Consider the following 121,896-nt stretch of genomic DNA (forward strand, 5'->3'; position numbering starts at 1 on the left):
AGGTTCTCCCATCTCCACAGAGGAACTCAAGAGCTCTGTCAGAGTGACCATCGGGTTCTTGGTCACTACCCTGACCAGGGCCCTTCTCCACCGATTGCTCAGTTTGGCCGGGCGGCCAGCTCTAGGAAGAGTCTTGGTGGTTCCAAACTTCTTCCATTTAAGAATGATGGAGGCCACTGTGTTCTTGGGGACCTTCAATGCTGCAGAAATATTTGGGTACCCTTTCCCCAGATCTGTGCCTCGACACAATCCTGTCTCGGAGCTCTACGGACAATTCCTTCATGGCTTTGTTTTTGCTCTGACATGCACTGTCAACTGTGGGACCTTATATAGACAGGCGTGTGCCTTCCCAAATTTACCACCGGTGGACTCCAATCAAGTTGTAGAAACATCTCAAGGATGATCAATGGAAACAGGATGCACCTGAGCTCAATTTTGAGTCTCATAGCAAAGGGTCTGAATACTTATGTAAATAAGTTATTTCTGTTTTTTGTTGTATTTGTATTAGCAAAACATTCTAAGAACCTGTTTTCGCTTTGTTATTATGGGGTATTTGGTATTGTGAGTAGATTGCTGAGGAAATGTTTTTCTTTAATCGATTTTAGAATAAGGCTGTAAGGTAACAAAATGTGGAAAAAGTAAAGGGGTCTGAATACTTTCCGAAGGCACTGTATGTGTAACTGATACACACACACACACACACACACACACACACACACACACACACACACACACACACACACACACACACACACACACACACACACACACACACTACATGTTAATGTCTTTAAAATATATGTAAATTATAAAGTATTTTGTCTGTAATGTATTTTTCTTTATGTGTTGGACCCCAGTAAGACTAGCTGACGCCATTGGTGTCGGCTAATGGGGATCCTAATAAATCAAATCAAATCTTAGACCTGAGACAGGGCAGGGCAAGGCTAAGGACCAATTAGCCAGCCTGGTTATGTATATCTTGGGATAATAGGAGCTTGTTATGACAGACCTCAACCCAGGGCCGGCGTTATGGGCAGGCCTTAGGCACCCTGGCCCGCCCTACCATACCTCCTTCCTCATTCAAATAAGATATTGAAATATTGATAATTTATATGGCAGAGATGCGTGCCGACAGAAAGACGCATCAATCTCAGATAAAGCATCCGAACGAGCGAAACAACGCCATCTGTCTCAGTATGTGTAGACCATGTATCTACACATACATGGATAGATACATGGGCTACATATAGTAAGACAGACGGGCGCTGTTTCGCTTGCTCGAATGCTTTCTTTGTTGAGATAGTTTCAGCCACTTGCAATATAGGGATGTAGTGCTGCCGTGGAGCGGTGCAGAATACACGGAGCTGGTAAAAATATTAAATTAATGATTTAGTTGCAGCAAAAATTCCATGAAAACGATAGAATGATAAAGTAAATAAATATCTAGGCTTTTACAGCCTATACGTAGGTAAATCGTGGTTTCTTCCCTGTCTTCTCTCTCTCTGGCGGTGGCGGGAATGATGAATAACTATAGGCGTGTGCAGAGTCCGGTCGGTTGAAGGCTTGACCACTGAACAAGAACAGACACAGACAGAAAATTGTGCCAGGGGTTTCTAAAACGGCTGTTCTCAAAACAGTTTGTTATGGACTTGGGGTTGGGGATCATGACTCGCCCTACTGTCCGAGTGCTTACAGAAACAGTACCACCTCTATTGCGTATGCAAACAAACTGATCCACCGCATGAACCTTATAATCACGCCAATGAAATCTAGCATCCAAATTTACCGCCTGTCCACCTTGATATTCAAAAAACACGGACCCCCTCTTGGCAGTGGAACCCAGAACGATGTGACCACTTGGTTAAGGTGCTGTCCTTTCAGCACCACGATTCAAAGGGCGCTCAAATCGCTTAAAATAACCCTCATCAAGTTCTGTTGCCTACGCCTAATCATCCTACTAATGACTTATTATTATTATTATTATTATTATTATTATTATTATTATTACAAATAGAAGATTATCACTTCTCACAATGGTGCTGGTTTAGTAAAGTTAGATCAAAGACGTTGCAATGGGGAGGAAATATTTTATGCATAGGCCTATTCTAGATTGATATTCAATAATATGTCATTACAAACTTTGAGAAATGACATAATTTTTATTTATTTTCTTACATTTTGCTCCCTGACCTAAAAAATTAACACTACACCACTGGAATTTAGGAAAATTGGTGGGTGCACAGTGCACTGTTCGGATGCTGGGATTATTTTTGGACTAACATGAGAAGGTAACCTACTTTTTGAAGTGATTTGTTTGACAATCAGATGAAAACATGACTGGTTGTGTTCATGCCACAAAATGTAATACATTTTTACAGTTAAATTTCATTAAAAAAAAAAAAATGCTGGCCCAACTAATTTGTTCTGGCGCTGGCGCTGGCGCTGGCCCTGCCTCTACCCTTTAAACATGGCAAATCTTGACTCGGTCTCCCTATTTCCGAAACATCCTTCTGGGCCTCGTGTAGCTCAGTTGGTAGAGAATGGCGCTTGCAACGCCAGGGTTGTGGGTTCGTTTCCCACGGGGGGCCAGTATGGAAAATGTATGCACTCACTAACTGTAAATCGCTCTGGATAAGAGCGTCTGCTAAATGACTAAAATGTAAATGTATTTCAACTTCTATTCCACGTTGGTTCAACGTTATCACATTGGTGGAAACCATGTTGATTCAACCAGTGTGTGCTAGGCCTTCTTTAAATCCGAGGTGTTACTGTATAAATGAACATGCACAATGTATGTCAAAGTGTGTAAATTGAAAGCACTGTGTGTGTGTGACCCTTACCTTGCCAACAGACAAAGAGCTGTGAATGGATCAGTGGTTCACCAATCAGGGCCTTGATGGGCTCAGCAACAGTAACAAGGGGTGATGTGTAATGAAAAGCGTTTTTTGGGGGGGTGGTAAATTTTCTTTGGGATCATCAGGTGACACCCTAAAAACGTCTTTAGGAGTGTCCCCTGAACAAGCCGGGGAGCTAGACAAAAATCTCCAGAGGACCATGACAGAATGAATGCCCTATGTTTTAAACATCCTAGGAGACATGGAATGTTCTTACAATGTTCCCATGAAACGTGTCTAGAACATTATATTTTATATTCTGAGAACATGGCAACCATGATTAAGGCAGCCCCCTGCACCTCTCTGATTCAGAGGGGTTGGGTTAAATGCGGAAGACACATTTCGGTTGAATGCATTCAGTTGTGCAACTGACTAGGTATCCCCTTTCCCTTTCCAGAAAACTGGAACATCAGGGGAACATTACAGGTAACATTACAAAAACGTCCTCTCTCCCTAGAATTGTTAGCTGGGATGGGTGGTCTAGAGGCTTGGTATGAACAGCCAACAAAGTAGACATACACACACATGTACACACACTCCTATATGTCCTGTAAATCAGGTGTGCTAGTTCTAGAATACATCAAATACGTGTAACGACTGGAGGGTACTCAAGGAGAGGTTTAGTCTCCCAGTCTTCCGGATAGGGATTAGATTAAACCTCTCAGTATGAGATCAGTGGGTTGGGTCCAGGGCACTGAAGGCATGGCCTCCTGTTCCACCTCTAAACCTATACTCTCTCTGCCAGTCAGTTTATCAGAGAAGATTACTTCCCACTGGGCACACCACGTCATTTCAACGTGGATAGTTGGGTAATGTTTGGTTGAGACGTTGGTCAATGAGATTACAAACTATATTCGCCCACTCAAAAAGACTGCCAAAAATTAGTTGAATTTCCAATGTGTTATCACTATGCTTTCAAACATCTAAAACAGTGGTTCCCAAACTTTTTCGGCCCGCGAACCCATTTTGATATTAAAATAAATGTGCGACCACACCATGTACTCAACAGCCAATGTTTACTTTTTCAGTTGGGGCTATGACAGTCTATTACAAATCAGTCTGACAGTACTTTTGACAGTATTTCAAGCTGAAGGAAGTATGGTTTAAACTGACTGAAGTGCATCAGAAAGTTATTGGGAAGTTCAGAAGATCATCAGGCATTAATCTCGTATGTTTTTATGTGTAGAAAATGACATCATCATTGATTATGTTATTTTCCTCCCAGTCTGATTTAGTGCCTGCTTGTGTATGTGTATGTACTCACTAACTGTAAATCGCTCTGGATAAGAGCGTCTGCTAAATGACTAAAATGTAAATGTAAATGTAAGTATCTACTGCTTGAATAGTTAAATCTGAGCCACTGGCTTAATCCCATTCTTTAAAGGCCCAGTGCAGTCATAAAAGTGATTTTTCTGTGTTTTACAGTTTAAGTCGGAAGTTTACATACACCTTAGCCAAATACATTAAACTCAGTTTTTCACAATTCCTGACATTTAATCCTAGTAAAAATTGTCTTAGTTGAGTTAGGATCACCACTTTATTTTAAGAATGTGAAATGTCAGAATAATAGTAGAGAGAATTATTTATTTCAGCTTTTATTTATTTCATCACATTCCCAGTGGGGCAGAAGTTTACATACACTCAATTAGTATTCGGTAGCATTGCCTTTAAATTCTTTAACTTGGGTCAAACGTTACGGGTAGCCTTCCACAAGCTTCCCACAATAAGTTGGGTGAATTTTGGCCCGTTCCTCCTGACAGAGCTGGTGTAACTGAGTCAGGTTTGTAGGCCTCCTTGCTCGCACACGCTTTTTCAGTTCTGCCCACACATTTTCTATAGGATTGAGGTCAGGGCTTTGTGATGGCCACTCCAATACCTTGACTTTGTTGTCCTTAAGCCACTTTGCCACAACTTTGGAAGTATGCTTGGGGTCATTGTCCATTTGGAAGACCCATTTGCGACCAAGCTTTAACTTCCTGACTGATGTCTTGAGATGTTGCTTCAATATATCCATGTAATTTTCCTTCTTCATGATGCCATCTATTTTGTGAAGTGCACCAGTCCCTCCTTCAGCACCAGTCCCTTTTTCCTCCAAACATAACGATGGTCATTATTTTACATTACATTTTAGTCATTTAGCAGACGCTCTTATCCAGAGCGACTTACAGTTAGTGAGTGCATACATTATTATTTATTTTTTCATACTGGCCCCCCGTGGGAATCGAACCCACAACCCTGGCGTTGCAAACGCCATGTTCTACCAACTGAGCTACATCCCTACCGGCCATTCCCTCCCCTACCCTGGACGACGCTGGGCCAATTGTGCGCTGCCCCATGGGTCTCCCGGTCGCGGCCGGCTACGACAGAGCCTGGATTCGATCCAGGATCTCTAGTGGCACAGCTAGCACTGCGATGCAGTGCCTTAGACCACTGCGCCATTCGGGAGCACATTATGGCAAAACAGTTCTATTTTTGTTTAATCAGACCAGAGGACATTTCTCCAAAAAGTACGATCTTTGTCCCCATGTGCAGTTGCAAACCGTAGTCTGGCTTTTTTATGGCGGTTTTGGAGCAGTGGCTTCTTCCTTGCTGAGCAGCCTTTCAGGTTATGTTGATATAGGACTCGTTTTACTGTGGATATAGATACTTTTGTACCTGTTTCCTCCAGCATCTTCACAAGGTCCTTTGCTGTTGTTCTGGGATTGATTTGCACTTTTCGCACCAAAGTATGTTCATCTCTAGGAGACAGAACGCATCTCCTTCCTGAGCGGTATGACGGCTACGTGGTCCCATGGTGTTTATACTTGCGTCCTATTGTTTGTACAGATGAACGTGGTACCTTCAGGCGTTTGGAAATTGCTCCCAAGGATGAACCAGACTTGTGGAGGTCTACAATTTTTTCTGAGGTCTTGGCTGATTTCTTTTGATTTTCACATGATGTCAAGCAAAGAGGCACTGCATTTGAAGGTAGGCCTTGAAATACATCCACAGGTACACCTCCAATTGACTCAAATGATGTCAATTAGCCTATCAGAAGCTTCTAAATGTCACGATCGTCAGGGAGAGACCAATGCGCAGCGTGTTGAGCGAACATGTTTACTTTATTGAATTAAAGCACGAACAAAACAACAAACGACTCGTGAAGTCCACGGTGACAATGACCGAACACGGAACAAAAACCCACAAACACAAAGGGAAAAACTGACAGTTTAAATATGGCTCCCAATCAGAGACAACCAGCCAACAGCTGACACTCGTTGCCTCTGATTGGGAGTCACTCAGGCAAAACATAGAAATAGACGAACTAGAACCCCCAACATAGAAATAGACCACATAGAACAAACACACCCTGGCTCAACAACTAGAGTCCCATAGCCAAGGTGTGACAGTACCCCCCCCTAAAGGCGCGGACTGCGACCGCGCCTCAAAAAGAGCAAAACAGGGGAGGGCTGGGTGGGCATACCTCCTCGGCGGCGGTTCTGGCTCCGGGCTTGCCCACCACCCTCCAACAAACCCCCCATAGCGCCCCTGGTCCGGTCTGGCCCCGCTGGCTGGAGCTGGACTGGACGTAGCAGGAGCGGTTAGCTTCAACTCAGTAGTGGAGCCGTTGACCGGTACCTGGTTAGGCACCGGTGACCCAGGCACGGGTTGTGCCGGACAGACGACGCGCACCCCTGGCTTGGTGCGTGAGGCAGGAAAGGACTGGACCTGGCTGACGATGCGCACCCCTGGTTTGGTGCGTGGAGCAGCAACGGGCCGGACCGGGCTGACGATACGCACCCCTGGCTTGGTGCGTGGAGCCGGAACGGGCCTCACCGGACTGACGACTCGCACCCCTGGCTTGGTGCGTGGAGCAGCAACGGGCCGGACCGGGCTGACGATGCGCACCCCTGGCTTGGTGCGTGGAGCCGGAACGGGCCTCACCGGACTGACGACTCGCACCCCTGGCTTGGTGCGTGGAGCAGCGACGGGCCGGACCGGGCTGACGATGCGCACCCCTGGCTTGGTGCGTGGAGCCGGAACGGGCCTCACCGGACTGACGACTCGCACCCCTGGCTTGGTGCGAGTGGCAGGAACGGGCTGGACCAGGCTGACGACTCGCACCCCTGGCTTGGTGCGAGTAGCAGGAACGGGCTGGACCAGGCTGACGACTCGCACCCCTGGCTTGGTGCGAGTGGCAGGAACGGGCTGGACCAGGCTGACGACTCGCACCCCTGGCTTGGTGCGAGTAGCAGGAACGGGCTGGACCAGGCTGACGACTCGCACCCCTGGCTTGGTGCGAGTGGCAGGAACGGGCTGGACCAGGCTGACGACTCGCACCCCTGGCTTGGTGCGAGTGGCAGGAACAGGCCGGGCTGGGCTGGCGACGCGCACCGTAGACTTGGTGCGAGTGGCAGGAACAGGCCGGGCCGGGCTGGTGACGCGCACCGTAGGCTTGGTGCGTGGAGCAGGGACAGGCCGGGCTGGGCTGGCGACACGCACCGTAGGCTTGGTGCGTGGAGCAGGGACAGGCCGGGCTGGGCTGGCGACGCACACCGTAGGCTTGGTGCGTGGAGCAGGGACAGGCCGGGCTGGGCTGGCGACACGCACCGTAGGCTTGGTGCGTGGAGCAGGGACAGGCCGGACTGGGCTGGCGACGCACACCGTAGGCTTGGTGCGTGGAGCAGGGACAGGCCGGGCTGGGCTGGCGACGCACACCGTAGGCTTGGTGCGTGGAGCAGGGACAGGCCGGACTGGGCTGGCGACGCACACCGTAGGCTTGGTGCGTGGAGCAGGGACAGGCCGGGCTGGGCTGGCGACGCACACCGTAGGCTTGGTGCGTGGAGCAGGGACAGGCCGGGCTGGGCTGGCGACACACACCGTAGGCTTGGTGCGTGGAGCAGGGACAGGCCGGACTGGGCTGGCGACGCACACCGTAGGCTTGGTGCGTGGAGCAGGGACAGGCCGGGCTGGGCTGGCGACGCACACCGTAGGCTTGGTGCGTGGAGCAGGGACAGGCCGGGCTGGGCTGGCGACGCACACCGTAGGCTTGGTGCGTGGAGCAGGGACAGGCCGGGCTGGGCTGGCGACGCACACCGTAGGCTTGGTGCGTGGAGCAGGGACAGGCCGGGCTGGGCTGGCGACGTGCACCGTACACTTAGTGCGGGAAGCAGGAACGGGCCGGACCGGACTGGTGACGCACACCACTTGCTTGGTGTGAGGAGCGGGACTGGGTTTCATCATAACCCTCCGCTCCCTCAGCTGCCTACCGAGTTCCTCTCGCCGTGCCTCATTTCTCACCCTTTCCCTTATCGCCTCCAATAGCTCCATCCTCTGCAACACTAACTCCTGCTCCCTCTGCGCCAGTAGCCCCCTTAACCTGGTGGCCTCCTCACCTAATCGCCCTGTGGCAGCCTCCTACTGCCCAGTCGCCCCTGCCGTGTGCCCCCCCCTAATTTTTTTTTGGGGTTGCCTCTCGACCGTCCGACGCTGACACTGCTTACGCCGTTGCTCCTCTCTCCGTCGCCTCTCAACTGTCTCACTCCATGGCCGGCGGTCCATCCCTGCCAGGATCTCCTCCCAGGTCCAGGACCCTTTCCCGTCCAATATCTCCTCCCATGTCCAGGCTGCCTGCTCCTGGACACGCTGCTTGGTCCTGGTATGGTGGGTTTTTCTGTCACAATCGTCAGGGAGAGACCAATGCGCAGCATGTTGAGCGAACATGTTTACTTTATTGAATTAAAGAACGAACAAAACAACAAACGACTCGTGAAGTCCACGGTGACAATGACCGAACACGGAACAAAAACCCACAAACACAAAGGGAAAAACTGACAGTTTAAATATGGCTCCCAATCAGAGACAACCAGCCAACAGCTGACACTCGTTGCCTCTGATTGGGAGTCACTCAGGCAAAACATAGAAATAGACGAACTAGAACCCCCAACATAGAAATAGACCACATAGAACAAACACACCCTGGCTCAACAACTAGAGTCCCATAGCCAGGGTGTGACACTAAAGCCATTATTTTCTGGAATTTTCCAAGCTGTTTAAAGGCACAGTCAACTTAGTGTATGTAAACTTCTGGAATTGTGATACAGTGAATTATAAGTGTAATAATCTGTCTGTAAACAATTGTTGGAAAAATTACTTGTGTCATGCACAAAGTAGATGTCCTAACCGACTTCACAAAACTATAATTTGTTAACAAGAAATTTGTGGAGTGGTTGAAAAACAAGTTTAATGACTCCAACCTAAGTGTATGTAAACTTCCGACTTCAACTGTATATATTTCCAAACTATGAGGTTGGACCTTTAACTAACTTTTGGTTGGGTTGGAGACATGAATCCAACATACTGTATCATTTGTTAACTTGTTGACAAGTTAATAGGCTATTTATTGTATTTCGAAAGTGATATTGAATTGTATTTGGTTGTCAACGCAACCAATTATCAACATTTGAAAGAGATTTATCTTCTGCTTGGATAGTTTCATTCGTGCCATTGACTTAGTCTGGCTTTATTTCTAGTTTATCTACAAATTAATAATTGATATGTTGGATTCACGTCTCCACCTCAACCAAAAATCTAAGTTAAAGATTAGGACTAAATCAAATCAAAACAAACTTTAAATGCACTTTAAATAAAGTTTGATTTGATTTAGTACTATACTTTAACTTAGATTTTTGGTTGTGATGGAGATGTGAATCCAACATGTCAACTATTAATTTGTAGACAAACTGGAATTAAAGCCAGTGGCATTTTTCAAGGAGAAAATACATCTCCTTCAAATGTTGATATTTGATTGCATTGACAACCAAACACAATTCAATATCACTCAATATAATTACATTTGAAATCAACCAGAGCTTGAAACCCTAGGCCTATGTATTGTCTATGTTTTGTTGAATCCTGGGTTGAATTGAAACAATAGCTGTGGATGACTTTGCAAATGCTATACAAACCTAAATAACATCATTGATGATATATGAGTGATAAAGTATAGTCACATTTCATTTGCTCTGTTAAACTTACCCTTTGGAATGACTTCGATAGCAACAGTGAATCTATTTAGTTTTTAAGTGGAGATCTCTCATCAAACATTCACACAATAGCAGTAGGCATTGACAAATATCATAGCTAAGCAAGGCTTGGTTTAAACCCTGGATGGTAGACCAAAAGGTAGCTGTAGATAGATCAATTCTCCAGTAGGAGATGCTGCCCAGCCTACTGTTTTAAAAAATCCTGATAGTGGCTATAATGTTGAAGATCTGACATTGTTTTAAATGTACAAATTCAACATATTTTATAGGTTTGTCTATGTTGAAATTTGGTTACCATGATGACATAATCATGTGGTTGAAATTTCACCCTCAAAACAACAGTTACCTTGATTACTTTTTTAAAATGTTAAATCCAATGTATTTTCCACTTAGATTCCACTTCACAATATATTGACAAATTACTTTGAAACAAGGTTGATTCAACCAATTTGTGCCCAGTGGGTTATTACCTGAGCTGGGCCAAATGTCCTACTCCTCTTACCACATAACTCAAAAGTCAAGATGATAGGATCACTATCTGATAGAGATTTGTTGCATCTACACATGGTATTAAAACGTTTCTCATCTGCCCACTGCGTCCGCATTGTGAGCAGACTCCATGGTCCTTCCCTATATGCAAATTATCCATTGTGTTATTGTAATCTTGTATTGAAAATTACCTTTAGTACAGGCCTAAACAGTACCAAATGAAAAGAAGCTACATGCTGGGAGAACAAACGTGGTTTAGTTTCCTCCAAATAATTGATCAGGGATAATTCGCTAACGGAACCTCGATATGATAACCTATTGCACGACGATGGTCAAATTATGAAAATGTATGGATAAAAGCAGCAATCGATAAAAAGTGCAAAGGAGCATGCATGGAAAGCAAATTGCTTTGTAAAGGAATAAAGTGTAAATCTAAAAGTAGCCTAAAGTGAAATAGACTATTCACCAACCGCCCAGTCACCCAAGGTTAATTCTGGCTAGATCTAAAGGTACAGCTGGAAAATTAGGCCTACCAAAATTAGGCCTACCAATTCAAAGACAGCCTACTTCTCAATACTCAACAGAGAGAAAAACATAGCTAGACTGTTGTTTTTCTATTAAACTCAATGCTGCTTTTGTTTTTAATTTCATAAAGCATCTTATCTTGTGTTTCTTAACCAGGCAAAGGGTAGCTATGGGACAGATCCAAATTTACTGGTTCAACTCAAGGTGTCTTAAAAAAAAAAAAAAAAACTCCCCCCCTCCCCAACATAACAAACATTTTCACATGACCCTTCCCTTGTACTGTAACATTTATTGAACACCCTTCCCCCTCATAGAATTAACTCAAAATAATATTTTCTACCACAAATAACAATAACTGTAGGACCCTGTTCATAAACATGGATATCGACCCGGCCAGCTGATGAAACTGAGTATTTCTGTCTGTAATATAGCCCCTTTGTGGGGAAAAACAAATTCTGATTGGCTGGGCCTGGCTCTCCATTGGGTGGGCCTGGCTCCCAAGTGGATGGGCCTATGCCCTCCCAGGCCCACCCATGGCTACGCCCCTGCCCAGTCATGTGATATCCATAGATTAGGGCCTAATGAATTTATTTAAATTGACTGATTCCCTTATATGAACTGTAACTTAGTAAAATCGTTGAAATTGTTGCATGTTGCATATCTATTTTTGTTCAGTGGGGAGAACAAGTATTTGATACACTGCCGATTTTGCAGGTTTTCCTACTTACAAAGCATGTAGAGGTCTGTAATTTTTATCATAGGTACACTTCAACTGTGAGAGACGGAATCTAAAACAAAAATCCAGAAAATCACATTGTATGATTTTTAAGTAATTAAATTGCATTTTATTGCATGACATAAGTATTTGATACATCGAAAAAAAAGCATAACTTAATATTTGGTACAGAAACCTTTGTTTGCAATTACAGAGATCATACGTTTCCTGTAGGTCTTGACCAGGTTTGCACACACTGCAGCAGGGATTTTGGCCCACTCCTCCATACAGACCTTCTCCAGATCCTTCGGGTTTCGGGGCTGTCGCTGGGCAATACGGACTTTCAGCTCCCTCTAAAGATTTTCTATTGGGTTCAGGTCTGGAGACTGGCTAGGCCACTCCAGGACCTTGAGATGCTTCTTACGGAGCCACTCCTTAGTTGCCCTGGCTGTGTGTTTCGGGTCGTTGTCATGCTGGAAGACTCAGCCACGACCCATCTTCAATGCTCTTACTGAGGGAAGGAGGTTGTTGGCCAAGATCTCGCGATACATGGCCCCATCCATCCTCCCCTCAATACGGTGCAGTCGTCCTGTCCCCTTTGCAGAAAAGCATCCCCAAAGAATGATGTTTCCACCTCCATGCTTCACAGTTGGGATGGTGTTCTTGGGGTTGTACTCATCCTTCTTCTTCCTCCAAACACGGCGAGTGGAGTTTAGACCAAAAAGCTCTATTTTTGTCTCATCAGACCACATGACCTTCTCCCATTCCTCCTCTGGATCATCCAGATGGTCATTGGCAAACTTCAGACAGGCCTGGACATGCGCTGGCTTGAGCAGGGGGACCTTGCGTGCGCTGCAGGATTTTAATCCATGACGGCATAGTGTGTTACTAATGGTTTTCTTTGACCAGGTCCTGCCGTGTAGTTCTGGGCTGATCCCTCACCTTCCTCATGATCATTGATGCCCCACGAGGTGAGATCTTGCATGGAGCCCCAGACCGAGGGTGATTGACCGTCATCTTGAACTTCTTCCATTTTCTAATATGCGCTAACAGTTGTTGCCTTCTCACCAAGCTGCTTGCCTATTGTCCCGTAGCCCATCCCAGCATTGTGCAGGTCTACAATTTTATCCCTGATGTCCTTACACAGCTCTCTGGTCTTGGCCATTGTGGAGAGGTTGGAGTCTGTTTGATTGAGTGTGTGGACAGGTGTCTTTTATACAGGTAACGAGTTCAAACAGGTGCAGTTAATACAGGTAATGAGTGGAGAACAGGAGGGCTTCTTAAAGAAAAACTAACAGGTCTGTGAGAGACAGAATTCTTACTAGTTGGTAGGTGATCAAATACTTATGTCATGATATAAAATGCAAATGAATTACTTAAAAATCATACAATGTGATTTTCTGGATTTTTGTTTTAGATTCCGTCTCTCACAGTTGAAGTGTACCTATGATAAAAATTACAGACCTCTACATGCTTTGTAAGTAGGAAAACCTGCAAAATCGGCAGTGTATCAAATACTTGTTCTCCCCACTGTATATATTTTTTATATAATTATAAATATGGCATCAAAATGTTGAAAATCTGATTTCCCCCTAGATGATCATTGTCTGCAGCCAGCTCTGATTGTAGTGTAATGAAACAGGAGTGAGCTCATCTGTGGTGGTCAGGGAACCATCAACCTTCTGGCCTGTAACCCTGTGTGGCATCCCGGAGTCGCCTCTTCACTGTTCACGTTGAGACTGGTGTTTTGCGGGTACTATGTAATAAAGCTGGCAGTTTAGGACCTGTGAGGCGTCTGTTTCTCAAACTAGACACTCCAATGTATTTGTCCTCTTGCTCAGTTGTGTACCGGGGCCTCCCACTCCTCTTTTTATTCTGGTTTGAGACAGTTTGCGCTGTTCTGTGAAGGGAGTAGTACACAGCGTTGTACGAGATCTTCAGCTTCTTGGCAATTTCTCGCATGGAATAGCTTTCATTTCTCAGAACAAGAATATGACGAGTTTCAGAAGAAAGTTATTTGTTTCTGGCCATTTTGAGCCTGTAATCGAACCCACAATTGCTGACGCTCCAGATACTCAACTAGTCTCAAGAAGGCCAGTTTTATTGCTTCTTTAATCAGCACAACAGTTTTCAGCTGTGCTAACATAATTGCAAAAGGGTTTTCTAATGATCAATTAGCCTTTTAAAATGATAAACTTGGATTAGCAAACACAACGTGCCATTGGAACACAGGACTGATGGTTGCTGATAATGGGCCTCTGTACGCCTATGTAGATATTCCATAAAAAATCAGCCGTTTCCAGCTACAATAGCCATTTACAACATTAACAATGTCTACACTGTATTTCTGATCAATTTGATGTTATTTTAATGGACAAAAAAATTGCTTTTCTTTTTTTTTAAAAGGACATTTCTAAGTGACCCCAAACTTTTGATCAGGAGTGTAAATACATGTATATACATACACCTCTGTAGCTCAGCTGGTAGAGCACGGCGCTTGTAACGCCAAGGTAGTGGGTTCGATCCCCGGGACCACCCATACACAAAAATGTATGCACGCACGACTGTAAGTCGCTTTGGATAAAAGCGTCTGCTAAATGGCATATTATTATTATTATTATACATATCCTGAACGGTAGTGTATATATATATTATTATATTATATTATATTATAATGCCTATATAAACAAAGAGAAGCTTAGGCCTAACCCCAGTGATATAGAGATATTCCGGTGGCATGCTATGACACCGACATGTATTTATTTATGTCAGATGGCTACTGCATCTGCTATACAAATAGACGTACAGAAGGAAGGTAATTCGTAAACTTTAGATCAGAATATTTTTTATAAAGATAAGCATTATATTGTTTGATTATAGGAGTAACTCTGGTATGCCTGAAACAGTCTTCCTCACCTCAAGTTCAACTGTTGGAGTCAGTTGGAGCTCCGGGGCGCACTGCCTTCATATCATATTGCCACTCCTATTTGCCATATCTTCCATTTAAGCTTACTAGAAAGTGTGTGCCATCAGGCCTGGAGGGAAGCAAAAGTGATTCCCTTACCTAAGAATAGTAAAGCCTCCTTTACTGGCTCAAATAGCAGACCAATCAGCCTGTTACCAACCCTTAGCAAACTTTTGGTAAAAATTGATTCATGATAAAAAGATTGTGGGGCTGTTTTGTTAGACTTCAGTGTGGCTTTTAACATTATCGATCATAGTCTGTTGCTGGAAAAACATATGTGTTATGGCTTTACACCCCCTGCTATATTGTGGATAAAGAGTTACCGGTCTAACAGAACACATATGGTGTTCTTTAATGGAAGCCTCTCCAACAAAATCCAGGTAGAATCAGGAATTTCCCAGGGCAGCTGTCTAGGCCCCTTACTTTTTTCAATCTTTACTAATGACGTGCCACTGGCTAAAATCATTGTATTTGGGACAAATCATTCACTAAACCCTAAACCTCAACTAAATCTTGTAATGAATAATGTGGAAATTGAGCTAGTCGAGGAGGCTTAACTGCTTGGAGTAACCTTGGATTGTAAACTGTCATGGTCAAAACATATTGATACAACAGTATCTAGGATAGGGAGAAGTCTGTCTATAATAAAGTGCTGCTCTGCATTCATAACAGCACTATCAACAAGGCAGGTCCTACAGGCCCTAGTTTTGTCGCATCTGGACTACTGTTCAGTCGTGTGGTCAGGTGCCACAAAAATGGACTTAGGAAAATTGCAATTGGCTCAGAACAGGGCAGCATGGCTGGCCCTCGGATGTACACAGAGAGTTAACATGTCAATCTCTCCTGGCTCAAAGTGATTGACTTCATCACTACTTGTATTTGTGAGGTATTGACATGTTGAATGCACCGAGCTGTCTGTTTGAACTACTGGCACACAGCTCGGACACCCATGCATAACCCACAAGACATGCCACCAGAGTTCTCTTCACAGTCCCCAAGTCCAGAACAGACTATGGGAGGCGCACAATACTACATAGAGCCATGACTACATGGAACTCTATTCCACATCAAGTAACTCATGCAAGCAGTAAAATTAGATTTAAAAAACAGATAAAATACACCTTATGGTACAGCGTGACTGTGAAGCAACACAAACATAGACACATGCATACAAACACACAATAACATATGCACTATACACAAACATTATAGATATGTGGTAGTAGAGTAGGGGCCTGAGGGCGAACACTTAATATGTTGTGAAATCTGTTATGAATGTATTGTCATATTTTTTAAATGTGTAACTGCCTTAATTTTCTGGACCCCAGGAAGAGTATCTGCTGCCTTGGCAGCAGCTGATGGGGATCCATAATAAATACAAATAGGCCTGCAGTAGCTAAAGCTTAATAATAGCCACACCATCCCAAACCTTCCCAAACATTTCAAAACTTTATTAGGTAATATCAAAAGTAAGTCAAGCCATTGTTTATAGGGAAAATACGAGCAGAAGAGCGAATGTAAACCAGATTAAAAAATGTTGATCAGTCCCTAACTAGAAGGCTGGTGGTGACTTGTTAGCTATGGGGAAGCAAGAGAGTCAGTCACCTGGGGATGGGTATAATCGGAGTGGAGCCTGAGCGGAGCCTGTCTGTCGGTCTGCCCACAGCTTGCTCCCCTGCAGCTAAACAGCTGATTTAGGCTGTGTGTGGCAAGTCCTTCCCACTGCTGAACAGAACTGCGCTGCGCATCTGTGCTGCTAATATTAATTGTGCTTATCACTGAAAAGCTCTCAATCTCTCCAAAAACTATTGTCCAGTCCATTTAGTAGTCAGATTTTAGTCACAGAGATAATTTTGTCTCGTCTCGTTTTAGTCAACTGAAATGAAAAATCATTTTCGTTTAGTTATATTCTTTTCTGGGTCTATTTAGTCAGTTACAGTCTCGTCAATGGCCACTGAAAAATAGGTGTTTGACGAATATTTTAGTCACTATTTTTGTTGACGAAATTAACAGTGTCCCGAGTTCATCTTTGTTTTGGTCATTAAGAGCCCTGTTGGTTTGAGTGTTAAGCTTGTTTCTGAGCTACTTAGAGTAAGGCGTTTATGGAGGTTATGTAGAAGTAATGACTGCTCACTCTAGTCGTGGGCACAAAGACGTGTGTGTTGGGGGTGGGGGGGTCTCTGAACTTCACAGCTGGCCCTGTGGACTGAAAGGGCCTCTCTGCCACACACACCCCAGCCCCCCCCCCCTACCCAGGCCCATCACTAAAGGACAAAGGGGGTTGGTCGGGTCGGGCATCTGGGGTTAGGGTGGATGGAGGCCTCAGAGGGCAACAAAAGGATGCAGGGAGAAACAGAAGGATGGAGAGAGCAGTGGACGAAAACTCAAAGCATCTGCTGCTTTCTTGCTCTGTATGCTAACGGTTTGTGGATGATGTGTAGACAAAGTCATGCCCATTGTCAACTAGATGTGATTGTTTGATTGCCTGTGGACTCAGCTAGGATCACATCCCATCTCTGGAACACACATTAAAGAATTAACAAGAAACTCTTATTTAATCGTGGTGACCTGATGAGGTGACTGGCAGAGAGAGATTAGAGCTTTAAAGCTTTTGATTGTGCCCACATTTGTCAACAGGAGTAGACGATCAAAAGACGCATTGTGATCTAACTGTGATTAGACCTTCCTGACCAACTTCGGAGGTAGTCGAAGACACATCTTCTAAGGATATCCTTGAAGTGTAAACGAGGGCAACTAAGTGTATGAATTTGGCCAACGTCACGTTCGTCCCGCCCTCTCAAAATGACAGAAAAGGGGTTATCTGGTTCCCACGTCCGATGCCAGCGCAAAATCGAATATTTCAAAACATCGTAGGCTATAGAAAGGCCAAGGACTGTAATAGCAGAATTTAGACTGAACTACAAATGTATTGGGGATGCATGGGATGGACAATGATGGAGTCGCAGCAGAAGAGCGCAGTGTATGACAAGTATATGGCAAATTATAATGTGCTGCAACCTGGTCACAGAGCATGTCGTATTATTCTGTACGTAAATCCGAGCCTCCATTTACCTTTTTAAATTTTTAGTCATTTAGCAGATGCTCTTATCCAGAGCGAGTATGATATGTTACGTTTCGTATAGTATGTATTAATTTGTGGATGTCCATCGCCCATTTGGTAGTTAATGTTAGGAATTACAATTCATATTATATGTTACACATTTGCAAAAAGTACAAAATGTTACAAATTAGCTAAACTTACAATATGTTACACATTTTCTAAACTTATGATATGTTATGAATTATTGCTAGGTAGCTAACATTAGCTAGCTGGCTAATGTTAGGTAGACTAGAGGTTTGGGTTAGGGGTCAGGGTTAAGGTTAAGTTTAGGAGTTAGGTTAAAGGGTTAAGCTTAAGGGTAGCTAAAAGGGTTAAGGTTAGGGGAAGGGTTAACTAACATGCTAAGTAGTTGCAAAGTAGATAAAAAGTAGAAGTAGTTGAAAAGTTGCTAATTAGCTAAAATGCTAAAGTTGTCTTTGATGAGATTTGAACTTGCATCCTTTGGGTTGCTAGACGTTCACATTATACGTTCACTCCTCCACCCCGACTAACCCCCCTACTTTTGTTTTTGCCTTAAGTAACCATCTGTCTTATGTAGCCATACCAAATTTAACATATCACACAAATTGAGTGTCTGGATCTACTCTATGAGACCAGGCTGTAAAACTAGGCTATTTGCAGAAGGGACCATTAACCATTTGTTTAGGCTACACCTTGTTCAGTCATGTTACCTCATTAACTACAGTAGCTATAGCTAACAACCTGGGGCGGGTTCAGCAGGACACAACGTTTTGGAATGTTCAGATAGAAATATGCTATGTAGAACAAACATGCCTCTCTGACATGTTGAATAAGGAACCTCTGCTCTATTCACAGATTTCTATCTGCAATATTCAGAATATTTTGCAACTGAAGGTGGCACTGGTAACATTACCAGTAGCCTATATGTAAACATTTGGTGGCACAGAAAGAAAGGAAAAGGGATAGCAAACAATTGATTGATTAAATTCCTCTTGCCACTACACTATATCTGACTGGGTAAATCACTTTATTTTGAGTTAATGGGGACCCAGTGACTCAGGCTTGAGCACTTTGACCAGGACTCGAGCACTGGGACTCAGACCTCAGCCATAGGGACTCGTGACTCGACCATTGGTGACTCTGCCTTGGACTCGAGCACAGTGGACTTGATTCGGACTCAAGGTTTAGTAACTAGACTATATCACTGGGGAAACAGTCATTAGCCCCCGTTCTGCTTTTGGACACCAATGTGGCTGTGGCATCTGTGGAACGTTGATAACAATGGCGATGACACGACCTAGTGATGGAGGTACAACCCATACTACTGCCAATACTTTGCTGCACCATCTGATGATTGTGCTTCTCTCTCTCTCTCTCTCTCTGCGCTTTTGTGTGTCTGTTTTGTGTGTAATGTGCAATATCTATGTATGCTGATAAGGAATTTACATGGCCAGATAACTCATATATTCTTATATATGTTTGTCATAGTTTTGCTGTTGGGAAGAGAATAGGTAAGAAAGGCTATGTATGTTTGTGCACATGGAAGTCAGTGATTTATGTTTACTATAGATTAATGATGAGGCAATAAAAATGTAATGGGACTAAAATGAAAGGGCATTTAGTTGACTAAAATGGCCCACTGTTTTTGTCATTTTGACAATAAATAAACTAAATCATTATTCAAATAACAAAAATGTGACTAAGAATTATATTTTAGTCAAAATGACTAAGACTAGACTAAATCTAAAAAAAGAGTGCCAAAATTAATACAGGCTCGGGCAGGCCCTTAACTGCTGATTTCTGGAATCAGCAACACCAGACCACCTTCAACCTGCAGCCTGCCCCTCCAAAATGCTAATCCCTTCACGTCCACCCTCAGATTGAAATGCATCTAATTATGTATCCCTGCCTGCTGGCATATTTGGGCATGGTGGCCATGAAAGGAGGACATAGGGAGGAGGGAGGGGGTTGAATAAAAATGCAGTCTATTGTGTAGAACCTTGACCCCATTAAGGGTCAACTGGCATGTGACACTGGGAGGGGAGGGGCTTAACATGGGCCTCACATTATCAACCCCTCTGCTCCCCCAGGGGCTAGGGTGTGTGTTTAAGTGTGTTGGGGGAGTAAGTGGGGTGCACAGGTTACAGTATACACAGACAGGCTATGACCAAAAGGACTGCCATTCTTTCCACTGAAAATGTCTAATGAAGCTTTGGAGTGTACTACTAGTTTCAGATCAATTCTCCAACTCTAATCCTCACCGTTGTGATAACTGAACTAGGAGGGCTGGGCAGAGAGAGAGACAGAAGGAGTCAGGCTGCTGAAGGAAAACCTATTTGACTTGGGCACAATAGACCGTCCTACAGATGGTAGACGTTGCCCCATGCCCCTCCCAACACCCCACCCTTCAACCATGCCCAACTGGAACAGGGGGCCCCCCAGTCTGAACCCTCCCCCTCTCTTTCCTCACCCCCCTCTCCAGCACCCCATCAATATTCACCAGTGACCAGTGAAAAATCCCCCTGACACACCACAAAAAAATTAAAATGCAGTTCTTTCCAATCAAGTTTAATTAAAATATTGTTATTAGATTACATTCACATATCTGTACATTAAGACTGTAGGTTGACCAGTGGATTCTGAATCACGTGATGGTGCAGTGTGTGAGCCACACAGATAAAGAAACTCCTGAACAAAAACTGAGGAATTAAAACAACTTTGGAGTTGTCAGCAAGCATGTTCAATAAAGACTGAGAGAAAATACAATTGAACAAATATTTAGTAGAACAGAGAAACTTGTTCTCCAAAAACAGACATAAGTAAATGAATACATCGATCCAGCTTTGACATGGTTTTAGCCCAGTAGTCTTAGGAATTACATTGCCTTTGGGTGGATTCATTAGTGGCTTGATTTGGATTCGTAGTGGCATGTGTGACTACTACGTACATATTAACGCTGCCATAGACACCTTTGGTTTTCTTATAGAGATTAAACAAGAAGCATCTCTGTAATAGTAACAATACCAGCCTTCAACAGAAGTTGCTTTGACAAAACCAATGCTTTCTGTAGGATACAATACATATTGCGTCTGTACCATGAGTTAGTGGTCCCATTCCAATGGATAAACTAGCATATAGAACAGATGACATGACAAACACAGATTACATTCTCAATAAAACACAGGAAACAATGCAGCACAATAAAAACATGTAATCTTTGTATTCTTCATGCTTTGGGGTAAAAGTGGTATAAAACACATCAAACGCCACAGGAGTAGTACATTACATTCCCACTGGCTCCAGTGTCTTGGGCTGGGAGTAAATTTGTGGTTTATGGCCATTTCATGTTTTAAAGGGACATTTCACCAAAGATATCATACTACGGTGTTCTCACAGAGTGGTTGTCAAGTTGTTTGGGGTTAACTTAGCCCAGACCTGCCAACCTTGAAGAATCTTTATGAGTAGCACTTAAGCGCGACAGCAGCGCCCCCGGGCCCCACAACGCCACGCGTGCGACACCGACACTACGCTCAGATCACAGGCAAATTTACCTTTTTTTAGCCTGATAATGATGTTGGCAGAAGACTACCTCAGTACGAATGGTAGGCTATAGACTTATGGGTGCTTGGTTTTGGCTGCACTTCAGTAACTCACTACAAAGAAGTTCAATTTACAAATCAGGGTTCTCCCTAGGATTTTCTGACAAGGCGGTGCTAATGTAGGCCTAAGGTCAGGTAGGGGGGAGGTGAACCCTTCTGAAAGTTGGAGCATTTTGCTTTTTTGAAAAAACTGTATAGGCCTAACTGCCGTTTTCTGAAACCTAGAGACTTAAATGATATCAAAACAACGTAGCCAACACAGTAGTTGATCCTGAATAAAATTTTGAGTTGTTCTCAATGGCTGTAACATTTCTTCTAGGTTAAATTTAGAGGTAATGATTATTCTAAAAAGGTGTCTTTATGTGGATAGTATAGTGAAAATGTAAACTGGCTTCTTATGTTGAATGGGGGGGGGGGGGCAAATTCTGAATAGGCCTAGTTCAATTACTGGATGCAATGTAGTAGACCTAGTCTACTGTATTTGGAATAATCATGAAACAACTGAACTAGGCCTATATGAGCTTGTTTCAGATCTCCATCCTTGACTTAATTAATCAATCTTCCTTCTCAGTTTAGGTCTACAATTCATTCAATATGCCTTATTTTCATTGGTGAACTGACTAGGCTATTATAACATCATTAGCAGCCTAGGACAGATCAATAACTGATTAATTAACATAGGCCTAATAATCAAAAAAAAAAAACTGAAGGACAGTATTAGCAGAACAGCTCTCTCTGCCATGTCTGTTTTCATCCACGCTGCGACACGCACTGAATGAACTAGGCTACCGCAACACCGCTCGTTTCCTTGCTAGTCAATCCGCTCACGTTCAGCAGCAGAGGCGTTGATGTTGCGGCTATTTAACATATTTATTTCTGTATGAGCAGTAACTCGTAGTGGATGAGCAGTAACAAAGTAACAAAGCCCATGACTATCATCCACTGAGTTATCATAAAGTGGTTTAAAACAGGATCCAACTAATAAATACATTCATGAATAATCAATAGACATCAACACTGTCTGTAAGTGACCGCAACAACTTAGTAAACAACAGAGAGACAGTAACAGATAAATAGAAGAATCTAACTGGATAAAGGGTTTGTGACCAAATGCATGGTGATATAACGTTCAAGAACTAAAATAGTCAAATCAATATTTTAATACCTCTACCTTTCACCACGCAGTTATTTGAAAGAAGATAATCACCACCCTCTCCCTCTAAAAAATATATTGCGTAGGAAGCTAGTGTTTTTGCTTTCAGCACAGACATTTGACAGTGCAGACAGTTTGACAACACAGCTAAGTGTTCTTCATTTGAAATGTGAGGAACACTCACTGAAGATATGGGTTAGAAGTATCCCTGTCACAGCTCAAACATGTTTCTCTCTGGTCGCTTTCATTTGATTTGTCGACATATTATATTCGAAATGCCTCAACCAAAACAACCAGAGAGTGTACTGTATGGATGCCAGACCCTGACAGCAATGTTCCTGAGTTGAGGAGTAATGTACATGTTTCTGGTGTAAAAATGACTTTTTTCAACACTTGCGCGATAAACATGGAGGAAAGAGGATTTAAAAACTGTATGTACTTACTAGTCTAAAAGAGAGTAATACAACAGTCTTAGATTTTTGGTCTGAAATTACATGTATGTAGTCCTCCTGAGGACAGAGTAAAGATAAGGTAAGACCATGAGGTGAGGTTGGTCCAATCAACATGGGTAATTCCAACCACATGGTTTGTGTGGAACTAGGAGTGGACTATACCGTAGACATAATAACATTGGTAAAACTTCACTTTGACATTGAAAAACTTTGGTTGTTAAGTTTGTATTCATTCTCTTTGGATTTCAATATTCAATCTCCTAGCAGTTTCAGCTCTGTCATCCACTAGTATGTAGCTCAGTTGGTAGAGCATGGCGTTTGAAACGCCAGGGTTGTGGGTTCGTTTCCCACGGGGGGCCAGTATGAAAATGTATGCACTCACTAACTGTAAGTCGCTCTGGATAAGAGCGTCTGCTAAATTACTAAAATGTAAATGTAGTAATAGTAACACACTGTCCAGAAAGCTAAGCTCTCCTCTCCTCACAGCATTAAAGACATGCTCTGGAACTTTGGCGACTACCAAGTATTTTTTAAACCTCCAGCTTTGGGCTGGATGTGTCAATGTGTAGATCATACATGCATAATCTACGAGCAGAATTACTGTCTTACCTCAATTAGCCACAAAATCCCTAGTTTGAAAGCGACTGTTTTTCTGGAAACTGTGCTGTGCCATTTTCCCCTATGTGGGCCAGCCCGCTAGCAATTCGAGATCTAGCCAATGAGCTTCAGCCCCTCGCCATTTGAGTGACAGCTAGCAAGATGCACACTGTAGAGCGAGAGCAATGACGTGGTACACATATCTGCACTTTTGGCTCGTGAGATTGACTTTTAGAACTACTGGCTAAAAAGTATACAAAAGTACCAGAGAATCTCTTTAAGAGACAGGAGGAACTTGTTGAAAACCAAAATAAACTTAATACAGGGTTACTGGCCGCCTGTCTCAGTAGACCAGCCCTTTCAAAAAAACGCTACAGACAAAACACAACAGTACCAACAGAGTATGATGCCTCAAAGAAAATAACTCCACCCCTCCCAGACCCAAAGTAGAAATACCCAGTTTAAACATTCACAAAAGCGTAGCAATAAGTTCTCAAAACATTTTACCCCCCAAGTTTGGCTTTTTCAAGACTTCAGATAAACTACAAACTCTGATCATGAACACAAGTAAAGTAAACATCATTGCGTTAAGACCACCCCTGATCATTTTCTAATAATGCCACGTTTCAAACAGGCTGTGTATGTGATAATGTATTATTATATACACAGAGGCTAGGCTGACTAACCTGTTCCATCTAGCTGGAGAACATAATATTACTACTGAGTGTTAGCCAGCCATGCCTGGGGTCCAGTACGTGTCTTATAATGAGGTAGTAGAGGCACTGAGGTCCCTCATTGACCAGCGAGAGACAGCTACAACAGCCTGGAGGCACAGAACTGACACCCTGGGAGGACTAGTTTGGTTGGATGCTAAAAGCTATCATCAAAACACGTTTGAGCCACCTGGGATGGAAAAGAAGGAGTCTTTGGCAGATGGCGAGGTGTGGTGTGTTGACCCTGAGATTGCCAGTACAGCTGGCTGGCTGGCTCCATGTGGATTTTATGATGGGGTTCTGAGGGTGAAGTAACGGTTGGTATTAGTAAGATGGTGTTGAGGCAAGTCAGAGGAACAGTTGTCAAGAGGAGGTAAGGAATTATGGTTGCCCCAGTTGCCCTGATAAGGGTGAGGCTATGGGTGATGGTTGTTAAGAGGTTGAGATATGGGTGATGGTTGTTAAGAGGATGAGATAAAGTAAAGGAGTAGAGTTACTCAGGAGGAGTGGTTATAAAAGGTGGGGTAATTCATTTCAAGGTGAGTTTCTAAAAAGTTGAGGTAGAACCCAGGTGTGTTTACAAGGGTGAGGAGGTCCTATGGGTAACAGTAGCTCCAGATAGTTATCTGAAGATGAGGCAGACAGCCTAATAGAGCCCAGATAGCTGTGGTTCAGCTGCAGTAACCATGGTGAAGTGTCCTCTATGAGGGCGAGGTGTGCATCTTTAGATGGCTGAGGAGGTTGCGTTGCTGGGTGAACTTTCCACCACACAGCTGGCACTCGTAGGGCTTCTCCCCTGAGTGGACCCGCATGTGTTCGGCAAGGCGGTACTGGCGTGTGAAGCGCATGCCACACTCCTCGCAGGCAAAGGGCTTGAGGCCCAGATGGCTCCTCATGTGGCGGGTCATGGTGCCACGTTGGGTGAACAGCTTGCCACAGATGTTACAGGGGAATGGCCGGTTCAGCCAATGGCTCTTCTCGTGTTCCCGTAGTGACACGGCGTCCTTGCAGCTCTTACTGCAGACTGTGCAGCGATGCCGAGTTTCGTCAGCACCAGGCTCCACCCCCCGTGATGCATAGATGTCTGGGTCTGCATCTGGGTCTTCGTCCTTCAGGTATCCACCACCCTCCTCTTCTTCCTCCTCGTCTTCGAGGTAGATTTCATCCTGGGTGTGTGTGTCGACATGGGCGTTAAGCTGCTCGGAGCTGGGGAAGCCTTTTCCACAGGGGATGCAGACGTACAGATTGTCCCCCACACCTGGCTCAAACCCTGGCTGGGGCTGACGGTAGATGTAGTTGGTGTTCCCGTTTCTCCTCCCTCCTCCTCCTCCCTCACTCCCACTGTGCCCACTCTCTTCACTCTGGTCCTGGCTGTTCTCCTCTCCACCCACCTCTCCATCCTCCACCACTGGGGTCACTCTATCCCCTCTGACCAGCTTCTCTCCCCCTGGCGCCCCTGGTCTCTTCACTAGGCCGTTGGGCAGCGCCTTGCCCGTCTCCCCCAGGTTGGTGGCCTCTCTGTGGGGTCGGGGTCTCTTGCAAGGTGCCCTAGGCAAGAGGTCTGTGGAGGTATTTGGAGGCTGCCTCTGGTTCTCCTTAGGCTCTGGCTTGGCGCTAGCCGTGGTGGGAGGAGTGGGAGTGGGAGAGACAGATGAGGAGTGGGGGGAGGGGCTGTGGGGGAGACTGCTGGGGGACACTTCCTCTGTGGCGGTGCTCCCTGATGGACTCCTCTTGGACAGGTCCAGTCCTAGAGCCAGCCCATTAACCCTACTTCCTCCAGAGGGGCTGAGGGAGGCACACCGCGAGCCCGAAATAAACACCTCCTCCTCTGAGAGATCCTCTCTCAGCCTCCCCTCCTGGCCCCATCTCTGGTTCCTCTGGTTTCCCTTCCTGGACCCTGAGTGGTTGTTATGGTGCTGGTGGTTGTGGTTGGGGGTTGCTCTGAGGGGGGTGGAGGAGAGGCGGAGGGGGCCAGGGATGTGTCCATTGGGGGTTGGGGAGGTGGAGGAGGAGGAGGAGGAGGGGGTCAACTTGTTGGAGCTGGAGGGGGTCTGGCCGTTGTGTTTGAGCTTCCTGCGACAGAGAGCAGCTAGTTCGGTCAGCTGGAGGTAGCAGGCGGCGGTCAGGAGGGACGAGACACTGTGGTCACTGACGGAGTCAGAACTGGACAAACTACCTGTATAGATGAAGTCCAACACCTAGAGGAGAGAGGGGGTAGTGAGGGAGAGGGAAATCTTTATATTGTCCCAATGAGCAATTTGTTTCACAGCAAGTTGATATTAGAATACAGATAAAACAGCTGAGCGTTCAACGATTGATGTGAAATCTAAATTGATGAATGACAATGAGTCAATACAAATATATCTGTGTATACAGTGAATTCTGAAAGTATTGAGACCGTTCCCCTTTTCTACATTTTGTTACGTTACAGCCTTATTCTAAAATGGATTACATGTAGTTTTTTTCCATCAATCTACACACAATGCCCCATAATGACGAAGTGAAAACAGGTTTTTAGAAATTTTAGCAAATTAAATAAAAAACAGAAATACCTTATTTACATACACTACCGGTCAAAAGTTTTAGAACACCTACTCAAAGGGATTTTCTTTATTTTTACTATTTTCTACATTGTAGAATAATAGTGAAGACATCAAAACTATGAAATTACATAGTTATTATAGTAACCCAAAAAGTGTTAAACAAATCAAATTATAATTTTATATTCTTCAAAATAGCCCCCCTTTGCCTTGATGACCGCTTTGCACACTCTTGGCATTCTCTCAACCAGCTTCACCTGGAATGCTTTTCAGTTTTGAAGGAGTTCCCACATATGCTAAGCACTTGTTGGCTGCTTTTCCTTCACTCTGCGGTCCGACTCATCCCAAACCATCTCAATTGTGTTGAGGTCGGGGGAATGTAGAGGCCAGGTAATCTGATGCAGCACGCCATCACTCTCCTTCTTGGTAAAATAGCCCTTACACAGCCTGGAGGTGTGTTGGGTCATTGTTCTGTTGAAAAACAAATGATAGTCCCACTGAGCCCAAACCAGATGGGATGGCGTATCGCTGCAGAATGCTGTGGTAGCCATGCAGGTTAAGTGTGCCTTGAATTCTAAATAAATCAGACAGTGTCACCAGCAAAGCACCCCCACACCATAACACCTCCTCCTCCATGCTTTACGGTGGGAAATACCCATGCGGAGATCATCCGTTCACCCACACCGCGTCTCACAAAGACACGGCGGTTGGAACCAAAAATCTCCAATTTGAACTCCAGACCAAAGGACACATTTCCACCGGTCTAATGTCCATTGCTCATTTTTCTTGGCACAAACAAGTCTCTTCTTATTATTGGTGTCCTTTAGTAGTTGTTTCTTTGCAGAAATTCGACCATGAAGGCCTGATTCACAGTCTCCTCTGAACAGTTGATGTTGAGATGTGTCTGTGACTTGAACTCTGTGAAGCATTTATTTGGGCTGCCATTTCTGAGGCTGGTAACTCTAATGAACTTAGAAGTAAGTCTGGGTCTTCATTTCCTGTGGCGGTCCTCATGAGAGCCAGTGTCATCATAGCGCTTGATGGTTTTTGCTTCTGCACTTGAAGAAACTTTCAAAGTTCTTGAAATGTTACGTATTGACTTTTACGTATCAAGTAATGATGGACTGTCGTTTCTCTTTGCTTATTTGAGCTGTTCTTGCCATAATATGGACTCTTTTACCAAATAGGGCTATCTTCTGTATACCTTCTACCTTGTCACAACACAACTGATTGGCTCAAAAGCATTAAGAAGGAAAGAAATTCCACAAATTAACTTTTAAGAAGGCATACCTGTTAATTGAAATGCATTCCAGGTGAATACCTCAGGAAGCTAGTTGAGAGAATGCCAAGAGTGTGCAAAGCTGTCATCAAGGCAAAGGGTGGCTATTTGAAGAATCTCAAATATATGTTTAACACTTTTTTGGTTACTACATGATTCCATATGTGTTATTTCATAGTTTTGATGTCTTCACTATTATTCTACAATGTAGAAAATAGTAAAAATAAAGAAAAACCCTTGAATGAGTAGGTGTTCTAAAACTTTTGACCGATAGTGTAAGAATTCAGACCCTTTGCTATTAGACTCGGAATTGAGCTCAGGTGCAACCTGTTTCCATTGATCATCCTCAATGGACAACTTGATTGGAGTCCACCTGTAGTAAATTCAATTGATTGGACATGATTTGGAAAGGCACTCACCTGTCTATATAAAGGTCACAACGTTGACAGTGCATGTCAGAGCAAAAACCATGAGGTCATGAGGTCGAAGGAATTGTCCGTAGAGCTCCGAGACAGGATTGTGTCGAGGCACAGATCTGGGGAAGGGTACCAAAACATGTCTGCAGCATTGAAGGTCCCCAAGAACACAGTGGCCTCCATCATTCTTAAATGGAAGAAGTTTGGAACCACCAAGGCTCTTCCTAGAGCTGACCGCCAGGCCAAACTGAGTAATCGGGGGAGAAGGGCCTTTGTCAGGGAGGAACCCAAGAACCCGATGGTCACTCTGACAGAGCTCCAGAGTTCCTCTGTGGAGATGGGAGAACTTTCCAAAAGGACAACCATCTCTGCAGAACTCCACCAATCAGGCCTTTATGGTAGAGCGGCCAGACGGAAGCCACTCCTCAGTAAAAGGCACATGACAGCCCGGTTGGAGTTGCCAAAAGGCACCTAAAGGTCTCTCAGACCATGAGAAACAAGATTCTCTGGTCTGATGAAACCAAGATTGAACTATTTGGCCTGAATGCCAAGCGTCACGTCTGTAGGAAACCTGGCACCATCCCTACGGTGAAGCATGGTGGTGGCAGCATCATGCTGTGGGTATGTTTTTCAGCGGCAGGGCCTAGTCAGGATTGAGGCAGAGATGAATGGAGCAAAGTACAGCGAGATCCTTGAAGAAAACCTGCTCCAAAGTGCTCATGGCCTCAGACTGGGGCGAAGGTTCACCTTCCAACAGGACAACGACCCTAAGCACATAGCCAAGACAACGCAGGAGTGGCTTCAGGACAAGTCTCTAAATGTCCTTGAGTGGCCCAGCCAGAGCCCGGACATGAACCTGATCGAACATCTCTGGAGAGACCTGAAAATAGCTGTGCAGCGACGCTCCCCATCCAACCTGACAGAGCTTGAGAGGATCTGCAGAGAAGAATGGGAGAAACTCCCCAAATACAGGTGTGTCAAGCTTGTAGCGTCATACCCAAGAAGACTCGAGGCTGTAATCTCTGCCGAAGGTGCTTCAACAAAGTACTGAGTAAAGGGTCTGAATAGTTATGTAAATGAAATATGTCCTTTTTTATTAATTTTTTGTGTGCAAAAAAATCTAAAAACCTGTTTTTGCTTTGTCATTATGGGGTATTGTGTGTAGATTGATGAGAAGAAAAACAATTTAATCAATTTTAGAATAAGGCTGTAACGTAACAAAATGTGGAAAAGGTCAAGGGGTCTGAATACTTTCCGAATGCACTGTATGTGACTACGGTCAGTGAGATGCTGCCTGTCAGGTGACCCACCTGTCTGAAGACGGAGGGGCTGACCATCTCCGTGTCCAGGTTGATCAGGTTGTCGTGGGGGACCAGCGACTTGAAGTAGACGCTGCTGGCTGCCAGGACGTTCTTGTGGGCGCGGAATAGCGCGTTCTCCACCACGATGATTACATCACACAGGTATCCTTTGGCTCGCTGCTGGTTGAGCTGCAGCAACAGTTGCTTGGAATGGTTTTGCTGCTCCATCTCACACACACACACTTTGGTTAACACCCTTGGGAGGGAGGAGGAAATAGGGAGAGGTCAGTTACTCAGTTCTGAGAACTCAAAGAAATCCAACCACTAATATTCTTAGACTAATTTAAAGTCCTGCAGGCCCAAATGTCTCCTGAAATTCTTGCAATGCCCAGGATCGCCCACAAATGGCCAATACATCACACCTCTCTGCTCTTCCTGCAACCATTACACTGATTTCTTCACATATAGGCCCAAACAACATACTAGCAAGCAGAGAAAGATAAGCCTTCAAATTACCAACTTGATAAACTAGCCACCAACCCACTAACGAACCCTCAACTACCAACAAATATCAGAAACCTGGTCAAAATAGACAGATGAGCCCCACCCTGGCCCGTTGTAGCTCCTCTGGCAGCATTAGATTCTGAGGAATGAGATCTATCCGTCTGTTCATTATCAAAGCATGCAGCCATACATACACGCACATGCACGCCACGCACACACGCACCTACACATCATGTCATGATGTCGGCCAAAAGTTCCATCCCACCTGAACCGACTGAAATTCTAGGCATTTCTTTAAACAGCTCTTACACAAAAAGGGCATTATCCTTTTCACAATTTCAGAGTGTTATTTTGACCTCATATTGTGGAAATATCATCAAAAAACAGGAAATTGTTTTTAACTGCACTGGCCTTTTAATGAATCATAAACCAAATGATCAGTAAAACAACTAACTGGTAGGTCTGCCTTCACTTGTTACTTCTGTGACCCTTCCTCTGAGAAATTAGAAAATATCTTAAAGATGTGGGTTTTTGGTAACAGAATGACAAGACACTAGGCAATATTTCTTAAACTTACAGAAGGAAAATAATTTCTGCAAAACTAAATATAAATGTTAATATTAGTTGTCAGGGGTCTTGACTTCAACATTATTATGTTTTTATGTATTTATAATACCTTTTAAATATTTTTCTGTTAGATGTTTTCTAAGACCCCATTTTCCATCTGTTTGACCAGAAATCAAAGCCTTAATAATACATTTTTAGGATGGAAAACATATATATTTGTTTATTATATATGCCATAATTTCTCAACTCTTAGCTTTCATTTGACACAAAATGTGATGTGCTCCTATGAACTTCACATGTTAGTGCTCATTGGGCTTTTTATATGGAAATGCCCCTATGCTAACATGATCAGCTGGCCAGAATGATTATTTCCTGTAACAAATTCTGCATCAGCCAATTAAAGATGATGACGTAGTTGGACGTGATCTAACACTTTTTCATGAAATCAACCTTAACAGAAGTCAAACGGCATGATCTGCCAATCAAACTTACTAAAACACGTGTGAATGATCAACTGGACAAATACATCACAGTGTGGCAAGTCTGGCTCCTGGTAATTTTCTGAGTTTGCGGCAAGGGTTCGAATCCCAGATGAGATATAGTTTTTTCCACTGAAATGTAGAATTACATTTATTGTGTTAGTGTGTTGCGAAGGGAAGTGCAGCCAACACCTTGAAAATGAAGATTAAGAATAAATGTAATGATGAGCTGCGTCTTTCTTCCACTTTGTGGACAAACAAACTGCTAATAATCATGTTTATTACATAGACGTGTACACTTAAATGTACAACGTTTTAGATGCATTATTACAATCATCCACTTCGTCACATATGTGTTATTTGATACTAGCACCAGCAGGAGATTGTTTTTCTAATTTAAAAAAAGGCTGTTGTGTATGGCACGCAATCCCACACATAAAGTTTCAGAGCATACCGCCTTAGCAGGGGACACTACCTGTACCAACTGAATTGCAGTGGTCTGAAGGGATAGGTCCATTCTATGAATTATATTTCTATGATTAAATGACACCCACCCTCATTTTCAATGTGATTTGACCAATTTACAGTAGTTTTATTTACAGTACTGCGCTTCAGCAAAACTTAAGACCGAACTACTCTTCAGTTCTAAACCTCCATCTCCACTAACCCGTTGCCCTACATCTGTACAAGTAGCAGCACCCTGGGGTATTTTTAGCTTTAATACCAGGAAGGTACAAAGTTAGAAATACTACCACTGATAACAATGCATCCCATCTGTCTTGCCATACATCGATAAGGTATCACACATAACCCACGCCCCCCAAAAATACACACTGAAAAAAATAGACGTTTGGGTAATCTGTCTATCTAACGACTGCACAACACACCGATGGTGATAAGATGCTGAGGGTCCTTTTATGGGCCTACAGGCCCCGTCTGCCCCCCTCCTGCCCTGCCTGCTCAAAAACAACCTCATCACTTCAGATGAGAGAACCATAGACATATATAAACAAGCTGTAACCGGGGTCTGGAGGAAAGAGAACAGGCCATATAACCAGGTGGTCTGGTTTAGAGAGGGCACCTGACCTACAGCATCAATGAGTTTGCCCTGCTAGCTTCTGATAAACATTCCTATTTAAAAGACTACTACATTTCAATGTAGGTTAAATTAACCTGTTTTGTTCTATCCTGTGTGGGCTATACTGTGTTCTGTAACTGTTCTAGTGTGTGTTCTGGTTCGGCCTGTGTTCTGTCCTAGCCTGTGTGTTCTAACCTGTTTTCTGTTATATCCTGTGTTATTTTAGCCTGTGTCCTGTTCGCTTGTCCAGTGTTTCATCTTGTCTTCCTGGCAGAGATCACTGGCAGTAAATCACATGATCTGGTAATCTAGCTGGGTTTTAGGCATTAGGTCTGCTACAGCAAGCAGCTTGGCCCTCTGGTAAAACCTGGAGAATAGTGATAATCTGAGCCAGTCCACTTTATACTCTCCTTAATGCTCGTTAACTCAAATGAACTGTTTTCTACTGGAGATTTGTTTAGACCTGAGGTCAACCACCATTGTCCTGGAAAACTACCAGGGGTCTAATCCTAATCAGTACCCACCCAATCGATTCAACCTAACCTGAGGTTAGTCTCATTGAGATAAAATCTATTTTGCAAGAGAGACCTGGTCCAAGATAGCAGCAGGGTCAACGTTTAATTGCTGGGCTGGAACCCTCCACACACACACACACACACACACTAGAGAGGTAAAGAGAGGTATTTGAAGTGAGCAAGACATTGTGAGCATACATTGTTGACATTTTCAAAATATGACCAGCCTCTGATCGTCAAACTTCGTCTGTGTTAATGTTGACAGAGATTATTATAACCAGAAACTGATGTTCCGGTTCGCCGTGGTTCATGTCATGTTAATGTCATGTTCCGAACCACCTTCGGCCCACCTGGTGAGTGAGAAGGGAGGGGGTTTGATTGCATTAATCACAGACACCTGAAATGAGACTGGCTGCCACAGTAAGTATAGCACATGGGGGATGTGTGAAATTTACTCTGTCCTCAGCCTGTATCCCCACTTGCACCAGCGAATAACTTGCTTTTCGTCCTTTACATAAGGAGTAGAGTTACCAATAACCTTCCTACCAGAGTGCCAATATGGAGTAGAGTTGGCCTGAGCAGATCAAGTCACAGATTAGAGAGAACCCTGTTAGCTGCAGAGTTATTAACCTGTCTCAAAGCGAAGTCCCCATTGTGACTCTTACTGAGCCAGGTTCACAGTGTTCCGGAAAGGCCACCCCAAGGTTAGCCCATTGCACATGTTTACTCCTAACTAGCTAACATAATTATTACTAAACACATGTGAACTCCTAACATAATTAGTTGTAAGAATCTTAAAGGAAAGATTCACCCATTTTGAACGATATATTGTTTTTGTGCATCTCTGAGCGATGTTCTATCGATCGCCTGCTTGAACGGCGAATAGCTACAGATGCACATGAAAACATGAAATGACCCCGGGATTCTTTAGAACATCCCTCAGAGATGCACAAAAACAATATAACATTCAAAATGGTTTAATCTTTCCATTAAGATGCAGGCCAGGATTTTAGGAGTGTAGTTGGCGGTCTCTTACTACCTTGGGATAGAATACAAAATGTTTTTAAACGTCTATTTGCCAGATGTTATGGGAAGGGAACTTTGTTTCGTCCAGGTTTGTGTTCATTTGGTTAAACCAAAAAAAGGTCAGTAGGTTTTTACGGCCACAATCCTGAGTTTGTGTTTCAGACAAACAGCAGCCCTACCACTTGGTATAAAACTGAGGGATGTGGCTGAGGAAATGTAACCACTAAAACTCATAGACCAAGCTAAAAAAGCAGGGACTGGCAGTACATAAGAATGATTTAACACCACAGTTTTAAACATATTGCTTTACATTGTTGTTTATAAAGACTGAGATGGCAACAAAACAAACATTGGAGTCAAATAACCTTAGGCCTATTTTGGGTTATAATAGGGTAAGACAGTTGTACTAGCTTTTGTAAACAATCATGATGCTTTATGATATATTATTCAGGAATCAAATCATTAGGCCTAATTGAAATTAAACAGCAGGAAATATTGTAAGAGATTGTAGCGGTTAAAAAATAAACAAATGAATAACAAAATCCCCATAGCCATGTTTTTATTTCAGCTATTTACAATATTTTGTGGATATTCTGATGGATTTTGGTCTAACCTACGCAGCAAAACGTTAAATCATTGCTACTGGTTACAATGTTGCAAAAGCCCGACGTTCCTCACATATTCGAGAAACATTTCAATTCACTGCAGTAACCATCATCAAGCGATTCTAAACCAGTGTTTCTCTCCCATTATTTAAAATATCTGATTCAATGACACACAGTTGAGAGACAGAATGAGGAAAAAACATCAAATGGGCGATACTCGTCTACCACAAAATAGTTAATGGTCTACGCGCTGAAGGGGTTGGGTGAAGGAAGGGATCCACCAATGCCTTTTATTCAATTAACCTACATTGCTGCGCCAGCTCTGAATCAGATTTCAGTTCATATTTTAAATTAATATACGTTTATTATATGATCAAGTTAATTATCTTATTCCAAAGCTGTGAAAAACAAACCGAAGTCAGCAATGCACGGGTTAAAAGGAGTGCAGGTATAAAGGTGGTTGCAAGGCTGGTAATACTAGCTCTGACGTTAGGCTACACACGGGGAGACCCCTCTGGGCATATGCTACGAGCCAAATATTAAGTGTTTCTGGTATTTCTTCAAACAACGTAATGTAAACTCTTGAACACGACTACACACGCCAAGTTACATCACAAAACATGCGAGAAAAATTACATAGATTTACCTTAATTCATCGATGAACGCGTTTTTAATTTACCATCCTCTCGCCTACCTCACTACCCTCGTTTCGCACTCCCCCACTAGTATTCTGCTAGCAGCACTAACGATGACGTCACTTTCCTATGGTAATGAGGAAACCTTCAAAATAAACGCCTGCATTTCGAAACATTGCAAGGTGGATAACTCTACACCCGGGATGGGCAACTTTGATGGGGGTGGGGCCCACAAAAAAACGGAACTCATCATGAGGGGCCGCAGTGACTCGTGGGTCTGCATACCGTGGGCCAGTTTTATAACTAATTTCATGCAATTCTGCACATTTTGCCATAGGGTGGAGGCAAATGTTTGCCGTTTTTAATATGATAACTGACAATCAAGGCCCCACCCCTGTCGGTAATTCGACAACGCTTACTACAAGTTTAGATAGCTGGCCACTAGACTAATTTACCTATCTAAAAAAAAAAATGCTGACATGGACTAATTGAGTGACTGCTAATGCACAACCAAATTTTGAAATTGCACCTTGTGTATTCTATTATTCTAACTCTCAACAGTAAGTTGAGACCCCGACTGGTCTGCCCACCCCTGCTTTACACTGTTCCTCAATTTCAGTTTATGTGAGAAAACAAGCACTGAATAGTTTAGGGCCCCAATACTCAACTGGCGGACCGTGGACTGGATCCGGCCCCATAACGGGGTCAATATGGACCACAGTTCGGGCTTCAACCCCTGGTATCATATAAACACACATAAGACATGGAAGAAAGTGTAGAATTGCAGGAAATGAGCTTTAAAACAGCAACAACAACAAAAAAACTCTGCTTCATGAAAAATGTGTAGAATTGCGGGAAATTAGCTTTGAAACTGCAGAGAGAAACAAGAGGGTTGTGGGTGGGGGTTTGTTACTATGCTAATAAATTACATTATCCATCGGGACCTTTGCCACCTAGGACATTTGTGTGACTGGACCTTCTCAAATAGTTACTGAGTACCCCTGGTATAGGGAATCATTCTACCAATCTAAATCTCTGTGAAATATATTTTCAATAACAAAAAATATCGTTTTTAGGCTACAGCTGTTTTAAACTAGTGGACCAAAACTGCTGTTTGAAGCTGGTGGAAGAACAAAACCTTTGGTTAGAAGCTGGTGGACCACTAGCTTCAAACATCTGTAAAAAAAAAATTTTTTTGTTATTGTAAATATATTTTCGATGGTGATTTAGATGATACAATGATTCCCTACACTATTCAGTGCTTGTTTTGTCACATAAACGGAAATTGAGCGAACAGTGTAGATTTTAGCAACCAGGAAATGACAGAGCGATTTCCACTAGATAACCCAGCCACAAAGTCAGAACAGCTTTCCCAGATGCCGCTCCAGTGGGAGAAATCAATAGCAATAATACTGTGAAACACTATCGTTCCACTGGTTGGTTTAGGATTCCTGGCAATGTAAATAGTTTGTATGTATGCTTGTTTGCATGTCTATTCCTCTTTTGTTTGTTGATAATTGTTTGTTAATAATAATAAAACAAAATAAAAATACAATAAAAAAATAAGATGCAACATTTATTTTTATTTTTTATAAACGGGTTGGTTGTCTAACAAAACCGACGCGTGCGCAACTATGGGGCAATCAGACTGGGTTGGCTTAGATTGTTGACAACATGTATGTTATATTTAGCCTCCAATGTTTATTGAAAGCATAAATACATTTGCACAATGAGCACTTGTTGTCTCTCAAACACATTGTTACAGTTGTTGGTTAGCTAGCTAGCAAATTTTAGCCATTAGCTTTGACATGAAATCAGTCAAAACACCTCAAAACAAGACATGATATCAAGAACAAGCTGAAAGGAGCCACTTAAGATTCCCCACATGGCAGTTTCTTGTCATTCTTGCTAGCAATCTGGCCATCCAGAATCACAACAACATGCTAACTTCTGCCCCATGGAAGCACGCACATCGTTTTCATGGGGTGGTCAGCTAACCCATCTAGAGAGAAAAGTAATAATGGCGTCTTTTTGTAGGACAAAACCCTCAGAGCTAGGAATCACACCGGTGGGGAGAGGGGCATTCTTCTTACCAAACCACATGACCATTGTTTTGGAGGTGTTCAGAACAAGGTTAAGGGCAGAGAAAGCTTGTTGGACACTAAGAAAGCTTTGTTGTAGAGCGTTTAACACAAAATCCGGGAAGGGGCCAGCTGAGTATAAGACTGTATCATCTGCCTATAAATGGGTGAGAGAGCTTCCTACTGCCTGAGCTATGTTGTTGATGTAAATTGAGAAGAGCGTGGGGCCTAGGATCGAGCCTTGGGGTACTCTCTTGGTGACAGGCAGTGGCTGAGACAGCAGATGTTCTGACTTTATACACTGCACTCCTTTAGAGGGGTAGTTAGCAAACCAGGCCAAAGACACCTCAGAGACACCAATACTCCTTAGCTGGCCCCCAAGAATGGAATGGTCTACCGTATCAAAAGCTTTGGCCAAGTCAATAAAAATAGCAGTACAACATTGCTTAGAATCAAGGGCAATGGTGACATCATTTAGGACCTTTAAGGTTGCAGTGACACATCCATAACCTGAGCGGAAACCAGATAGCATACCAGAGAGAATACTATAGACATCAAGAAAGCCAGTCAGTTGATTATTATTTTTCCAACACTTTTGATAAACAGGGCAAAATAGAAATTGGCCTATAACAGTTAGGATCATATATAGCCTCCCTACTGTTATTTTATTTTACTTCTGCTCTTTTTTTCTCAACACTTTTTTTGTTGTTGTTTTATTTTTTAAATAAATGCACTGTTGGTTAAGGGCTGTAAGTAAGCATTTCCCTGTAATGTCTGCACCTGTTGTATTCGGCGCATGTGACCAATACAATTTGATTTGATTTGATTTGATTTGATTTAATCTCCCCTTTAAATAAAGGATGCACCGTGGCTGCCTTCCAAGCAATGGGAACCTCCCCAGAGAGGAGAGACAGGTTAAAAAGGTCAGAGATAGGCTTGGCGATGATAGGGGCTGCAACCTTAAAGAAGAAAGGATCCAAACCTGACCCAGATGTTTTTGGGGGTCAAGTTTAAGGAGCTCCTTTAGCACCTCAGACTCAGTGACTGCCTGCAGGGAGAAACTTTGTAGCGGGGCAGGGGGAAAAGAGGGAGGAGCATCGGGGCTAGTCGCATTAGAAGGGGTGGGAGATGAGGAAATGTTGGACGGGCAATGAGGCATGGCTGAGTCAAATAGGAATCCTGTCTTAATGAAGTGGTGATTAAAGAGATCAGCCATGTGCTCCTTGTCAGTAACAACCACATCATCAACATTAAGGGACATGGGCAGCTGTGAGGAGGAGGGTTTATTCTCCAGGTCTTTCACCGTTTTCCAGAACTTCTTGGGGTTAGACCCACAGAGAGAGACAGTTTAGTTTAGTTACTCTCTGTGGGCTGTACTTATATTTGTATTTGTATTTATTACGGATCCCCGTTAGTGGCTGCCAAGGCAGCAGTTACTCTTCCTGGGGTCCAACCACAATTGACATACAATAAAACAATACATAACACAACACCTTATTACACACAACTCTACCATAACATATTTACAATATAAAATCAATAATACAGCAAAATAACAATATTAAAATGTGTGTGTGTAGAGTGCGTGTGTTAGCATGTGTTTGCGAATGCTGTGTGTGTGCCTGTGTGTGTGTGTGTGTCTCTTCACAGTCCGCGCTGTTCCATAAAGTGTAGTTTTATCTATTTTTTAAATCTGATTTTACGGCTTGACTGAGTTACATGATATGGAATAGAGTTCCATGTAGTCATGGCTCTATGTAGTACTGTGCGTTTCCCGTAGCCTGTTCTGACTTGGGGACTGTGAAGAGACCTCTGGTGGGATGTCTCGTGGGGTATGCATGGGTGTCCGAGCTGTGTGCCAGCGTTCCAAACAGACAGCTCGGTGCATTCAGCTTGTCTACACCTCTTAAAAAAACAAGCAGTGATGAAGTCAATCTCTCTTCCACTCTAAGCCAGGAGAGACTAACATGCATGTCATTAATGTTAGCTCTCTGTGTACTTTTAAGGGCCAGCTGTGATGCCCTGTTCTGAGCCAACTGTAATTTTCCCAAGTCCCTCCTTGTGGCACCTGACCACACTACTGAACAGTAGTCTAGGTGCGACAAAACTAGGGCCTGTAGGACCTGCCTTGTTAATAGTGTTGTTAAGAAGGCAGAGCATGACTTAATTATGGACATACTTCTCCCCATCTTAGCTACTGTTGTATCAATATGCTTTGACCATGACAGTTTACAATCCAGGGTTACTCCAAGCAGTTTAGTCATCTCAACTTGCTAAATTTCCACATTATTCATTACGAGATGTAGTTGAGGTTTAGGGTTTAGTGAATGATTTGACCAAAATACAATGCTTTTAGTTTAGGAAATATGTAGGACTAACTTATTCCTTGCCACCCATTCCAAAACTAACTGCAACTCTTTATTACGTGTTGTAGTTATTTCAGTTGCTGTAGCAGCTGACGTGTATAGTGTTGAGTCATCCGCATACATAGACACACTGGCTTTACTCGAAGCCAGTGGCATGTCGTTAGTAAAGATGGAAAAAGTAAGGGGCCTAAACAGCTGCCCTGGGGAATTCCTGATTCTACCCGGATTAAGTTTGAGAGGCTTCCATTAAAGAACACCCTCTGTGTTCTGTTAGACAAGTAACTCTTTATCCATATTATAGCAGGGGGTGTAAAGCCATAACACATATGTCTTTCCAGCAGCAGACTATGATCGATTAATGTCAAAAGCCGCACTGAAGTCTAACAAAACAGCCCCCACAATCTTTTTATCATCAATTTCTCTCAGCCAATCATCAGTCATTTGTGAAAGTGCTGTGCTTGTTGAATGTACTTCTCTATAAGCATGATGAAAGTTTGTTGTCAATTTGTTTACTGTAAAATAGCATTGTATAAGGCCAAAAACAATTTTTTCCAATAGTTTACTAAGGGTTGGTAACAGGCTAATTGGTTGGCTATTTGAGCCAGTAAAGGGGGCTTTACTATTCTTGGGTAGCGGAATGACTTTTGCTTCCCTCCAAGCCTGGGGGCACACACATTCTAGTAGGCTTAAATTGAAAATATGGCAAATAGGAGTGGCAATATCATCCGCTTTTACCCTCAGTAATTTTCCATCCAAGTGGCTTGTCATTGTTAATAGACAACAATAATTTTTCTCACCTCTTCCACACTCACTTTACGGAATTCAAAATTACAATGCTTGTCTTTCATAATTTGGTCAGATATACTTGGATGTGTAGTGTCAGCAATTGTTGCTGGCATTTCATGCCTAGGTTTGCTAATTTTGCCAATGAAAAAATTATTAAAGTAGTTGGCAATATCAGTTGGTTTTGTGATGAATGAGCCATCTGATTCAATGAATGATGGAGCTGAGTTTGCCTTTTTTCCCTAAATTTAATTTAAGGTTGTCACGCCCTGACTTATGGAACTCTTGTATGTTGAGTCAGGGTGTGGAGATCTGTTATTAGTTCTATGTTTACATTCTAGGTATTGTGTTTCTATGTTTGGCCGGGTGTGATTCCCAATCAGAGGCAGCTGTTGCTTGTTGTCTCTGATTGGGGCTCATACTTAAGTAGCCTGTTTGCGATCATTAGTTGTGGGATCTTGTTCCGTGTATAGGCTTGTATTGTGTTTAGCCTGAGGACTTCACGTTACGTTGTTTTGTTCGTGTGTTTAGTTTATATAATAAACATGTATGCATTTCACGCTGCGCCTTAGTCTGACCCGTCCTTCAACGTCCGTGACAAAGGTGCTCCAAAGCTTTTTACTATCATTCTTTGTCATTTATCCTTGTTTCATATTGTTGTTTCTTCTTCTTTTTATTCAGTTTGCCAATCGGTTGTGCAGCCAGACTTATTTGCCTTTCCTTTTGCCTCATCCCTCTCAACCATACAATTTTTCAATTCCTCATCAATCCACAGGGATTTAACAGTTTTTACGGTCATTTTCTTAATGGGTGCATGCTTATTAGTAACTGGAATAAGCAATTTCATAAATGCGTCAAGTGCAGTGTCTGTCTGCTCCTCATTACACACCATGGACCAACATATATTCTTTACATCAACAACATAGGAATCACTACAAAACGTATTGTATGACCTCTTATACACAATATTAGGCCCAGCCTTTGGAACTTTGGTTTTCCTAGATATGGCTACTATATTGTGATCACTACATCCACTGGATTTGGATGCTGCTTTCAAACAAATCTCTGCAGCATTAGTAAAGATATGATCAATACATGTTGATGATTTAATTCCTGTACTGTTTGTAACTACCCTGGTAGGTTGACTGATAACCGGAACCAGGTTGCAGGCACTGGTTACAGTTTGAAGCTTTCTCTTGAGTGGGCAGCCTGATGAAAGCCAGTCAATATTTAAATCACCCAGAAAGTATACCTCTCTATTGATATCACATACATTATCAAGCATTTCACACATGTTATCCAGATACTGACTGTTAGCACTTGGTGGTCTATAGCAGCTTCCCACCAGAATTGGCTTTAGGTGAGGCAGATGAACCTGTAGCCATATTACTTCAACAGTATTTAACATGAGATCCTCTCTAATCTTCACAGGAATGTGGTTCTGAATATAAACAGCAACACCTACTTGTACTCTTACTCAAGTAACATACTTTTTACTCCGTTACATTTTACCAAATCACTTCAGTTACATAGATGTATATTATATCATTGCTGTCAGATGAAAACCTCATCACTCCAAATGTAGTATTTTCATGTTTTTTTCTTTCTTTCATGAATCGATACTATTGGTTCCACTTTACGTCTGTAAGAACTTTTCACGACCCCTTGACCAATGAAATCTATTCAAAATACCTTGTTGTCAAAGTCTTAAGTCCATTGGCTCTCAAACCCCGTATCTCCACCACGGCTCTTGAAGTGAAGCGCACGTCTTCACTCCTGAGGATATTTTTGTTTGTTCTTAGCCAGACGCGATCAGAGTTAAGTTGCACTTGAATTACCTTCTGTGTTTATAATATTATATCTTATTCTCGAGTAAGATAGGTATTTCTCAGATATAATTCTGCTATTGAAATTGTTTTGAGGTCAAGTGCAAATGAAATGGCTAAGTTGATAACTAGCTAGCTAATTTACTTTGGCTAACCCAGAATCTGACAGAATGTTTAAAGGGATTCTTTGGGATATTGGCAATGAGGCCCTTTATCTACTCCTCCAGAGTCAGATGAACTTGTGGGTATCATTTTTATGTCTCTGTGTGCAGCTTGAAAAAAGTTGGAAGTCTATGGGTATCTGCTAGCATGCTAGCAGATACCCATAGACCTCCAGTGTTAGTTAGCCCTAATGTTAGTTAGCATTGGCTCGCAAAACTACTTCTGGGGAAGTAGACAAAGGGCCTCATTGCCTAAATATATTTGTATTTTATTACAAGTGTATTTCTTTACATATACATGTAGCCTACACAATAGCTTTCAACATACCAGTATTGGTGTAAACTTTCTAAAGAAATGCTGTTAAAAATAATACAATATTAAAAATAAAAGTATGTCAAATTATCCATGTATTTTTTTAAAGATCGTTGCATTGCTGTGAAAAACTGTTGTACTGCACTAGAGTGCAACATTTTTTTTTATATTCACAAAGATTAGCATTTCTTTGTAGGGGGACTCTTACTTTGACATAAAACAATCTGTGAGTGTGTTGCCAGCATAATATCCTGCTGCCAGGAGAATGGTAATGAGAATCCTAACCCCTTGACCGAAATTTAAATAAAAGCAATCTGAAAGGGGAGAGTGGAGAAAAGCCTCTCCTCAACCCTGCCAGACCAGCCGCTGATGAGCAGAAGTGCCCAGGGGAAAACGTTTTGTGTGTCAGTTCAACCTGAACAACCAGGATACAAGCAGGATCAGTTGACCAGAATCCACAAAGATAACAACTGCCTCTGCCACACTGTATGTATGGGCCCCTGCCCCTGGGCATTGTACAAACTAAAATATCCTTGAAACAGACTCTCCTTGAGGGTGCTTGACTTGGGCAGGTGCTCACCGGAGCTGAGTACCGGCACCTCAAATGTTCTACTGTTTTAGCTCCTGTGCCTCTTATAGAATATTAGCTCAAAAGTATTGTGGAGCTCCTGCACCTAAATGTAAACAGTACCGGCACCCAAAACGAGTACCGGCACCTATTTCAGTCTAAGTCAAGCACAGCTCCTTGATGAGAAAACGCACTGGTGATAAGAGGATGTGGTGCAGGCTGATTATAGGTTACATCAGTGTTTCCCAACCAGGGGTACTAGGACTATCATGAGACCATAGGCTTACTGGTAAAATGCACATGAGGGGGAACTTCAGGGGTACTCCGGGCAGAGCAAAATGTACTTTGTGGTACATTAACCGAAAAAGGTTGGGAACCACTGGGTTACATCATGTCTCTGTCAGAGAAAGGAGTGAATTATTTCATGTCTTACACCTTGCTGACATGAAGGCTCAGTATAATTTCATCCTTGACATGTCTTATTGATTATGAGTATGCCTATAATGATTAGATTGCCAATATTACATCATTTAGTGTGAGATAAAAAGAGCACCCAAATTAGTGGACCTCTATTAAATATGAATCTCTCAAAAACATTATTTTTAAAGAAACATTTTGACAAGAAATTAACAGGGTTAATAAATCATGGTTGTGGTTTAAAAGCCATTGTTAATAAATAATAAATAGATTCTGCTTATGAGTTCAACTGTAATGCGTATACAAGTGACAAGGAGCAGAAAGATAAAATAAATAGGCTACTCATTGTAACTCATTTCTTACTGCATTATAACAGTGTTATAAACAGAGCAAATATGAGTGGGAAATTCAGTACTGTGTTATTTTGTTATCAGACTCACCTGCTTCCCATGCAGCAGTCAGTCAGCAATCCAGGTATGGACTTTTAGAGGCAGGCTGATGAACTAGACAAGGGGTGCATCGCAATAGTAGCTTTCTCTGCTTGTATCCTCTTTCTCATATGCTCTGATCTGTAAAACCTGGAAGCCTCTCTCCACCTATCCCTATGAACAGTGGGTCACAAGAAGACGATGTGAAAAGAGGAGACGGTGCCACATAATCTTTAACTACTGTCATGCACTGTGTGTGTGTGCAGGGTTGGGTAGGTTACTTTCTAAATGTAATCTGTTACATGAGAAGGGCTTACCAAGAAAAACGTTCCTGTTACAGTTACTAGTTACCTGTCCAAAATTGTCATCAGTAACATAACTTTTGGATTACCCAAACTCAGTAATGTAATCTGATTACTTTCAGTTACTTTTGGATTACTTTACCCATAAGAAGCATTAGAAGAAGACAAAAAAGATCCATCAAACACATTTAGTGTGTCATCATAGTGGTCTCTGAATTGTGGTCAGACTTGCTCAGATGGAGCAAACTTACATTTACATTTTAGTCATTTAGCAGACGCTCTTATCCAGAGCGACTTACAGTTAGCACATACATTATTTTATCGAACCCACAACCCTGGCGTTGCAAACACCATGCTCTACCAACTGAGCTACATCCCCTGCTGGCCATTCCCTCCCCTACCCTGGACGACGCTGGGCCAATTGTGCGCCGCCCCATGGGTCTCCCGGTCGCGGCCGGCTACGACAGAGCCTGGATTCGAACCAGGATATCTAGTGGCACAGCTAGCACTGTGATGCAGTGCCTTAGACCACTGCGCCACTCGGGAGTGCACCTTTTTCCAATGCTGAATTGAATGTCATTGAGAAAACAGAAAGGTGTCATAATGTATTTTTTTCTGCAAAAATCCTTTCTGAATTTAAAAGTAATCCAATAAGTAATCATCTAGCTTTTCAAAAGTGTTTGTAATCTGATACAATAGTTTTGCTGGTAACATAACTCATGACAGTTTTTTTTTTTATTAAACGGATTACATGTAATCAGTTACTCCCCAACCCTCTGTGTGTGTGTGTTCTCTAGAGGCTGCAAGGGATTCTAAATTGACTAGTATTCCCTCTAGAGGACATAGTATACACTTGAATAACATCCACTTCAGTTTAAATCATGCCATGCAACTTTATTCAGGTATGGAACCTACAGTATACCATATCATGGTAGTAGACTATTCAATAGCTTTTAAAGCAAAAGTTTGATTCAGTGAGGGGGTTGGTATACACCTTATAGTGTTCCTGGTGCATATAAAAATAATTGGAAAAAGAAACCCCAGCACACTGGCATTCTTGTATGCTTCAGAATGTTTTATTGATTAGGCTCACAATGGGGCATAGCATTGAAACCATTGTTACATATTTTGTACCATGATTTTATATTTTTATTTCAACATCAACCTGCTATCAGTATGTTTTCAGATGTTATATTGCCTCAGATGAATACCCTTTTACTATTTCAATCATGTGAGAAATAGTAAGTACAGTGTTGTTTTTCATTCGGAAATAGTGCGTAGAGTGAGAGTGAACATTTGGATATCGCTGTGTATTCTGGGTACAGACAGTAATTCCACGATGGCGGCGAGCAGGAGGCTGCACAAGGTACATTTCCTGATCAATCCAATTAGGATTTTCTCTTGTTAGATTAAAGAAAGTAAAACATTCGGACTCCCAAATGTTAGATACAATTAAATATGTCGTTAAATTTGTTTCATTTAGCCCCACACTGTCAGAAACCTCATGAAACTCGGTAGGCAGAAAATGACGTTAGTATGCTAAGCTAACCAGCTAGCAGTTGTTTTTTGGTCGTGTTAGCGCCGGCATATTAATAGGCTAGATTCGAATTAAACGTTTTGTTAATCTAAATGTATTAACATGGTTAACCATGTGTTATCATAAATTAAGATTCAATTCAGTATTGTGTCATCAGTTGGGTGGTAATCGCGCTTCAACATTTTTGAACATCGTCTCAGAAAAACTTTAACTAGCTACGTACTGTGTAGCTAGCTTAATACTAATTTAGCAGGGAGTTAATTGTGCTAGCTAGTTACGCACAACAGTTACCTAGGTCGCTAGCAGTGTGGTTCAATGAGCTAGTTAGCAACTCGGGTTAACGTTAGTGTTAGCTAGCAAGTTTATTTTCTCAACGTGAAACCGAGGCGAGGAAGCTGACCAGCTAACGTTAACCCGATGTATATACAATCTAGCTAACGTTATGAGGTACTGTAGCTACCGGTAACCAGAGTTGGTTTCTTAGCTTTGAATTGTTTTGAATAGTCGAGTGAATCGAAAGTGAAATTGTAGAAATTGAGTATCTGCGGCTGCCAAGTAAGCTAGCAAACTAACTTAGTTAGTTGAATTTAATTCATTCGATCTCAATAAGCCAGCTAACTAATTGACCAACACCGGGTTTAAACAATCCTCATGTTCTCAACACTGGGTGTCAACAACCCTGCCTTATCATAATTGGCAGTTGGGTTTAATTTGTGTTAATATAGCTATAGGGAGGTAGGTAGTTAGCAGTATCGATGGACCTTGCTTCTTGTTTATCGATTAATCTTGTTTATTTGTGCCACGAATTGTTATTTATTAGAAAGTTGTTGCATATATTTTAACACCCTTTCTTTGCTCAAAACAACCATATGCATTTCTCTTTTCCCTTGCATTTGTCAGCCACCATTTGACCCTGCCTGCCTAGGATAATCATTTCTAGTAAACACAGTCCCCATCAAGTCAACAAGAATAAAGACAATGTCTTGAACTCCACACATCTTCGTTTGACAAAGTCGTTTGCATTGTAATCCTGTAGCAGATGTCTTATCCAGAGCAACATAGAATAAGGCTACATTCAAGCGCTGATTTGATAAGAAATGAAACCAGGAAGCTGTGTGCCCATGTTTTATTCTTATGGGTGTGTTAACTGTAAGGTCCTTGTCACTATAACAAAACCCCAAATCTCATGATTTGTAGAAAGATTACCAGCCCTGTGATTTGAGTCAGTCCTCTGGTTTGGCAGAAAGCAGTGTTCTGTTGTGAGATCAGTGAGAATGCACTGGAGCACTTCCTGGTTGAGAAGGGGTGTGGCTGCTTGGTTCCAGGGTTGAGACTCAGACAGTTGATACATTAACATATAGGTTAATCCCTAGTACCTGTAGTCATCCAGTCTTTTATTTGTATTTTTTTTCCCCACAGTGAAATGTGCAATGAAATGGGTTGTTTTACAGGGTCTGCAATAGTAGTACAGCGCCCCTGGAGCAAATTAGGGTTAAGTGCCTTGCTCAAGAGTACATAGATAGATCTTGTACCTTGTCGGCTCTGGTATTCGAACCAGCGACCTTTTGGTTACTGGCCCAACGCTCTAACCGCTAGGCTACCTTCCACCCCGTGTGTCTAGTTCTGTATTTTGCCCCGTGTGTTTACTTGTGTCTGTAGTCATTCGATTGTTTTTGGCCTATAGGACACAGCTTGTTTAATGGTTACTAGGACTCAGCTTGTTTAATGGTTACTAGGACTCAGCCAACACAGGAACATGTTTTATCAGTCCTTTATCTCTTGTTAGATATAAACATTTCTGCTTCCTGTAATGGTTATGTTTATGATGAACTAACATTAACTAATTGTACAGGAGAACTTGCTCATTATGTATTCACCCTCTTTTTCAGGAACTTGATGAAATCCGGAAGTCTGGAATGAAAAATTTCCGTAACATTCAAGTGGATGAATCAAATATTTTGACTTGGCAAGGCCTCATTGTTCCAGTAAGTCAATATTAACTACTGTTGTCTCCGGACAGACATGAACATGAGCAGAATAACAAGGAGGACCAAGGCACTCTCCTCGATATTGCAATTTCTTTGTTGCTGTGGCATGTTCAGTAGGACATCAGCTCACCTTTTAACCAAACGTCATTGTCTCTCTCCCCTCTAAAAGGACAACCCTCCATACGATAAAGGTGCTTTCAGAATCGAGATCATCTTCCCAGCGGAGTACCCCTTCAAGCCCCCCAAGATCACGTTCAAGACCAAGATCTACCACCCCAACATCGACGAGAAGGGACAGGTGTGTCTGCCTGTGATCAGCGCAGAGAACTGGAAACCAGCCACTAAAACTGACCAAGGTATGGCGGAAAGACGTATGCACACTCAGACAAAGGCAATAGACAGTGGTTTCTTCTCTGACATATCTTTTTAAGTAATAGTTACTATTGCAGTTTTTTGTAATTTCTCATTGAAATGCTGCCTGAACACTAACCCTCTAGCAGTCTCCTCTACCTCAGAGGCTCCTACTTGGCTGGAGAGGTTTCCATCCTGCGACCTCTACCTAGTTATGGATTTCAATGTGTCTTTTTCATCTGGACTACCTGATGTCATCCTCCATTTTTACATCATTCTTACAGTCTCCTCTTTTGTTCTGTTTGTCTCCCTGCAGTGATCCAGTCCCTGATTGCGCTGGTCAACGACCCCCAGCCAGAGCATCCTCTCAGGGCAGACCTAGCAGAGGAATACTCTAAGGACCGTAAAAAATTCTTTAAGAACGCAGAAGAGTTTACAAAGAAACATGGAGAAAAACGACCTGTGGACTGAGAACGCAAACGTGTGACTCCCTCTTCCTAATCCCCCCACCCGGCCTCCTCTCTCTACTTCCCCCTCTCTCCCCCCTACCAAGACCCACCTAAACCCCTCTCTGCTCTTACCCAATCTCCTGAAAATGCCCCCACACATGTACACACATCCTTCTAGCCCCCTCTCCTCCTGGGGCGATATATCTCAGCTCCACTTCTCCCTGGCAACAGGACTGTGTCGTGAATCAGGCAGGTCGGTCAACTCTGGGTGTCAGCTTGTGGCTGTTACTAACTTTCTACTGATTTCTTAAATGATAAAAATGCTGGAATTGGGCCCAAGAGAGCAACTTGATAAAGAGGGAACAAAAAAAATACAACGGAAAGAAAGATATAGATACAAATGTTATGCTCAATTTGTTCATGATTTGTACACAGAAGTGTATTGATTGTTGGTGCAGACCTCTGTATAAAGATTATCAACTGTTTTGAAAACTATTTGGTAAATGCTCAACTTGTCGTCTGATTGTTAACCCTTTTCATCTCACTCCTTCCTCTCACTAAAATATGTAACAGAAAAAATCAACCTCAAAAGCAACGAAATGATAAAAACACTTAAAGCATCAAGGTTCAGGTGTGTGGCGAAATGTTTATTTTATATTATTTTTTGCTTATGTTGCACTTTACTCTGTGGAACTAGCTTTTAAGTTTACCATAAAACTTCAGTTTGTCACCAATTCAATGTTCCAGATGTTATAAAAGGGAAGAAAAAAAAAGTTTGTGTGACTTAACTTGATTTTATATCTTTGAATGATTATCATGAAATGTTTTGTTCATATATTGTATATTTTTGTCATTTAGCAGATGGTTTGACCATGTGACAGGAGGTACCACTCTTCATGCCGTTGCCCACTGGCCTCTTTCAAGGTTCTGACTAGATGGAGTACAGCTATGACCAGAAGTGACTTTTTCGTAGCAGGTTAGGAGACTTGGGGTAAGGTGAAAAAAATGGGTTAGGGTTAGCTAAAATGCTCTCCTAACCTGCTACGAAAAGTCACTTACTGTCGTAGCTGTACTCCCTCTAGTCAGAACCCTCATTCAAGAAAGAACATTTATCACACCTCGTTCCCATGGAAACTGCTCATCAGTCTTGCACTGTGACTGGGAGGATAGTGGTAACCCCTCTAAAAAATTATGGGCATCAAGGAGATCAGCCCTAGCAAGGCACTGCACAAATTCACTAATCTTAAAAACGTAATGAGTAGTTATTTGGCATAAAAAATGATTTGTGAATGATGATTGCAGAAATGTATGTCATTTAGACATGCATCAGCAACAACTACCAGACCAGTACCAATAGAACAACAGCTGCCATGTGGGACTAAATGACATTGAACCCAAACATTTGATTACTACTTTTAGTTATCAATTTATGTAATTGTAAATGTAAGTTAACCAGTAACCACTTAGAGGCAGGATGCAGTTACCTATCCAGTCCATTGGGATCTGTAAACACTGAAGGGTTAGGACCAATTATTTATATATACAGTAGATGACTGATAGCCACCGTGCCTCCATCTTGGCACTCCCACTATTGTGGAAAATATTTTGGAAGCTATAGCAATGCATTTGTTAATGTCTACATTCGTTTTTTGCCACCTTTATTCTATTACAGACAACTTAATGCATACTTTTAAGTGTTTTGTGAGCTGAACATATGTATGAAATGTTTTTCATTAAAATATACTTTTTTTTAGATTACTAATGTTACGCCCCCCCCCCCCCCCAACAACAACCCTTCAATACATGTAATTTTGTCCTTGAAACATTTCATTGAAATACTGTAGAATTCCATTTATTCTGATGGAGGTCTGCTCCTACTGGGGAGCGGCAATATGTGGCTTCAAAGCCTCTCAGTGGCCAATACATAGCATCAGCAATCCAGGGTTTATATACAGTGGGGAAAAAAAGTATTTAGTCAGCCACCAATTGTGCAAGTTCTCCCACTTAAAAAGATGAGAGAGGCCTGTAATTTTCATCATAGGTACACGTCAACTATGACAGACAAATTGAGAAAATAAAATCCAGAAAATCACATTGTAGGATTTTTTATGAATTTATTTGCAAATTATGGTGGAAAATAAGTATTTGGTCACCTACAAACAAGCAAGATTTCTGGCTCTCACAGACCAGTAACTTCTTCTTTAAGAGGCTCCTCTGTCCTCCACTCGTTACCTGTATTAATGGCACCTGTTTGAACTTGTTATCAGTATAAAAGAAACCTGTCCACAACCTCAAACAGTCACACTCCAAACTCCACTATGGCCAAGACCAAAGAGCTGTCAAAGGACACCAGAAACAAAATTGTAGACCTGCACCAGGCTGGGAAGACTGAATCTGCAATAGGTAAGCAGATTGGTTTGAAGAAATCAACTGTGGGAGCAATTATTAGGAAATGGAAGACATACAAGACCACTGATAATCTCCCTCGATCTGGGGCTCCACGCAAGATCTCACCCTGTGGGGTCAAAATGATCACAAGAACGGTGAGCAAAAATCCCAGAACCACACGGGGGGACCTAGTGAATGACCTGCAGAGAGCTGGGACCAAAGTAACAAAGCCTACCATCAGTAACACACTACGCCGCCAGGGACTCAAATCCTGCAGTGATAGACGTGTCCCCCTGATTAAGCCAGTACATGTCCAGGCCCGTCTGAAGTTTGCTAGAGTGCATCCAGAAGAGGATTGGGAGAAAGTCATATGGTCAGATGAAACCAAAATATAACTTTTTGGTAAAAACTCAACTTGTCGTGTTTGGAGGACAAAGAATGCTGAGTTGCATCCAAAGAACACCATACCTACTGTGAAGCATGGGAGTGAAAACATCATACTTTGGGGCTGTTTTTCTGCAAAGGGACCAGGACGACTGATCCGTGTAAAGGAAAAATGAATGGGGCCATGTATCGTGAGATTTTGAGTGAAAACCTCCTTCCATCAGCAAGGGCATTGAAGATGAAACGTGGCTGGGTCTTTCAGCATGACAATGATCCCAAACACACCACCCGGGCAACGAAGGAGTGGCTTCGTAAGAAGCATTTCAAGGTCCTGGAGTCTCCAGATCTCAACCCCATAGAAAATCTTTGGAGGAAGTTGAAAGTCCGTGTTGCCCAGCGACAGCCCCAAAACATCACTGCTCTAGAGGAGATCTGCATGGAGGAATGGGCCAAAATACCAGCAACAGTGTGTGAAAACCTTGTGAAGACTTACAGAAAACGTTTGACCTGTGTCATTGCCAGCAAAGGGTATATAACAAAGTATTGAGAAACTTTTGATATTGACCAAATACTTATTTTCCACCATAATTTGCAAATAAATTAATTAAAAATCCTACAATGTGATTTTCTGGAATATTTTTTCTCATTTTGTCTGTCATAGTTGACGTGTACCTATGATGAAAATTACAGGCCTCTCTCATCTTTTTAAGTGGGAGAACTTGCACAATTGGTGGCTGACTAAATACTTTTTTTCCCCACTGTACATCACTGCTTTATTTACATCATTGGTTAAGACCAATAATGTATTGGTTAGGACTCGGTGCCAATGAAATGCATACAGTACCGTAATGAGACCAGTCACTTTTCACCACTAGAGGACAATACTTCTCTACAATAGAAATGGAACTCCGTATTCAAAGGTCTCTGTGGGTCTTATGCTGTGGCCTGTGGGCAGTCTCTACCATAGACGGTATATGGTCTCTACCCATATATAAATATGTAAGTCTACCATTAAATTATAAATAATCAGTGTGTCCAAGGAGATCGGCCTGAGCAAAGCACTGCACTAATCTTGATCACATAGTGAGCTGATAGTTGAGATGCAAAATTATTTGTAGATCAGGGATTCTGCACAGGGCCTTGCTGAGACCCATTACCTCGAACATGTATAAACTCTGTTGTATTGGATTTGTCTCTGCAGTATGGACTCAGTTTCCCATGGTCCTCTACACCTCTCTAATAGGCCAATAGGAGTTGGAGCGTCAGTGAGGTAACTGGTTGTTGCACTTTATTACAGACAGCACCCCACTGTTATACTGATGTAATCTTACATAATTTAACCATTGGGTGGGTTATGTGAATTGTCCAAAGGGAAATTAAAGTGTTAGTAGAGCTTAATGGCTGTTCTGATATTATTAATGGGATTTATTTTCATTGGGTAATCTAGATCCCAGGTGACAATGTCATGTAGCTATACTGAACATGAGCAGAACATAGTGGGGTAGGCAGGCCTAGAAATGAAGATGTGACGTTGCATGTAGCCTAAACTGTTGCTCGTCAGAATTATACCAAATCTCCCATGAGACAAACCTACAACCCTCCTCTCTCAAACTTCTGTCTCCTTTTTGGCATTAGACGGAAGACTAGTGGTCAGCACGTAGACCACTGCTAAAAATACACAGTCCAGATTAAGTTTCCTCTCTGACACAGACCCTCTCACACCTACACAAACCCACTGGCCCGTGCCCTCTCAGTCACGTTATGTCCAGCAGGCCCGCTGGTCTTTCCAACATGCAATAAATATGTACACTTTATGCCCTCTGTTTCTATGGTCCCCTGGCCCTGCTCCCACTAACCCTCTTTGGTGTGTAAGAACAGCAGGCAGCGATTAGCTGATTAGCTCCACGTCACTAAGCTGCTCCAAGTAGGCCAATTACCCTCCCAGGGACTAGACAGACTGACGGAATCAACCCATTAAGACAGACAGACGTTTTGGTGCTGAGGATGCCTCCATTCTAGTCTGGGAGTCAGAGCCCTCAGTGCTTACTTCCAAATCCACGACAATGTTGGGATTTGTATTTTATCTCATTGAGAATAACCTGGATGAATAAAGGTTAAATAAGAGACATCTGTGTGAATTATACTGGTAGTTTTCCGTTGATGGAATTGGGCTTCTGCCATGCTTCTCTCTGTACCTCTCACTGACCTCTAAAAGTGCTTAACTCAGTGTTAAACTCTGTTACTGCAGTAAACCTACTATGGCAGATCAGCTGCTGGGAGACAGAGATACACTGGAGCGACTGGAACTGTACATATTTAGTATTTAGCATTTATCCAGAGTGACTTACACCTAACGCCAGACTTCCACCTATAACACAACTATATACAGTCAACTTCACAGTAAGTGATGCATCTATTGCATAGTCATTACACATGTCCAATGACATTTATGGGAATGTTATGGAAATCCAAGTTAGTTGTTAATTGCAAAGGTATTTAAACTCTTAGTGAGGTTGTGAAATTAGTGGGAGGAGAAAGACACAAGCTGTAATATCGCCTTGGAAAGCGAGCAGAGTCAAAGAATGAGTCATTTTGTTGATCAGAGATCAGTGGTTTTATCAAGGTTGATTTTTATTGAGGTTAGTGTTACAGGTAAGACTTTCACTCCTGGTAGAAGTTGCTCCTAATCACTAATCTAGGATCAGATTATGATAACCCCAACCCAGCCTTAACCATAAGGGGAATACACCAACACCTGTACCTGGACTAGTGGAAAGACATTCTACTTCTACTTTACTCCAAACAGCTCAGTTTGGGCACGAGTGGAGGGATCAGGCCTAGCTCCTCCCCCCTGGCGCCTCACTTCTTGCTTTCTCTAACCGCAGAGCAGGTCACTTCCTCTCAGAGGTGGGGCTCAGGTGTTTTACTTCCTGAACTGGGCGATGGGGGAGGGGACCTTGATGTCCTGGCCCCTTTCCAGCCTCTTCTCACAGTCGATCAGATAGTTGACTCCATCAACCAGCAACTGAACCAGCTCCACCTATACACACACACAGATACATAGTTATTAGCAGTCAAGGTGAGGTCCAGATAGAGTTAGTTTGAGAGTTAGTTTCAGTCATTCATTCATAGAATAGCAGTTTTAGTTTTACCTCTGATTTTCCCAGACGGTCGTTGTTGGAGATGTCGAAGGTGTCTCCAGTTGTGGCCGAGTCGACTCCGCCTGTCCCTCTCTTCTGCAGACGCATGTTGTCCAGGATCTTACCGAAGCGGGGGTCCTGCAGGGTAAGTACAGAACTTTAATCAATGCTCTGTCTTGGGAAGGAGGTGTCAATACACAGGGACAATTCAAGTAAAAACATTAGGCAAGAGAGAGAGAGCGATTGTGTGTGTACCTTGCTGAGTTTGGGCAGTCTGACGTGTACTCCAGCCCTGAGTCCAGTGCCCAGGTTGGAGGGGCAGGTCAGGATGTAACCCAGGTGCTCGTTCCACATGAACTCCCAGCCTCTCTCCTGGATCAGCTTCTCCACCTAGTGGATGGAAGGACACTTATAATATGCTGTATACAGTTGAAGTCGGAAGCTTACATACACCTTAGCCAAATACATTTAAACTCAGTTTTTCACAATTCCTGACATTTCATCCTAGTAAAAATTCCCTGTCTTAGGTCAGTTAGGATCACCACTTTATTTTAAGAATGTGAAATGTCAGAATAATAGTAGAGAGAATGATTTATTTAAGCTTTTATTTCTTTCATCACATTCCCAGTGGGTCAGAAGTTTACATACACTCAATTAGTATTTGGTAGCATTGCCTTTAAATTGTTTAACTTGGGTCAAACGTTTCGGGTAGCCTTCCACAAGCTTCCCACAATAAGTTGGGTGAATTTTGGCCCATTCCTCCTGACAGAGATGGTGTAACTGAGTCAGGTTTGTAGGCCACCTTGCTCACACACGCTTTTTCAGTTCTGCCCACAAATGTTCTATAGGATTGAGGTCAGGGCTTTGTGATGGCCACTCCAATACCTTGACTTTGTTGTCCTTAAGCCATTTTGCCACAATTTTGGAAGTATGCTTGGGGTCGTTGTCCATTTGGAAGACCCATTTGCGACCAAGCTTTAACATCCTGACTGATGTCTTAAGATGTTGCTTCAATATAGCCACATCATTTTCCTTCCTCATGATGCCATCTATTTTGTGAAGTGCACCAGTCCCTCCTGCAGCAAAGCAACCCCACAGCATGATGCTGCCACCCCCGTTCTTCACGGTTGGGATGGTGTTCCTCGGCTTGCAAGGGCCCCCTTTTTCCTCCAAACATAACGATGGTCATTATGGCCAAACAGTTCTATTTTTGTTTCATCAGACCAGAGGACATTTCTCCAAAAAGTACGATCTTTGTCCCCATGTGCAGTTGCAAACCGTAGTCTGGCTTTTTTATGGCGGTTTTGGAGCAGTGGCTTCTCCCTTGCTGAGCAGCCTTTCAGGTTATGTCGATATAGAACTCGTTTTACTGTGGATATAGATACTTTTGTACCTATTTCCTCCAGCATCTTCACAAGGTCCTTTGCTGTTGTTCAGGGATTGATTTGCACTTTTCGCACCAAAGTACGTTCATCTCTAGGAGACAGAACGCGTCTCTTTCCTGAGCGGTATGACGGCTGCGTGGTCCCATGGTGTTTATGCTTGCGTACTATTGTTTGTACAGATGAACGTGGTACCTTCAGGCGTTTGGAAATTCCTCCCAAGGATGAACCAGACTTGTGGAGGTCTACAATTCTTTTTCTGAGGTCTTGGCTGATTTCTTTGGATTTTCCCATGATGTCATGCAAAGAGGCACTGAGTTTGAAGGTAGGCCTTGAAATACATCCACAGGTACACCTCCAATTGACTCAAATTATGTCAATTAGCCTATCAGAAGCTTCTAAAGCCATGACATCCTTTTCTGGAATTTCCAAGCTGTTTAAAGGCACAGTCAACTTAGTGTATGTAAACTTCTGACCCACTGGAATTGTGATACAGTGAATTATAAGTGAAATAATATGTCTGTAAACAATTGTTGGAAAAATTACTTGTGTCATGCACAAAGTAGTCCTAACCGACTTGCCAAAACTATAGTTTGTTAACAAGAAATGTGTGGAGTGGTTGAAAAACTAGTTTTAATGACTCCAACTTAAGTGTATGTAAACTTCTGACTTCAACTGTATGTCCATTTTGCAAGCATGTACACTCATGCAAAAATGCAGAACTGCCTTTTAGGTTGAGTGGAGACGAGCATCACTAAATCACTAAGATGTAACATGTAAAGTACCTGTTGGAGTCCTCTGCAGAACCTCTCAAACACTCTTTTCATGTTTCCTCCCTTCTCCATGGAGATGACCCTAGTGTGGTCCTCCTCATTGACCCAGATCAGGAAGGTCTTCTCATTGTTGTGCCTGGAAGAAAGAACACATTCCTAAGAATCCAGAAACATTTGTTGATTGCACTGATTATATCAATGTCTATGATCACAGCACACACATGCTGGTTAGAGGCTTCTGCTAGTAAGAGCCTTGTAGACCCTACCAGAGGCCCCTGGCATCAGGCCAATCACGGGCCATGAAGGCACACGTCAACAAGGGGGAGACAGGCTTGTCAAACAGGAAGTGGTCCTACGGAGAAGAGGAGGGAGAGGAGGGAGGAGGTGGAGGAGGAGAAGGTAGTGGTCAAGGAAAGGGGAAGACAGGGCTACAACTGCATAGAGGTAATTATACTTTGGGGAGGAGGAAGAGGAGTGAGAGGAAGAGACCTTCCCCAAATACCCATAATGTTATGGGAGCATAGTTCTGCTCTCTACTCCTTTGGTCTCACCAGATTACCCTATTCAGATACAGTACTATCTCTACAGCTATTATAATACAAGATAGTCTTAATGGCTTTTAAATCTACAGGGACAGGGTTTGGGTCTCTACTGCTCTGGCCTTACCAGATTGATAGTACTAGGCCTCTACAGGTACTGTAGTTTTGGGGACAGGGTTCGGCTCTCTACTGCTCTGGTCTTACCAGATGCCCCTGGCATCAGGCCAGTCACGGGCCATGAAGGCAGATGTCAGCAGAGGAGAGACGGGCTTGTCGAACAGGAAGTGCTCCTGAGGCAACGTGAGGGTGAGAGGGCAAAGGTCAATGAGACTGAGGGTTGAAGGTCAACACTAGTCTCTCCCAAATCCCAACAGCCATCTGTGGGCTGGCCACAAAAGATTACCTATATTTCTATTCCACATTGTAGCCGTTAGGATTAAAAGCAATATGATGTCATCCCAATGTGTCAGACTGAGTGGATTAACTTGGTAACTAAAACTCTGCTAAACTTTCCTGAAATAATTGGTTGGCCTACCAATGGGGAATTAAGATAAATTAGTGCAATCGAGAACCATGTCTTCAGATGAGTCAGGTCAAATAAAACTGATGTGACAATGCTGTTACTACAGTTCAGGTTCCAGTTGCACTGTTTCAATCTTCACAACAATACCTGCCATTAACATGGTAATACAAATAGACAATATCATGGATAAGAGGAATCCTGTATGTAGTCAGATTACAAAAAAACATGTAGTTATGTGCGTTTTGGATACAGAGAGAGACAAATGGGAAAGGAGAGGGGGGTACAGAGAGATTGACAGACAGATAGACATAGATAGATAGACATAGATAGATAGATAGATAGATAGACAGACAGACAGACAGACAGACAGACAGACAGACAGACAGACAGACAGACAGACAGACAGACAGACAGACAGACAGACAGACAGACAGACAGACAGACAGACAGACAGACAGACAGACAGACAGACAGACAGACAGACAGACAGACAGACAGACAGACAGACAGACAGACAGACAGACAGACAGACAGACAGACAGACAGACAGACAGACAGACAGACAGATAGATAGATAGATAGATAGATAGATAGATAGATAGATAGATAGATAGATAGATAGATAGATAGATAGATAGATAGATAGATAGATAGATAGATACAGTGCCCTCCACTATTATTGGCACCCCTGTTTAAGATGTGGTCGAGGACTTCCAAAAATTCTCATTTTTTTAAAAACAACATAGAACCCAAATGCAAAAAAAGAGAAAAATCCAACCTTTTATTTAAGTACATTACTTTGGTGGTAAAAAAAAATCACACATTTTGAAAAAAAAAAACTTGAAATCATATGTCCCACAATTATTGGCACCCCTAACAATTCCGCTGAAAATTTTAATTGATTTTTTTTTAAATATATTTTTCTGTAGTTGCTAAAGTTGGTCAGGGTATCTAGGAACTTTTAATTAGTAATTCATGACTTCCTGTTTCCCTGGGGTATAAATATGACGTGACACAGAGGCCTAATTCTCTTACCCATTTGTCAACATAGCAAAGACAAGAGAACACACCATTCAAGTAAGGCAGATTTGTGTCGACCTTCATAAGTCAGGCAATGGCTACAAGAAAATAGCCACTCGCCTTAACTTGCCCGTATCTACAGTCAGAGGAATCATTAAGAAGTTTAAAACAACTGGAACAGTGACAAACAAGGCTGGAAGAGGTCCCAAGTTTATCTTGCCACAACGCACAGTGAGGAGGATGGTAAGAGAAGTAAAAAAAAGTCCTAAGCTCACTGTCACAGAATTGCATCAAAGAGTGGCATCTTGGGGTCACAAAGTCTCCAAAACAACCATCAGACACTCTCTACATGCCAACAAGCTGTTTGGGAGGCATGCAAGGAAAAAGCCTTTTCTCACTAACACTCACAAACGTAAACGTCTGGAGTTTGCTAAGCGGCACTGGGACTTCAACTGGGATCGTGTGCTTTGGTCAGATGAGACTAAGATTGAGCTTTTTGGCAACAAACACTCTAAGTGGGTCAGGCGTAAAACAAAAGATGAGTATGCCGAAAAGCACCTCATGCCCACCGTGAAGTATGGTGGAGGATCTGTGATGCTGTGGGCCTGTTTCTCTTCCAAAGGCCCTGGGAACCTTGTTAGGGTGGATGACATTATGAACGCTTTGAACTACCAGGACATTTTAAATAAAAACCTGATGGCCTCTGCCAGAAAGCTGAACATGGGTCGTCATTGGGTCTTTCAGCAGGATAATGATCCAAAACATGTGGCAAAATCTACACAAAAATGGTTCAGCAGTCACAAACTCAAGGTCCTCCCATGGCCATCTCAGTCCCCAGACCTCAACCCAATCGAAAACCTGTGGGGCGAGCTAAAGAGGAGAGTGCATAAGAGAGGACCCAGGACACTGGATGATCTAGAAAGATTGTGCAAAGAAGAATGGTCAAAGATCCCTCTCTCTGTGTTCTCCAATCTTGTGAAATGTTATAGGAGGAGATTAAGTGCTGTCTTGTTGGCAAAAGGGGGTTGTACAAAGTATTAACATTAGGGGTGCCAATAATTGTGGGACACATGATTTCAAGTTTTTTTTTTTCTAAATGTGTGATTTTTTTTTTTACACCAAAGTAATGTACTTAAATAAAAGGTTGGATTTTTCTCTTTTTTTGCATTTGGGTTCTATGTTGTTAAAAAAAAAAGGAGAATTTTTGGAAGTCCTCGACCACATCTTAAACAGGGGTGCCAATAATTGTGGAGGGCACTGTAGATAGATATCTCTCTCCAGATAAAATCTTGCGACTTGTGACGGCCGGCCGCCCAACAACCTGCCCGCTTGACCCTATCCCCTCCTCTCTTCTCCAGACCATCTCCGGTGACCTTCTCCCTTACCTCACCTCGCTCATCAACTCATCCTTGACCGCTGGCTATGTCCCTTCCGTCTTCAAGAGAGCGAGAGTTGCACCCCTTCTCAAAAAACCAACACTCGATCCCTCTGATGTCAACAACTACAGACCAGTATCCCTTCTTTCTTTTCTCTCCAAAACTCTTGAGCGTGCCGTCTTTAGCCAACTCTCTTGCTATCTCTCTCAGAATGACCTTCTTGATCCAAACCAGTCAGGTTTCAAGACTGGTCTTGAGCAGACTGCTCTTCTCTGTGTCACGGAGGCTCTCCACACTGCTAAAGCTAACTCTCTCTCCTCTGCTCTTGTCCTTCTAGACCTGTCTGCTGCCTTTGATACTGTGAACCATCAGATCCTCCTCTCCACCCTCTCCGAGCTGGGCATCTCCGGCGCGGTTCACTCTTGGATTGCGTCCTACCTGACCGGTCGCTCCTACCAAGTGGCGTGGCGAGAATCTGTCTCCGCACCACGTGCTCTCACCACTGGTGTCCCCCAGGGCTCAGTTCTAGGCCCTCTCCTATTCTCGCTATACACCAAGTCACTTGGGTCTGTCATATCCTCACATGGCCTCTCCTATCATTGCTACGCAGACAACACACAACTAATCTTCTCCTTTCCCCTTCTGATAACCAGGTGGCGAATTGCATCTCTCCATGTCTGGCAGACATATCAGTGTGGATGACGGATCACCACCTCAAGCTGAACCTCGGCAAGACGGAGCTGCTCTTCCTCCCGGGGAAGGACTGCCCGTTCCATGATCTCGCCATCACGGTTGACAACTCTGTTGTGTCCTCCTCCCAGAGTGCGAAGAGCCTTGGCGTGACCCTGGACAACACCCTGTCGTTCTCCGCTAACATCAAGGCGGTGACCCGATCCTGTAGGTTCATGCTCTACAACATTCGGAGAGTACGACCCTGCCTTACACAGGAAGCGGCACAAGTCCTAATCCAGGCACTTGTCATCTCCCGTCTGGATTACTGCAACTCGCTGTTGGCTGGGCTCCCTGCCTGTGCCATTAAACCCCTACAACTCATCCAGAATGACGCACCCCGTCTGGTGTTCAACCTTCCCAAGTTCTCTCACGTCACCCCGCTCCTCCACACACTCCACTGGCTTCCAGTTGAAGCTTGCATCTGCTACAAGACCATGGTGCTTGCCTACGGAGCTGTGAGGGGAACGGCACCTCCGTACCTTCAGGCTCTGATCAGTCCCTACACCCAAACGAGGGCATTGCGTTCATCCACCTCTGGCCTGCTGGCCCCCCTACCTCTGCGGAAGCATAGTTCCCGCTCAGCCCAGTCAAAACTGTTCGCTGCTCTGGCACCCCAATGGTGGAACAAGCTCCCTCACGATGCCAGGACAGCGGAGTCACTCACAACCTTCCGGAGACATTTGAAACCCCACCTCTTTAAGGAATACCTGGGATAGGATAAAGTAATCCTTCTACCCCCCCTTACCCCACCCCCCAAAAATAAATAAAAATACATATTGTAAAGTGGTTATCCCACTGGCTATAAGGTGAATGCACCAATTTGTAAGTCGCTCTGGATAAGAGTGTCTGCTAAATGACGTAAATGTAAATGTAAATGTAGATAGATAGATAGATAGATAGATAGATAGCAGTCCTCTGTGAGTGTCTCACATCAATAAGCTGCTGCTGCTCCTTCTCGGTCATGTCTCCCAGGCTGTAGTAGCGTCCAGCCAGGTCACCCTTCAGGCCGGCCAGGGCCTGCACGGTAACACGCTCCACCTCACGGCGCTCCGAGCGGGAGCAGCAAGGGGGCAGGCTCAGACCGCGGATACTACGGCCAGTACGCACGCGAGACGACAGAACGTATTTCTCATCAAACATACCGTTAGTGATCTGAGGAGGGAGAGGGACAGTTATTGTTAATACATCTGAGAATGATGAACTATACTGTGTGTGTGTATGTGTGTGTGAGAGTTACTTTGGATGCGTCCAGATCAGTGGGGTGTTTCATTGTCTTGGGGTCGTAGCCATTGTGTCTGTCTTTAATGACGGGGTCAAAGAGGTCGGCGAACACCTGGAGAGTACAGGATGGACTGTTAACAGACCTCCTTCAGATAGATAGAAAGACATACACACCCTCCCACATGTACCTTGTAGCTCTCCTCATCCCCAGCCACCATGCCGACAGTTTTGATGAAGGGGTGGCCAGGGTTGTCCACTCCGGTCTGGATGCACTGGTCCAGGGTCCAGTTGTTAGGGGTCACCTGGTCTCTCAGCTTGCCGTAGATAGCAGGGGTCAGGGCATGCGCCATGCAGTTGTTGTGCCTCCTCAGGTCAGGGAAGTCAGCGCTGGGGATGATGGGAGAAGTAGTTTTCATTCAAACCATAGAGATGAATAGATCAAAAGCTGTGCACTATAAATTACATTTCAAATAGGGTGTAATTATGGACACAGTCCTGGCCAAGAGGACAGCTTATAGACTGCTGTTTTGGATGTGATGTGGATGCATTTTTTTTGGACAGGTACATATTGATTGATTGACTGGTCGCTTGATTGATTGAGACAAGTAGAGGAAGTTATTTTAGAGTGTTGGTGATCTGTCTAATCTGTGGCTCAAGGCTTAGTTCCTGATCTGGTCTCTTGGGTGGGTGGGTGGGTGGGGGGAGGGGGGGGGGGGTGTACTATATGTGAATGTAAGAAAGGGCAGAGGAGGTATCTACTAAACTTGTATCTACTAAACTTGTATCTACTAAACCTCTTAGGTTTAATTCCTTGCCCCACCCCTCTACCTTTGACTTACATTTCAGACTGACTGCACACTGGGTGTAAGATTCAGGTTTTTTCCTATTCAACAGGTGCAGCTATCCCAGGCCCAACTCCTGTACTCCAAATTATTTCTCCAACCTCTGTAGGTCGTCTGTATACGGACAAGCTATTTGTAGTCCACAGTCCATTAGAGGCCATGTTGTTTTGTAGTTCTACCTGGGTGGGTAGAGCTTCCTCCTCTCCTCAGCGGACAGGATGTTGCTGTCGGTCATCAGGTAGCAGGTTGCCATGGTGCCTGCTCCCAGGCTAGCCAACAGCATGGCCGTGTTACGGCCAGACATCATTCTAGTGAAGGAGGACGCCATCTTGGACAGTTCAAAGGTTAGATCAGGTCAACTTGGGGTGGGAGAGAGAGAGGAAGTGGGAAGAAGAGAGAAAGAGAGAAGATAGAAGTTACACATTTCAAAGGCTCTACTTCTTAAAAGTTCTTAAATATGTGTTTATTTATGCATTAGTTTCTTGTTGTGTATGTATAACTGTGGTAAGCTGTGGGAAGAACCTCCGCTTCTTAAGAACAATACACTTCCTTCCTTTAACCCGTTGGCCTGTCTGACAGTTTTTTTCTGTTTTAGCCAGCTTCTCGATGCAGAGTCAGACGGTCAAGCTGTTAACCCTTTGACCACTACATTTTGTCCATCAAATACAGACTGTGGATGCTGCAGCTCAAACATACTACATGTCCTCAGTTGAGTTACAATGTGCTTCATGTTTGTTGATTGTACTGTATTCAATTGTATCGTATGAAGTACATTTTTTAAAAATGTTTCTACATCTGATAAAGTAGATGTAGGTCGTTGATAACAAGCTTACAGTATGAGAGGGGAGTCTCAGCAGATGGCTTATTAAGCTCAGTCTCCTGATCTGGCCTCACAGGATGGCCTCTTAACTATCCCAAAATGGCTGATGCAAAATGGCCACCACCATCAAGGGGGAGTAGGTAGGATGAAGTTGCCTCTATACACTGATCTTAGGTCACCAAGATAAAACAAACTTTAGTTTAGCCCCTGAGCAAGGTATTCATTTCCACATGTCCTGTGACTAAAATCTAAAGGTGAAAGGTCATTCTCACCGACTTGTCCTTCACTTCTGGAGAGAAAGCGAGAGCGAGAGAGAGAGAGAGAAAAAGAGAGAGCGAGAGAGACAGAGAGAAAGGGAAAGAGGGAGAGAAAGAGAGAGAGAGCTGTCTTAAAATAGAGAGGTCTATATAGGTCTGTAGAGGTCTAGTCACTAATCCCTGTCAGAGCTGAAACAGAAGCAGGGATTGACTTCCTGTCTCAATAATCATTCTACACACCTATTACACATTATCTGCAGTCGTCAGTTGACAAAGTTCCATGTGATTGTTCTTCATTAAGAATACAGTATTGACTCGGAGGAAGAGCACAATTCTGTTTGATCGCCAGATCGTCAGTTAGCTGCAAAGCTGACAATGCACCCACTCTACTCTACAATCCATATCAAGGAAGCCAACATGCATCTCAGCGTCTGAACACAAGGTCTCTGGGTCAATTTAACTTTATTGACCTCCAAGTTGTGTCTCTGTTTTCCCCTGAGTGAAGTGTAGTAGACCAGAACACAGTAGGTGGCTGAGGAGTCTGAGAGGAGGAGGCTGTCAGCACCGAAATACATGATTATTTATAGAAATCTAGAGGAGAGAAACAGTGCCAGATGGGTCTAATGCCATGACCGCCCTTTCGGGAATCAAAACACCACAGGCCACGTGTTCTGTTCTGACATTCCGAAACGGTCACAGCCTCTCAAGACAGGACCCAGGCCAAGACAAGGACAGGGGGAGGGGATATGAGAGGAGAGAGAGAGACACACACACAGAGAGAGAAGGAGAGACATAGAGAGTTATAAAGAAAGAGATAAGTAAGAGACAGAGAGAAAGCGAGAGATGAGAAAGTGATGGAGAGAAAGAGGTGGAAAAAGCAATGGACACAGAGATGGAGGACACGAAAGGGGGCTGCAGCTCTGATAGGAAACGCCAGTGAATCAGTGATACGGTTATGTCATAAATGGCGAGCAGCTGGTATGACAGGCCTGTATGGTGGTTTAAATGCCTCCATCAGTCAGAATCACACTGGTAATAAAAAGCCTTAAAGCCAGGATTACACTATAACCAGCTCTGAAACCACAGATCTAGGATCAGTTTAACATCAAGGGGAGAAACATAAAACTGACCTTAGATCAGTGTCGGGGAGCAATTTCATGCTACTAGCCATACGGAGAGGAGTGTTAACACATGGTGATGGAGTTAACAGGCATAATTCTACTTCTTTGTAAGCTCTCAGAAGGATGCATTATCTCGAGTCATGAAGCAGTTAATGACAGGTATGACAGTTAATAATGTATATAAGGAACTGATGCTCTGCTATTCTTCAGAACATCAGACTAGACCATCTAGACCAGTCTACATTCCAACACCAAAAGGCTCTTGCTCTGTCCATCAATGTCATGTCAATTTTGCAATTATAGTGACTACATCAGCAAAATCTCATAAAATATGCATAAGGAAACTTTAACTAATAGTCTGTAGTTCTCAAGGTGGAAGGGAGTGACTCACACCAAATACATTTGGTAACAACTACTTGGCTGCATCTACAACTTTAAAATGTATACATTTAAAACAGTCTGTTATTATCCCCCTTGTCTGAATGAGAGATATTTGAGAGCTATAGAGTGAGGAAACATAGGAAGAGAGAAAGAAAGATAGAGGGTACAGTACCTGTTTCACTGCTGATATCCCTCCCTACTAAAGATTCCTCTTTCAGGAGTCTATTTCTCTTTCTGATCCCACGCTCTACCCACTAACACGTGATAAGGACCTGTGCTTTAGGCCAATTAAAATGTCTGAATTTACGCTGTGGGCCAATGGGGAGATAAGAAGCTGTGCTGCTGACCAATCAAATGTATTCCTGGTGCAACACCTTGGATGGTCCTGGTTCTGCTGCCCGTCTTGACCTTGATCTTTCCTTGATCTTGATGTAAAGACCTCCTCCCCTCTCCAAACATAGATAGACTCTCTCAATTCAATTCAATGTACTCTCTCTCTCTCTCTCTCTCTCTCTCAATTCAATTCAATTTCAATTTAAGGCCTTTATTGGCATGGGAAACGTATGTTAACATTGCCAAAGCAAGTGAAGTAGATAGTAATCAAAAGTGAAATAAACAATTAATATTAACAGTAAACATTACACTCAGAAGTTCCAAAAGAATAAAGACATTTCAAATGTCATATTATGTATATATACAGTGTTGTAACAATGTGCAAATAGTTAAAGTACAAATAGGAAAATGTATAAACATAAATATGGGTTATATTTGTAGCTCTTTGCCACATTCTCCTCCCTGCTGAATCCCCCCCCCCCCCCCCCCTCCTCTCTCTCTGTGGATGACTTCGTCAACCACTTTGAAAAGAAGGTTGACGACATCCGATCTTCGTTTGTTAAGTCTAATGACACTGCTGGTCCTGCTCACACTGCCCTACCCTATGCTTTGACTTCTTTCTCCCCTCTCTCTCCAGATAAAATCTTGCGACTTGTGACTGCAGGCCGCCCAACAACCTGCCCGCTTGACCCCATCCCCTCCTCTCTTCTCCAGACCATCTCCGGTGACCTTCTCCCCTACCTCACCTCGCTGATCAACTCATCCTTGACCGCTGGCTATGTCCCTTCCGTCTTCAAGAGAGCGAGAGTTGCACCCCTTCTCAAAAAACCAACACTCGATCCCACTGATGTCAACAACTACAGACCAGTATCCCTTCTTTCTTTTCTTTCCAAAACTATTGAGCGTGCCGTCTTTAGCCAACTCTCTTGCTATCTCTCTCAGAATGACCTTCTTTATCCAAACCAGTCAGGTTTCAGGACTGGTCATTCAACTGAGACTGCTCTTCTCTGTGTCACGGAGGCTCTCCGCACTGCTAAAGCTAACTCTCTCTCCTCTGCTCTTGTCCTTCTAGACCTGTCTGCTGCCTTTGATACTGTGAACCATCAGATCCTCCTCTCCACCCTCTCCGAGCTGGGCATCTCCGGCGCGGCTCACTCCTGGATTGCGTCCTACCTGACCGGTCGCTCCTACCAAGTGGCGTGGTGAGAAGCTGTCTCCGCACCACGTGCTCTCACCACTGGTGTCCCCCAGGGCTCAGTTCTAGGCCCTCTCCTATTCTCCCTATACACCAAGTCACTTGGCTCTGTCATATCCTCACATGGCCTCTCCTATCATTGCTACGCTGACGATACACAACTAATCTTCTCCTTTCCCCCTTCTGATAACCAGGTGGCGAATCGCATCTCTGCATGTCTGGCAGACATATCAGTATGGATGACGGATCACCACCTCAAGCTGAACCTTGGCAAGACGGAGCTGCTCTTTCTCCCGGGGAAGGACTGCCCGTTCCATGATCTCGCCATCACGGTTGACAACTCCGTTGTGTCCTCCTCCCAGAGTGCGAAGAGCCTTGGCGTGACCCTGGACAACACCCTGTCATTCTCCGCTAACATCAAGGCGGTGACCCGATCCTGCAGGTTCATGCTCTACAACATTCGGAGAGTACGACCCTGCCTTACACAGGAAGCGGCACAGGTCCTAATCCAGGCACTTGTCATCTCCCGTCTGGATTACTGCAACTCGCTGTTGGCTGGGCTCCCTGCCTGTGCCATTAAACCCCTACAACTCATCCAGAATGCCGCAGCCCGTCTGGTGTTCAACCTTCCCAAGTTCTCTCACGTCACCCCGCTCCTCCGCACACTCCACTGGCTTCCAGTTGAAGCTCGCATCTGTTACAAGACCATGGTGCTTGCCTATGGAGCTGTGAGGGGAACGGCACCTCTGTACCTTCAGGCTCTGATCAGTCCCTACACCCAAACGAGGGCATTGCGTTCATCCACCTCTGGCCTGCTGGCTCCCCTTCCTCTGCGGAAGCATAGTTCCCGCTCAGCCCAGTCAAAACTGTTCGCTGCTCTGGCACCCCAATGGTGGAACAAGCTCCCTCACGACGCCAGGACAGCGGAGTCACTCACCACCTTCCGGAGACATTTGAAACCCCACCTCTTTAAGGAATACCTGAGATAGGATAAAGTAATCCTTCTACCCCCCCTTACCCCACCCCCCCAAAAATAAATAAAAATACATATTATAAAGTGGTTATCCCACTGGCTATAAGGTGAATGCACCAATTTGTAAGTCGCTCTGGATAAGAGCGTCTGCTAAATGACGTAAATGTAATGTAATGTATTTACAATGGTGTTTGTTCTTCACTGGTTGCCCTTTTCTTGTGGCAACAGGTCACAAATCTTGCTTCTGTGATGGCACACTGTGGTTTTTCACCCAGTAGATAAGGGAGTTCAAAATTGGGTTTGTTTTCTAATTCTTTGTGGATCTCTGTAATCTGAGGGAAATATGTGTCTCTAATATGGTCATACATTTGGCAGGACGTTAGGAAGTGCAGCTCAGTTTCTACCTCATTTTGTGGGCAGTGTGCACATAGCCTGTCTTCTCTTGAGAGCCAGGTCTACCTCTCTCAATAGCAAGGCTATGCTCACTGAGTCTGTACATAGTCAAAGCTTTCCTTAAGTTTGGGTCAGTCACAGTGGTCAGGTATTCTGCCACTGTGTACTCTCTGTTTAGGGCCAAATAGCATTCTAGTTTGCTCTGTTTTTTTTGTTAATTCTTTCCAATGTGTCAAGTAATTCTCTTTTTGTTTTATCATAATTTGGTTGGGTCTAATTGTGTTGTTGTTGTTGTCCTGGGGCTCTGTGGGGTCTGTTTGTGTTTGTGAACAGAGCCCCAGGACCAGCTTACTTAGGGGACTCTTCTCCAAGTTCATCTCTCTGTAGGTGATGGCTTTGTTATGGAAGGTTTGGAATCTCTTCCTTTTAAGTGGTTATAGAATTTAACGGTGTTAGGCTAGGTGGGGACTCAGGCGCAGAGACGGACACACGGACAAAGAGGGTGAATTAAGATGTTGTTTATTCAGCGTGTTTTGGCAGAGAGAAGCAGTTCAGGGTGGAGCAGCTTCAGACCGGGGTAGGAGCTGAGTGGGGTGGAGAGCCAGTAGCACTGAGAGCTGGATGACGAGGATATCAGACAACAGATGAGCAGGTTGCGGCGTGGGAGTGGCAGGCAGGCAGGCAGCAGGAACAGACGGGATCTGGTCGAAGGAGAGACAGGTTACAAACGTGGCAGAGACAACTATAATGCTGAGAGGGTAACAACTAAACTGAGATTGCTGTACGGAGCCAAGTTACCACAGGTGGTGTAGGAACGAACTGGCGCTGGAGAGGTGGCCAGCCCGGGTAGATAACTGCTGGTTGATTGGTGACAATGAGCTGCAGCTGGATGTAACTGAGCAGGAGAGAGAATGGCCACGCCCCCTGACCTAGATCCTCTGACTGGGCTGCACAGCGGGAGGAGACAGACACAGACAACACACACAGGGAAAAAAGGAAAAGGAAAACAAGCGGGGACAGGAACAACAGTGCCGGACCGTAACAGTACCCCCCCCCTCAACGGGCGCCACCCAGCGACCCACCCGGCTTGTCAGGGTGGTCCCTATGGAAGTCAGCCACCAGCTGCGGGTCCAGTATAAACCGCCGGGGAATCCAGGACCTCTCCTCGGGACCGTATCCCTCCCAGTCCACCAGGTACTGAAGCCCTCTACCACGCCTCCGGACGTCCAGCAGTCTCCGCACCGTGTAGGCTGGATGGTCGTCAATAATACGCGGTGGCGGAGGGGGATCCACAGGCGGACACAAAGGGCTGGAGGAGACCAGCTTCAGCTGGGACACGTGAAATGTAGGATGGACTCTCATGGCCTGGGGAAGCTTCAACCGAACAGCCGAAGGGTTGATGATGGAGTCGATCTCGAAAGGACCCAAATACCGGGGCGACAGCTTACGGGAGTCAGTGCGCAGAGGGATGTTGCTGGAGGAGAGCCAGACTCGCTGACCAGGCTGGAACTGGGGAGCGACTACCCTGTGCCTGTCCGCCACTCTCTTGTTACGCTCTGCTGTCCGTAGAAGGGCCTCACGGGTGTCCACCCACACCTTGCGGCAGCGACGAAGGTTATCCTGAACTGACGGGACGGCTAACTCCCTTTCCTGAGACGGGAACAATGGCGGTTGGTACCCCAAAGCCGCCTCAAATGGTGAGAGGCCGGTGGCAGATGAGGTGAGGGAATTGTGGGCATATTCGACCCACGGGAGGTGTTTGGCCCAGGTGGACGGGTTCTGGGATGTCACACAGCGTAGAGCAGCCTCCAGGTCCTGATTAGTCCTCTCAGTCTGGCCATTGGACTGGGGATGGAAACCTGATGAGAGACTGACAGAGGCACCCAGAGCAGAACAAAACTCCTTCCATACCCGAGAAATGAACTGTGGGCCTCTATCGGACACTATGTCCACAGGTATTCCATGGGGACGGAATACATGTAGGACAAAGAGGTCGGCTGTCTCACTGGCAGACGGTAATTTTGGTAATGCAACAAAATGGGCAGATTTAGAGAATCTGTCCACGATGGTGAGTATGGTGTCATTACCTTCAGACATAGGAAGTCCAGTGACGAAGTCCAAGGCCACGTGAGACCAAGGACGACTCGGGACTGGGAGAGGCCGCAGCAGGCCCGAAGGAGCCCGGTGGGAAGCCTTATTTTGGGCACAGATGGAACAGGCCGCCACGTATTCCCGGACGTCAGCCTCGACGGATGGCCACCAAAAGTGCCTCTTCAGTAGCGACAGTGTACGGTTCATACCAGGGTGGCAGGAGAAGCGCGAGGTGTGGATCCAGTTGAGCACTTGCGGCCGCACGGCTGCGGGAACATAGAGAAGGTCGGGGGGGCCATCGGCCGGTCCAGGTTCCGACTCTTGTGCCGATCGGACGAGGGACTCGATTTCCCAGTGAACAGCCGCCACCAAACAGGAAGCGGGCAGAACAGGTTCAGGATTGCTGGAGTCTTCATTGTCTGTAAACTGGCGAGAGAGAGCATCAGGCTTGACATTACGTGTGCCAGGACGATATGTTAAAATAAACTTGAACCTGCTGAAGAACAGAGCCCATCTGGCCTGACGGGAGTTTAGCCTCTTGGATGACTGGATGTAAGCCAGGTTCTTGTGGTCTGTCCAGACTATGAAGGGTTGCTCTGCTCCGTCTAGCCAGTGCCTCCACTCCTCCAACGCCAACTTGACAGCAAGCAACTCCCGGTTACCCACGTCGTAGTTCTTCTCAGCAGGGGTCAATCTCCTGGAGAAAAAGGCCACAGGATGGAGCTTCTGGTCCGTGGGGGAACGTTGTGACAGGACAGCCCCCACCCCCGAATCAGAGGCGTCCACTTCCACAATAAACTGCAAACTAGTGTCTGGATGAATAAGAACAGGGGAGGTGGAGAACAGTTCCTTCAGTGTACTCACGGCTGACTCGGCCTCAGGCGTCCACAGGAATGGCACCTTTGGGGAGGTGAGCTTGGTCAGGGGGGCAACCACTCGGCTGAAACCCCTGATGAAGCGGGCGGTAGAAGTTGGCGAAGCCCAGGAAGCGTTGTAGCTGTTTCCGAGACGTGGGTGTGGGCCACTCCGCAACCGCTCTGATTTTGTCAGGGTCTGGTGACACTTGTCCCCGCTCGATAATAAAACCCAAAAAGGGGACGGACTGCCGGTGGAACTCACATTTTTCTGCTTTCACATACAGTTTATTTTCCATGAGGCGTTGGAGAACCAGACGGACGTGGGAGACGTGTTCATCCTGTGACTTAGAGAATATTAGAATGTCATCCAAATAGACAAACACAAAACGGTGTAGAAAATCCCTCAACACATCGTTAACCATGGCCTGAAACACTGCTGGGGCGTTAGTGAGACCGAATGGCATGACTAGGTATTCAAAGTGTCCGAGAGGGGTATTGAACGCAGTTTTCCATTCGTCTCCCTGCCTGATCCTAACGAGGTGGTAAGCGTTACGCAGGTCGAGTTTGGTAAACACGGTGGCACCATGAAGGGGTTCAAATGCTGAGTTGATGAGAGGCAGGGGGTACGTATTTCTGACTGTGATGTTATTTAGTCCTCTGTAGTCAATGCAGGGGCGTAATGTTTTGTCCTTCTTCTCTACAAAAAAGAACCCAGCACCAACAGCGGAAGATGAGGGACGAATGATGCCAGAGACTAGGGAGTCGCCTATGTAGGTTTCCATAGCTTCTCTCTCAGTACGGGACAGATTGAAAAGCCGACTGGACGGCAAAGGGACTCCAGGCAGTAACTCAATAGCGCAATCGTATGGCCTATGAGGTGGTAGTGAAAGTGCTTTGGACTTACTGAATACCTCGGCCAGGTCCAGGTACTCTTTAGGGACTGAAGAGAGGTCTGGGGGTTCCCGCAGGGCAGGAGCGGAAGCCGAGCCTGGAGCAACTGTAGGAGGAACAGGCGGAGGAGAAGCAGAGGGAGGAAGAGTAGTGAGTGTTACCAGGTTAGCTACCTGAGAGGTGAGCTGAGATACTTGATCCAACAACCGCTGGTTGTTATCCAATAGAGACCGGATGAGTTGGTCGTGTTGTCCCAATAACATTCCCTGTGAATGGAGGGCGCGTTGTACGCCATCACCCGTTGTTTCATGTGGCATCTCTGCTGAGTCCATGTTTGGCCAGTTCGTTCTGTTAGGCTAGGTGGGGACTCAGGCGCAGAGACGGACACACGGACAAAGAGGGTGAATTAAGATGTTGTTTATTCAGCGTGTTTTGGCAGAGAGAAGCAGTTCAGGGTGGAGCAGCTTCAGACCGGGGTAGGAGCTGAGTGGGGTGGAGAGCCAGTAGCACTGAGAGCTGGATGACGAGGATATCAGACAACAGATGAGCAGGTTGCGGCGTGGGAGTGGCAGGCAGGCAGGCAGCAGGAACAGACGGGATCTGGTCGAAGGAGAGACAGGTTACAAACGTGGCAGAGACAACTATAATGCTGAGAGGGTAACAACTAAACTGAGATTGCTGTACGGAGCCAAGTTACCACAGGTGGTGTAGGAACGAACTGGCGCTGGAGAGGTGGCCAGCCCGGGTAGATAACTGCTGGTTGATTGGTGACAATGAGCTGCAGCTGGATGTAACTGAGCAGGAGAGAGAATGGCCACGCCCCCTGACCTAGATCCTCTGACTGGGCTGCACAGCGGGAGGAGACAGACACAGACAACACACACAGGGAAAAAAGGAAAAGGAAAACAAGCGGGGACAGGAACAACAGTGCCGGACCGTAACAAACGGCTCTTTTCTGGATTTTGATAATTAGCGGGTATCGGCCTAATTCTGCTCTGCATGCATTATTTGGTGTTTTTCGTTGTACGCAAAGGATATTTTTGCAGAATTCTGCATGCAGAGTCTCAATTTGGTGTTTGTCCCATTTTGTGAATTCTTGGTTGGTGAGCGGACCCCAGACCTCACAACCATAAAGGGCAATGGGTTCTATAACTGATTCAAGTATTTTTAACCAGATCCTAATTGGTATGTCAAATTTTATGTTCCTTTTGATGGCATAGAAGGCCCTTCTTGCCTTGTCTCTCAGATTGTTCACAGGTTTGTGGAAGTTACCTGTGGTGTTGATGTTTAAGCCGAGGTAGGTATAGTTTTTTGTGTGCTCTAGGGCAACGGTGTCGAGATGGAATTAGTATTTGTGGTCCTGGCAACTTGATCTTGTTTGGAACATCATTATTTTTGTCTTACTGAGATTTACTGTCAGGGCACAGGTCTGACAGAATCTGTGCAGAAGATCTAGGTGCTGCTGTAGGCCCGCCTTGGTTGGTGACAGAAGCACCAGATCATCAGCAAACATTAGACATTTGACTTTAGATTCTAGTAGAGTGAGGCCGGGTGCTGCAGACTGTTCTAGAGCCCTCACCAATTCGTTGATATATATGTTGAAGAGGGTGGGGCTTAAACTCCATCCCTGTCTTACCCCACGGCCCGGTGGAAAGAAATGTGTGTTTTTTGCCAATTTTAACTGCACACTTGTTGTTTGTGTACATGGATTTTATAATGTCGTATGTTTTTCCCCAACACTACTTTCCATCAATTTGTATAGCAGATCCTCATGCCAAATTGAGTCAAAAGCTTTTTTGAAATCAACAAAGCATGAGAAGACTTTGCCTTTGTTTTGTTTTGTTTGTTTGTCAATTAGGGTGTGCAGGGTGAATATGTGGTCTGTTGTACGGTAATTTGGTAAAAGCCTATTTGACATTTGCTCAGTACATTGTTTTCACTCAGGAAATGAACTAGTCTGCTGTTAATGATAATGCAGAGAATTTTCCCAAGGTTGCTGTTGACGCATATCCCACGGTAGTTATTGGGGTCAAATATGTCTCCACTTTTGTGGATTGGGGTGATCAGTCCTTGGTTCCAAATATTTGGGAAGATACCAGAACTAAGGATGATGTTAAAGAGTGTAAGTATAGCCAATTGGAATTTGTGGTCTGTATATTTTATCATTTCATTGAGGATACTATCAACACCACAGGCCTTTTAGGGTTGGAGGGTTTGTATTTTGTCCTGTAGTTCATTCAATGTAATTGGAGAATCCAGTGGGTTCTGGTAGTCTTTAATAGTTCATTCTAAGATTTGCATTTGATCATGTATATTTTTTTGCTGTTTGTTCTTTGTTATAGGGCCAAAAAGATTGGAGAAGATAGCTCTTCGTGTTGTTGTTTGTTTAGTATTTTCTCTCTCTCTCTCTCTCTCTCTCTCTCTGTCTCTCTCTCTCTCTCTCTCTCTCTCTCTCTCTCTCTCTCTCTCTCTCTCTCTCTCTCTCTCTCTCTCTCTCTCAGCTCTTGACTGGTGAGATGTATATCAACTTACTATAGAAGTGACATTAACAACTTTTATTTTATTTACAAGCCAGGAGCGTAAATCTGTACTATCTCTAAGGAAGTGCATGGAAAAATACAGTGGTAAAACAGCAGGTTTTATAACAAAGTACATGGTCAGGTATAAAAGCAGGACTGTAGATAGAATCTGGATGTGAGAAAGATTCCTGCCATTCAGGACTGTAGAAAAAGGAAGCAATCTGGAAAAAGCAGTTATCTGAAGAACAACACTGTAAGGAAAGAAACATGCTCTACCTCTTAAACGATCCAAAAGTTCCAAGAAGTTAAAAATCTATTGACATACTTTACAAATCAATAGTGCAAGATTTCAAATAATACTGTTTAACAAGTAATCAGATAAAAATCTAACAAATACTAATAAATAAACACATCCAGAGCTAAACTATAACACTGAGAAATATTCAAACAAAAGATGTAAGTAAACTTTAACAACCGTTTGGGTCAAGTCCCTTTACTTGAATATCGTCATCCCCAAAACAGATATGTTACACTGAATTGAACAACATTTCTGAAACTGCAATTTGCGTCAGGACTGGGAAAGGTAAAGCCATACATGTATATTCTCTATACACTGTCTGGCTCTGGGGAGAATTAGCTACAGTATATTGGATTGTGCATAATTACACGGTTGAGAAGTGGCTCTTCATATGCGTTTACATCTTCATAAAATGTTTGTTGTAACAAATAAAACCTTTATACAGACAACCCACTGGGTACACACTGGTTGAATCAATGTTGCTTCCACGTCGTTTCACCTTGAACCAATGTGGAATAGACGTTGAATTGACGTCTGTGCCCAGTGGGAATACAACAATAGACAGAAGTAAAACAACATTTAAAATGCTTAATAAATAAGTAAATAAATAAACATGCTAAATGACAGGATGTAAAGTCCATGCTTACATCATCAGTGTGCGTCAACAGGAACAAGGTAATTGTTCCACAGCCAGAGATAGAATGGGAGACAGAAAGCACTATGTGGGGAATTAACAGATCTAAAATGATCATGGGGTCTTATTGGGTACAAAAAGTTTATCCGAATGGACCCAACGACTACCAGACCTAGACCCGACTTGTACCCTAATGGGTCCGGGTCTAGACCAGACCCGATTGACAAACAAATCATGTTTATCAGCCAAGTTGCTCTTCTGGTTAACGAATAGGTCTTTATATGTTGGCTAGGCCAAATAAATTCACCTTATTAGAGTAAAATAAATATGCTATAGGCTATGCAGAGCCGTGGTCGGGTCCATTTGGGTCCACTCTAGTCTATCAGCTGTAGTTACATAGACCCGAGACCCGATTAACAATCAGACAGGACCCGACCCACACCCGATGGAAAATATTTATTTTTTATACCCGGTCGGTTCCCGGGTCGGGTCTCGGGTATTCGGGTTCGGGTGGACCCATGAAGACATCTTCATGGAAGTGCAAAAACCTTTGGGGAATGTTATCACTAGTTGATATGAGGCTGACTTTCACCAGTTCACCAGTAGAGGGTAATATAGTGACAGCCGTGGTTCCTCCCCACTAGTCTCTGGCCAAAACTGGCATTAGTCTGGCAAGCTAAATGTCTCTTTCATAATCAGTCACAGCCATACCTGAATTTGCATGCAAGATCATCAGGAAATAATTATAACATGTTATAAATACACTATACAGTTTTTTTACTATATCTTGATATGTACATATTTACAAGCAAGGCACATCTTCACCGGAGTTCTTAAGCATAATCATTGGCAATGCTGATAAAGTAACAAGAACCCTTAACCAAGTGATTCTCAGGGCTATCCCGTCCATTGGTTCCATTGTTACCAAGCAGAAAATAATAAGAATACTAACTACTAAGTGTCTAATGCAGCTGGACTGAGACCAACTGTGTGGTGTTTCTGTGTGTGTTTAGCCAGGAGGGATGCGGGGTTCAATCTTCAGGGACAGCTCATACAAAGTGTCTTCATCCATCACCAGAGTCTTATCCAGCAGGAACTGAGTTACCTGGGAGAGAGCGAGACAGAGAGAAAGCATGGTGGGGTAGTAAGTTATAATACATTTATAGCTAGAAACAACTCCATTGATTGACTGTGTAGTTTGTGTTACCTTGGGTTGGTGCTCTATCCTGTAGGGAGCCCCCTGGAACTGACGGATCTCTCTGATGATGTGAGAAATCTGGAACAGACAGGAGAACAGGGAGGAGAGACATGAGACAGAGAGAGATACAGGCTGACTGTGTGACTGACTATGTGTGTGTGCGTTTGTGTGTTTACCATCCTCATCTTGGAGAAGTTGACAAGTCCCTCCTCAGTGAAGTTGGGCGTTCCCTCTTCGATGAAGGCCAGGTCAGTCAGATACATTCCCAGGTAGGGCACACACGGAGGGTTGCAGCTGCACATAGACCAATGCATCAATCAATATTCACAATATTCAAGCTTTTCCTAACTTTTCACAAGTCCTTCAAGAGATTGAACGGGATCTTAAGCACTTACATATTTGTAACATTACATTCGAAATGCAGGATAAAAAATTAATAAAATGCAGGACGGAACATCATACGCAATGGATGACTATGTACACAATTGTGCACCATTTCCTGGGACCCATTATGGCTTGTGAGTGCTACTTTCAAAACTACTGGCTGAAATTATACAAAACATCTATAGCATCATTTTAATTCTGAAAAAAAATGTTGTATTGTCACATATACCAGATAGGTGCAGTGAAATGTGTTGTTTTACAGGGTCAGTCATAGTAGTACGGTGCCCCTGGAGCACATGTGCTCAAGGGCACATCGACAGATTTTTCACCTTGTCAGCTCGGGTATTCGAATTGGCCCAACGATCTAACCGCTAAGCTACCTGCCGCCCTACAGCTCCTTGGTGAGAGATATCGCTGTTCGCCTGGGTACACGTTGTGGTGATAATCTGGGACTAAAACACAGACACATACTCTCTCCCTTTATTTCCCCTCTTTCTTACTTTTTCAGGGTTTCTCTCAGGTTCTTGAATCGGCCTTCTGATGACACTGTCTTCTGTAGCCTGTCCATCAGTGACTTGGTCTGTTTGCAGACTTTAGCCCATGTCTTCTTCAGCCTGTAGATGGCGCTACGGTTGAGAGCTGAGGTGATCTCTAGAACTCCATTATAGTTGTTAAGGCAGCGACAGATATCAGCAACAGCCAACCACTTCTCTATGGAGTTAGCCCTGGAGCCCACGTCTGTATGGGCAATGATCTGAGATGCTACCAGGTTACTCATCTAGAGCAGGAAAACAGGGAAGCGAGAGAGGGAGAGATACAGAAAAGAGGGACAGAGAGATATGTTGAGATATGAGTATGGATCTGAAGTGCTGGCTGGTATAGAGCTATAGAGTATAGATCTGTTTGAAATCTTACATCGTTAAAGTGCTGACTTGTCTTCATGATGTATGGAGTTCTCTCTGACTTGTCCAGCTTCATCCAGCCCTGGCCCAGAAACTCTCTATTGGACACAGAACACACCACAATTATGCAACAACAACAACAACAGCAACAACAACAACACTATTCTCTGATGTAGAATATACACTCACTCGTAAGGGATGCTCCTGAACACAATGTGGTCTAGCAGGGTGATCTGTTCAGCCAGCTCCATCGCGGACAGAGACTCAAAACACTCTGCTTTGGGACAATCCGCCTGGTAAACCAATATTATACAGTGTTCCATGTCTACACTACAAACGGGTTGACAGCTAATATACACAAATAATATACTTATATAAGTGTGTTTTTTGCATATCCCCCTGAAAGTGAGGTCACGGCCAGGGTTCAGTCTTTATTGAAGGCGACTTTTCACCTTGTTGGCTCAGGGATTCAAACTAGCAACCTCTCGGTTGCCGGCCCAACACCCTAACTGCTAGGCTAGGACACAGTGGACTAATGTGGCTCTACGGGGGACAAAACCTGGGTCACATACATAGTGCATGTCAAATACTTTACAATACTTGAGCTAAGCTTGATTTATTTCCCCTGTAAAATAGAAGCAATGGCGTTTTCCCAAAAGTGAATCAAGCGCACCTCAAATACTTCTACATGCATTCTACAGTATATTACATAACGTATTGGTTGGGTCTTCTGGGGATGCTCCACCACAATACACACTAATAGAACTAATACTGTAGGTTCTAATTCTTTATGGAGACGACTTCTTCAAATAGTCTATATCGAGACAACGTATCTGGACAACGTCTTACCAGGATGAAGTGGAGCAACGGACTTCTCTGTTCCAAAGTCAGCATTCCAAATTACATCAACATTAATTTACTGACTAAATAATGACTAAACACACTTTTACCACTATTCTAGGCAGTAGTTCTGTGTGTGATTGAACCATACATACCGTCTGTATGATGTCTTCTATTTTGAGTTGAGCATCATCTTGTTCATCTTGAGAAAGGGCACTGAGGGACAAGCAGAGTCTCATTAACAACAAATGTCATGACACAAACACACACACACTCTCACACACACTCTACACTCTCACACGGTATACTAAGGTACACACAAATTAACTCTCACTGTGTGTGTGTGTGTCTGTGAGTGTGTGTGTGTGTCTGTGTGCTTGTACTTTAGCATGCTTGTGTGTATGTGTACCTTAGTATGTTGCCGGTGGCTTTCCTCTCCTGGGGCAGCAGGTCTGGGTCTCGTAGCACCTCCTCCAGAAGGGTCATTACCCCCACCTTCAGCTCACTATTCATCTCAAAGTCCTGACACACACACACACACACACACACACACACACACACACACACACACACACAACTTAGCAATAATTCCCCCCAGTAATTTCTTCAGAGGAAGCTGTACACTCATAGCTTCATTGTTCCCTTCCTTCCACATCATAATTACTATAGAGCATAAATTGACCTCTTCTCTCTGCGTCAACATCAGTCTGGTTCAGCATGTATAGTCACTTACACACTAGGACACAGGAGAGGAGGGCTGACCATCTCGTAAATGTGCATGTGTGTCCAGGCCCCACAGAGCAGACGGCGGCGACAGTAGTGTTAGAGCTGTGGTTTGTTAAAGAGCAACAGTCCTGTCTGCTACAGAGGGCAGGACACCAGGGGGCCCCCGGGGAGCAGGATGACATTTCTCTGGGCGTCACGCGAGTCGGACAGAGGACAGCAGGGGTTAGGCAGGCAGTGTGTGTGTTTGTGTGTTTGTGGTTCAGACCTGTGAGTGCTTGGAGACCCAGTGACGCAGTACGTTGAGGACTCTATTGGTAGCAGCTCTACGGATGATAAACTCCTTGTCACAGGTCCTCTCACTATTATTGAAACCTGGGAGGGAGAGAGAGAGAGAGAGAGAACTTGTGGTGAAATGGTCAATGCTACTGGTAAGACTGTTGTTATTGTTCATGTTGTCTGTTACCCTGGGAACTGCCGTGTCCGGCGGCTGCCGTGGCGATAGCGAAGGCTGAGGCTGGTGACATAGTACCACGATTGTTCTCCCCCGTGGAACCTCCAGACTGTCTGTATCGCATGTGTCGGGGTGTAGAAGGGGAGCGACAGGGGGACTCTGTCAGGGGGACTCGGTCCTCGCTGACTTGAGGGTTAGACTCTGGGAGGAACTTCTCCAAAGAAACCGTCTCCAGAACAGCTGTTAATTAAAATACACAGGCGCTCAGTGAGTGTGTGTCTGTGTGTGTGTGTGTTTGTGCGTGTGTGTGTGCTAGCCTACCCCTGCGGATGCTGCGTCTGAGTTTTCCACAGAATGCGTCGATGCGCGGCATGTCTCCTCCCTCTTCCACCGTTGGGGGGACAGGTTCCGGTGAACCGGTGGGGCGGCTCAGGTCTTTTGTGGTGGTGGGAGGGGAGGTGGAGACCCCTAGGACTGTTGGCAGGCTAGGAGCCCGCGTGCAGGTGTGAGGGGGGGACGAGAACCCCGATGGAGCCCGGGTGGAGGTGGGAGGAGGGGAGGAAAACCCTGAAGGGGGCTTGGTGGCGTTGGGAGGGGGGGAGGAGATGGAGGGAGGATGAGAGGAGGTGGGGGAGTTAGCAGCAGAAGAGGAAGGGGTGGAGAGGTCTAGGACTCCTGCCTTGGAGGAGACCGGGGAGGAGAGGGAGAGTTTGCGGGAGTGGACCGGGGAGGAGGTGCGGGAGGGGATGGTGAGAGGAGGAGGAGAGGAGAACTTGCGACAGAGACGGGGAGATTTGTTGTTGAGGTGCTCGCCTCCCCACGTCCCCTGGTTGGTGGCAAAGAACAACTCCAGAGACCTGAGGAGGGAGAAGAAGAGGAGAATAAAGACAAAAAGGAAGCGCTTGAGAAACATGTCACATCTATGTTAGCCCTCTGAACTAAACCTGTAACATCTATGTTAGCCCTCTGAACTAAACCTGTAACATCTATGTTAGCCCTCTGAACTAAACCTGTAACATCTATGTTAGCCCTCTGAACTAAACCTGTAACATCTATGTTAGCCCTCTGAACTAAACCTGTAACATCTATGTTAGCCCTCTGAACTAAAGCCTAAAAGAAAAGGTATCTTTGTTTGAAAGATGTATGAGTGAAATGAAGTAATGAAAGAGTCAATGGAGAGTCAGTGTAAAAGAGGAGAATGTAAGAGAAAGAAAAAAAGAGTGTTACTCTTTTTGGTCCAGAGCAAGCCGTGTGATCTTCAGACTGTAGTCAGGACAGAGAGACGTGATGGACAGACGATCGGAGGAGTGATACTGAACCCTGAGAGGAGAGAAGGAGAAGAGGAGAGGACAGGAGAGCATGGGAGAGGAGGTGTTGGAGGGAAATATATGGAAGGAGGGGGTGAGGAGGATTGACAAAATCAGGAGTGGAGTGGAGGGGGAGGAATGAGAGTGAAAAAGACAGAGTGAGTGATGGTCAGCATGCATGTCTATTATATGAGGATAGAGGGAGGAAGAGAGAGAATGTATGAAGGAGTGATGGAGTGATGGTGCATGAGAAGACACATTGTGTATGTATGTGTGTGTGGGTTCATACTATATATATTTCTACCTGACAGGTATAGAGGTAAAGGGTTTCTTGTATATGTCGGCCAGTTTGTCCATGACCACAGCAGCGGTAGTAAAGATCCTATATGTGTGGAGGAAGGTGTTGAGGAAGTCGATAGAGAGGAAGCGCAGGTCAGTCAGTCTCTCCAGCAGCCGCTCCACGCTGGCGTAACGGATCTGGGGGACCTTGCAGGAGTTGAGCGTCTTACTGAAGCAGATGTCCACATCATCTTTGTGCAGCCGTGCGTCCGACCTGGTGGGACAAGTACCAATAAGATCATCAGCCATTGGGTGATCTCCCAGATGGGAAAAGGGGATTGGATAACATGGGGATTATAAACCCTCACTGATGTGGAAAAGGAAATACAGTCTTTATTTGGGCTCTTACTTGATCATGTGCGGCACAGTGACTTTAGAGTTCTCCTCAAACACACTGGTCATCAGGCCATTACAGCGGATATTATCTATACACTATAGACAGAGAGAAAGAAAGATGTACAGAATGAAAGGAAAACATAGAGAGAAAAGAGAGAAGGAGAGACAGTCATGTTACTGTCCATTGTGCTGAACCTCTTTCAAAATAAGTGGTTAGAGGCTTGCAGAAGCAGTAGGGGTAGGAGTTGATTTGGGACTGGGCACCTCATTCCCGGGTGTGTTTACCTGACTGATGTCACTGGTCCAGGCAGCTTTCTCCTGGCGGGAGGGAGCCAATAGGACGACAGAGAAGGCGGGGCCATCAGGGGGTTCCACCACAATCTTAAACTCCAGGTGGTTGAAGCCCTGACCTCCTGCATTGTCTACAGGGGGAAGGTGAAGTTTGTTGATTTATTGATTGATTGACTGAATTTACTTATTAATTGATTGATTATTTTATGAAAGATACTTACAGTCCTCATCGTTGGCATCCAGCTCCTCTACAAGGGTACATTCTATCAGGGACAACACCCCGCCCTGCTGTGAGGGTCAAAGGGCAGAGGTTAGAGGCCATACATCTAACACGCATGTGTAGATGGAAGGTCAAATGTGTCAAAATCTGCTTGACATACAAATGTTTCCTACTACATATATCAACACATTTCGTATGTATCTGTGTGCAAGTGTCTGACCACGTGAAAGTACAGATGTTGGATCTTAATTTGACCTGTTTCGTCGCAGGAGGAAAATAATCCTGCAACAAGATGATTTGAGTAACTGAAGAAATATTAAGAACCACCGCCAGAGGGCAGCTGGAAGCGGTGTTTTTGTACAGTGCAGTACTGTACCTACATTGTACCTTAGACTGCAGGTCCACTGGGCGCCAGTTCAAGTAGCCTATGTATGCTACATGCAGGCTACAGCACGTCTCCTGTGATTTCTTATGTGGATTATAATAAATGGGCATATTTGTAGGGGTAGACTTATTTTTCATTAGGGATTTATTTTTAAAAATATAAATCATTTTATTATATGTTCAAGGCAAGCAATAGCTAGAATAAATTATTGGTGGCCTCAGTACCTGTGTGGTCCAGGGGTTACAACCGCTGACCCTAGCAGACATATGCCAGAGTCGGAATGGGTTTGAATCCGGCCCACTGCCCTTAGACTCCCCCTATCTTCTCCATCTTTCCAACACTGTTCTAGCTCTTCAATAAAAGCAAAAATATTACTTCAATTAATTTAGATAGCCTATAGCCTACATTAGGCCCACAAGTTAATTGCATTTATTTAAATGTTTTCAAGAAGTAAAACGAATAGTCTGATAATTTACACATCAAAGAAAAGTGTCTCAGCTCAACAAAATAGTATTTGGTTAGGCTCAAACGCATACACATCTTGACAGCTTTACAAAATAAAATTTTAAAGCCACACAATACAGGCTTTCAATCCACAACAAGGATGATTTCAAATGCCGGCATCAAACTGAAAGTACAGCAGGCCTATGCTACTGTAGCTGACGCATTACAGTTTGCCAATGGAAATCTATAAAACGTGGGCAAGCACTGGAGGAAAGTTTATCATTCTACAGTAGGCCTACATCTATCAATCAAATGATGGCCCAAATCAGCTCATCAACTCAGCCAGGGAAACACAGTAGCCTATTATCCGCTTTCACGTGACAATGGATAGGCTAACGGGTAGCCTACAGAATGTTTTTGAATATAATAAAATAACAAGAGGCCTACTGCAAACATCGATGGCACTAGATTATCGCCAGCTGATGTCTCGTTAAACCATCAATATGCACTAAATTCACCCGCACAGCTGATCTCAATTGCAACCATTATTGGTCACCTCATTACCGCTCCCTGAAAGATAATGTCAGTCTTAGTCCGGCTTGCAACCAAAGTCTTTCAAGATATGTTCACCCTCTGGTGGGTATTATCATCGGAAACAACTTAGTCCTTTTTGAACATACTAAGGGTGATTTATCTATTTGACAAGAATTCTGTACAATATAAATAAAGTATTTCCTAATTTACCACAGCAAATCTACTGTGGCAATTTACCCAACACTTTGTATGAAACTAATGTTGGTGTAGCCTACTGTTATTATTTGATTTGTTGATAGATTTGAAATTACTGTTTTATATTACTGTTTTATATCTTTACTATTTTATATCATTATATCCTCTTAGTATGAATAGATTGTTTTTATATATCTTTAGAGATTAAAGGTAGTGTTGGGTTTAAGCTCTTTGTGTATGAGAAGTCTAATGATTTAGTGGACTGCAGTAGACTGTAGGAATGTCTACTCCCAATAACTCAAGGCCTCTCCTGACTGTGATACACATGGAGGAGCACAAAGAAATCCTGGGTGATGGAAAAGTACTGAAGTACATCTTTGTGGAAGGGAGGGGGTGAGAGCTAAGGGTATAAATGGACGTTGCACTGTATGGAATGTACAGTATGTATTCAACTGTTACATCTTCGCTGAGTAAACATTTTAAACATCACTCAGAGTTTGGGCTCTTTTGTATGAAAAATATCTTTATTGTATATTGAGATATTGGTTTTCTTATCAGTTTCCTATTTACAGTATGTTATCCCTTAAATACATGTCTGGTATGGTGATTTCTTATCAAGATCGGGTGTAAAATATCCCTGGATTGTCCATATTTGAAATGTGTAACTAAATCAAGTCAATTGGGGGGATTTAGTTATTTGTGCCAGAAGGGTATGGGATGGAATCAAACCCATGCCAACAGGGTAGGCCTATACAAACAGCGTCCCTAACCGCTAGACCACCCCAGGCCACGATGAAACGCCATTTTGATAGTTGATTCGTAACCTTAGGTTCGCTAGAAACCTTATGATGTCTTTTTTTTTTATAATGTACTGTAGATCTCAAAAATCATGGGCATGGTTTTCTAGGCTACCTCACTATACTCAATTACATCTATACAACTGATATTATAGGCCTATGTGTGATTAGTTTTGATAGGCTACAGTAGGCTATAGTTTAGGTGTAGCCTGCTGTACGGCTGCATTTCAGATACACTTGACACTTGTATGTCATAGTGGAGACCAATATCTATCTTGTGTTATTAAGCGATATAAAACAACGGTTGTTGATGTGTATGGATGCATTTCAGATAAATACATTTGAATGTTGCAGTAATATGACCTATAGGCCTACAGTAACAGTAGGACATGTATTCATATTTTTGCTTAAGCCTTTGAGCGAGTGAGAGAGGGAAGGTGATTTTGATAGCTGGCACCGGTCTGAATGACTCGACTGCCCCCAAATACGTTTTTGTGAAAGCATCTAAATTATGAGACTAATTTCAATTTCCTGTTGCGCAGGAACATTTTACGTGACAAAAGAGCGATCAAATTAAGATCTGACATCATTCTCGTTGGCACCAAAAGTTTAAAAAGTGTTGATAGGGGAATGCAGTCGGACCGTCAGATAATTAACATATACATTACTCTTACTGAATTTCCACGTGGGCGAGGACATTGGAAATTTAATCAAAGCCTATTGGATGATAACTTGTTTTTAACTAGGACAGAGGAATTTGTAACTGAATTTTTCCGACATAACATACAGTGGGGAAAAAAAGTATTTAGTCAGCCACCAATTGTGCAAGTTCTCCCACTTAAAAAGATGAGAGAGGCCTGTAATTTTCATCATAGGTACACGTTGTCACGGTTTCGGCCGAGGCTGCCTCTCTCCCTTGTTCGGGCAGGTTTCGGCGTTCGTCGTCTCCGGAATTCTAGCTGCCACCGTTGCATGTTCTATGTTTCCTGTTTGATTAGTTTTGTCTGTTAGCCACACCTGTCTTGTATTATGTCTCATTAAGCACCCTATTTAGTTTCCTTGTTGTTAGTGTAGTGTTGTGTGTAATTGTTTCGTGTCAGGTGTTTGTGCGTTACCAGTGTTTCGGTACGCCAGTTACGATTTACTTCCTCCTCGGTTGAGGAGAGTTTTTGCGCCCTGTGTTTGTGCGCTCGTTTTGACGCCTGTGTGCGTCTGTTGGCCTCTGGCCGTTTTTGGATTATTTTGCACTCGCTAGTAAAGTCTTGTTGGACTGTACATCTGCTTCTGCGCCTGATTCCACACCTCACCATTTCTAACATCGTGACAGAATTACACACCCGTTGACATGGAATCAGCAGGAGCCGAAGCAGCCCCGACGAGACTGGAGGTCCAGGTTCGGGAACAACAGGACCAGATACAGCAGATGGGGACCGCCCTGCAGGAGGTGATCACCACGCTCCGAGGCTGGGGAGCGCCTCCACCACCTCCCTCCCTGCCAGCACCATCGGCCAGTCCGCCCATTCCAGCGCCAGAACCCCGAGGAATCCGACTCTCTCTCCCGAGGGCCTACGACGGAGCCGCGGCTGGGTGTCAGGGATTCCTCCTCCAGGTGGAGCTGTACCTGGCCACCGTACACCCGGCACCCTCGGGGCATGAGAGCGTGTCCGCCCTGATCTCCTGCCTGTCCGGGAAGGCGTTGGAGTGGGCCAACGCGGAGTGGAGGAAGATCGACGCCGAGACTATCACCTACAACGAGTTCTCCCGCCGCTTCAAGGCGGTGTTTGACCATCCCCCGGAGGGGAAAGCGGCGGGGGAGCGTCTGGTCTTCCTCCGGCAGGGGAGGAGGAGTGCCCAAGAATTCGCTCTCGAATTCCGTACTCTAGCGGCAGATGCAGGGTGGAATGAGCGGGCCCTCGTCGATCTATACAGATGTAGCCTACGAGAGGACGTCCGTCGGGAGCTGGCTTGTAGGGACACCAGTCTCTCTTTCGACCAGCTGGTCGACATGTCCATCAGGCTGGATAACCTATTGGCCACCCGCGGACGTCCTGAGGGGGGTCCGTCCATTTCACCCTCCAGCGCCTCCGAGCCGTGTCCTATGGAGCTCGGGGGCGCTGGCGCTAGAGAGAGGAGGAGTCGGTTGGTTAGGGGGTCCATCCACTGCACCAACTGTGGTCGGGGAGGACACACCGCGGCTAGGTGCTGGGGATGGCCTCCTAGGGAGGATGACGACAGGTCCCGCACTGGGGATTCCCTCCAGGTGAGTAGGCGCCCCACTCACCCAGAGCTCACTGTTGCCCATTTTTGGATGCCTGTGCGTTTTCCACAGGTAGCACCTCATTCCCAGCATAAGGCGCTGGTAGATTCAGGCGCGGCTGGGAATTTTATTGATAAAAAGTTTTGTTTAGCGTTAGGGATTCCCCTTGTTTCTGTTGATGTTCCTTTCCCCGTTCATGCCCTAGATAGTCGTCCGTTGGGTACGGGCTTAATCAGGGAGGTCACGGCGCCACTTAGGATGTGTGCGCAGGGGGATCATCAGGAGATGATTCAGCTGTTCCTGATTGATTCTCCTGCGTATCCGGTGGTGCTGGGCATGCCCTGGTTGAGTACCCATAACCCAGCTATTTCGTGGCAGGAGAGGGCTCTGATGGAGTGGTCTGCTCAGTGTGTGGGTAGATGTTTGGGCGTTTCCGTAGGGGCTACCTCGGTGGAGAGTCCAAACCAGGTGCCCGCATTGCACGTTCCCCCTGAGTATGGGGATTTGGCTATTGCGTTTAGTAAGGCGAGGGCGACGCGGTTGCCACCCCATAGGCAGGGAGATTGTGCGATAGACCTCCAGGCAGGAGCTGCGCTCCCACGGAGCCATGTGTATCCTCTGTCTCAGGAGGAGAAGAAAGCTATGGAGATTTACATAGACGAATCTCTGAGACAAGGATACATACGGCCTTCCACTTCCCCTGCGTCCTCGAGTTTCTTTTTTGTGAAGAAAAAGGATGGTGGTTTGCGCCCGTGCATCGATTACCGTGGTCTCAATCAGATTACGGTGAAGTACAGTTATCCACTCCCGCTGATTGCGACCATGACTGAGTCGTTGCATGGGGCGCGTTTCTTCACTAAATTAGATCTCAGGAGCGCGTACAACTTGGTGCGCATCAGGGAGGGTGATGAATGGAAGACAGCCTTTAGTACCACCTCGGGCCATTACGAGTATCTGGTCATGCCATACGGGTTGATGAACGCTCCGTCAGTTTTCCAATCATTCGTGGATGAGATCTTCAGGGACATGCAGGGGCAGGGGGTGGTTGTGTACATTGATGACATTCTCGTGTACTCGCCTACCCGTGTCGAGCATGTGGCCCTGGTGCGTAGAGTGTTGCGGAGGCTGGTGGAGCACGACCTGTATGTGAAGGCAGAGAAGTGTCTATTTTTCCAGGAGTCGGTCTCCTTTTTGGGTTATCAGTTGTCTGCGTCAGGGGTGAAGATGGAGGTAGACCGGGTGTCGGCCGTGCGTAATTGGCAAACACCAACCACTGTGAAGGAGGTGCAGCAGTTTTTGGGGTTTGCAAATTACTACAGGAGGTTTATCCGGGGTTTTGGACAGGTGGCAGCTCCCATCACGTCTCTTTTGAAGGGGGGTCCGGTGCGTCTGCAGTGGTCGGCCGAGGCGGACAGGGCGTTTGGGAGGCTGAAGGACCTGTTTACCTCGGCCCCGGTGCTGGCGCATCCGGATCCCTCTTTGCCGTTCCAGGTAGAGGTGGACGCGTCAGAGGCCGGTTTAGGAGCCGTGCTTTCACAACGGTCTGGCGCGCCACCTAAACTCCGCCCCTGTGCTTTTTATTCTAAGAAGCTCAGTCCGGCGGAGCGGAACTATGACGTAGGGGACAGGGAGCTGTTAGCCGTGGTACAGGCTCTAAAGGTGTGGAGGCACTGGCTTGAGGGGGCTCAACACCCTTTCCTCATTTTGACGGACCACCGTAACCTGGAGTACATCCGGGCGGCGAGGAGGCTGAACCCTCGCCAGGCAAGATGGAGTATGTTCTTGACCAGGTTCACTTTTAAGATCACGTACATCCCTGGGTCACAGAATGGTAAGGCAGATGCGCTGTCTCGGCGGTATGACACGGAGGAGAGGTCCGTGGAGCCCACTCCCATACTGCCTGAGTCGTGTCTGGTGGCACCGGTAGTGTGGGAGGTCGATGCTGAACTCGAGCGGGCGTTACGCACCGACCCTAGTCCACCACAGTGCCCGGAGGGTCGGAGGTACGTTCCGCTCGAGGTTCGGGATCGATTGATCTATTGGGCTCACACGTCACCCTCCTCTGGACATCCGGGTATCGGCCGGACAGTGCACTGTCTTAGTGCCAAGTACTGGTGGCCCACGTTGGCAAGGGATGTGAGGGTTTATGTTTCCTCCTGCTCGGTGTGCGCCCAGTGTAAGGCGCCTAGACATCTGCCTAGGGGTAAGTTGCTGCCCCTGCCCGTTCCACAACGACCATGGTCCCACCTCTCTGTGGACTTTATAACAGACCTTCCCCTCTCCCAAGGTAATACTACCATCCTGGTCGTTGTGGACCGGTTCTCTAAGGCCTGTCGTTTGCTCCCCATGCCGGGTCTTCCTACTGCCCTACAAACTGCCGAGGCACTGTTCACCCATGTGTTCCGGCCCTACGGGGTGCCCGAGGACATTGTGGCTGATCGGGGTCCCCAATTCACCTCCAGAGTCTGGAGAGCGTTTATGGAGCGGTTGGGGGTCTCGGTGAGCCTCACCTCGGGGTACCACCCGGAGAGTAATGGGCAGGTGGAACGCGTAAACCAGGATGTGGGTAGGTTTCTCAGAACATACTGCCGGGACCGGCCGGAGGAGTGGTCAAGGTACGTTCCCTGGGCCGAGATGGCCCAGAATTCCCTACGCCATTCCTCCACTAACCTGACTCCATTTCAATGTGTGTTAGGTTACCAGCCGGTTCTGGCACCCTGGCAGCAGAGCCAGATCGAGGCTCCTGCGGTGGATGAGTGGGCGCGGCGCTCGGAGGAGACTTGGAACGCTGCACACGTCCACCTGCAGCGGGCCCTCCGACGTCAGAAGGCGAGCGCTGATCTCCACCGCAGTGAGGGACCGGTGTACGCACCTGGTGATCGAGTCTGGCTCTCTACCAGAAACCTGCCCCTCCGCCTGCCCTGTCGGAAACTGGGTCGGCGGTTTGTAGGGCCATTTAAAGTCCTGAGAAGGTTGAACGAGGTATGTTATAGATTACAGCTACCTGTGGAGTATAAGTGTATTAACCCCTCGTTCCATGTGTCCCTTCTCAGGCCGGTGGTAGCGGGCCCGCTCCAAGAAAATGAGATAGGGGAGACTCCCCCGCCCCCATTGGACATCGAGGGGGCACCGGCGTACTCCATGAGGTCCATCTTGGATTCGAGACGTTGGATGGGGGGTCTTCAGTATCTAGTGGAGTGGGAGGGGTACGGTCCGGAGGAGCGGTGCTGGGTGCCGAGGAGAGACATTTTGGACCCGTCGCTCCTGACGGAATTCCATCGGGGGTATCCGACGCGCCCTGCTCCACGTCCTCCGGGTCGTCCCCAAGGCCGGAGTCGGCGCACGTCTGGAGCCGCGCGTCAGGGGGGGGGTACTGTCACGGTTTCGGCCGAGGCTGCCTCTCTCCCTTGTTCGGGCAGGTTTCGGCGTTCGTCGTCTCCGGAATTCTAGCTGCCACCGTTGCATGTTCTATGTTTCCTGTTTGATTAGTTTTGTCTGTTAGCCACACCTGTCTTGTGTTATGTCTCATTAAGCACCCTATTTAGTTTCCTTGTTGTTAGTGTAGTGTTGTGTGTAATTGTTTCGTGTCAGGTGTTTGTGCGTTACCAGTGTTTCGGTACGCCAGTTACGATTTACTTCCTCCTCGGTTGAGGAGAGTTTTTGCGCCCTGTGTTTGTGCGCTCGTTTTGACGCCTGTGTGCGTCTGTTGGCCTCTGGCCGTTTTTGGATTATTTTGCACTCGCTAGTAAAGTCTTGTTGGACTGTACATCTGCTTCTGCGCCTGATTCCACACCTCACCATTTCTAACATCGTGACACACGTCAACTATGACAGACAAATTGAGAAAAAAATATCTAGAAAATCACATTGTAGGATTTTTTATGAATTTATTTGCAAATTATGGTGGAAAATAAGGATTTGGTCACCTACAAACAAGCAAGATTTCTGGCTCTCACAGACCTGTAACTTCTTCTTTAAGAGGCTCCTCTGTCCTCCACTCGTTACCTGTATTAATGGCACCTGTTTGAACTTGTTATCAGTATAAAAGACACCTGTCCACAACCTCAAACAGTCACACTCCAAACTCCACTATGGCCAAGACCAAAGAGCTGTCAAAGGACACCAGAAACAAAATTGTAGACCTGCACCAGGCTGGGAAGACTGAATCTGCAATAGGTAAGCAGCTTGGTTTGAAGAAATCAACTGTGGGAGCAATTATTAGGAAATGGAAGACATACAAGACCACTGATAATCTCCCTCGATCTGGGGCTCCACGCAAGATCTCACCCCGTGGGGTCAAAATGATCACAAGAACGGTGAGCAAAAATCCCAGAACCACACGGGGGGACCTAGTGAATGACCTGCAGAGAGCTGGGACCAAAGTAACAAAGCCTACCATCAGTAACACACTACGCCGCCAGGGACTCAAATCCTGCAGTGCGAGACGTGTCCCCCTGCTTAAGCCAGTACATGTCCAGGCCCGTCTGAAGTTTGCTAGAGTGCATTTGGATGATCCAGAAGAGGATTGGGAGAATGTCATATGGTCAGATGTAACCAAAATATAACTTTTTGGTAAAAACTCAACTCGTCGTGTTTGGAGGACAAAGAATGCTGAGTTGCATCCAAAGAACACCATACCTACTGTGAAGCATGGGGGTGGAAACATCATGCTTTGGGGCTGTTTTTCTGCAAAGGGACCAGGACGACTGATCCGTGTAAAGGAAAGAATGAATGGGGCCATGTATCGTGAGATTTTGAGTGAAAACCTCCTTCCATCAGCAAGGGCATTGAAGATGAAACGTGGCTGGGTCTTTCAGCATGACAATGATCCCAAACACACCGCCCGGGCAACGAAGGAGTGGCTTCGTAAGAAGCATTTCAAGGTCCTGGAGTGGCCTAGCCAGTCTCCAGATCTCAACCCCATAGAACATCTTTGGAGGGAGTTGAAAGTCCGTGTTGCCCAGCGACAGCCCCAAAACATCACTGCTCTAGAGGAGATCTGCATGGAGGAATGGGCCAAAATACCAGCAACAGTGTGTGAAAACCTTGTGAAGACTTACAGAAAACGTTTGACCTGTGTCATTGCCAACAAAGGGTATATAACAAAGTATTGAGAAACTTTTGTTATTGACCAAATACTTATTTTCCACCATAATTTGCAAATAAATTCATTAAAAATCCTACAATGTGATTTTCTGGATTTTCTTTTCTCATTTTGTCTGTCATAGTTGACGTGTACCTATGATGATAATTACAGGCCTCTCTCATCTTTTTAAGTTGGAGAACTTGCACAATTGGTGGCTGACTAAATACTTTTTCCCCCCACTGTAGGTACAGCAAATCCCCTTATTGTATGGGACACTTTTAAATGTGCCTTTAGAGGCCATGCAATTCAGTACTCATCTCGAAAACAAAAGCAATTTAGGTCAAAAGAGTCCATACTAACAAAGAAAATAGAAGGTCTAACAGAACAGATAGATAGCAATAAAAACTGTAACAGAGGCTCAGAATAAGTTAGAGGAAAAACAAAAATAAATGGAGGAACTTATTCAAAAAAATATCAAGTGTAATATATTATAAAAATAAAGCAAACTGGATGGAATATGGGGAAAAATGCACCAAATTATTTTTAAATCTTCAACATAGAAATGCTACCAAAAATAACTTTAAGCATATGTTTTCGTTTCAGTCTCCTCCATCTCCTCTAACCGAAGCTAATTGTATGGATTTTTTTTATAATGTAAAATTATCAGCCGTACAGAAAGATTCATGTGAAGGCGAAATTACAGAGTAGGAACTTCTTGATTCAAATAAAGCCTTTACGTCTGGGAAAACTCCAGGGCTGGATGGCATACCAGTTGAGGTATACCAATTTATTTGTAAAATATACTCAGAGGACTGTTATTAGCATGTTTTAACCACTCCTATGTAAATGGTAGATTATCAGACACTCAACAAGAAGGTCTGATTTCATTGTTACTGAAACAGGATACAAGTGGGAAATATAAAGATCCAGTCCATTCAAAAAAATGGAGGCCCCTTACACTTCAGTGTTGTGATGCAAAAAGTCTTGCATAGAATTAAAAAGGTATTGTTGGACATTATTCATTCTAATCAGACAGGTTTTTTACATGGACGATACATTGGAGATAATACAGGGCAAGTACTGGAAACAATAGAACAATATGAAAAATCTGGGAAACCAGGCCTGCTATTCATAGCTGACTTGGAAAAGGATTTTGATAAAGTACGACTGGAGTTATATATAAATGCCTGGAACATTTCAATTTTGAAGAATCACTTATAAAATTGGTTAAAATCATTATGTATAGGTGTAAAATAGTAAATAATGGCTACTTCTCTGAAAGTTTTAAACTGTCAAGAGTAGTAAAACAAGGTTGTTCATTATCGGCATATCTATTTATTATGGCCGTCGAAATGTTAGCTATTAAAATCAGTTCCAACAATAATATCAAGGGATTAGAAATCCAGGGCTTAAAAACAAAGGTGTCCACAACTTGGATCCCTCCACAGCCTCATAGAGGATCTAGATAATTTTTCTAACCTCTCTGGATTACAACCAAATTATGATAAGTGTACTATATTACGTATTGGATCACTAAAAAATACAACTTTTACATTACTGTGTAGTTTACCAATAAAATGGTCTGATGGTGATGTGGATATACTCGGTATTCATATCCCAAAATAAATAAATGATCTCACTCCAATAAACTTTAATAGAAAGTTAGCAAAAATAGATAAGATCTTGCTACCATGGAAAGGTAAATACCTGTCTATTTGTGGAAAAATCACCCTGATTAACTCTTTAGTATTATCCCAGTTTACCTATTTGCTTATGGTCTTGCCTACGCCTAGCGAACAGTTTTTTAAAATATATGAGAAAAAAATATTCCATTTTATTTGGAAGGGCAAGCCAGACAAAATTAAACGGGCATATTTATATAATGAATATGAATTTGGAGAACAGAAATTATTAAATATTAATGCATTAGACCTATCACTAAAAGCTTCAGTCATACAAAAGTTATACTTAAATCCGAACTGGTTCTCTAGCAAATTAGTAAGATTGTCTCACCCCATGTTCAAGAATGGCCTTTTTCCCTTTATTCAGATAACAACCTCTCACTTTCAGTTATTTGAAAAGGAAAACATCTCCCAAATATTTATAAAACAAGCCATTGAAAATTGGTTGCAATTTCAATTTAATCCACCAGAAAGGACAGAACAAATAATGTAACAAATATTGTGGTTCAATTCAAATATACTAATTGAAAAAAAAAACATTATCTTTTGAAAAAATGTTTTAAAAAGGTATAATCTTCATAAATTATATCATAGGTAGGACTGGTGGAGTTATGTCTCACATGCAGCTAACAAAAACATATGGAAATGTCTGCTTTACCCAAAATTACAACCAACTAATTGCAGCATTACCGCAAAAATGGAAGCGGAAAGTGGAAGTGGGAAAAAGTAAGGAACTTGTCTATCGGCCCTGCATTAAAGAAAATTGTGATGAATAAAAAAGTTTATCAGTTTCATTTAAGGATCAAAAAATGGACAGCCGTGCCATATACTGTAGATTGCAAAATAGTTGGGAAGAGATTTTTGACGTACCGATTCCATGGCACATGGTTTATGAACTGATACGCAAAATGGATTCAAAACTTATAATTTTTCAATTAAAATTATTATACAAAATTCTTGCAACCAATATAATGTTATTTATTTTGGGAATACAACCTTCCCAGCTCTGCAGATTTTGCTGCGAAGAGACAGAATCATTAGATCATTTGTTTTGGTACTGTCCATATGTAGCTTGTTTTTGGTCACAGGTCCAGGAATGGCTGAAGGATTTCAATATTTACCTGGAGCTAACCCTGCAGATAGCACTACTGGGTGATCTGAAAAGTCATAGTCAATCGATCAATAATATAATAATACTTTTAGCAAAAATGTTTATTTTCAATTTACAATCTGTAGAAACAATGAGAATAGAAAGGTTCAGAACTTTTGTGAAACATCACAGTACAGTTGAAAAATATATGGCAAATAGAAATCCAATATGGATGGTGTTAAGAGATAGATGGGTGGTGTTGAATGGAGCTGAAGGTTGAGACTAATAACAACTAATAACAACAAGATAACTAATGTAAAACCGACTGTGTCCATAAAATGTATATAGGTTACAGGTTAATAACTTTTGTGAAAGAGCACAGTTTGAAAGATATGGCAAATAGAAATCAAACTGGATCAGAAATAGATGGGAGAGGTTGAGGAAGGACAAGAGTAAAAACAAACAAAATAGAACTATTGTAAAATAGACTGTGTCCATAAAATTTATATAGTATGTATAAGCTGGAAGTAGAGGCCTAAGCGTTGTTGTTCACTAGTTTACTCCAATTAGGGGAGGGGTGGTAGGGTTAGAAAGTAATAAAGGAAAATATATATTTTTTAAAGGATATGTATATACATGTATTTACACTCCTGATCAAAAGTTTGGGGTCACTTAGAAATGTCCTTGTTTTTGAAAGAAAAGCCATTTTTTTGTCCATTAAAATAACATCAAATTGATCATAAATACAGTGTAGACAATGTTAATTTTGTAAATGGCTATTGTAGCTGGAAACGGCTGATTTTTTATGGAATATCTAAATAGGCGTACAGAGGCCCATTATCAGCAACCATCAGTCCTGTGTTCCAATGGCACGTTGTGTTTGCTAATCCAAGTTCATCATTTTAAAAGGCTAATTGATCATTAGAAAACCCTTTTGCAATTATGTTAGTAGAGCTGGGTTCGATTACAGGCTCAAAATGGCCAGAAACAAATAACTTTTTTCTGAAACTCGTCAGTCTATTCTTGTTCTGAGAAATGAAGGCTATTCCATGCGAGAAATTGCCAAAAAACTGAAGATCTCGTACAACGCTGTGTACTACTCCTTCACAGAACAGCGCAAACTGGTTCTAACCAGAATAGAAAGAGGAGTGGGAGGCCCCGGTGCACAACTGAGCAAGAGGACAAATACATTAGAGTGTCTAGTTTGAGAAACAGACGCCTCACAGGTCCTCAACTGGCAGCTTCATTAAATAGTACCCGTAAAACACCAGTCTCAACATCAACAGTGAAGAGGAGACTCCAGGATGCTGACATTCTAGGCAAAGTTGCAAAGAAAAAGCCATATCTCAGACTGGCCAATAAAAAGAAAAGATTAAGATGGGCAGTCTGAGATATGTCTTTTTCTTTGCAACTTTGCCTAGAAGGTCAGCATCCTGGAGTCTCCTCTTCACTGTTGATGTTGAGACTGGGATTAGCAAACACAACGTGCCATTGGAACACAGGACTGTTGCTGATTATGGGCCTCTTGTACGCCTATATAGATATTCCATTAACAATCAGCCGTTTCCAGCTACAATAGCCATTTACAACATTAACAATGTCTACACTGTATTTCTGATCAATTTGATGTTATTTTAATGTACAAAAAAATTGCTTTTCTTTCGAAAACAAGGACATTTCTAAGTGAACCCAAACTTTTGAACGGTAGTGTATATGTATGTATGTATATATGTATTTATATGTGTATGTATATGTGTGTATGTATGTGTATGTATGTATATGTATATTAGCAAAAAATATATTGGTGATTGGAAGTGACGCAGACAATTACATTGATGGAAGCTACAATCTATCTGCAATATTAAAGCTGATCTACCCCGCCCCCAAAAAAAACAAAAAAAAAACAATAAAAGATCTGACATCTGTACATGCATATGTGTCTGTGCGTGTGTTTGACTCTCACCTTGAGCAAGTGCAGCTTTCCCCCAGAGGTGCGTGTGCAGACAAGAAAGTGTTTTGTAAACAGGAAGCACTGTCGTTCTCCTTCCTTCCTGAGGGACAGAGAGCCCAGACGGACCTTACTGAGCATGCCCCGTTCACTGCTGGATGGGAGCTGGATCAGAGAGCCTGATGGGTAAAGACAGAGAGTGTGTGTGTGTTTGGTGGGAGGGGGAAAAAACTAAAAACATAGGTTACACATACTGTACTACTGATGACAGTTACCGGTAACCATCTTATAATGTTCTGGATTCTGGTTGGTGTGTGTGTGTATGTGTGAGTGCATTTGTATGTGTGGGTGTGTACTCACCCTGTCTGACAAAGGTCTGGCTGGTATCCAGTAATATGTCACAGCCTTCTACGATCATTCTCTCGATGGCCAGATTCTTACGAATGTTCTCTGTATCGCTCACCTCATCATGCATCATCCTGACAACACAATCACCGTTAGCTACATTATCCACTACACAACCATTGTTAACTACATGATCTACTACACAACCACTGTTAACTACAGCTCCATTATCCTCACTTTGACAGCTCCTCTAGTTTGGACTTGGCAAACTCCAGGCTCTTGCGCTCCACGTGCTCATGAGGTGTATGTGCCAGCAGCTCATGGAGAGTGATGATGTAACGAGGAATCTGAAACACAATGGAGAGGTGTCTGTCAGTCAGTCAGATCTGGGCCATATACTAGATGTGGGAGAGGAGGGGTTAAAGGTTGGAGGTTATTGAGGTCTGGACGCACGTGTGTGTGAGTGTGCGCGTGTTACCTGGAACATTGGGTATGTGAGGAAGGTCTCCAGCATGCGTCCCTCACAGGCAGCGTTCGCCTCATACTGCTTCAGCAGCTTGTCAAAGTCCCTGTTCTGTTTACAGTTGGCCAGAACCTGCAGGCTGTACTGGTGGTTCCTCACAAACTCCTGGTAGATGTTCAGCATGGGCAGCAGGATGTCAAACAGGTCCGCTAGAGAGACAGACACATAAAACACATTAGTTCACTAGACATTCCACACAAGGACAATGGTAGAGGTTAGCTAGAGTAGATTTGACCCAACATAGATGCCTCATATCTCACCCAGCTCACTCAATCATTGATCACTCACCTAGCACCAGCGTAGGCCAGTTGGCTATCCGAGCCTTCAAGCCCTGGTGGAAGATCTCATGGAGGAACATGATGGTCTCACTGGGGACACAAAGAAGAAGAAGATATTGCTTAGAACTATTCAATCCTTTCAGATCAACACAAGTGTATAGGGTGTAGGGGCTATGGACTGGTTCTGGAGGGGTCCAGACTGTGTGTTACCTATTGAGGAAGATGCTGCTGACGTCGTCGTGGCTGATGGGAGGTTTCTTGGAGCTGGCAGCCATACGTAGGGGCCTGAGGAAGAAGTTGACCAGGACAGAGAGCTGGCAGACGTACTCGGTCTCTGCCTCCACCATGTTGAACACAATGTGGTTCCTCTTCCTCATGTTCTCAGCGTGGGGAGAACAGATGTAGTCCTGGACGATGATCTTCCACTTCCTCCGACACAGCCAGCCTCGCATGAAACTCTGAACCTTTTTGATCTTTTTAATGTCTGGGTCTTCCTCCTCCTGGTTGGTCTGGTAAGGCAGCATCCTCTCCTTGGCCTTGTTCAACAGCACGATCTGGAAGAACACAGTCAACAGTCAACACACAACAGTCAACACACAACAATCAACACAAAACAAACACCAGTCAGATCCCCTTGCCTAATGGAAACCTTTATTTGTGTGTGTATTTTTGTGTGTGAGCATGTGTGTGTGGCTACGTGTGTTGTGTGTATGAGTGTGCGAGTTAATCTGTCTATGTGTGTGTGTGTACCTCTGCTTTGAGCCTCTCGATCTCTGTGTCCTGGTCCTCTAGCTGAGTGCGTAGCTGGTTGGCCGCCACCTTCTCTGTTTCCATGATCTGGACCAGGTGGATGTACTTCTGCATCAGGACCTCACGCTCAATGATGATGTCAGAGTAACTAGAGGTGGAATTGTAAGTGTGGAATGTTAAGTTTAAACCAAGTTGACATGGTGCACACTGCACAGGGAACACCATAAAAGCATTATGCTCGATACGTATTACATTTAAAAGTAAACACCATAGCATAAATGTATTCATCATCCCTCCGTGTAGAGAGAGAGAGAGAGAGAGGGAGAGATAGAGAGAGAACGTGGGAGATGTAGAGAGAGCGAGACTGAGAAGTTATAGTAGTGGGGTGAAGAGAGAGAGAAAGTGCTGGATAGAGACAGAGAGAGTAGGGGGAGAGAGAGAGAGCGAGGCAGAGTGTCAAGGTTAGGCCTGTGATGTAATCACTCTGGTGGTACGGCACCAGAGTGTGACCTAAATGTGAACTGCTCCGAGCAGAGCACACACACTCTTACAAATGGAGCAGACGTGTGGAGAGGGGGTTGTGTGTGTGTGTTTAGTGTGTGGATCACTACACAGTCACTGTGTGTTTCAGAGCAGAACACGCCATACTGGCTGCCTAGGTGACAGTCAGCTGATGCATTTGCATGTGTGACATGAGTATAACAAGCAAGCCAGACCCAAATCAAACCCTAACTCCTATCCTTCCCTTAGCCCTTAGCTGCTAGCTCTTAGCCCCCGGGCTCGGGCTCTTGTAAAGAGGCGTTGAGGTGTTGTTGTTGGATAGACTCCACCCTCTTACCTGGCCTGTTGGATAGACTCCACCCACTTATTGCAGTCTGACTCCTCCTCCGTCCGCAGCTCCAGAGGCTTCTGACCGTCATGGCCAAACACCACCAGGAAGTAGTGCTGGAGGAAACAGGAAACAGAAATACTATTACCAGGAAGTAAACAGAAAATAGAATCAACATTTTAAGGCAGTACCAGAGAGGAAGAGGCAAAGCGAGAGGGTCCACTTCTGTCAAAATCTGTCCACGCGAGAATACAAAAAATCCCCACTTGGTCTGCTTATATTGGTTTGCTTAACCTTTTACTGCAGTGGGCTAAATCAGGGTCACACAGAATGTCCTGGAAAGCCACACACGCACGTAGACGCACACACATTCACAAAATCCAGAACTCACATTCCAGTACTAGAAGAATAATGCTGTTTTTGTCTGACTAGTTTTTATCCATGTCTTGTTCTTTCTCTGAAAGGAATCCGATAAACAGGGAATTTATCGGATAAACAATACTCTCATAATATGAAACGTGACTTAATTGTTTAAAAACCTGAGAGAATATTTATTGGGCATGGAAAGCAGGAAATGTCATCCCAAATGAGCCCTTCTGTCTGTGACTAAGTTCCCTGACCAAGAGAACAGGAGTAGGGAAACAGGAGAGAGAACAGGAGAGAAAATAGGAGAGAGAACAGGAGAGAGGACAGGAGAGAGAACAGGAGAGAAAATAGGAGAGAGAACAGGAGAGAGAACAGGAGAGAGAACAGGAGAGAGAACATTAGAGAGAACAGGAGAGAGAACAGGAGAGAAAACAGGAGAGAAAACAGGAGAGAAAACAGGAGAGAAAACAGGAGAGAGAACAGGAGAGAAAACAGGAGAGAAAACAGGAGAGAGAACAGGAGAGAAAACAGGAGAGAGAACAGGAGAGAGAACAGGAGAGAAAACAGGAGAGAAAACAGGAGCGAAAACAGGAGAGAGAACAGGAGAGAGAACAGGAGAGAAAACAGGAGAGAGAACAGGAGAGTGCTATAGAGCACATAGTACAGAACCAGGTTTCCTGCTAAATAAATGTTGTCTTATTTAGCTACTGTGTTCTGCCCACTGATTCCTTGGGAAGAAAAGGAGAGTGATTGGTTGTGCAATATTTGTTTTTCTTCTATTCTATTCTATTCTGTTAAACAATAATTTTACATGTTGAATGTTAATTTTCTATTTTAAATTAGAATGTATTTTCATATAATTATGATTTGAATGTCACGACGTCTGCTTATTTAGAAAATAAACATGTTATCTGTACCTGATACATAAAATACTGGATTCAATTAGAACATAATTTTCATACAATTAGATTCAAATTCCACCACAAGAATTTGTTTATATCAAATAAAATCAGATGATACAAAAATGTGTGTGCGGTGTGCACGTGTGTATATAAGCGGGTGAGAGATTCTAGCTAGTGTGTGTGCCTGTTAAGAGACCAGAGAGAGGCTTAAGGGCTTGTTCGTGTTGTATGTGTGTGTGTGTGTGTGTGTGTGTGTGTGTGTGTGTGTGTGTAGGTTACATAACCACCATTGCTTGTGCAGCTCCTTACTGCTGCTAATGCGGCTTCCCCGGCCAAAGGCCTGCTGTCAGCTGAGGGATAACAATGAGAGAGAGAGATGGAGGGAAAGAGAGAGGGAGAGAGAGAGAGAGAGAGAGAGAGAGAGAGAGAGAGAGAGAGAGAGAGAGAGAGAGAGAGAGAGAGAGAGAGAGAGAGAGAGAGAGAGAGAGAGAGAGAGAGAGAGGAGGGGGAGGCAGGTCCACACACAGGACCACTCCACATGAGCCATCAGTTCATATCTCTGGTGTCTAATCTGAATAACAACATGATAGGAGCCCTAGACAGCATGTCAACATAGCAAGACACAACAGGTGCAACAAACATAAAGGCCTATGGACGAATAGTTGACTTCCATTTCTGTGTCAGACTGACAAACTGGAGAGCTTTGAGCCAGCAGCAGCCAGCAGACTAAAGTAGCAAAATACAAATAGGCTGAGCGTGTGTGTGCATTCATGTCTGTGTGTGAATGTGTGTGTGTGTCTGCATGTGTGTGTTAATGTGAGGACAGATGAAGGATTTCTGCTGGTCAGCTGGGTGCCTGAGCTGCTTACAGCAGCAAAACACAAACATGCTGATTTCCTTTGAAAGATACAATCTGAGTGATACAACTGGGAGAAAATACATACACACATGAACAGACGCACGCACACACACACTCACTCACTCACTCACTCACTCACTCACTCACTCACTCACTCACTCACTCACACACAGTCCCAGGCCTCAACATATCCAGGTAAACAGAGAGCTCTGTACAGTATGTAGACTGTGTGGCTTGAGGCTAAAGGACCAGCAAGCTGCTATTCTTAGTCAGAAGCATCCTAGAGCACTTGTACCCTGACACACACATAGAAACACACACACACACACACACACACACACACACACAGGGCATCTGATTCTCCAGCAAACTCTATCTCTCAATATCCTGCTGGCTTTCAGTCTTTCTCTCTCTCCTTTTCTCCCCCCTCTCTCTCTCTCTCTCTGGTTGATATTTGTGGTAGTATGTGATTGTTTTAAATGTACAGTTTCATTCCTTTTCAGTGACCTAATTAAGTGTTTTTTAAATTCAAATTTTCTCTCTCCCTCAGTCTCTCTCTAACAGGGTTTAATTTACTGGCCATTTGAGAAATTTACCAGACCCATATGCAGTGGGTGCATAACCCATTAGGGCATCCACCCACGGTGCTCAGAATGACAGAAATCACATTTAGATTATGGTAATGAATCTTAACAGAACATGCAACTCATGTAATGAAGCAGCCAATAAAATGTCATTCTAAAATTTGCTAAAATGCAATTTGCGGGAAAACACCATTCTAAACAGTGCACCTGATAATGGTTCCATATGTGACAGAAATGAACATCTCTGTTAGAAACTTAGAAAGAGGGGGAATCTAAAGATGTAACAACTAGGATGGATTGCTAATATGACTAGGATTGTGCCTTTGGCTTCTGGACAACAAAATAAAGTTGATATGAAAACCAATAGAACAGGAGAGCAATCGCATAGCAGTGGGTTCAATAGGGAAGTAAATGAAATAATGAATCCTGTCTATACAGAAATAAATAACATCATTCAAAAAACTTCACCAGAAAGCATGACTTAGCCACAGAGGAATAAAGGATCATTAGCTTATTTTGAAAAATAGCTGTTGATTGTTTCAAATCACAAGCTTGTAGTCCTATGCCTAGCTGATTATTGAGTTGCGGCTGTCAGTGAAAAGCATCTAAAATGTGTATGAAGATAATGTGTCTTGAGTATAATTTAATTAAGCTGTTTCCCACCAATTCTTGCGCATTCATTGTTTCATTGTGTGAATTGTTTGCCCTTAGATTTTTTTATCAATTCCCCATTATATATGTCACCAGTAGTAAATATACCGGTAATCCCAGTAATTTTGTTACATTAATTTCTGTTAAAGCATCTATTAATTTCAGTAATTTACAGTTCTCATTCTAGGAGTGGAAACATTGTTTGCAGAGTTCTCAACCTACACTTGTGAGAAACAAGTTTTGGTTAATTTCATAACCATAATTTACGAGATTTATCAATTGTTTCATTGTTTTTTGTTTAGAGTGCTCCATGTGAGCAATGAGCATGTGTCTGGTTTCTCTGTCCTGATAACGTTGAGGGAATGCACGTGCCTGAGCACGCATAGAAGTTCCTGGCCTGCTGCGCAGAAATGTAGGAAAGTGTTTTTTTTTAACATCCATTGCGAATGATAATATATTAAAACTATAGTTCCTCACAGTAAGCTATTTGAAAAATCTTTCCAACAATCTCCCCCTCTATGATCACCAATCCTCGGCGTGAAAGAGCATAGGCTATCATTTATTTAGCTGCCAAGGGATCACAGTGTATCAATGTGTCCATATGGCAGAGGCTGGTGATCTCACATTAATTGACTTTTAGCTTTTAGATTTGTATCATTTTCATTCAGATTTTATGATTAACCATGTGACAATGATTTTGAGAAATGAAAACGTTATTATTGAACTGAAACTGTTTCACGAAAATGCACATTTTGGGACGCAGATTTGGTAGAAATGGTAGCATACATTTTAAGCTTCCCCAAACTTTAAACTCACGCTTAGCCTATGAAGTCTTTATTAAAGAATTTCCTCCATGTTTCTATGGTTGGATTATGCCTATAGGCTACTTTGAACCAAGGTAAGACATGCCTCATAATATAAAATAAAACATTCAGGTTTCAAACAAGTATGTTTTCAAAATGCATACTGCCTTTAGCTCACATTGTAAAGTGGTGGGTGACGTGCTGATAGCCTGTTGCCTGCACTTGAATGGCGAATGGGAGGGGTGCTTCAATTACCAGTTGAGAAATAAAAATAGTAGCTCTTTTTAACTCTGCACCAAAACTGTTTTTAACGCGATTGTATTTAGAATTTTTGCGCAATGAATGGTCATATGTTTTACTCCAGCTGCAACCTGCTGAGGAGCTGCAGGAAAAATCCTGCTCAAAATAGTCTCTGTATGCTGTGTGTGTGATAGTTTTGTTGGATAAATAAGATTCATGATGACTAACGAAAATATGCACAAGCCAATTTAATTCCACAAAATTATGCAAATTAACCTATAGACCGATAATGTATTTCCATCGAATGGTATTTCCATCATTGAATAAAAAGCATTATTTTGCAATGGGATTTGTTTTGTCCCGGTCATTTTGGCCGGCAACAGTTACATTTATCGGCTTGTCATTTTTTTTATCGGCCAAAAGCCGGCAATTGCCGGCTAACGGAAACTCTGCTCTCTAACTGTCACAGTCAGTCTTCAGGGTGTAGTGAACCATGTGTACTAAGAGTCGACACCATCACAGCAGAGGACCACAAACACACAACCCTTCTCCACTTCTTCTCATCATACATCATACTTAATACTGTCAATCACATCCCAGCTCTCATTTACACACACATCATCTCTCTCTCTCTCTCTCTCTCTCTCTCTCTCTCTCTCTCTCTCCTCATCTCCAGCCTTTTACTCCCTCCCTCCAGCCTTCTCTTAGCCTTATCATCTCTCATTCTCTCCCTCCCTCTAATTCTCTTTCTCTGCGAGAACTTGTAGGCTATCTTGTATAACATTTCTTGAAGTGCTACTGCTGTATGTGTGTGTGCGCACGCGTGCGTGCGTGTGTGTGAGGTATGTGTTCTAAAAATGTGCCACTTCAACTATCAACCCTGGTAACCATGGTAACCCATCAATCAGCCGGCTGGCTGGCATTGAAGTAGCCTATAGTAGGCCACCTCATTAGCATTCAGAACTTTCCTCTGTGAGACCACAGAGAGGTAGATTATCTAAGGACTTACATAAAGAGAGAGATGGGAAAGAGAGATACAGACAGACAGACAGACAGACAGAAAACACTTACACACTTACAGGCAGTCAGAATTCCCTATCCTCCTTCCCCCTTCCTCCCCTTCTCTCTTCCTTCCATCCTTTCCTCCTTCCTCCATATAAAACAATTAAGGCTTCATTTGGCTTCATTTGCGTCTGCAGCTCTCAATGTTGCTTTAGGGTCCTTTGCACGCCCCCTCCAACCCCCCTCCCAAAAGAATAAGAGGAAACACTGCTTCCCAAACTGCTGCCATTCGCAGGTTTACAGTCTGTCCGCCCTCCCCCCTCCCCAACCCCTCCTTTTCACCAGAGACTGAGCCTTCACACGGAACTTTCCGTGACTATCTCCCCTCTCTTCACAGAGAGTCTACAGCCTCAGAGCCTGCAGCAAGACTACAGACACACATTATCCTCCACTACCTCACAAGACCAGGACCACACATACACACACACATGGGACATGAGACATTAACACAACACACAGCCCAAACCCCCTAGACACTTACAGTCGCTACAGTAGTTGATAAAAGTTTAAAAAATGATGACAACAGCAACTTTAAGGACATGAGGCTGCGGCTCTAAGGCACGATATCAGGTTCTGTGAGGATAAAGCTGTTGTTCTATTATTCCAAACTGTACCACTCTGTGTGTGTGTGTTTGTGCTATCTGAGAGGACATCAGTAGAACACACACTGCTCTGCCTCTCAATCACATATGACTGTAAGTCGCTTCGGATAAAAGCGTCTGCTAAATGGCATATTATATTATATTAATCAGCCATCGCCACTTTGAAGCTCTCTGATATTTTAGTCTGGTTTAAATGCTTCGGTGTCTTTGTGGATTGCGCGTTTGTCTGCGTGTGTGTGTTTGTGAGGGTGTGTGTGTGCATGCACGTCCATGTTTGCGTGTGTGTTTGCGTGTGTGTTTGCATGTGTGTTTGTGTGTGTGTTTAAAACCCTATCACTTTCCAGCCTTTGGAGCTGTGTGTTTGTGTTCCACTAAGTGGCCTTGATCCAACAGAATCAAACACTGTATTGTTTGGGATGTCCCATGAATATGCAATGCTGAAGCACCAGGTAGATATCAATTAGGTTTACAACACATAGACGTTACTACCTTAGTAATATCATTGTAATATGTGTGTAAATACAGTGTAATTACAGTAGGCCTATCTATTGGTATAATACTGTTATAAGACTGTTCCACGTGGTTGTTGCACAGCTGTACCAAACCTGTTTAGGGCGCATGTTCCCTAGCACATGGTGGAAACGGTGACCTCACACACACTGTCAACCACATGCACACGTCACACATACATTCACGGGAGGGTCAGTGACCTCATTTATAACATGCAATCACAGGAGGAACAGAATCTGAGGGGGGAAAGAGTTAGATACTGCAGTTGCTATTTCTCACTCTACGACAACATTGACACTTGTATGGACGGATTTGGTTTGTTCAATGTTCCATGGAGCCATTTGGTTGTAGCTGCTATAGCTGTTAGTGTCCAGCTCTGTGGAGCTGGTGGTTCGCAGGGATGTCAGACACACACACACACACACACACGTCAGACATGGGTGCAGGGGAAATCTAATGGGGCCAAATGTGATCTAATGTGTGTCCCCAACACCAGCACACAACACCAACCTCTAAGATAACGTGACCTGATCTGATGTGACAATGAAAATCCCTCTTCCTGCTGCCTCCAGGCTATGAGCTAATCTCTGTCTCATTAGATGATGGTTGTGGTGGTGTTGGTGATTTTTGTTGTCGTCCTATTTTCAACAATGAGCTGCCCTTCTGACACTTCTGATCTCATTAGGGTTTTAACCAAAAAAGGCACAAAACTGGAAATGATTTTTGAAGCTAAATTATGTTGATACCCTTGATCTAGAGCATGTAAAGTGATGTTGATAAAGTGATTGTTTTTCAGTCGTAGTACAGTAGGCCTATATATAGTACAGTACACGGATGCAGGTTAATTTCAAAGGCATGGGTTGAATACTGTGCCAAGGGGACAGTAGCGGCACACATTGGAGATACACAGACACAGATAAGATAGTGCACCTAAAGAGATAGAGAAACACAGAGATATATACATTTACATTTAAGTCATTTAGCAGACGCTCTTATCCAGAGCGACTTACAGGAGCAATTAGGGTTAAGTGCCTTGCTCAAGGGCACAGACAGATTTTTCATCTAGTCGGCTCAGGGATTAGAACCAGCGACCTTTCGGTAACTGGCACTACGCTCTTAACCACTAAGCTACCTGCCACCCCAGACACAGATAAGATAGTGTACCTAAAGAGATAGAGAAACACAGAGATATATACAGACACAGATAAGATAGTGTACCCAAAGAGATAGAGAAACACAGAGATGTATACAGACACAGATAAGATAGTGTACCTAAAGAGATAGAGAAACACAGAGATGTATACAGACACAGTTAAGATAGTGTACCCAAAGAGATAGAGAAACACAGAGATGTATACAGACACAGATAAGATAGTGTACCCAAAGAGATACATTATATATACAAAAGTATGAGGATACCCCTTCAAATTAGTAGATTCGGCTATTTCAGCCACACCCGTTGCTGACAGGTGTATAAAATCGAGCACACAGACATGCAATCTCCATAGTCAACAACGGCTCAGCAGCGAAGTGGTAGGCCACACAAGCTCACAGAACGGGACCGCTGAGTGCTGAAGCACGTAATAATTGTCTGTCCTTAGTTACAACACTCACTACCGAGTTCCAAACTGCCTCTGGAAGCAACGTCAGCACAAGAACTGTTCATCGGGAGCTTCATGAAATAGGTTTCCCTGGTTGGGCTAGGCCCCTTAATTCCAGTGAAGAGAAATCTTAACGCTACAGCATACAATGACACTCTAGATGATTCTGTGCTTCCAACTTTGTGGATTCAGTTTGGAGAAGGCCCTTTCCTGTTTCAGCATGACAATGCCCCCGTGCACAAAGCGAGGTCCATACAGAAATGGTTTGTCGAGATCGGTATGGAAGAACTTGACTGGCCTGCACAGAGCCCTGATCTCAACCCCATCGAACACCTTTGGGATGAATTAGAACGCTGACTGCGAGCCAGGCCTAATCGCCCAACATCAGTGTGGAACCTCACTAATGCTCTTGTGGCTGAATGGAAGCAAGTCCTCACAGCAATGTTCCAACATCTAGTGGGAAGCCTTCCCAGAAGAGTGGAGACAGTTATAGCAACAAAGGGGGGACCAACTCCATATTAATGGCCATGATTTTGGAATGAGATGTTCGACGAGCAGGTGTCCATATACTTTTGGTCATGTAGTGTACATACGCAGATGTGGAGACACAGACAGATTACAAGTTCATGTGTAAATGCAATAATATATATATACAGTAGAAGAAACATTTGCATAAATGTGCTAATACAAAGGTAGTAGACTACTGTAGTGTATACAGAGCCAGTGAACGTGCTGTCTCCACTCTCCAACTGTGAGGATGTAATAGGTCAACAAGAAAACATCTGTTCCCAGTCACTGACTCCATGCAGCTCATCACAATAACAAAGATGTCAACCAGTAATGGAACTCTTCATAGGGGCTATTAGACTAGTATTTCCATATTTAGCTTCAGTTCACTACACTCTTAGAAAAAAGTGTTAAAGGATGCTTCAGCTGTCCCCATAGGAGAACCCTTTTTGGTTCCAGGTAGAACTCTTTTGGGTTCCATGTAGAACCCTCTGTGTAAAAGGTTCTACATGGAACTAAAAAGGGTTCTACCTGGAACGAAAAGGGTTCTACTTGAAACCAAAAAGGGTTCTTCAAAGGGTTCTCCTATCAGGACAGCCGAAGAACCCTTTTAGGTTCCAGATAGCACTTTTTTTTCTAAGAGTGTACATGGGAATATACTAACTACAGCAACTGTCATGAGGATATGGCATACCAGTAGTAGTCTGTGCTGCTTCATTCTAAAAATGTAAAGCCACATTTTGAAATATTCGACATGTATTCCAGGTAGGCCTAACTGTGTAATATCTAACTGCCCATGCTGTCCATCAACATCCCAGGCCTCTAGTTCTCTCTGTGACAGACACAGTAGGCTATGGAGGAAATCAATTGTCATCCCTCCATCCCTCCTCTTCTCTCAACTAAAGTGCACTTTCTATGCGTAATCCCCCTCTGTGCTGAAAATCCTTAATCTGTTTTACGTAAGAAAACAGGGTGAGGGTAGGGTGCCAAACCTCAGTGTCAACACAGCAAGCAGAGACCAAAACCAAAACACAACCATGTCAGGTGGTGCACTACCATGGTCACTAGGGTACCTAACCCACCTGCTGCTTGTCAACCATATCCTTGCTGACAGTGGCGCCTTTGGGCGCGGGAACCCTCTCGCACGTGCACCCCTCCAGCAAGTAAATCCCGGAGGGCCGCGTGCTCTGGTCGTTCTCGAAGTAAAAGAGCACATTCTGGTAGAGAGCAAAGTACTTGTCATTCCACCGACTGTTCTCCGTCGTCTTCTTGCTCAGGGTGCCGCGTTTCGTGCCCTCTTTGCGCGCGACAAGCGACAGATACAGAGCGTGCCCCTCATTATACCGCACGCTCTTCTGCATTTTCCGTGAGACCCCTTCTCTCTCAGTCGATTTCAGAAAGTGATCGTTGTTATTGATATCATATCTGTGACATATCGCTCATATTTTCGGAGAGAGAGGAAGTAGATGTGGAGGAGAGAGAGCGGTAATCCAAATTCACCACAGACGCGCAGGGAAAAGTTGGAGTCCTATCCACTCTGTGCGCCACGAAGCAGCAAGAAATAAATCAATAAACCCACGTCTCATGCCTCAAACTTTTAGAAAGGGAATCCAAACCGCCCCAAATGACGAGAAAAATATAGCCTATACAAATGGAAAATCGCAAAAGGTTTATCGTGCAGGCTGTAGCAGCGTAAAACAAAAATAGATTGGGGAGAACAGACGGCGAAAAAAGCGCTAATCGGCTTTGACAGTAATTTAAAGAGACAGGTCGCTGTAATATATTCCACTGGACTGGAGCTACTGTTTGTCTCTGTCTAATCCACTGTAGCATAGCCTGGCTACTGTCTGTCTGCCGGGAGCGGGGCGGGCCGACGGGCGGTCTTCTGTACAGTCTAGACAAGCGTTTGCGCTTCCCTCGCTCTCATTCATGGTAAAAGGTGAAACTGTAGGTTTTAGTATGCTGGACCTCGCAGTGTTGCTGAGCAATGGAATGGAAATGAACTAGCCAAATATATCTTAACTCCAATATACCAAATCCGTGGCGTTGAGTGCAGACTAGTGTATTTGGAGTGAACCTGCATCCGAGTCGCTTCGAGTAGCTGTGAAGTCGATACTTCAAAAATGTAAATTCTTAAACCCATACTTTGTACCTATGTTTGTCCTTTGTTGTTGCCTGCTTTTCTTTGTTTGCTGAAATCCATACTTTTTAATAAAACGTTAATCAAATACGACCCCTGACTGTTTCCTCATTGAGATTCAATTGGCACATGGGCATTTGCGCTGAGTTGCCATCTTAGAACAACAGCAACAAGGAAACAGTTGGTGGTTGTATTTGATTAACGTTTTATTAAAAAGTATGGATTTCTGCAAAGAAAGGCACACAATAAACAACAGAGGACAAACATAGGTACACAGTAAAGGTTTAAGAATTTTAAAAAATGGTATCGACATCACACCGAGTCATGATGGAGTTGAGATATACTTGACTAGAAATTATCAAACTTTAGTGACCACAGAGTCAGGACACCCGTTTTAACGTCCCATCCGAAAGAGGGCACCCTACGCAGGGCAATGTCCCCTTCACTGCCCTGGGGCATTGGGATCTCCAGAGGAAAGAGTGCCCACTACTGGCACTCCAACACCACTTCCAGCAGCATCTGTTCTCCCATCCAGGGACCGACCAGGACCGACCCTAGCTTCAGAGGCAAGCCAGCAGTGGGATGCAGGATGGTATGCTGCTGGCGCAGGGTGGTATAGTTTCATCCAGTCCTGATTTCAGATCAGACTTTGACAAAAAGCATATGCAGATCAACGGTTGATTTCAAAATGCAGTTGTTTGTTTTGAAACTGCCAGCCAGCTTGAGAGAACAAACAGATGTTCCTATTCTTTAGTCTCTGTGTGTGTGTGTGCGTGTGGCGTGCATGTGCATGTGCATGTGTTTGTGGGTGTGGGTGTGTGTTTGTGTGTGTATGCCTCCCTTTGCATGACCAGATGCCAGTATAGTTATGTGAAACTGTAAATACCCAGCAGGGGGATGGAGGGAGGGAGGGAGGAAGGGAGGGAGGGAGGGAGAGGTAGATAAAGAGAGAGATAGCAAACCTTTTTGGGGCTCGTTTCCAAACAGACTGCTGAAGTGACCAGAGGTGGCGTAGCACACACAGTACAGTACAACATAGTACAGTAGAGTATTTACTTTGAATTTATTTTGCTATGTGTATATATGTTGTAATTGTGTTATTACATAGTCTTACTTAATTCTTACTATTTTGCTTCTTTAGGATTAATTCAAACAAAAAACATTTAATAAGAAAAAAGGATCCACCTAGAATAGAGTGTATTACATTTTACATTTTAGTCATTTAGCAGACGCTCTTATCCAGAGCGACTTACAGTTAGTGAGTGCCTACATTTTCATACTGGCCTCCCGTGGGAATCGAACACACAACCCTAGCGTTGCAAACGTCATGCTCTACCAACTGAGCTACACAGGATACACATGGATAGATTAGATAAAGTGTTACAGAGATCCCCAGCATTGCACACTCACAATGCAACCCTCCTACGCTCAGCAGCTCCTCAGCTAAAACACACACACACACCAAACGTTTCTTCAGGTGGCCTCTAGCGCCGCTAAGAACAGCTCAAAGCTGCTGACTAATGTTCTTATACAGGCTCTAAGGGAAGGAAGGCGATGCATGGAGGAACAAAGACGATAACCCCAGATAATAATACTGCAACCACTCTCCTATACAGACTTGCTCCACTTCATCCTACTGTACTGTATTCCCCTGACCTGACCCGCCATCCACCAGCTAAACAACTTACAACAGCAGCCAGATAAAAATGTATCATAGCGGCTTAAAATCCTATAACAGAGGTTGAGGGGGGACAGAGAGGCATATGGAGAGAAATAATTTCACTGAGGTTAGAGGAGAGGCAAGGACATGCTTCTGTTGCATCACCGCAGGGGGCTAGCTACAGCCAGACAGGGGCCAGGGGGGCAGGGGAACCATGGGGAGATGGTGACAGGGGGTGAGGAAAAAGGGGACAAGTGACAGAGGGAGAGAGTGTCAGAGGGAGAGGGTGTCAGAGGGAGAGAGTGTCAGAGGGAGAGCAGGGTCAGGGACAGCGGGACAAGGCTACTGCTGTAGAGTTGAGAGAGGTTGGAGACAGGCAGAGGGTCAGTAAGAAACCATCTAATACCAAACATACATGGCTAGTTTCCTACAATTAGGGCCAAACATACAGTCAGAGCATGGCTGGTCTCCTACAATTAGGGCCAAACATACAGTCAGAGCATGGCTGGTCTTCTACAATTAGGGCCAAACATACAGTCAGAGCATGGCTGGTCTTCTACAATTAGGGCCAAACATACAGTCAGAGCATGGCTGGTCTTCTACAATTAGGGCCAAACATACAGTCAGAGCATGGCTGGTCTTCTACAATTAGGGCCAAACATACAGTCAGAGCATGGCTGGTCTTCTACAATTAGGGCCAAACATACAGTCAGAGCATGGCTGGTCTTCTACAATTAGGGCCAAACATACAGTCAGAGCATGGCTGGTCTTCTACAATTAGGGCCAAACTATCACGTTTCAGGAGAAGACACAGATGCAGACAGTGTCGAAGTAACAAAAGTGTATTACAAAAACAGGGGGCAGGCAAACGACAGGTCAAGAGCAGGCAGAGGTCAGTAATCCAGATCAGAGTCCAAAAGGTACAGAACGGCAGGCAGGCTCAGGGTTAGGGTCAGGGCAGGCAGAGGTCAATAAACAAGAGACAAAGGGCTGTAAGACATGGATTTGATCCTAGACACATGTGGGATGTATACGGAGGGTACGGGACAACAGAAGACGAACAGCAGAGGGGCTGTTGGTGGAAACCAGGCAGCGCAGAGTCGTCTCCAGGTCTTGGTTGGCTCGCTCCGACTGGCCGTTGGACTGAGGGTGGAAACCGGAGGACAGGCTGGCCGATGACCCAATGAGTGTGCAGAACGCCTTCCAGAACCGGGATGAGAACTGAGGACCCCGGTCGGAGACCATGTCCACTGGGAGTCCATGGATCTGGAAGACGTGCTGCACCATGGGCTGGGCCGTCTCTTTGGCGGAGGGTAGCTTGGGGAAAGGAATGAAGTGGGCGGCTTTGGAAAACCAGTCCATAACTGTCAGGATGGCGGTCTTCCCATCAGACAGGGGAAGGAGTGGAGTTCACGATTCCCCACATCGTAATTTCCTCTCAGTGGTGTTGAGAAGAAGGCGCAGGGATGTAACTTGAGGTCCAGGGCCGAACGCTGGGACAGGACCGCCCCCATCCGAAGCATCGGCCTCCACCACGAACTGGCGGGACGGGTCAGGATGAACCAAGATTGGAGCAGTGGTGAAACGGTGTTTGAGGTCCCGGAACACCAGGTCAGCAACTGGGGACCATGTGAATGGAACCTTGGGAGAGGTGAGTGCAGACAGGGGGGAAGCCAGGGTGCTATAACCCCGGATAAAGCGGCGATAAAAGTTGGAGAATCCCAGGAAACGTTGCAACTGCACTCTGGACGTAGGCTGGGGCCAATCCATCACCGTTCTCACCTCCCCGGGATCCATCTGTACACTCCCTGCTGTGATGATGTAGCCCAGGAAGGGGATGGTGGAGCGATGGAAATCGCTTTTCTCCGCTTTCACAAAAAGCTGGTTCTCCAGGAGGCGTTGGAGGACCTGTCGGACGTGGAGCATGTGTTCTTGGGCGGAGCGGGAGAAGACAAGGATGTCGTTGAGGTAGACGAAGACGAACCAGTTCAACATGTCATGGAGAACATCATTAACCAGGGCCTGGAGCATTGGTAAGGCCAAATGGCATGACCAGATACTCGTAGTGACCGCTAGCCATGTTGAATGCAGTCTTCCACTCGTCCCCCTCCCGTATCTGCACCAGGTGGTAGGCGTTCCGTAGGTCCAGCTTGGAGAACACGTTGGCCCCCTGGAGTGGCTCGAAGGCCGAGGAGATGAGTGGTAGTGGGTAGCGGTTGGTAGTTCAGCACCACTGAAGCAGATAGCGTTGGTAGTTCAGCACCACTGAAGCAGATAGCGTTGGTAGTTCAGCACCACATCCGGTTGTGACACAGCCTGGGATCGAACCCCAGGCTGTAGTGACACCGCAACACTGCGATGCAGTGCCTTAGACCGCTGCGCCACTCGGGAGGCCAGTATCGTTTCTTTTGAATGTATTTTTAATTGACAACCATTGATATAAGGAACAGTTGACTCCAGGTGTCAATAAATAAAAATCCCCCCCCCCCCCCCCCCAACGGTACAAATATTTTCACATGACCTTCCACTTGTACTGTAAAAACAAATTGCACAACCTCTCCCCTCATAGAATTCACTCAAAAATAATTATTATCACCATAAATAACAATAACTGTAGTAACCCTGTGTTTATAAATATGGATATCGAATTTGCCACTTCAGCATGGTTTTGTGGAACAGTTGATGCCACGCAGGGCTAACAGGCCAGAAGGTTGAGGGGTCGCCGACCACCACAGACTAGCTCACTCTCCCTGCCTGTATCATTACACTATGATCACGGCTGCAGACAATGATCAGCTAGGGGGAGATCTGATTTTCAACATTTATATGCTATATTTATAATTATATAAAATATATGCAACACATTTTCCACCAACAGGTTTCTGTGCCAATGCACCACACACAACCAATAAGCAACGCATAACTGTATACCGATTACTGACTTTGCGCGCTTATCATTATGGTTTGCATTTTCAACACAACAATCAAATAAAGTATGTCAATCTCGACAAACAGAAAATACATCCCTCCCTACTCAGTATTGAAGGCTTGGTTTGACAATCTCCGAATGTCATTCAACGTTTTTGAGTTTTGTAAGAGATGTTGTGTTTATGCCACACATAAAAGGTAATACATTTTCAAAGTTAAATGACAAATATTTAGGCTATATTGAAGTGTTAGGTTCTAGATTGAGGAATAGCCACTCAGACCGGAAAGGAGGCAGAACTTGTGTTTAGCTTTCCTGAATAACTGGGCTTGGTTGTCCTATGGTTATTTTGCATACAACCTTGTTCTGGGAATAGTGCAGGATTCCCAGCTAGCACATAACGTTCTGAGAACCATATGTTTATTAGGTGGTAATTTCAGTAATGTTCTCAAATTGTTCTGAGAACTATAAGAAACCGAGTTCTTCTGTGGGAATTTCAGTACTTCAGCATAATGTTTTCTACAGGTTTCCTTATGGTTCTATTTGAAGTCATGTTCTCAGAACATTAAGAAAACGTTCCATAACAAAACCAAGAAAACATTAGTAACGTTCAAAGAACGCTTTAAAAATGTTATTTAAAAACATATACAGTTGATGTCGGATGTTTACATACACCTTAGCCAACTACATTTAAACTCAGTTTTTCACAATTCCTGACATTTAATCCTAGTAAGAATTCCCTGTCTTATGTCAGTTAGGATCACCACTTATTTTAAGAATGTGAAATGTCAGAATAATAGTAGAGAGAATAATTTATTTAAGCTTTTATTTCTTTCATCACATTCCCAGTGGGTCAGAAGTTTACATACACTCAATTAGTATTTGGTAGCATTGCCTTTGAATTGTTTAACTTGGGTCAAACAGTTCGGGTAGCCTTCCACAAGCTTCCCACAATAAGTTGGTAGATCAGCTTTAATATTGCAGATAGATTGTAACTTCCATCAATGTGATTGTCTGCATCACTTCCAATCCCCCATGTTTTTTTCTCTCGCAAATATACAGTGAGGAAAACAAGTATTTGATCCCCTGCTGATTTTGTACGTTTGCCCACTGACAAAGACATGATCAGTCTATAATTTTAATGGTAGGTTTATTTGAACAGTGAGAGACAGAATAACAACAAAAAAATCCAGAAAAACACATGTCAAAAATGTTATAAATTGATTTGCATTTTAATGAGGGAAATAAGTATTTGACCCCTCTGCAAAACATGACTTAGTACTTGGTGGCAAAACCCTTGTTGGCAATCACAGAGGTCAGACGTTTCTTGTAGTTGGCCACCAGGTTTGCACACATCTCAGGAGGGATTTTGTCCCACTCCTCTTTGCAGATCTTCACCAAGTCATTAAGGTTTCGAGGCTGACGTTTGGCAACTCGAACCTTCAGCTCCTTCCACAGATTTTCTATGGGATTAAGGTCTGGAGACTGGCTAGGCCACTCCAGGACCTTAATGTGCTTCTTCTTGAGCCACTCCTTTGTTGCCTTGGCTGTGTGTTTTGGGTCATTGTCATGCTGGAATACCCATCCACGACCCATTTTCAATGCCCTGGCTGAGGGAAGGAGGTTCTCATCCAAGATGTGACGGTACATGGCCCCGTCCATCGTCCCTTTGATGCGGTGAAGTTGTCCTGTCCCCTTAGCAGAAAAACACCCCCAAAGCAAAATGTTTCCACCTCCATGTTTGACGGTGGGGATGGTGTTCTTGGGATCATAGGCAGCATTCCTCCTCCTCCAAACATGGTGAGTTGAGTTGACGCCAAAGAGCTCGATTTTGGTTTCATCTGACCACAACACTTTCACCCAGTTCTCCTCTGAATCATTCAGATGTTCATTGGCAAACTTCAGACGGGCCTATATATGTGCTTTCTTGAGCAGGGGGACCTTGCGGGCGCTGCAGGATTTCAGTCCTTCACGGCGTAGTGTGTTACCAATTGTTTTCTTGGTGACTATGGTCCCAGCTGCCTTGAGATCATTGACAAGATCCTCCCGTGTAGTTCTGGGCTGATTCCTCACCGTTCTCATGATCATTGCAACTCCACGAGGTCGGATCTTGCATGGAGCCCCAGGCCGAGGGAGATTCACAGTTATTTTGTGTTTTTTCCATTTGCGAATAATCACACCAACTGTTGTCACCTTCTCACCAAGCTGCTTGGCGATGGTCTTGTAGCCAATTCCAGCCTTGTGTAGGTCTACAATCTTGTCCCTGACATCCTTGGAGAGCTCTTTGGTCTTGGCCATGGTGGAGAGTTTGGAATCTGATTGATTGATTGCTTCTGTGGACAGGTGTCTTTTATACAGGTAACAAGATGAGATTAGGAGCACTCCCTTTAAGAGTGTGCTCCTAATCTCAGCTTGTTACCTGTATAAAAGACACTTGGGAGCCAGAAATCTTTCTGATTGAGAGGGGGTCAAATACTTATTTCCCTCATTAAAATGCAAATCAATTTATAACATTTTTGACATGTGTTTTTCTGGATTTTGTTGTTGTTATTCTGTCTCTCACTGTTCAAATAAACCTACCATTAAAATTGTAGACTGATAATTTATTTGTCAGTGGGCAAACGTACAGAATCAGCAGGGGATCAAATACTTTTTTCCCTCACTGTACTTATTATGGACACAGCATGGCCTACATTAGTTATCTTGCTGTTATTAGTTGTTGTTAGTCGTTATTAGTCCCATCCTTCAGCTCCATTCAACACCTCCCATCTATCTCTTAACACCATCCATATTGGATTTCTATTTGCCATATATTTTTCAACTGTACTGTGATGTTTCACAAAAGTTCTGAACCCTTCTATTCTCATTGTTTCTACAGATTGTAAATTGAAAATAAACATTTTTGCTGAAAGTATTATTATATTATTGATCGATTGACTATGACTTTTCAGATCACCCAGTAGTGCTATCTGCAGGGTTAGCTCCAGGTAAATATTGAAATCCTTCAGCCATTCCTGGACCTGTGACCAAAAACAAGCCACAAATGGACAGTACCAAAACAAATGATCTAATGATTCTGTCTCTTCGCAGCAAAATCTGCAGAGCTGGGAAGATTGTATCCCCAATATAAATAACATTCTATTGGTAGCAAGAATTTTGTATAATAATTTAAATTGAAAAATTCTATGTTTTGAATCCGGCATCGTTTTGCGTATCAGTTCATAAACACTATGCCATGGAATCGGTACGTAAAAAATCTCTTCCCAACTATTTTGCAATCTATATGGGACGGCTGTCAATCCTTTGGTCCTTAAATGAAACTGGTATACTTTTTTATTTATCACAATTTTCTTTAACCAATTATGTTCTTTAATGCAGGGCCGAAAGACAAGTTCCTCACTTTTTCCCCCTTCCACTTTCCTCTTCCATTTTTGCGGTAATTGTGCAATTATTTGGTTGTAATTTTGGGTAGAGCAGACATTTCCATATGTTTTTGTTAGCTGCATGTGTGACATAACTCCACCAGTCCTAACCACAATATTTGTTGCATTATTCTTTCTGTTGTTTCTGGAGGATTACATTGAAATTGCAACCAACTTTCTATGGCTTGTTTTAGAAATAGTGATATTTGGGAGATAATTTCCTTTTCAATTAACTGAAAGTGAGAGGTTGTAATCTGAATAAAGGGAAAAAGGCCATTCTTGAACATGGGGTGAGACAATCTTACTAATTTGCTAGAGAACCAGTTCGGATTTAAGTATAACTTTCGTATGACTGAAGCTTTTAGTGAAAACATGAATCATCAGCGTACAATGACACCTTTGTTTTTAAGCCCTGGATTTCTAATCCCTTATATTATTCTGATTTTAATAGCTAACATTTCGATGGCCATAATAAATAGATATGCCGATAGTGGACAACCTTGTTTTACTCCTCTTGACAGTTTAAAACTTTCTGAGCAATAGCCATTATTTACTATTTTACACCTAGGGTTACTATACATGATTTTAACCCATTTTATAAGAGATTCTCCAAAATTGAAATGCTCCAGGCATTTATATATAAACTCCAGTCGTACTTTATCAAATGCCTTTTCAAAGTCTGCTATGAATAGCAGGCCTGGTTTCCCAGATTTTTCATTGTGTTCTATTGTTTCCAGTACTTGCCTTATATTATCTCCAATGTATCATCCATGTAAAAAACCTGTCTGATTAGAATGAATAATGTCCGACAATACCTTTTTAATTCTACGTACTATACATTTTGCTAGAATTTTTGCATCACAACACTGAAGTGTAAGGGGCCTCCAATTTTTTGAATGGACTGGATCTTTATATTTCCCACTTGTATCCTGTTTCAGTAATAATGAAATCAGACCTTCTTCTTGAGTGTCTGATAATCTACCATTTACATAGGAGTGGTTAAAACATGCCAATAACGGTCCTCTGAGTATATCAAAAAAGGTTTGGTATACCTCGACTGGTATGCCATCCAACCCTGGAGTTTTCCTGGACTTAAAGTCTTTAATTGCATCCAGAAGTTCCTCCTGTGTAATTTCACCTTCACATGAGTCTTTCTGTATGGCTGTTAATTTTACATTATCAATAGAATAAAAATCCCTACAATTAGCTTCAGTTAGAGAAGATGGAGGCGACTGAAACGAAAACATATGCTTAAAGTACTTTGCTTCCTCCTTCAAAATATAATTTGGTGAATCATGGTGACTACATCATTTGTAACCAGTTTCAGTAAATTATTTTTGGTAGCATTTCTATGTTGAAGATAAAAAAATAATTTGGTTCATTTTTCCCCATATTCCATCCAGTTTGCTTTATGTTTTATAATATATTACACTTGATCTTTCTTGAATAAGTTTCTCCATTTCTTTTAGTTTTTCCTCTAATCTATTCTGAGCCTCTCTATGTTACAGTTTTTATTGCTATCTATCTGTTATGTTAGACCTTCTATTTCCTTTGTTAGTATGGACTCTTTTGACCTAAATTGCTTTTGTTTTCGAGATGAGTACTGAATTGCATGGCCTCTAAAGGCACATTTAAAAGTGTCCCATACAATATGGGGATCTGCTCTACCTATGTAATGTCGGAAAAAAACAGTTATAATTTCCTCTGTCCTAGTTAAAAACAAGTTATCATCCAATAGGCTTTGATTAAATGTCCAATATCCTCGCCCACGTGGAAATTCAGTAAGAGTAATGTATATGCCAATTATATGATGGTCCGACCGCATTCTGTCCCCTATCAACACTTTTTAAACTTTTGGTGCCAACGAGAATGACATTAGAAAGAAGTCAAGACGACTAGCTTGATTGAGTCTCCGCCATGTATATCTCACTAGGTCAGGATATTTAAGCCTCCATATATCTACTAATTCTAATGTATCCATGACATTCATGATTTCCTTAAGCGCATGAGGGTGATAGTTTGTAGTGTGACTTCCTTTACGGTCCATTGAGCTATTTAAAACAGTATTATAATCTCCCACCATAATAATAGAGTCTTGTATTGCTTGCATGGTTGATAATTTATTATATATATTGTCAAAGAAGTGTGGATCATCATTATTTGGTCCGTAAAGGTTAATGAGCCATCTCTGTTTATGGTCCAATAACATATTTAAAATCATCCATCTCTCTTGCGGATCTGTTTGGACAATTTGCACATTTGGATCGAAATTACTGTTAATTAATATCATCACCCCTTTTGAGTTTCTTTGCCCATGGGAGAAGTATATTTCGCCCCCCCCCCCAGTCCTTTTCCCACACAACTTCATCTAGAATTGTTGAATGAGTTTTCTGTAAACAACAGATATTATATTCCTTCTCTTTGAGCCATGTAAATATTGTTCTTCTTTTGTTATTATCTGCTAAGCCATTACAATTATAACTGGCTATACTTATTTCACCACTTACCATAATGAGATACAGGTTTCAAATCTATTTATCATAATATATGTTTGTAAATTTACCAATAAAAAATACCATAGTGATTGAGTGTCCATATAGCTGTCCCATTATATTTGCATTGCTACTAAGTAACCCTCCAATTGTTCTCCACTATTCCCCCCGCTAAAGCCCCTCCCCATCCCAAGTTGGGTTGTCATCCCAGTGATCGGCATACCACCCACGTCCCCCCGGATCCCTAGGCCCCCGAGAGGCCAGGACCCATCCTTCGAAAACAGCACACAGTGCCACCCACAAAACAGAAGCAGGTCAACCGCCAAAAGCATTTCCAATGCTCTCACCTCAATATACAGTTGAAGTCTGAAGTTTTCATACACTTAGGTTGGAGTCATTAAAACTTGTTTTTCAGCCACTCCACACATTTCTCGTTAACAAACTATAGTTTTGGCAAGTCGGTTAGGACATCTACTTTGTGCATGACACAAGTAATTTTTCCAACAATTGTTTACAGACAGATTATTTCACTTAGAATTCACTGTATCACAATTCCAGTGGGTCAGAAGTTTACATACACTAAGTTGAATGTGCCTTTACACCAGGGGTGTCAAACGTAGGCCCG

The 121,896-nt window shown here is 43.9% G+C and overlaps 4 protein-coding genes across 5 annotated transcripts; 1 reads left to right on the plus strand and 3 right to left on the minus strand.

The window, feature by feature from the left end:
• Nucleotides 1-24,910: 24,910 nt before the first annotated feature.
• LOC311127811 (hypermethylated in cancer 2 protein-like) lies at nucleotides 24,911-29,973 on the minus strand (the record flags this gene model as incomplete). The annotated part of the gene is made up of 2 exons (XM_084159692.1): nucleotides 24,911-26,407; nucleotides 29,755-29,973. The coding sequence occupies 2 exons, from the start codon at nucleotides 29,971-29,973 to the stop codon at nucleotides 24,911-24,913; spliced, it is 1,716 nt and encodes a 571-aa protein (XP_084015818.1).
• A 15,735-nt stretch (nucleotides 29,974-45,708) lies between these two features.
• LOC311127119 (ubiquitin-conjugating enzyme E2 L3) lies at nucleotides 45,709-49,352 on the plus strand. Its single transcript, XM_084158883.1, has 4 exons — nucleotides 45,709-45,765; nucleotides 47,826-47,921; nucleotides 48,094-48,280; nucleotides 48,592-49,352. Exons 1-4 carry the CDS (start codon nucleotides 45,739-45,741, stop codon nucleotides 48,744-48,746), a joined length of 465 nt encoding a protein of 154 aa, XP_084015009.1. The 5' UTR covers nucleotides 45,709-45,738; the 3' UTR covers nucleotides 48,747-49,352.
• A 5,067-nt stretch (nucleotides 49,353-54,419) lies between these two features.
• On the minus strand, nucleotides 54,420-63,372 carry LOC311127573 (creatine kinase S-type, mitochondrial-like; the record flags this gene model as incomplete). 2 transcript variants are annotated; one of them, XM_084159391.1, is made up of 9 exons in its annotated part: nucleotides 54,420-54,536; nucleotides 54,649-54,774; nucleotides 54,892-55,026; nucleotides 56,804-56,927; nucleotides 57,535-57,620; nucleotides 61,912-62,133; nucleotides 62,219-62,314; nucleotides 62,391-62,589; nucleotides 63,224-63,372. In XM_084159391.1, 9 exons carry the CDS (start codon nucleotides 63,370-63,372, stop codon nucleotides 54,420-54,422), a joined length of 1,254 nt encoding a protein of 417 aa, XP_084015517.1. The 2 variants fall into 2 exon arrangements, with proteins under 2 accessions (XP_084015517.1, XP_084015516.1); XM_084159390.1 differs by having other exon boundaries at nucleotides 62,189-62,314.
• A 13,443-nt stretch (nucleotides 63,373-76,815) lies between these two features.
• On the minus strand, nucleotides 76,816-109,992 carry LOC311127418 (ras-specific guanine nucleotide-releasing factor 2-like; the record flags this gene model as incomplete). The annotated part of the gene is made up of 25 exons (XM_084159266.1): nucleotides 76,816-76,912; nucleotides 77,015-77,083; nucleotides 77,182-77,299; nucleotides 77,890-78,167; nucleotides 78,305-78,389; nucleotides 78,481-78,584; nucleotides 79,287-79,347; nucleotides 79,541-79,653; nucleotides 80,123-80,229; nucleotides 80,321-80,548; nucleotides 80,630-80,885; nucleotides 80,928-81,165; nucleotides 81,920-82,168; nucleotides 82,304-82,386; nucleotides 82,576-82,712; nucleotides 82,803-82,869; nucleotides 97,235-97,398; nucleotides 97,580-97,698; nucleotides 97,802-97,911; nucleotides 98,043-98,236; nucleotides 98,376-98,455; nucleotides 98,576-98,919; nucleotides 99,116-99,263; nucleotides 99,954-100,060; nucleotides 109,714-109,992. 25 exons carry the CDS (start codon nucleotides 109,990-109,992, stop codon nucleotides 76,817-76,819), a joined length of 3,834 nt encoding a protein of 1,277 aa, XP_084015392.1. The 3' UTR covers nucleotide 76,816.
• Between the last annotated feature and the right edge of the window lie 11,904 nt (nucleotides 109,993-121,896).

This window comes from Coregonus lavaretus (assembly GCF_964263955.1).
Source record: "Coregonus lavaretus genome assembly, chromosome: 4".
NCBI lineage: Eukaryota > Metazoa > Chordata > Actinopteri > Salmoniformes > Salmonidae > Coregonus > Coregonus lavaretus.

Bases quoted from the DNA above. Each gene is read 5' to 3' on its own strand.
- LOC311127119 (XM_084158883.1), top strand. From the start codon at position 45,739: ATGGCGGCGAGCAGGAGGCTGCACAAG. The intron at 45,766-47,825 runs GTACATTTCCTG...CCTCTTTTTCAG, and splicing joins CGAGCAGGAGGCTGCACAAG to GAACTTGATGAAATCCGGAA. The intron at 48,281-48,591 runs GTATGGCGGAAA...GTCTCCCTGCAG, and splicing joins AGCCACTAAAACTGACCAAG to TGATCCAGTCCCTGATTGCG.